We start from the raw sequence: 144,179 nt of genomic DNA, 5'->3' as shown, positions 1-144,179 counted from the left end.
CTCTTTCACACTCACACAAACACAGATACACACACACATATTTTCACACTTGTCCTCGAGAGTCAGCCTGGTAAGAAGCAGACTGCCCCACTGCAAGCTGAGCACAACTAGCTCAGCTCAGCGTTGGGCTGGCTGTATGGTTCATATGGCTCCTGCTCCACTCCAGCCCTGCACTGAGTCCCATTCAAACTCTTGTCTCAGGAAGATTATAAATGACCACATGCCTTGGAGTTCTAGTCAAAACTCTAACTGTTAAATCTACAAGAGCATGCTGTAATCCCTGGGTGGTTCTGGCGCTAATCATCAATTCCTCCTCCTTCGGGCTCAAGTGAAAGCCAAGAACAGGCAGGCTGGAGGCGCCATCTTTGTGTCTGCCCAGGCCAGGCCCTCTGCTTTCATCCTGCTACTCCTCCGCTTCTTTGATTTCCTGCATCCCCACGTATCCACACAATTCTCATCCCCCCTTCTCTGCTGATCCCTGTGTTGAGCTGCACTAAGCCAGTCTGTTCACGTCACTGTATCAGGACTGATATAATTAATGAACGGAGTCCTCACTCCATCTGTCATATCCGTCATTTCTCTGAGCTCAGTTGTGAAAGCAGGAAGCCTGTCTGCTTCACCTACCTAGACTGCCACATTGTTTTTCGACTATTCCAGGTCTGTAACCAGATTCTCATCATTGCTGTCCAAACCCACGTAGAGCAAGGAAGTCTGCAGGTGTGGTCCTCCTCCAGTGCAAGCCCACTGCACTCACATCTACACAAGAAAAGCCCTGGGCTCTACACTGTCAGAAACGCCCTCTCCCAGTTTCTAGAATCCCTTCTGTATTTTTGGCCTCTTCCTACATTGAGACACCCCAAAGAATGAGGCTGTGCTCTAAGGCCCTCTAATTGTCCCCTGCATCAAACAGCCTCAGCTGAAGGCCCACAGCCCATTCCCAGAAGCCCTCTCTCCCCAGCCCCAGAGAAGTCTTCCTGGGCACTGGCAACCCCAATTTTGTGGCCAAGTTAAACCATGAGTGGGACAGGAAGGATTCCACGGGGCTCGGTCCCTCTGGGAACCCAGGCTACCTGGGTCCAAGTATAGCAGACTGGCTCCAATGATGTCTTTAGGGAAGAAATTGAGGATCTTAAGCATGCCAAGTATGCTGATGGGACCTAAGAACCTTCCAGAATCCATGAAATAAGACAACAGTGTCTACTTCCTGATTTGGACCTCGGGGAAAGCTTCTATGTGCTGTCTTCCCACACAACCACCCTAGTAAAAAAAAAAAAAAAAAACACCCCCAAAGCCTTCCAGGGAAGAAGCTGAAGCAGACTGGAAGACTATCTGCACAAGCGTCTGAAGTTTAGTCTGGTTGGTGGAGCCTGGCCAAACCCCTAGGAGGGAAACTTGGGCAGTGAGGACAACATTGGTTCAGGATACAGGAGGCTGAATCAAGTCCTGCCACATGCTCAGGATATGGGCCAAGACCCTGTCCCTCCTAAGACCTCATTTCTTCCATAATAAAAGGAGGGGATGACCTATATTGATAGCTCTTAAATAAGGCCTACATCAGAATCAACCATGAACTTTTTATAAATATAAATATCCCTGAGCCCATGCCCAGAAACATCAATGACCCACTCTCAGATGACCGAGGCATGGTACGTCAGAAGCCAGTTAATTCTGGCAACCCAACAATCCCATGAACAGGGATTGCTCTCTACTCTGGGGGTGGGAGGGTACAGGTAGCTGCAGCATGATGTTTAGACAAGTCTGTCTCCCGACACCAGTCTAGTTGAGGTACCCAGCAATGTCCCAGGTCAACCTGTCCATCAAAGATAAAATCACGCCCCCAGGACTGAGCATCATAGGGCCATGGCCACCATTTCCCAGGCCAGCACAACTAGGCCAGAAGGTTTCTTTTACCTGTCCCCATCCATAGCTCCATGTCCCCTGCTCTCATTCCTGCCCCAACCCAATGGCCACCTGCTACTATGTCCCCTCTCCTGATACTCAGTGGGGGAGCAGCTTCTGTGTATTGTTCATGTTGATGGCATCATTTTCCATCCAATCATCCAGATTAGAAACCTCAGAGTCCTCTTTCTTCACCTCCTCGTACCATCTGCACCCTCAAGCCCTCTGCGTTCCCTTTCAGTCCTCTTCACCCCAAGAATACTACCTTCGCCCTTGCTTGGAAGAATACAAAAGCCCACAGATGGGTATCCCTCCAGCCAACACTCCAATATCTCCTCTTGGATGAATTTTTCAAACTGAGACTCTGACTTGACAGACCCCCACCCTGGCATCTCAACACGGCAGAGAGAGCTGCGCTGAACATTTTGCAAGAGGATCCACTCCTTCCATTGAAATCTCAAAAAATTTCTGGTCCAACAAACGTGGATAGACACTGTCTGCCATGCTCCAGAAGGATTTCTCTGCACCACCACTCTGTGTTCTGACCTGAATGACCTCAAGGGCAGAAACCAGGGCTGAATCAGCTCTGTTTCTCCATTGCCTTTCCTGGTGTCTGGCACAGAGGAGGCAGTTCCATGCATGTTGAATTGAATTATTAGCCACAGCCCAGTATGATTTCAGCAGCATGGGAGCGATGCCTTGAAGAACTCTCCCTTGCGGGTTGGAAACCCAGAGAAAACTCTCAGCTCTCTCCTAGCAAGATAACAGCCTTCAGTGCTGAAGGAAACATTCCATGTGCATCAGCTTTGCCAGTGACAGTGAGCCAAGAAAAGGTGCCTCCAGCCCGCGGAGGAAACTCGGGGACACAGTATCAGCTGCAGCTAGAGATTCACCCTCAGGCAGGACCACCACCTGGTCAGCACCAAACCATCTGCCCAATGAATCCAGACCCCTATTAGACAGATCCCAAAACTCTCACCAGCTCCAAACTTTCTGCCAATCATGACTCCAGTCTTGGGCTCCCCTACAGACGCCGAACTGAATGTGTCTTATTCAGAGATGTTTATAGCTCAAGTTCCAGAGACAACTTGGAGGACTCTCAGGCTGTAATCTACTTAAGACAAAAATCCATGACGTCTCCTTGGAATCCTGCAGCTTCCCAAGGGGCATTCCAACCTGAACTTTGGACTATTCGATTTTTCTGCTTGTCGTGTGTCCAGGTGAGAAATCCTAGAGGTAGGCCAAAAGACGACCAGACACACAAAAATGCAAAACATATATTTGCAAAGGGAAGAAACAGGCTCACGGAATTCCGCTCCTCAGGTCAGTTCCAGCAGCACAAGCCAAGCACAGAGATTTACAGAGGAACCTGTGTGGGCCGCATCTACACTGTGTCTTCCCCAGACAGCGGCGGGCAGGCCAGTATCCCAGTGCCCCAGGATCCCTGAGCTCACTTCCTCCTGGACCACAGCTCAAGCCTGCATAGACATCCAGACATGTTCGGGGCAAAATTCCCAGAAATCCAACTGCATAAAGAACTGACTTGCCTTCAGGGAGAGAACTGGGCCTAAGGCAGGATTCACCAATGTAGGCTGGGGTATAAGGTTTCTGCTCCTTAGCTAAGGAGGATCTCAAAGTCTTCCTGGCCTACTCCTCAGAGCTCACCACTGCCTAGACCTATGGACTCTTGTCCACACCCTTTAAATCCTTTAAGACATGCAGGTGGCCAGAGAGGGCATGGCGCTCAGTTTCCTCACCATGAGGCCCCTGCACAAGATGGCAGCACCCAGGGGGAGAGGGTGGTCGGGGCAGTGACAGAGGGGACCCGCAGAAGTAACAGCAGTCAGAAGTAGGCTTGGGAACCTTCCTAGTGGCTCAAGGGGTTAAGTGTCAGCACTATGAAGGTATCCGCAGCCTCTGAAACATGAATTCCATCCCCAGGCAAGACGCTGAACCACATGGCACAGCAGACCTCTCCTGTCTACCTGCTGCTCCCCTCAACAGTGTGTTTCATTAGATCTGCCTGTTCTGCTCCCCACTCAGTCTCTGATGAATCCTCTCACTCCCTGCACCTCTGGACTGCACCCCAGCTCTTGTATCCATAAATAAATAAATCTTAAAAAAAAAAAAGAAGCAGGCCTAGGCAGCTGGCCAGGATGCATGTGAGAGGGCAGCAGCATCAGTTCCTAGGATGCGTGAGGCACAGAATAGCAGCCAGATGCCTGGGTGCACGCAGCAGACACAGCAGGGAATCCAGAAATATTTGTGGGGACTTTGAAAGGGAGCAGAGACCCCATAAACAGACAGGGAGTAGAGACTGGTTACATTCAAGTCATTGTTCTTAATGCGACTATATTTGCATGCACAGGTTGGGAGCTGAGAGACTCTTGGGTTACAAAGTAAAAACTGTGTACAGATTGCTCCTTCTGAAGGCCCAGAACAGCCCCTGGCAGCCTAACTTTCCTGACCCCAAGAAGGGAGCTAGCCATGTCTCCCTCTACCTCTGAGTCATCAGAAATTCAGCTCCTGGGCTGCCAACAAGGAGGATGGGGGTGAGAGCTGGGTCGCCTGCTGTTCCTTCACAGCAGGTGCCTGCAGGACCTGGGTGGGCTTGATCCCCAGCCCCTGGCTGCAGAGCAGGACCAGCCCCTTTAACACACTATGAGCCACATTCCCCAACCCTCTGCTCCCCTTCCCTCAGCCCCCTCAATCCTGGAGAACACAATCGCAGAGCAGTAGCTGAGCCATTCAATCCTTCCATCCAGCGACATTCAGGAGACATCCAGTTCTCAGGCAGCTGCCAGGTGCTGAGGACACACTGGTGCACAAGACAGACATGGCCCCTGCCCTCAGGAAGCTGACAGTCTAGGGGGCCAACAGGCTTCAACAAGGACACCAGAGGAACTACAGAGCATGGTGAGGACTCTCAAGGAATAGAATACAGGCCGCTGGCAGAGAAGATGCCAGTGGGAGAACCTGCTCTGGATAGGAGGATCCCAGAAGCTCTCCCTTCAGATGCCACTCAACCTGGCACTGGAAGATAAGCAGGTTGGTGTGAGTGGGAGAAAGAGTGGTCCAGACAAAGACCTTGAAGCCGGAGGAGGAGAGAGCCGCAGAGGAAGGTGGGCGGCCAGTGCTGAGCAGAGGGGAGAGAGCAGCAGGGATGAGGTTGAAGAGGCATCAAACCTGGACCACAAGAGGCCTTGGAGGCGGCGAGAAGACCCGTGTACCATGTCCTGGGGTGAGAGATGCCAGGAAGGGGCTGTGCACAGCCAAGGACCACAGTGCCATTTATTTGATCAAAACCGTCAGATGACTTGGGGACAATTAGATGGGGTCCTGGATGGAACCCAGGAGATATGTAAGTTGCAGAGAAGTCAAGAGAGATGGAAGCCAGGTAAGGGGAGATGCCACTCTAAAGCTTGGGAAAGATTTGAAGATAAAAGGCTGGGACGTGTTAAGTTGCAGCCTGTGAGACTTTCAAATTGAGTTGCTGAGGAGGCAATTGGGTGTGAGTCTCAAGTTCAGAAAACATAAGAATTAGGGAGTTACCAGCTCATGGTTGACACCAAGGCAGTGAGTCTGCTCAGGTGCACCACCTGAGCCCCACAGCGACCCCTGGAGGTGAGAAGGTGCAGGGCCATTGCTTCCAGGCAACACCCTTTTGCCTCCTCACATCATTCCTGAAAAATGAAGGAATAAATCTTTCCCGTGACTCCTTACTGCCTAGAAGAAAAAGTCCCCAGATTTCTTAGCCTTTAATACCGTGTTACAGGATCTGGTCTCAATGTCCCTTCTCTTCCAGTTTGCATCTGTCCCAAACCATCTCATCTGCTGTCCTGAGCGCGCTGTTGCCCTCAGAACTGTGCCCAAAGGGCCCCTTGACTGCACTTCCTCCCACCACCCCCACAGCCAAATCCCACCAAGGGGGCAGGGGGCTGAGGGCTGAATAGAGACAGGAGACAGCTGATGGGCTTCCGGATGGGGGAGGCTGGGCAAGGCCAGGGCGCGAGACCTGGGTCACCCCACGGCTGCAGAAAGGATTCAGAGCAGGCCATGACTCCCTTTACCCATCCGTGCAATGGAGCTGAAGGAAGCTCATTTTTCTAGGCCAAAGCAGATCCTAAAAAGCTCCATTTAAGATTATCCTTAGTTTCTCTTTGCCAGGTTATCCTTATCTGAACAAACAGAATTCATTTCCAAAAGCAACCCTCTATAAATCGTTTTTGGGAGAAATGCTTCTATGACTTAAGATATAATCAAAGGGAAAACAGAAGAGTGGGCAGAGGGTATAGATAACTTTAGTCTTCATTTTTCAAGCTGACTCTTGATCCTATTTTTAAAAAAAACTTTTTTCCTTAGCAGGGTTGCTTAAGGTGCTGAAGGTAGGATGGAGAGTAAACCTGGTATTTTCCAGGCTGGGATTGGGGTTGCCAGCTTGCCCTGGAGACAGGGCTTTTGGCTCTGTTCTGGGGGAGCCCGAGGCAGTGCCCATGCCAGCTGAGGACGCTGCGTGAGTGCTCAGTGAGGCAGCAGCTTTCACCCTTGTCTCTGATGCTGCCTGCCCACTGGCATTGCCTCCCTGGGCTCCACACTCTAAACGGAAAGGATGTGGCATAGCCCCCATTCCACTCCCCGCTACTCTGCAGGAGATATCTCGCAACTCCTCCACATCCACCGGCTCAGTCAGCCCAGGCTGCTCTAACAGAACCCCAGAGACTGAGCAGCTTCAACAAGTGAACTTGATCTCTCCAGTTCAGAGGCTGGAGTCCAGAGTCAGGGTGGCAGTGGGGTCAGATTCCTGGTGGAGGCTCTTTTCCTTGTCACGAACTCATCTGGCTTTATCTCATGCACATGTAGAGAGAGAGAAAGAGCCCTTGTCTGCTATGCTTTTTAGAAGGGCACTAATCCCACTGAAAGGGCCCGACCTCCTGACTTTATCTGACTCTAATCACCTCCCAAGGCCCCATTTCCAAATACCATGCCATTAGGAGTTAGGGCTTCAACATAGGAATTCTGGGGAACATAAACATGCAGTCCCTGGCATCATTGTCTCGCTGGCACCAGGGTTCCAGCTACAGGAATATCTTTCAGTGGAACCCACCAGGCCTGGGCACTTTGGCTTTGGCTTTTTCTGTTCCTGAAAACTCTCTGCCCCACCTCTTTCCCTGGCTCACTGGAGCCACAACCTCCTTTCATGTCCCTGGACTGTCAGCCCCTCTGCAACATCCCGCCCTGGCTAGGGCCACCGTCCCTGCTACCCCCAGCACCCCCCTCAGGAAGGCCTATGTCTGGTACCCCCAGGGCAGCACCTGGCACATGGCTGTACTTCACTCAGGTTACTGAGTAAAGATGTGAATGAGGGTACACATTGCTCTCGGCAAGTCTCACCCTGGGGAAGCATGGAGAAAAGTTGGGGTTTGGAGATCAGAGCTCACTGGGTACCTCAAGGGCTATTGGGTGGGGGAAGGAGTTTCCAAGAAATTAAGTGTGTGATTTTCTAGCATTTTGTGTTAGCAGATTTGGACCTGCAGGATACAAAAGATTTCTTCACCCTCCTGCCTCCCTCAGGGTGCAAGCACACAGCACCCCAAAGCCCAGCAAGGGCCGGCCAGCACCCGCAAGTTACTCCATTAGTGGGAACACACATACACACACACACACACAGTATCTCTCACATACTGTATCATATACACCGTAATTATCATTCTCATAGGAATTGCTATAAATAGCATCTACCCTGCTCCTGCCCGAGTTCCTCTTGCTCTTGCTCTCCGAGACGCATGCCAATATCTCGTTTGTTATCTCTTATTTCCTTGCTGCAGCGGACAGTTGAGGTCAGATCGCTGTCTCCGGAGGAAGGCGGCAAGAACACGTGCCAAAAACCCTAAGTCTAGAGCTAAAATGGGGAGCAGGGCCTGGAGGAGGCTTGGACAACAGTGGCTCACCTCTCCTGATGTTACCCCTCAGTGCCAGCCACAAGGCCAGCCTGTCACCCGATTCCTCTGCCCTCCCAATTCCTCCCAGCCCATCCTTCCCTCCCAGCCGCCACCAGCCGGTGCTCCCCTCACCACACCTCTCTAAAGGGGCCTCTCTCCAGTGAGCCACCTGCAGGTGACAGCTCTGGCCACCTGCCTTCCCGAGAAGTCTTCCTAACCACTGCCCTTCAACTCGCAAACTCACACACACCCCCTACCTGTATTACACACACAGCCAGGAGATGCACATATGATGCCCTGACTGCCTGGTGCACGCCGCGTGCATCACAGCCAACACGGCCTCGACTGCTCAGCTAACCACTGAGGGGAGATTCCCTAAAAACAAACCAACCCCAGACTCGGTGTCGGAGAAGCTCCAGCCGGGCGCTGCTATTAACTCCTGACCAGTCACTCGAGCACTCCAGCTGAAAAGTGGGGATACTCTTTCTCCAGGTACCAGCAAAGGTAAAGTGCTAGACAAATAGGGGGTCCCCTGCTGGACACTCCGTCATCCTCAACCCTGAGAGGTCACAAAGCAGCTGCACCAACTGGACGCATTTCCCATCTAGCTCCAGACATGGGAGTCCCCGCGCCGTCAGGATTGGGGCACGGGAGATGGCGTGTCCCCTGGGGACTGCAAGCTTGGTGCATAGCCAACATATTTATGTCAGATCCGAGAATCCTAAGTCATCGACACCCCGCACAGCAGTGTCCAACCCACAAGCGTCGTTTTTCTTGCACACTTTGTATTTTATTCTGGTTACTTGTTTATTTGTGTTGCTGCCGTTGACGCAGCATTGCATAACCTTATGTAAGTTTCAGGGGTCCAGCGTCCAGAATGGACATGTGTGGGTACCACCTTAATTCCACTGCCCAAAGTCAAACCCATCCTTCACCACGCCACCGTCCTCTGTGTCCTGATTTATGTCCCCCTGTCACTTTCCCCTCTGGTGACCTGAACGATCTTAACGCACAAAATCACTTTCACCTTCCTGAACCTGAACCTGACCCTGGACCCCACATGAGCCATGAGGTGTTAGCACACCTGGGACCAAGAACCGCAGGCCTCTTGCCTTTCTGGGCCCTCACAGCACCCCTGAGACTCCCAAACACGGTCCCAGTACACAGCGCCCGGGCAGGGGCTGACCACGGCCGCCCCTCTCGAGGGCGCTGGCCTGTGGGATAGCGACATCACCCTGCCTGAGACCACGCCGCCCCTGACCGTGAGGCTGATTAAAGGGGGTTACGTGAATTGCCGAATTAAGTCGTCCGAAATTGGATAAAGCGATTGTGAAATCTGTTTCGAGTCAACCTATACATGTCTCATTGCAGGAAAATGTCTCAGTAAGAGTTCATGGAGGAAAAAAAAAACCCAGCAACTCATTGTTGGCTGACCTTCCTGGGCCCCTAATAGTCAGTTCCCCAAAAGGCATCTTAGCCATGTAATTTCCAATATGGGAACAATTTGAGTTGCAATTAGGCAAATCTCAGAAGGTTCTGCCACTGATTTGTTCGTTCTCTCAATATTATTCTATAGGACACACTGAAACACTGTGCCAGGTTCACCAAGAGGACAGTGGGGAGCAGTGCGTGTGGGTTACAGAGGCCGGAAAACCCCCATCCAGGTCCTACAGCTGGGCACTTAGCCCTCCACCCCCAAGGGCAGCCACTCCTGACTAGGGCACAGGCTGTTAGTCACTCAGAGTTTTGCCCTGTGGTGATAGCCGGTTCGAGACTCAGCCAGTGAGTGGGGAGGTGATCAGGGAAGCCACCAGCCGTAGCCCGGCCCTGGGAATTGTAAGTCAGGGGAAAGCTAAAGAAACTGCTGGCAGTAACACTCGATTTTGTTCCAGGCCCCTGAGCACCAACTTTCTACCAAATCCAAGCTAGACCCTGGCCCTGAACTCAACGAGCCTGGTCAAGAACATGCCACCAAGCAATTCCAATTGTTATAGACAACCAAGAGTTACAGTAAGGTACTAATTTCAAAGGCAGATCTGGGCAAAGCAGGCGTCAGAGCCCCCGGAGATGGTGACCCCGCCTGGGGGCCTCCAGGCTGTGTCTGTGGCTGCCTCTGCGGGCCCAAGGGACAGCTCAGTCCCAGGATTCTTGCACAGAACAACCCACTCTGAGGACACTTGGGGGTGTCATAAGTACCAAAGGAGTTTGTGTAGAGGGAGGGAGGACCATTCAGGAAGTGAGGGAACTTTAGAGGAGGTAGGTAGAGATCACCCTCCACGGATAAACAGTCCTCAGCTTTCTGGATATTTCTGTTTCTAGCACGACTTGATATGGGAGCCTGAAGCAATCATTCCTACTGTCTGGGCCCTCAGCATCCCAGTGTTGTATGAGATCAGAGGGCCAGGTTGCTCTGGCCAGGGTGGCTCCCGTTGCAGACCATGGTACCCATGCAAACACCCACCCTCACCTCAGAGACTAGGCCTTGCCCTGAGGCCTTGGTGAGCACTGTCCAGTTCTTGGAGGGATCGTCTCGTCTCTGCCTGATGAGTCCTGAGAGGCAGGAGTTGTGCACAGACTCATGGACATCATGTGAGTGCATACGCATGCACACTAGGCTGGGGACCAGAAAGGCTCAGTGGAACCCTGCGGTCTGGGGAACAGCGTGAGGCGGCAAGGACTAGGAGACAGTCCTCTCTACGGATGAAACGGCCCAGCTCCTGGTGCTGGGTGCTGCTCCAGCCTCCAAACACCCCCAGGGGTTTCCTTCCCGGCTTCCGCCTCCTCCTCCAATACTCATGTCCCGCCTGAGTGAGGAGGGGCTACCAGCCCTCTGCAGAACCCAACCTCCAACTGCAAGGGCACTCGGGGTGCTACCTGGGCCCAGATGGTCCCAACGAGGACAGGATGGTCCCCATGATGCCCCAACGAGGACAGAGCAGGGGTTCCCATTCACCAGGATTCCCCAGCAGATCCTTCATGCCTCCCAGCCCCAGCCTCTGTCTCCTCATCTGGGAAGTGGGTGAAAATGACTGTCCTGGCGCAGACGGGAAAGCAGGCTCCAGGGGAAGCTCAAGTGTTTCTGTAGAGCTCAGTGTTAACTTGCTTCTGGTGAATGACTGGCCTGCTGCTTCCTGAGCCTATTCCCAGCTCATAAAACCACCCTGCCAAGGCAGCTGTGGCTTTGCTTGGGGACACAGCTCCCCCGGGACAAACAGACAGCTGTCTGCTGTCTCCTGAGCCCCGGCCAGCACTCAGCCCAGTCCTTCCCATCAGTGGCCTGGACTTCCCCTTCCCAACCAGAAGCTGAGCTCTCAAGGTTAGTGGGAGGCAGGAGAGGAGCCCAGACCTCCTAGCAGGTCTCCCTGGCCAATGGGCCAGCCCTCCGTGGGGGGCTCCACATCACACCCTCATAAGGGAAACATAACTCAGGACTGGGCACAGAGCAGTCACTGGCCATTCAGGTGGTGTTGGCCATTTTCAGAGGTTCACCTTTGACATGGCTGTACCCCAGAAAGCCTGGGGATTCTGAGAAGTATACCTCGGGGGAGGGGGGCCTGAGAAGACCTGACTCTCTCATTGAAACACACCCCCCACACTGAGTGCCCAGGGTCTGAGCAGGGCTCAGCCCTGTCCCCAAGGAGTCCATGAACAACAGGCCGGTGACCAGCTGCAAGGAAGAGCCTGTAATTCAGGACCAAGGGGGCAGGGGAAGGGTCTGAGCAGTGGTAGTACCTCCTGCAGGGAAGCCGGGAGGGCAGCTGAGATTCCAGAGCCAAGGTCATTCTTAAAGAGACGACAGCCTGAGCAGAAGTGGGTAAGCAGCAAAACTGGCCACATTTACAAGATGAGTGCCTGAGACCAGAACACAGGCTTGTGGGAGGATGCGGAAGGCACTGAGGCCCAGGAGCCAGGAGTCGGCCTTTGCCTAGAGGACGTCCACATCCACTGAGCGAGGAGCAGCTGAGTCCAAGCCAAACCAGAAAAGGTTCTCGGGAAGACCCGTCCAGTAAAGAGTGGGCAGAAGGGGAGGAAGCAGAGGCCGGAGGGACCCTGGGGTGGTCCTAGCAGGATCTGAGCTAGGATGGGGCAGCAGAAACAGGAGAGAGAACTTGTGGTGAAAGGACAGGTAAGGCCAAGCCTCAGTCTGAAAATGAGATAAGGGCAGAAAGCACCTTGCATTTCCGCAGTACATTTGTCAAAACTAAGAAACCAGCTAGCAACTGATCTCCAGCTTTTCCTAGGACTTTGCTCGTTTTCCTGACATCTCGTTTGCAGCCCAAGATCCAGGTGCACTTGGCCTCATTCCTCCTCAGGCTTCTCTGGGCTGAGATGCTTCCTCAGTCTGCCTGTTTTCCTTGGCCTTGACTGTTTTGAGACATCCTGGTCAGGTTTTTGTCACAAATCCCTCACTTTAGGTTTGTCTGATGCTTTTCTCCTGACTAGACTGGGATTTTGCAGAAAAATACCACAGAGGGGAAGTGCACCCCCCACATACACACCCCCACCCCCCCGTCACCTCACGTGGGGTCAGGGCACATCAACACCAGTTTCACCGGGTGACAGGAATCTGGTCTCCTAGCAAGATGGTGATGGCATAAACAAGCCATTCACCTGGCCTTTTCCAACCCTTCTCGGGGGACTTCCTTCTGCATCCATCCAGCTCCTGGGGCCATGAGCCTGGGGTGCTCAGGGCAACAAGCAGGGTCCCAGTTGCCCCAGGACCAGGCTAGAGCTCTGATGGGTCTCAGGCAGAACATGAGCGGCTCCATTCCATGGGAACTGGGGGCCCCAGAGAGCAGCTCTGGTCCAGGAGAAATCTGGGGGAGGCCTGACGTCCCCCAAGAAAGCCTGGATTTGCTAAAACCCGTTGACGTCTGGGACTCTGACCTTTCCCTGTGAACATGCACCTGCTCTACCCCCACACGGTCTCTGCGAGTTGAAGAGGGTGTTTCCATCTCGCCCCCTCTCTGCTTTGCTTCCCTCTTTTCCTTCCTGGCTCCGTCTTACTCCTTCAAATGGTTATTAGGAAACTATTTTTTTTTTCTTCATTTTTCATTTTTTTTTTTTTTTTTTTTTTTTTTTTTGGTCTCACTCATAGCAGGAATCTAGAAAACTTAAATAAGGGACCAGGAAAAGAATAACTATAAGAAAGTGAAAATCAAAATCAACAAAAAACTACGAACCAGAGACACTTTTAGGGGGGCGGGGGTGGGAGGGGAGGGATTGGGGTCAGAATGGGGGGGCTGCAATTGTATGGGGAATATAAAAATAAAATTTATTATTAAAAAAAAAATGGTTATTAGGAAACTAGAAGCGATTTTTAATTATTGGCTGTCCCGGTACCAGCGTTCTCGCCACTCTCCTCCATTTGCAAAGCGGAGGGCTGGGATCCCCCCACTTCCTCCCCCAAAAGGAGGAACTCGAGCTTCTCTGCACATTCAGGGCTGTCAGCGCCAGGGACAGCTCTTCCAACACGGGGTCTAGCCAGGGTCAGGGTTGTGGCTCTGGGGACACTGATCACCGCCTCTGCACAAGAGCCTCAGGCAGGAAAAGGTGCGTGGAGGGCCCCTCTGTGTCTGAGTTTATCTGGGGAGAAAATCCGAGGTGTCGTCACATCCCAACTCCCAACACTGGGTAGGATGTAAAAGCTCTCGTCCTATACCTCGTCCTGCAGACGTGAGCTCCGGGACCTGTTGATGAGGACAGGCTCATGCAAGGTCGCTGAGGACGTCAGTGATGCGGGCTTTGGCCACCAGTGATCCCCACAGGGTGTCACACTGTCTCCCAGAGAGAAGTGCTACCTCCTCACAGCGCTGTTTACCAGGTTAGGATATAAAAATGCCATGCAGGTGCTCTTCCTGCACACACAGGACCACGCACAGTTTCTGATTTAATCACAACGCAGCTCAAAGTTTAACCAAATGATACAAAGGCCCAGGCTGGAACCAGCCCACACTGGACATCACTCCCAGCCCCTCCCTGGCCCGCGTACTGAGCACACAGCCCAAGTCCAGACAGGCTCTCAGATGTGAGCCTGGAATCCATAAGATAAACCTTACACTTCGGGATCATTGTTGAGTAACACGACTGCTATTGATGTGGGAATGCAAACTGTGCGGCTGCAGGGTTTGGGACCTGGGAAGGAAGGGGCTGGCAGCCCACTGACTGTGCTTCACACCAGGCGGCCCACCGCGGTGCTGGAACCAGGAGCTGGGCTGGCTCCATCCACCAGCTGCAGAGGAGGTGGCCTCCCGCCAGGCCGTGGCACCAGCGCTCCGAGTCCTACAGGCAGCGGAGGCCAGGATGTTCTCTCTCTAGAAGGCCAGCATATCTGTCTGTTGCCCCAGAAGCCTTTCCTACTTCTGCATTTGCCCAAATATGACGGAAGCTCGGGACACTGGTAAAGACCGAGAGTCTGACAGTTGTGTGGGCAGACTGAATCCAAGAGGTGGTAGATCTGGAAAAAGACCACAAGCCAGAACAGAGATTCCACCACCCCCCACCCAGCCGGGAGGGCTTACAGCCACCTCCGGTGACACACTGCACCTGCCCATCACAGAAAACGCAGCAGTGACAGTGGCATTGCTGAATGTCTCCACCCACAGGGCTGGCTGTGACTGTCTGCCTTATCCTCCGGGGAGCTTGCCCACAGTCATCCGGGGAAGACAGCCACTCAGACCTCATTACGGGAGAAACTCTGGATGCAGGTGGTCTCAGCTGACCACAGGCGCCCGGCCTCTGTGTCTAGGCAGTGAACACTGGATGCTGAGTCTGGCTGGACCAGGACCCAGGATCACTGCTTTGTACTTCAGGCCCCAACAGACAGCTAAGTCAACACACTGTTCTTTCAAAATGTAGATTCTCATACAAAAATTCCAAAGGCTCTCCATTACCATGACAAATCACCTACTTTTTCAGCCGGGATAGGGTTTGCTCCCCTCACTTATGCCGTATTACAAACACCCCAGGCTTTCCTCCTGTGTCCTCTGCCAAGAACTATCTTCCGCTACCACCACCACCCCCCTTTGCTGATTGCTGAGCTCTCCCTGGTCTCCAAACCCATCAGACATTCCCTCCAGGAAGGCTTTGTCACCTCCTGATCAGTAATTATCATTCTCTCTCGAAACTCCTGAAGAATTTCTTCCATATCTCTCTTTGGACTCTGATAGTCAATAAACATCAAACTGTGTTAACCTCAGCAATGTCCCTAATTAGGAATTAAGCTCCTGCTTCCAGCCACATAGAAAGCAAAACAGAATGCTCTAAGGCCTCAAGACTGTGGGGCTAAAAAGACTTTAGCGCCATCCTATTCACAGGCTTATAATTCAGCTTCGTTTTTGCTCTTAATAAAAAGCATTTGCAATGCTGCGAATGTTCCTCTGGGCCTGTAAACATTTCTACTCCAAACACATCAGCTGCAACGCGTTGGAGCCCTACTCCATGAGAGAGCGAGAAGGCCAGCTCTGCTGGGAGCCAGCAGCCTGGGGTGGGAGCAGAGACCCCACTCCAAGCAAGCTGCCCAGTGCCTGGGTGGGCATGGGCGAGTCCCAGGCAAAATCAAAGGAGTACAACATGAGGGGGAGGGTGGGGGTTTCTGTTCTTTTTAGAAGATCCCCAATGTTACATATAAAGCCTCATGAAATATTTCACAGCTCAAAGCAAGAAGTGGAGAGCATGGAGATGTTTGGACCTTCACTGCTACCATGGCCCAGAGCAATTCACACCTCCAGCAGGCAACGCCAGCTGAGCAGGGTAAGACTTGGATGACTTTCCCCTCCTTGCTGCCTGGGGGGAGGGGGGGCCATTAAATTTAAAACATAATGGTTTTACACAGAGGGAAGTTTACCCAAGCCACACATGAAAAGCAGAATCTGACTTCATAGTCACACCTCTATACTCCATGGTGAAGGGCCAGACACCAGCCATCGGGAAAAGCAGGGAGGAACAGCTAGCAAATCCACAAAGTTGCACTGATCTGTCCCAGCAGTCTTTTGGCAGTTTTAAAAGCACCTACCTTTTCTGAAGAATCTGGTGTCTTAGATACTTCATCATGAGGATGCGGTTGGACTCAACGTTCTTCTGCACAGCAGGAACCGTCGATTCATAGGTGGGAAATCATTCACTGTTGGTGGGTTTGACCCATAAACCAAAGACACAGGCATGGCAGACATGCCCCCGGCTCCTCCCTGCTCTGACCTTGCGGTATTGAGGCTTCACCCCGAGGTGTACATCAAGTGGTGCCAAATCCATCCAGTATGCAATCTCCAGCAGGAGTCCCTGCTTTACATGAAAACTGCAGTATGAATCACAGATGTGGCGGGAGTATTTCTGAAGAAGAAAAATGTCTCCCTGCAGAGTTGGGATGATTTAATAGTCGGATAAATGGTCTCCCTCAAATGGAGCAGTCACCTGATAGCGGAAAGGTTATGAATCCAATAAAGCCTTAAATACATTCTAGATTAACACATCACAGAGGGATAAATCAGCCAGCAGATGTTTATCACTCCACGCAGCATCTAAACGGGTCTTTACTCCACTGGCATGTAAGCTCCATGAGGGCAGGGATGTGGTTCAGTTCTCTGCTGTCTCCACTATCCTAAGAGAAATGAATCGAATGATCAGTCAATTAATTACACTTTAAGGACTAAGGAGAGTATCACCCTAGGGGGTCCCCAGATGCTGTAGGAAATTTGAGACCCACAAAATACATGGAGTGCACTGTGTTGAAAGAGAGCAGAAGACTTGTCTGTTCCCAGTACCTTAACCACGTTCCAGGTGGAAATTGTGGATAGTCAAGTCACCCATCACCGCTTCCCCTAACACTTAATCCCATATTCCCAATCTTGGGTTGGGCAGGGAATGACAGAGATGGTCAGAATCCCACTCGTGGCAGCAACATCTTAAACCCATGCCTGTGACGTGATGATGGAAGCCCAGGTGTGTCTCCAGCCCGGCCAAAGAGGAGGGACTGGCAGAGAAGTACAGGGTCCAGCCACCCACAGGATTGGATCATCCAGCCAAACCCCAAGGCAGGGACATGTGTCCCTTTACATCCTGCTCTCCCCCCCACCCATGTGTTTCACCACAGGGAAACACAGAAGCCTGGAGGGAGGGTCTCAGATGCTGAGCAGGAACAGAGTGTGGAGCAAAACAAAGAAAGGCGGGCCTCCCTGGTGGCGCAGGCGGTTGAGCACCGCACTGCAGTGCGGGTTCAATCCTGGCCGGCCGGCGAGAATCCCACATGGCGCGGCAGACCTCTCCTGTCTCCCCGCTGCTCCCCTCAGCAGTGTATTTCAGTCAGTCTGCCTGTTCTGCTCCCCACTCTGTCTCTGATGAATCCTCTCACCCTCTCATGCATCTGGCCTGTACCCCAGTTCTTGTATAAATAAATAAATCTTAAAGAAAAAAACACAAAGCCATCTGGGAAAGCTGGCAAGGACCAGGTTTTACAGGCCTTGGACACAGGAAGAAGGAAAGGAAGAAGCATTTTAAAGCTACACATGGTTAAGACAGACAGACTCTGGATCAAGTCGACCTAGGTTAGAATTCAAGTTTTATAGATTAACAGTCATGGGGGAGATTGGGCAAGTTCAACTGGTTGAATCTCAGTTTCCATGTCTGCAAAATAGAGCTGAGGCTAGGACTGCCCTCGGCAGCTCTGCAGAGCTCACTGGACAGTGCTGAGCCCACGCCCTGTCTCTAAACTGCAGCTCTTCAGTTGGTGGTAGCTTGGGATCCGTAGTGCAGGTGCTCGTGCCCCTTGGCTCAGCCCCTTCGCATTTTATTCCCTTCCTGGCAGACACCCTACCTGTATCACAGTCTCCCTGGCCGTGATCAGCCCATCCCCGATGCCTCTGCTCTGTGAAGCTGCCCTGGTCAGCAGGCCTGGTGTGGCCTCTGCTTGCACCATAGAAATTGGTTTTCTCCTTAAGTCTCAAAAGTGTTGTGGTCAGAAAAAGTGGCTCACACCGCAGAGCCTCCACAGGTAAAGTCACCCCAGGTGCGAGTCTCTCTGACCAAATCCAGGCCAATTTCTGTGAGAAAACTAGACTCAAGTTCTTTCTGTCCATCAGGGCCAAAAGTGGGCCTGCTTTGGCCTAGTGGTCTTGGGTGACACCCCAGACCAGAAACCGGGCAGTCACAGAGGACCAGGCTTTGTGCGGGCAGGAGAAGAGGCTGTGGGAGGGCCCCCGCCACTCCAGTCCAGGGCAGCAGTGCCAAATCCCAGGCAGGAACAGCCCCTGATTCGGGGAACCAGGCCCCAGAAGACTCTTAGGGCCAGTGCAGGCCCCTCCTGGGGCCAGCCAGCCTCACCAAACTCAACCCCGATGCTAGTTAGAGGTGCAGCTCCACGGGGGTGTATTCTCAGAGCACAGCCAGGGGGCTGTGAGCAAGCCACTCCTGACCCACACAGCTACCCCCACTCACCACACTTCCACCCCCCAGGAAAGCACACCCGGTGTATGCACAATGATCTTTCTGCCCCTGCAGGTCGCCGACACCAGCTCACCCACCCACAAGCTGCCCTCTTCTCCTAGCCAGACCCTGGCGTGGGCAGCAGCCCCTCGAGAGGCGAGAGCCTGGGCACCAGCTGCTCTGGCACGTCCCACAGGCCATGCCCTGTGTACCAGGCAGGAGGACAGAGTAAGATGGAGCTGCCCGTCCCCCTTGCAACCACAGGTGGATTTGGACCAACCCAAGCAGCCAAACAAAGCTGTGGCAGAAGGGACAGCAGGTGCCGGGGACAGGGAGAAGACCAGAAAATGCCACCATAGTGGAGCAGGGACAAGCTGAGCTCCGCCCCAGAAGTGGGGTCAATTCCCCCGTGGACCACAGCACCCTCCGTCACTCGGAGGCCACCCCAGCACCTGCCCGCTGGCCTCAGAGATGGGGCCAAAACACCCTGAGCTTGAACTGACCAACCAACTAAAACACTCTGTTGTCCCCCTAAAATGGAAGTGCCCGAGACAGAAGGTCAATGAAGAGGAGACTCAGACTGGGCCCCGGTTCTAACTCTGCAGCTGTGTGGCCTCAGGCAAGCCACCTGGCCTCTCGGGTTCGTCCTTCCCTGCCTATTAGTGGTAACGTCCTACATCTATTTTTACAATTTGTACATCACAATGGGCTTTACGTAGACTAACTTAATTACATCCTCATAAAACCCTGTGAACTAGAATTGACTCCCCATGTTCCAGAGGAGGAAGAGTGGCATCAGGGGAGTCACCTTTGCTCAAGTAAGGGGTGGTGCCTGGGTTGGAACCGGATCCCCCAAATGGGCCCTGCACTCCCCGTTCTGCCCACATTTCTTGTCGAGTCTGCCCCAAACTTTCTATCACCCACGGGAGCTTTGTCCTTTGTGACATAAATGTCTGGTTTCCCGAGTCATGAGTTTCTTCGGCCTGGTCCCTCTGGGGCTACAGGAAGGACAAGCCTCCTGCTCCAGGTACCTTCACTGTTCACCCTTCAGAGTCCCCCAGATAGAACTTTCTCTTCTGTCCCTGCCCTGCCAGTCCAACAACAGATGCTCAGAGACAACAGTGAGGAGGAGCCTCTGGGTCAGGGGCAAGGGCGTGGGGTCAGGCTGGGCAGGGAGACTGAGGGTTTCATAGACACAGATCAACTTTACAGAAAAAGTGGGGGCAGGCGGCACAAGTGCATGAGCAATGCCAAGAGGCCACGGCCGACGGCACCAGCAGCAGAGCACTTGGGCCGCTGTCCTCAGAGAGGCTGACGGAACAGCACAGCTGTGTCCAGGAGTGGCCGACCACACCTGGCTCGAGGCAGGCAGCACTGACTCAGAGGGGGGCCTGAGGGGCCAACCTGGCCCAGCTCTCAGCACATCTGACTCACCGTCTCCCGTCTGAGCCACTGTACGCCATCCTTCTCCCAGAAACAACATCCATCTTTTTTTTAAACTGGCAGAGGAGCTTATTCATGTTCTTGGGACTGTAAGCTGAGCATCGAATTTTCCACAACTTTTCCTAGTAAGTATGCCTGGTGGGAAAGTGAAAAACAAGTTCATTTTAGGGCCTGAACATGTTCATGACTCTTGAACTTGGCTTCTCCCAAGGCTATTCACCTGTGGAAAGCTCAAAGCGAGATGTTTCAGAGGTCAGAGGCCCGGGTGAGCGCCGGGTCAGGTGACCAATCCTCTCCCATGAGCACCTAACATGCCCCAGCTGCTGTTCCCACCACGGCTCTACTCAACAACCTTGCAAAGTCAGAGTTATCATGGCTACTCTGTCGTCATGGAAACTGAGGTGTGGAGAGGCTAGGCAACTGGCCCAATGACAGGAGCCAGCATTCAGGTTCAGGTTCTGAAGTTTACACCCATGGACTAAATCACGTGGCCTCGCTGCTTTCAGTCCTAGCGCGTCCAGGTAGAGAGCAGCCCGACTCCTGCAGTTCATGGACCTGTGCTGAGCCTGCCCAGGTGTCTCCTTAACAGAGGCCCCTCCTCCTCAATCCCATTCCCCAGGCTGCCTGATCCCTCCCCACCCCTGAGGCCTAAGCCCCTGGGGCTGTGTCTACTGGAGAAAAGCAGAAGAGGAAGAAGCGTGGGTCCTCCTGGGCTATCCCTGGCCTGTGCCAACCTGTGCAAGGCTCCATTCCTTAGAATCCACCCGGGGAGAAGAGCCAAGCCTTGTAGGTGAAGTCTCTTGCAGATACACAATGGTCCTTGGGGACATGCTTGCTCTCCTGCAGATGGGCACACCAACGCGCCAGGCGGGCACTGTGGAGGGCCATGCAGACGTCCTGCTTGCCCCTCTGGGTGCACCCTCCACCTTGCCCTGGGCCCTGGAGATTGGCCTTGGGCTGCAAAAATCAACTCCCTTGCCCTCCAGCTACCTGTAGCTGGATTTGCTAGTGGAAGGTGCTAGAACTGGAGCAGAGGGTGAGGGGTGTGTACGATGAGGATGTTTATTACTACCCCCATCATCATAGCATCTTCCACCGGTGCCCCCACCCATCTTGGGCTGCCCTCTCCCCAGCTGTGCTCACCCTAGAGCTAAGCTGCCGCTCCACCCCTGCCTAACCCCCCCCCAACCTGGCTCCCCACCGCTGCTTGCTCTAGGGGCTGCCTTGTCCATTTCGGGGCCTTGTCCTCCTCACACCCTTCATTAGACTCTCCTTGGTTTCCTCCACCTGTTTCCTGACAAGTCCCCAAACGCACTCAGAGCCCCTTAGTGTGAGTAAGTGAAGTGTGGGGTGGGTGAGGGCTCTCTCTATGCCTGTGCTTTGATTTCTATCATCATCAAAGTCTGGGCATTTTACACACAGCTCTGAGTGCATTTGCTGCTCATTTAAATTATTGAACACAATCTGGAAGTCCCCACCTTCCTGCTGGTCACAGCCTCAATCCCCGGGCAGAAAATTCCTAGAGGACTAAAGAGCCTATCTCTCTCCAGCAGACCTGGCGTCCTTCCAGCCTGCAGGGCTTATTCCTGGGGGGGAACAACCAAGACCCACGTCTTACTCTCAAGCAGCTCACAGAAAACAGAGTGCATGGGGTTCTGTGTCTACCCGCGGGAAGTAGCTCTTCACAATGGAAATATGGAGAAGAGAAGGAACAAGGAAGGAAGGAAGGCAGGAGAAAGGAAGGCCTCTGGCTGTCCCGCGCCTGCCCCGCGCAGGGGCACATTCAGAGCTCCTGCGAGAGGCTCTGCCCCAGGGAGCATCCCCGAGTGCAAATTCCAAGGAATATTAGCACCAGTTGAAGGAAACTCTTGCAGTGTGAGCCGCAAATGACTGCAAGGAAAGTCTGGTTCAGCTTTCAGACCTGGCACGGCCTCCCTCATGGCAGAGGGACGGTGACCATGGAAAGACAGACAGGCTTTTCCTTCCCCACTCTCCCAGCGGGACGGGCCTGAGCCGGGAAGGCTGTTTTCCCCACCTGTGGCTGAATGTTCCAGCCAAGCCAATAAACTGAAATATAGTTTTGGTTCAGATGATTCTCAAGGAGGAAAACAGCAATTTTGCCTTCAAAGGGACAGGCCCTAGAGCCAGGAAATAAGGGTTATATTTCCAGCTGCCCCAGGGGAAAGCCAGGCTTCAGGCTCCGGGGCCAAGCTCCCACCAGGTCTGGGAGGGGCTGGCGATGGCCAGGCTCGGGCAGCAGGGGCACCTGTCACCTGAGGAAGTCAGCAGGTCCCTTGCGGGCAGAACTGATGCTGCACAGAGAACGGGACCTGTCAGGAGAGGCCCCGAGCCAGGACATGGTTGTCCTGGAGCCACTGAGGGCAGAGAAAATGGGTGAAAACATCAGGGAAGGGACGGTCCATCCGTCACTGAGTCGAGGAGTGCCCCAGGGGGAGGGTATCATGTGTGGAGGATAGAAGTTGCCCCCCAAGTCAATTCTCTCCATTCAAATCTCTCCTTGACCTCAAGTTCCTGTGTGGTTTTAAGCAAGTCATCCGCCTGCCTGGGCCTCCATTGCACTCTTCCATAAAATGGGCATCGTCACATCCTGCTTATTCATAGACTCCCATGGAAGAAGGGATGAGGCCGCCTCAAGGCTTCAACAAAATCACTTTCTAGCATGTTCCAGCATAGGTGGAGCATACAGCAGGGATCCTGCTGTCACCGACATTCCTTGCACCTTCTCTGGGGAGCAGGCCAGAGCCCTCTCTTCCTACCCCAAGCGTTCCTGTTGCATCCCCGGTCCTGCCCAGGACGCCATTCCAGCTGCAAATCAGGGGCCTCAGATGGCCTGGTTCGGACCCCCGAGGATGCAATACGGCTCCCACACCCCTGACTCTCAGCCCCACCGAGACGTGACCACCGGCCGCACCGACCCTGTCCGAGTCATCACGCCTGGATCTTCCCAGGCACAACGCTCTGGAGAAAGACACTCACAGACTTGCAAGATGCATGGGAACCCGTTCTCCCCTCCACTCGGGGAAAATCTGCAAGATGCCAAAGGTTTATTTTTCTAGGATTAACACAATGACAGGGAATCAGCCGTATATATTGTTGAAGATGACGAGCCAAATATTTTCTGTAATTTCTACAATAATATGAGGAAAGCCGAAAAGGAAAAAAAAAAAAAAAAAAAGCCGGTGTTAAGCTGGTCTTGGTAGGCGCCAGCCTCCAAAAATAACAGCCATTCCGATGAATTACCAACAATGCCATTTGCAAGACAGTTGCTTGATACAAGACATGGAACATATTAACAGGCGCTTCCTGAGAAGAAGGGGTGCAGGGCGGATGCCGTGCTGACCGAAGACAGAGGGCCCCAGGGAAGAGGGGGTGCTCAGCCACAGGCTGAAAGGTCACAGGAGACGCTCCCCAAACCCACACAGGTTCCGAGCCTGAGAAGGAGGTGGCACCTGGGCCGGGCAGGGGTCAGTGGGGCAGGAATGGCTGGCTTTGGCCCCACAGGTCCTACCGCGATTTCAGTTTCAAACAACTTAAGAACTGGGTTTCTCTCTCCTGACCTGGAAAACTGAGGCGGCAATGCCACAAGACAAACACACACCAAAATCAGAAAGAGAGTCGAGTATCAGAAAGGAAGTTCAGCGGGAAGAGAAGCCAAGGGAGAAACCAGGCCCTGTGTCCTCATGTTGAGGCAGGCGGGGAAAATGCCGTCCCATCCCGCCGGGGCCTAGCATCTGGGCCTCAGCCTCCCGGGCCTCGTCACTGCTGGGGGTGGGCATGGGGCTGAGGGCAGGGAAAGGAGCGCAAGCCAGGACTCCAGAGTAGGGGTCTGCTTCTCACACATGGCCTCTGTGACCTCGTCCAGCCCCTGGCCTGGGCCAGAAGTCAACCATTCGCTGGGCCAGAATGGAGATGAAGCAGAAGTGAGAGAATTAACCAAAGGCCATGGAAAGCTGGTGTCTGAGGGTGCAGCCCCTGCCTGCCAACCCCACTCTAAGGGAGGCCACGTGGCAATGGGACGTCAGCTGTTGCAGGCCCCATGCACGGTGGGACTCAGCCTCAGTGGGTCCAGGCAGCTCCCAAGCCAGCTCAGAGGTATTATTTGTCTCTGGCCTGCAAAGGCAGGTCCTAAGCTCGTGAGAAGCCAAAAAGCAGACACAGTGTCTCGCCCAGATCCCCAAGGTCAAGGCAATCCTCCTGGAAACTAGAACCCTGGCTGACAACTGCTTGTCCAGAGCCTCAAAGAACAGAACCAGAGCTGCTGGTGGGTCCATCTGCTCAGCAGGAAAAAGAATGTTCTAGCTGCAGAGTCACCCACGTAGCAGGTGGCTGCCATCCCCACCATCTTCAGGGCACCTGGCTTATTCAACTCTGACCTCCCACTCATACACGCCTCTTTCCCTGGAGCCTTCAAGATAGGTCAGGCGTGGGGGCGGGGGAAAGAAAACTCCAAAGGAGAAGGGGGTAGGGAGGAAGAACTGATCCCTTGGGCCCACACTCAAGGAGGGAGCATGGGCTGAGGCTCAGGTTAGGGTGGCTGAGAAGCCCAGAGGGGCCATGGAAGGGGCTCCTGGCGGCCAAAGTCAAAGCGGTCAGGGAAGAAGGGGCTGCAGACCAGACGCCCAGGAGGAGGCCTGCCAGGGACCCCAGAGCCGGCCCAGCCGGCCCCTCTGCCAAGCTGTGGGAACCAAGTGAGGCGAGGAACAGAACAGACAGGCAGCACTCCAGGGACAAGCGACAAGGACCCTGGACCTCTGCTCACTGTCCTCTCCGCCCCACTATGTCCCGGCTCCCCATCCCCCTGCACTCCCCACCCTGTCTTCCTCAGAGCCCCTTGGCCCTCCAGGGTCCCCGCAAGGACAGAGCAATCGTGGGGCTCGCTTGGCTGTGTGTGGCCTCTTCTCTATGAAGTTCCATTGACTCCCCAAGCACCGCCAGTCCTGGGAGGGGTGAGATGAACGAGACCCTGCTGCCCCTCAGGAAACTCATGGTCTGTGGGGTCCTGGGAGCCGGGGAGGGGTGCAAGGGGCACTGTCCACCCCAGCCGCTCCCCACCCCCACCCCCCGCCCATAGAAGACCGTTTTCCCAGGAGCCAGGAATTTGAGGCAACCAAAAAACAAACACCAAATGTTTTACCACTGGAAATAAAACTGAAATTGTCCCTGGAACCCACTTCATCCGGAATTTCCAGGGTTGTTCAGCGCGAGTGAGTCACCCAGGACACAAAGGCTGGTGCTGAGCGCCAGGCCAGCTACGCCGACGGATCTTTAAACAGAGCCGGGGCTAAGAGGGTCCCCCTCCCCGTGCCTGCCCCGAAGCTGCAAGGGTCACCTCCGTCCTTTCCAAATCCAGCAGCTGTGAGGCCGGCAGGCCCCATGTCCGCTCAGCTGGACGAGGAGAGAGGAAACCCAACAGCCAGAGGGGACAATAAATCTCGGCCTGCCCCTGACAGCGCCTGGCCCCTGCCGCCTTCTTTCCCTCTCCGAAGGAAAAAAAGATGCGTCCTGAATAACAATCCCCACCTCTGAAGAGTCTCCGGGGAGTTCCTGGGCCTTCCCCCTGAGCGTCTTTCCAACAACGCCTCCAGCCGGTGTCTCCAGGCCCCGGGGTCCCTCGCAGGCGCCGTCCCCGGGGGAAATGCGCGGTGGACATGGGCAGCGGGCAGGGGCGCCCGCTCTGCTGCCCACATGCGCGTGCCGTGGGGAGGGGAGGTGGTACCCCACTGGGAGAGGGTGACGATGTCTGAGCTCAGGTTCCCCTTCACAGCCCAAGCAAGTGTTCCAGAAAATGAGTGACAGCGAGGTGCCGGCGAGCCACCGTGGAGGCCTGAAACGCCCCCATCAGAAGACTGAGCCCCTCTGTGCCCACCGTCCCAGACATCCACCGGCCTTGGTCCCTGACAAGCGCCGTCGCTCAGGATGAATTTGCTCACCTGGGTCACCTCTAGTGAGCAAGGACCTAGAGAAAGAGCACCAGGGGTGCCTGCTGCCCGCATTACCTCCTCCCAGCCCCACTGTCTCATCTCCAGCCCCGCCTCACATGTGAGGGACTTTGCAAGGGCCTCAGACCCCAGAATACCCACACCGGGACCCCAACAAGGTCTCCAAGCAGCTTCAGGACCATTTGGGCAGAGGAGTTCAGGTTGGGGGAGCCTGGTATCAAACCCCGGTGGGAACATCACTTTGGATCCTTGTCCTCCGGGGAAGGATGTGGCCAAAGGAAGACCAGAGCAGGGACACAGATCCCCTGTCTTTTCCAGCACATTCAGGCTGTGCACCCTGAGAACAGCAAGATGCATAAGACCTAAGGCTTGCCCTGGGGGAGTTCACAGCACCAGATATGGCCACTTCCTCATCCCCGCAGGAAGGTGAGTCCCCAGAGCAGGTGTGGATGCCTGTGGGACCACAAAGGTGGCAGCTCAGAAAATTAGCAAACACCTGAGCAAAGGATGAAGGAGGGGACCCTGGCAGAAAAGAGACGCCGGGGTACCCCCAGAGACAGCAGTGGGCACTGAGGTGGGGGACAGCTGTTTGGGGGGTAAGTATAGGTGAGAAAGGTGGTAGATATAAGGTTCAAAAAGAAGAGAGGGGTGACCCAGGAAGGGTCCTTGAGGCTAAGCAGTGCCAATGAGCCAAACCAGTCTGCACACCAGCTCCGCTGGCTCACAGCTCCAGGTCTCGGCTTCCCCGTCTACAACATGGGGACGTCTGAGCATGCAGGGCCCTGACATTGGCATTGGGCTGGCCGGGGTGCTACCTACAGTCTCTCCTCTCAAGACGCTAAGAGACTGCCAATTAGAGCACATTCTAGAAGGAGCTCCAGCAACCCCAGACCCCATAGAAACAAATATGCAAAGCAGATCCCAGGTCTTTCCTCCCCATGCCAGAGAAAAATCTTTATGCCCCTCTCACCCAAGGCCCCTCTGCCAAATCTTACAGCTAAATGAAGGCCCTGCTCTCATCCCACCCCCGCCAGAAAGCTTTCCCAACCTGCTTTCCCTGCAGGCGCTCCTTCTGGTGCTGGACCCCATCAACTCAGAGACCACGGGCCTCTGTCTAGACCATCTGGGGACACTGACTGGTCTGAACCTCCTTAGTACAGAACCTTGATACACTTAGCACAGCTGGCACAGAACTGGGCACACAGGCAGCATAAGCAAATAAATAACCACTAAAGGGAAGCAAATGGTACCCCAAAGAAGTGCAGTGTAAGGCTTCCAAGATTGCTGTTGCTTAAAAAAAAAAAAAATGACTTAATTGTCCATGTGGTGCCTGCCTGATTTCCTCAGGCCCTGACAAGTCAATCCATCACTAGACATGGCGCCCCCGGGGCTGCACAGAGGGGTAGCAGTCAGGACCTTCCAACTCTGCATTTCCTTCTCATCCTCCCTAGCTGACCCTGTCGCTGCTATGTGGACTGTCCACTTCATGGAGATCCCAGCCAGATGGCAGCAGAGCTGGAAAGATGTTTGGAGAGTTTCTCCTCCAACTTCATCACTTTGCAGATAGCTGCGGAGTCCCGGGGGGCAGTGAGGGCTCTCTCTCTGCACACAGACAGAATATTCACTGTCTCCTGCCCTGAGGCTCCAGCCCGCACCCCTGCTCAGTGCCAGGGAAGCACCAGGAACATCCATAGCAGCTTCAGTCACCACAGCGGCAGTTCCAACCACGCCAGGCCCTGCCAACCTGTGCCAGAGGCTGTGGGGAGCTGGGAGGCACCAGGCCCAGGACTGGTAGTGGCTGCCCAGCATGTCCCAGTTGGAGATAACCTCCCCTCCTAGACCCTGGCCCCCTGCTCCCAAAGAATGAGCTCAGTCCATTTGAAAGGCCCCTCAGAAAAAGCAGTGCCCACGTCCAGTAGCACAGGAAGCAACACTGTGGAAAAGCAATTCCTCCAAACCTGAGGAAAGTTCAGAGCTGCAGATCTGGAAATCCTTCTATGTGAAAGGCAGAAATTCACATCACTTTTCCAGGCCTAACTTCCTGTAGCAAATGAGTCCCTCAACTGAGTAGAGGAACCTCAGAATCAGGGTATAAGGTGGTGCTGACATGCAGCCACTTTCTCCCATGTATGTCCCAGCGGTTTCATACATTTCCAAAATACCACCCTCTTCCAGCCTCATCTACCCCCAAGGGTGCCCTCCTTGATGCATACAACTCCTCAGTACACACACTGTGGCCCCCAGAAGGATGTCCTAGCTACTCAATCTTCTGCTCTCACATTCATAAATTCAACCCTCACTGAGGCCCCCAGGTGGGCAATATCCTAGAGGCCAAGCAGCACCCACCCAGGTAAAAAAAACTCTGCTGAAGCAGATAGACTAACCAGGTGAAAGGTGAGATGGCAGGATGTTCAGGGAATAACATGACACAAACCAGTGTTGGGGGAAGCAGCCAGAGACAAAATGAAAATAGTAACTTGAGGTCAGGTCACCAAGAGTATCTAACACCAGGCTAAGGAGCACCCATCCCAACCTTGTAGAGCATGTTTTGGATAAAATTCAAAACATACTCAGAAAAGGTAGAAGCTACCAGGGTTTCCTCTGGGATCATGGTGAGATTGCAGAGATGCTTTCTGGGCCTACTTAGCAAATAGCCCTCAGCTTCTAGACCCCAGTGAGGGTCACAGCTCTCTGAAGCTTTTACCAAATGCCCAGTCTCCTTCCTTCGCCCACTGACTCTATGGGGAGAGAGCCTACTATAGTACCTGTGACATTCCACTGTGCTTATCGTGGCTGCTCTGTCTGTCTCCTCCCGTACCTAAGTCTTTCAAGTGAAAATACCATGTCATTTATCTCTTGATCATTACATACCAGCAAAATGACTGACATGACATAATTGGTAATGGCATGGAAGGATGGATGGATGGATGGATGGATGGATAGGTGGATGGCTGGATGGATGGCTGGATGGATGGCTGGATGGATGGATGGATGGATGGATGGATGGATGGATAGGTGGATGACGGATGGATGGATGGATGGATGGATGGATGGATGGATGGGTGGATGACGGATGGATGGATGGATTGATGGATGGATAGAAGGATGGATGGATGGGATGGATGAATGGATGGATGGATGGATGGATGGATGGATGGATGGATGGGTGGATGGATGGCTGGCTGGATGGATGGCTGGATGGATGGATAGGTGGATGACAGATGGATGGATGGATGGATGAATGGATGGATGGATAGAAGGATGGATGGATGGGATGGATGGATGGATGGATGGATGGATGGATGGGTGGGTGGATGACGGATGGATAGATGGATGGATGGATGGATGGATGGATGGATGGATGGATAGAAGGATGGATGAATGGATGGATGGATGGATGGATGGATGGGTGATGGATGGATGGATGGAAAGATGGATGGATGGATGGATGGATGGATGGATGGATGATGGATGGATGATGGATGAATGGAAGGATGGATGGATGGATGGATGGAAGGATGAAAGGGTAAATGAATGAATGAGTGGTGGGTTGGTGATGGATCGACAGGCACATGGCCGGCTAGACAGATGGATGGATGATAGATTCTGTCTTGCATGGTCAGAATCCATGGAAAAGATCTCTATTTCACAAGAGTCATAGACTCCATGTATATATTCTAAAATTACCATTCGCCAAAACTAAAATGGATGAAAGTATCTAACCCAGTGTTCTTGGTTTTCCCAAGTCCCCTTCCCTCTGTCTGTCTATCCATCCCATTGGTGCCCAAAATCCTTGGCAGACTCCTCAACAGAGCTGAGCTGGGGCATCAGGCCCAGTCTCCCAAGGACATCATGGGAGAGGAAGAGCAGCGACTGGATCCTGGCACGGAACATCCCTTCAGTAATTACATGGTTCCAGACAGACATAAATAGACAGATTAGCCTTTCTGCATTTTTCTCATAAAAATAACAACAGTTCCTAAGTGCACTGGCATGAGTATGGACATTAAGCATTGCAACCTGCTGTTCTTGGCAGTCAAGGGCTGGCCTTCCTTGCCGTCCCCCCCTCCTCCACAGCGTCCTCCTCAGGGCTCTTGGAGGGTTCCTTGAGGCTGGCTCTGTCCACCCCTATCACCCCAGAGGAGGTTGGCAGCCAAGCCCTGAGGCTGGCTAAGGACTTTATGAGCATCATGGCGGTGGTTGGCTGTTCTCTTGGCTGGATCTTTATCTGCTTTCAGTCATTATGTAACTCGGAATCCTGCACCCATGGTGAAATGATGACATGCCCATTTTCGCTGAAGAGAATATGGAGGACATTCACTCCATCTCTGCCCTGGCCCAGAGGAAGAGTCGTCTCAAAGGAGATTCCCCCTGCACACACAAAAATACATAACCTTTCCCCTTTCTGGGCCTCCTCCGCCTACTCTCGCTTATCTCTTCCTCTCTCCTTCCACCTCGTCATCCCTCTGTCCCTCCCTCTTTCTCACAAATTGTTCATTTGTCCTCAGGTGCCTATGCTGGGCCTGGGCCATGACCACAGACCAAGCCGTGGATGAAGGGCCAAGGCAACTACTCTGGCTCTCTACAGTTGACCTTGCCCCTCACAGGTTCTCAGCCAAAGAACCAGAGGCAGGACACTGGAGCCTGGGGAACTGATTACCAGACTATCCTCTCTTAGGCCCACGAATCTCCTGAGCTGAAAGCAGTCCCAGCTCATCCTCCTAGGTACACTGACCCAAACAGGCCACGGGTCATAAGTCAAGTTTCTAGAGCTGGCCAGCAGATGACTCTGGCCCCCTCTGGGAGGAAAAAGGTGCCCAGAACTGCTCACCGGACATAAATGGCCTCAGTTTTCCCCTCCCATGCAATACCATTACTCTCCTCCAGAAAGATCCAGAGCAAGGTGTGAGATTTCGATCAGGCTCACACCCGATCCACTATGCAAGGTATCTCTCATGAAGGTCGGGCCACTGAAAGTAAAGAAAAGACCATTGAAGTCAGAGGTTTTAGATTCACATCTCAGCCCCACCACTCCCCAGCTGTGACATTTGGACACATCTTGAAAAAAACAGTTTGTAATACAACATTTTGATCATTGCCAAATGCTGGTGAAAAATAACATTACAGTATGATTTGTATTACTCTTTTTTTTTTTAGTGAGTGTGAGAATGCTTTTGTGTTTTTGTAACTACATGTATTTCTTTTTCTATCTGCTTGTAATATTTGTCCCTTGTTTTATTAAGTCATTGGATTGTTGATACACAAGTGCTTTTAACCTGAAAATTCACAGGGTCAAATCTCCAGATATTGAATATGTTGTGTAAGTAAGTGCTCATACATTTCTCTTGAGAATGTATTCGTTGTTTTTTATAAAATTCTCAAGGAGCCTGTGATCTTTAAGCTTTAACACCCTGTGGACAAGAGGGTCACCAAGACCCTTTAGGAGTTAATAATGATTCTCACCAATACATGAATACACCAAAGTTTAGGCCTAGAGCATCGGTGAGTACTTTTAAGTGCCTTGAACTAGCTCTATGAGGTCATACAAGACTCTAAAGAATTGCCTTTGCAAATCCAAAATAAGTTATCTACACATATTCCCCTGCAGGTAAGGGGTGATTGTCCCATGGGGAAGGGTGGTGGCCAGCTTACATCATTACCATTTAAACACTAGCGTTCCCACAGGCCTGGTGATTGAGAGAGAGACTAGGATTTTCCACTTGGTCACTAAATCTAAAATCTCTTCCAGTTACACAGCTCAAGTAAAGCTTATACTGACTACCCACCTACTCACTCCCAGGGCTACTGGGATCCATTAGACAATGGGGTCTTCATTACTACTGTAGTGCTGAGCCATTATCACCTTGTCTCTGGAAGTTAATACTGACCGTTGACATTCTGAAGTCCCATCCTCTTCAAAGAAATCTAGAAAATTCTGGCAATGGCAACCTCCACCCCCATCTACCCCTGCCTACAGAGAACAGCCATCACAAAGCTTCTCAAGGACACAATACTTCCTTCACCAATGTACTTGTCAATGACTTAATACACAGAGTGACATGTGGGTGACCCGTCCAATAGGGGATGCCTGAGTGAACTGCACGTGATAAAGCCAATCCAACATTCCAATCTCTTGAGTCTTTGGATTCCTTTGTCTGCATTGACCAAGGAAGTTCAAGCATCTCAGCTTCACTCAGTACAAGCCACCACTGAGTCCAGGTTTAAGTCAAAAAGAAAGCAAACTGCTGGAGTCACTCCGAGCTACTCCAGCTAACATATTAAATCAAAAATCTCTGGTAAGTACATACATCTTGATAAACTTGGCCCAATCCAACATTACATAGCTTCCTCCCTAGTCTGTCACCTTGTAATTCTTCTGGAATGTGTGGTTTCTCCTCCTTAGTTATGGATCTGGAGACTATGGGGGGCAATGAGGGGTGGTGAAAATATGTCCAAAGGAGATTAAGGGTCATGTGGTTTTCAATCAAATGGAAAGAATCTCCCCCGACAGCGGTGGAGAAGATTGTTTCCAGTGGCATGGTCGGTACAGAGATTTGGGGGGGTGGGTCAAGTTAATCTGAGTCAGCTGGATCTACCCAAATGTTCCCAGTCACAATGCTCAGATCTCACTTTTTCTTGAACGATGTCTTCAGGTTCCCATAAGAAACCTGGTGCAGCTGTGAAGTATATTGAGTGATCTAGAACCTGACGATCAAACCTTATGATATATTAAGCTGTCAGGCAATTCAAACTCAATCGGTTTAAGGTAATCACAGAAGCACACTGATTCTCTGACCATGACTTGAGTTTCTTAACTCAAGATAAAACCCTGAGATATACATTTCCCAATGCAATCAGAAATAACCTGCCCCATTCCCCAGCCATCCTCACACTCCACATTTCCACCAGAACATTCTGCAGCAGCAGCAATTTGATCTGCCGGAGTCTTGCCCTCATTAAGAACTTAATTCCTGCCAACTTTGGCAATTACTTAAAAACCTCTTTGCCCCTGCAGGTCATGCATTATATGTATTTCACTTTCTATGGGCAAGGAAGTGATCACTAGTTCCAAACCTAACCTGCACAGATAACCAACCCATCATCTTACCTATTAGCTGCCCTATTAGCTGGCAAATCCTGTGTCAAAGCTGAATCAGTCAGGTGTCAATCAAGAAAACAAAAATTGTTCCAGGTTTATCCAGCAGGAAGTTAATTTCAGACAAAAATGTAGATGCTTAGAGTTAAATCAGGAGACTTGGAATAAACCAAAAATCATGTGGGTAGGCCTCATCCAGCCACACGAAGGCCCCGTTCTCCCCAAAGCAAGAAGGAATTCTTCCAGTAGACGGTCTGTTAGAAGGGCTAAAAGGAGTAAGATTGGGGAAGACTACCCACAGCTCTTAGGCATGGCCCGGCTTCCACAGAGCCAGGAAGTTATGGGGACCACTGAAAACCACAAACGATGATCTGGGCAGGAAAATGACCCCCAACATGCCCTTCTACCTGTTCAGGGGAACAAAAGATGAATAACCTTTTCATTTTCTGTATTATGATTTTTCTGCTAAAAAACTAGCAATAAAATTAGGCACCTGGGCAAAGAAACCAAGCTGTTTTAACATTACATGCTCAAAAGAATAGCATTATATACTTTAGAAAAGCAAAACGAAAAATGGATTGACACAGTTATCTCAAACTACTTTGGGTCTTATTATAAGGAAGAGCTTGGCTTTCTAGAACCTTACAGTGGTGCTCTCTGTTACCTGCTTGCTTGACTGTGGTTTTTATTTTAGTCTTGTCTGCAGCTTCTTCAGACTTTCTTCCAACAAACTTTCCAAGAGAAAAGCTTTTATCTCTGATGAGCACTTTCCACTCATCTCTGACCCTTCACAGCCCCCAGACTAAGTGTGTGAGAGCCCGATCCTGAAGAATGCTCTATTTGCTTAGACTGCTCAAGAGTTCAAATAAAGTAGTGATGAGTCTCCCAAAGTGTCCTCAGGCATCGACACCCACATTGGTGAGCGTTCTCGAGAGGAACAGAACTAATAGACTTGCAGATATGGAGAGAGACTCTGGCTTTAAGGATTGGCTCACAGAACTGTGGAGGCTTGGAAAGTCCAGAGTCTACAGGGGAGATTAAAAGCCAGACACCCAGGGAATGGCTGTACTTTGTCCCAAGACCATCTGCTAGATGAAATCCTCCTTGCTTTAGGGAGTTCGGGACCTTCAACTGACCAGAGGAAACCTCCCAACACCATGGAGTGTAGGCTGTTTGACTCCAAGTCTACTGATTTAAATCTAAAAAAAAGAAATACCTTCATGGAAATATATAATCTTTGATCAAATATCTGGGCACCATGGTCTGGCCAAGTTGACACCTAAAATGAGATCAAAGCACCTCTTCCAGGAAGGCTTTTCTAGGTGCTGACTCACCAAACTGCCTCTGAACAGGCCCTTCCTCCCTTGCAGGGCACACAGGACCCTGGGTGTTATTTTACAAACCTGTCACATCTCACCTACCAGCCTGTGAGCATCTCAAAGGCAAAATCATTTCTGAATGACCCATGAGCCAACTGCCCAGCCCTGAGCCGCAGACTGGCCATAGGTGTGTGGAGTGACAGAGTGAGCGAAGGTTCCAGGAGCAGGGAAGGGACAGCCCAGTGACAAATCCTAGCTCCTCACTTCTCTCAAAGCATCTTTCAACAAACACTTGAACACATAAAGCATAGTTCCAGGACAGTCCTGTGCAAGAGCTGCATACACAGAACCAAAGACCACCGTGTGCCAAGCCCTCTCCATACCAGGTTATCCTTGGAATATCTTGAAAACCTCTCTGTGGGTCTTCTGCTGACTAGATATGTCTCAGGGAGTCACCCACAGGGAAAGTACTTCTGGGGTCCTAGCCGAAGCACCTCAAAGTCAGGGTCTGAGCCCTATGGATCCTCTTATTTTACACTCGGCCCAGGTTCTGAGGGGAGATATCTGCCCGCAAGGCACGACGTCTACCCTGCACCCTGAACACCTCCCACCCCGCCCCAGCCACACCCCTGAGGTCAGAAATTGTCCAGAGAGGGCTTCATGCACCAAAGGTCTCCCACGGTCCTCAGCCCCACCAGACCCCTGACGGCTTCCTCCAACACCATTAAGTGTGCCAGCAGCCCCCCTCCATCCCCCGGGGCGAGTCTCTCACATCCCGATTCTCAGACAGACCCTGGCTGGGATCCTGAGCACTAAACACATCTCCGTGTGGCCACCAGTCTGGGACAAGCAGGCCGCCTGCTCCTTCTTGGGATGAAGACAGATGTGGCATTCACAGCGCAGGGAGACCAGGTTTTTCCCCAGGAAAGTCCAGAGCTCTTTGCTGGAGCCTGGGGGACCTCCAGACCCGAGGGTTAACTGGTATTGGCTGTGGGGCCAAGGAGCCACAGGGCCAGGGAGAGAAAAGGAAAGGGATCTGGCTAAGGAATGGCCAGAGAGGGAAGGACGGTGCCCCACCATTCAGACTCCTGAACACGAGGTGGAAAGAGGGAGCACTGCCCTCGCTGAAGGGGAGCACAGGTCTGGAGGCAGATCAGCTGGGTGGCTGTCAGCAAATTCCTCCAGTGTCCTGTCCACATCCCAGGAGACAACAGCAGCACCCCGGTGATTCAAAGAAAAGGCTGTACGAGGGGATTTGTTGTGGCTGGTGGGGCAAGAACAGAGGCACCCCAGGACATCTGCCATGGGCCAGGCACTCACCCCAGTTGTGTCCCAGCAGTGGGTTTTCTCTGAGCCAGAAAATGGGGACTTTACCTTCCTCTGCCCACCCTCCTAACCCAGAGCAGGTCCAGACACCAGCTGGAGGCTTGGGGGAGCCAAGGCCGGTGAGGACACAGGCATCGGGCCCAGCCTCTCCAGAGCTTGTCCCCACTCCGACTAGATTTTTCTTTCCCATTCTCCATGGTGCAGCCTCTGCTTTGCAGGGAAATCTATCAGTGAGTTCAGAGCCCCACATGCTTCCCTGGTGAGCTTTGTTCAGCCCACTCCTTCACCATTAATCTCCAGGAGGCTGGCTCCCCAAGTGGCTCGGTTTCCAGTTTTATCTGAAACAAAAATAGACTCTTGCAAACATTCCAGTCTTTGGGTCATGAGTTCACGGGCCTCATCCAGTCCTGGCCGAGGCGCCTCCGTCTGAGCTCACTCAGAGCTCCATGGTTCCTGGGCATGGCCAGCGCAGTGGACACTGGGGCTCGATGCAACACAGCATGTCCTTCTTGCAGTGATCTTTGGATACAGTTGTACTGAGACACAGATGTCAACCAGCCAAACATATTAGACAGCTGCCAAGGGGCAGACCACTGGTGCCAATTATGTCCCTCTGGGGCACAGCTCGGTCATCACTTAGGAGAGCCTCCACCCTCCCCAGGAGGTCCCAGGGTCCACTATTTATACAGGTCTTTCTGCATTTAATTCATCATACTCTGTGGGTGTTTGTTTATATTCCTTGTCTGTTATTGAGTGGAAGCTTCTGAAGGGTAGGAGACAGGCCCAATTCTGTTCTAAGACCTTGCCAGTAAATATAATCCTCCTATATGAGTTTTATTAAAAGAGCCCCAAAGACAAGAGAAATATTTCTTGAAGAATTGGCCAAAGGGTATCCACTCATGTTGAAGATTCTAGAAAGTTCAGGATATCAAGAAAGAGCAGGTGTCAAGAGCCACATGTCCAAACTGTTTTGCCTGACTATCATCTCTGATACCAATGCCCACTAAGTTCTCCTAAATTAGACGTTGTCATTATAGCCACTGCTTGTATGGACAACTGAGATAGGAGAGAGCTACATGCAATGTTCAATTCATCTACGGGAGGAAAAGTGTTCAATATTTGGCAGTGACCCATTCTGTGTAAGGCTTTTCCGAAGCATCTTACAGATAGTGAGATATACATATATACACACACACACACATACATATATATACACACACATACACACATATATACACCATATATACATATATACACACACACATACACACATATATACACCATATATACATATATACACACACACATACACACATATATACACCATATATACATATATACACACACACATACACACATATATACACCATATATACATATATACACACACACATACACACATATATACACCATATATACATATATACACATACATACACATATATGTGACATAAAACTGGTTGTAACAAGTACTGTTCTTGATGTGATATCCCTATTTACCTTGGCAGCTAAGATTATAGACTAAATGTTGGTCTATAATCATTTTAGGGCTTAATCTAACTTCCTACTTTATTTTATTTATATATCTCATTTTTCCTTTGACTCAATCCCCTATCTTTTTATTATATCCTGCTGTTTACAAACTACCCCAAGTTCTTTTTCAACAAACTGAGATCTAAGTTGATTCACCAATAGGTTAACTTTTTAACAGCTTTACCAATTAGGGTAGGTTACGTTTTTGCTCTGATAAAAAATAGTCCCAGGGGCTTAACCCCACAATGATCTACCTCCAGAGGCGTTTATTTCTTGCACTGTCTCTCATTTCCAGCGCCTATTTGACATTTACTCCCATGATAAATCTTGTGTTAGCCTTTAAAACTATCACATGCATTTCTGCTCACATTAAATTGGCCAAAGCAAGTGGCATAGTCGTAACTGATGATGAGCAGAGCCACAGAAACCTCCCATCAGCCTGAAGATGAGAAGCCAGTTTGTGAGCTGAGTCAAGCACAATGCAAGGGTGACCACATCAAACACCATCCAAACGGGGACACCTCTGAAAGTGAACAGGAGAGCTAAAAGAAACAAAAATGATGCAATTTCTTAAATATTTATGTATTGGCTAACAAGGTGATTTTATTAATAGATCATAAAACTATTCTACTCAAAAAAGACTTTCAAAAGTAAAACTTTTTCTAAAATTATGATAAATATTTTTATATGTATGTATTTACCAGCAAAGATCAAATCAAATAAACATGTTGATGACCTGAACATTTTTTAAAGTAACAAAGATCATTTTCTACTGATGCAACTCACCCATTTTAATCAGTTTCTTAGACATATCACTGTTTAATATTGTATCAATGAAATTTTTTTGAGGGATGTGATTTTTTCAATATGATCTTATCATTTCAGAATTTTCCATAAAATTGCCTTCAGTTTCTTTCAGAGTTGCATATTATGATTAATAAATTTGAAGTTATTGACTCTCAAGTGACCTTGCCTTGCAGGCCATTATTATTTAATTAAGAAAGCATTCTACCTCCCGGTGCTGAGAACCTTGTAAACTTGGAGAAATTTTGCACAAATGGAGGGTATTGTCAATTTCAATTATTTTTCATATTGAAAAGAGTAAATATTTCACTTTAAATGTTTTCACAGTTTCTTTCCTTTTGCCATAGAGTAGTTTTCCTTGACAAACCATGTCAAAGAAGTTGTCTCTATCATTGAGTCTTTTAGATGGTTCACCAGTTTTAGAAGCTACTAAAATATATATAAATGATAAATATTCATATATATTTACTTGCACACATCAAATCCAATAAATATGTTGATGACTTGAACATTTTTTAAAGTAAACAAGATCATTTTCTGTTGATGGAATTCACCCATTTTAATCAGTTTCTTAGGCATATCACTGTTTAATATTTTATCACTGAATTTTGGGTGAGGGGGATGTGATTTTTTAGGAATGTGTCATTTAGGCCTACTCAGTTTCATCCCATTGCAGAGTACAGTGTAAATTCACTCCATCGCCATAGGAACACCAGCACAAGGCTATTCACATAAGTCACGATGTCCCAGACATTCTTAGAGAATTTGAATATTAGATGCTGCTCACCATGCCAGCTCTCGTTCCTTCATTTTTCCAGCTCCTTGCTGTCTTTGGTAGAGATAAATCATGCAGGTTTTATGTTCACTCGCTGTAATCCACTAAAAGATTCCAAAGCTGATGTCTTAGGGTAAGTCGTTCATTTAATTTTGATCCAATATTTTCAGCTGCTTTTGAACAAAATGAACTAAAATTTAGAGGATTTGTTTACACAAAATCTCAACAACATCTGTTGGGCCCCTTAATTCAATTCACAAAATAATTTTCTAACTGTTCAAAGATTCCTAAAAATTTGATTAATGGCAGGCAGCAAAAGAAGAAAGTTTACTCTTCCATGCTGAAGTCGTATTTGTCTACTTAGGATAGATTTCATCACAAGATTTTTATAATTGTGTTTTTCTGAGTTTATATAAAATTGTTCCTTTTTTTATAACTATAACTTTTAATTCAATTGATAGAACAACTTGGATATTATGTGTGTACCCAACAAACTCCAAGTACATTCTTGGTCTATAAACATCTTAATTTAGTATGAGTATTATTTGTCTTACAACACTGTCTTCCACCAAAACTTGTATTTTTATTATTACCACAAAAATATATCTTCAGTGTTCCATTTCTTAACAAATTACAACTGCAGGCCTTTCAACTGTTTTATCTTTGACAGCATGAACTTCCAAAAATTTTATTTTGATTCCATAAATTGGGTAAAAAACTGACCTAAGTTATAATTAACTTAATGGCTATTCTGTTTGAATGTCTTATGACAGTGATATAATGCTGGCTTCATACAACTCCTTGAGAAGTTAGTCTTCTGCTGATGGAGCCAACACATTCAGTGCTAACACCTCACTTTCTATCCTTGCCCAGGAAAATATGGAACTGAAAAGGAATGAAATCAACTTAGTAGAACAGTCATTTGGTCCAAATGAGTCATAAAATGATATGTAAACACACCTTTTGTAGCTATTAATCCTAATTATCTTTGGGCACAGACTCAACTACAGAACTTTAGAGATGCTGCCACCTCTTCAGACCCATTTGGATTTTTAGATGTCCATGTGGCCAGTAGTATTACTACACCCATGGTATCAACACTTCTTGCAAGTTACACATTAATCATTGACTTTCTTTTTTATTTTTAATTTATTTATTTTTATATATTTTACATCATTGGTCATTGACATTCTTGATTGGTCATTAACTTTCTTGAAAGACAAAAAAATCAGTACTTTATTTTGTATTAAGCTTGCATTTGTTTTGTTTTTTTTTTAACTCATTGTTGCAGAACAAGTACTTTATGAAAAAAAAAAAAAGCTTTAAACTTTTAAACTTTGCCAAACAATAAGGTAAACAGTTAATAATTGCAAAATAAATGAAAAACTACTCTTGAAAGAGTATGCAGATTTCTTTCTGTTTCACTAGTCAACAGAATTTGTCAGCCACACCTTTTACATATAACATGCGATTTCCCTTCTTTCCCAGAGACCTCATTGACTAGTAGCCCAGGAAACATTGTCTCACAGATAGAGCCAAGCAATTGCCGGTATACGAAATGAATTTCCTCCATCACCACCCAAAACCAGGAGTCCACCTACACTTTGTCACATGAGGAGACACGAGTATCCTGAATGCTGCCCTTCCAAGGGTGAAGCATATTAGCATATCAGGTCTAGTGTAGGTCTAAATAAATTTTGAAATATTAAAAAGATATAGACTGTTCTTTGGTCAAAACAAAATTAAAATAGAAATCAAAAACAATGTGAGAGCTAGAAAGACCCTCAAATATTTGGAAATTAAATAATATACTTCTAAATAAGTTTCAAAGGAATCCTAGGAGAAATTAGAAAATATTTTGAACTGAATGAAAATGAAAACACAATGTATCAAAATTTGTGAAATGCAGTTCAAGTGTGCTTACAGAAAATCTTATGGCATTATATGCTTATATAAGAAAGAAAAAGGTATAAAATTAGTTATAATTTTATATCTAATAAAATTAGATGTAATTTTTCACCTTAAGATTAAATATTAACAGCAAATTGAATCCAAAGCTACTAGGATGAAATCAATAACGATTAAGACTAGAAATAAGGTAAATAGAAAATCTGAAAGTAATGCCAAAATGTTTATCTTTGAGAAGATTAACAGAATTCATAAGTCCTTTATAGAAAGGATGAAGAGAAAATTACTAGTATCAGAAGATAAAGAGGAAATATTGTTGCAGTTTTTGATTTCTAAAGTTCAACAATGGAATATTATGCACAATGGCCTGTTAATATACTTGTCTACTTAAATGACATGGACAAATTCCTTGAAAAATGCAATTTGTCAAAATCCACACAAGCTGAAATAGAGAATTTGGGTAGACCTGTATCTGTCAAAAAAATTAAATTTGTTATCAAAAATTTTCCCAGAAAGGACCTCCCCTGGTGCTGCAGGTGGTTGAGCACTGTGCTGTGAAGCTGTCCACAGTCTCTGCAGCACAGGTTCGATCCCAGCCAGCCAGCGAGAATCCCACATGGCACAGCAGACCTCTCCTGTCTTGCCTGCTGCTCCCCTCAGCAGTGTATTTCGCCATTCTGCCTGTTCTGTTCCCCATTCTGTCTCTGGTGAATTCTCTCAACCTCCCACGTATCTGGATTGCACCCGGATTCTTGTATAAACAAATCTTTAAAAAAAAAAATTTTTCCCAGAAAGAAAAATTTGAATCTCAGATGATTTCACTGCTAACTTCTATCAAATATTTAAGCAAGGAATAATGTCAATTATATGTAAAGTCTTTCAGAAAGTAGAGACAGAAATACTTCCCAGTCTGGTATACTCTGCTATAGGAAAGTCTGAAAAAATACATACAAGAAAGTTTCTTTGTGAACACAAATGCAAAAAATCCTTAACAAAACATTAGCAAGAATTAGAATGCACTAATATATATTTTTTAAAAGGTTAATTCATCAAGAACAAGTGGGATTATTCTAGGAATGCAAGATTAGTTTGGCTTTCAGAAATCAAAGAAATTCACCAGATTAACAGAATAAAAGAGAAAAATTATATGATTATCTCAAAAGATGGGGAAAAACACCTGTCAAAGTTCAAAATACATTCAAGGTTTAAAAAAAGAAAACCTCTCAACTAAAGGGAAATAGAAAGAAACCTCTATCTGATAACTAGCAGCTACAAAATATTACCTACAGCTAGCACCGTACTTAATGATGAGACTGTGGATACCTCACCCCAATTAGTAACAAGACAAGGATGTCCATTTTCTACACTTATATTTTGCATATTATTAGAGGCCATAACCACTGCAATAAGAAAGCATCAAAAAGAAGGAGTAAAAGTTCTCCCTTTTCATAGAGGAATGATTGTTTAATTATCAAATTGCAAAGACTCAACCCAAAACAATACTTGAAGTAATAAACGAGTTTACCAAAATTACAGGATATAAGGGCAATATAAAATTACATTCATTACATTTCTATGCACCCACATCAAACAACTGGACAAAGAAATTTAGAAAATAATTTCATTTATTATTATGTCCAAAAACATAAAATACTTAGGAACAAATTTAGCAATAGTATTACAAAACTTTTCAATGAAAATCTTAAAATACTGCAATGCTGAAAGAAATTTTTAAAAGCTTAAATAAATATCAGAAACATATTATGTGCTTGGTTGTACTTTTTGAATCTGCTCATTAAATTTTAATAAGTGCTTATTACATTCCAAGCATTGTGCTAGGGACTGGAGATAAAACAGTTGAAGTCCTGGCTCCTTGAAGTTACATCCTAGTCAAGGGAAACCACTTTTATTAATTACCCTATAACATTGGGTATTGATTAATTTTGTGAAGAATAACAAAACTTTGAGAAGGAAAGGAATAAGAGAAGTTTACCTTATAGGATAATTAGTAATGAATTTTTTGACAAGAAAAAACTTGAGCAGAGGCCTGAGAACAATGAGAGAGTGCACCACTGAATAAATCAGAAAAGAAAATTCCAGGCAAAAAGAACAGCAGGTGTAAGGGTCCTGAGACAATGTGTGTGCTGATCTAAGAAGCAGCAGGATGAGCAACGAGGTTGGAATGCAGTTGAGTGAAAAAAAGGAAGAGTCAGTGATAGCAGGTCTCAGGAGCCTGATCTATGCAGGAATTGGGGGGTTTACTGAGTACATTATGCCAATCCAGGGGAGAATTTTGAGGAGAGTGCCATGGTCTGGCATGTTTTCTTAAGATTTATTTTTATTTATTTATGCATGCAGGAACTGGGATACAGGTCAGAGGTGGTGATGGGGGAGGATGGGATGAGAGGATTCCCCAGAAACAGAGTGGGGAGCAGAACAGATGGATCTACTGAAATACACTGCTGAGAGGAGCAGTGGGCATGTTTTAAAAGGCTCTTTCTGCTGCTATTGTGGAAAATAAAGACTAGTATGATGAAGGTGGAAATGAGAGCCAATAGAGTTTACTACAGTCTAGGGAGACGTCAGAGATTGCACAAATGTGGTAACTCGGGGTGGTTTTTGAAGAGAATTCCAAACAGCTCATAGAATGCACTAATGCATCAGACATGGAATTGAGAGACATACAAAAGTTAAGGACTTAGGTTCAGCAACCAGAAGTTCATATTTATAGGAATGTCAGAAGCACATGTTTAGAATAGAAAATCAAAAGGTACATTTTAGACTTATCCCTTACGAAATGCCAACTGGTTGTTCCAGTGGAGATACTGCGTCAACAGCTGAACACAAGTCTGGAGTCCACAGACAGAGACCAGACATCAAGGTCAGAATCCAGCGGCCGTCAGCCTATAAATAGGTTGATCACAGAGTTCAGCTTTCACACAAGGACTTGTTCTGAGAATGAACGGCAGTACTAACTATATCAAGCCACAAGACAAAACCAGAATTCTCCCAGGTAACCCAAGGTCTACAAAGGTGTGGAAGACCTGAGACTTTAGTGAAGTGAGGCCCAGGTGATGAGTGCTGAGAGAGAAGAGAAGCAGTATCCTTCAGAAGGCACATTTTTCAAAGCAGGGTTGCTGGGTCAAAGGATATGGACACTTTATATTTTGATACTTGTCAAATTGCTTCGCAACCATTTGTATATTCTTCTAAACTAAACATTTCTTAAGAATTTGTGTCATAACTTACTTTTTCCCAATGTGTTTGCCTTTGTCCATGAGTAAAACATGATATCTCAATTTTTAATTAGCATTTTTATCTTAAGAAAGGTTGAACATATTTTCTTACACATTGTGACCCTTTTATTTCTCCTTTTTGTAAATTACCTGTTCTATTTATGTGTCCATTTGTCTATATGGGTTGCTTTCTTTCCCTAAGGATCTGTCCACATTGGGTTTATTAACCCTACCACAAATGTTACAAATATCTTTCTGACTTTGTCTGACTTTAAATCTTAACCTGATTTTCACAGGGCAGATGGTTTTGTTAAGTCAAGTTACACATTAAGAAGCTGTAGAGGGGGGCCTCCCTGGTGGTGCAGCGGTTGAGCACTGGGCTGTGAAGCTGCCTGCAGCCCCTGCAGCGCTGGTTCAATCCCCGGCCGCCAGCAAGAGTCCCACATGGTGCCAGACCTCTCCTGCCGTGCCCGCTGCTCCCCTCAGCAGTGTAATTTGTCCGTCCGCCTGTTCTGCTCCCCACTCTGGCTCTGGTGAATTCTCTCACCCTCCCGTGCTTCTGACAGTACCCAGTGCTTGTATAAATAAATAAATAAATCTTAAAAAAAAAAAAAAAGAAGAAGAAGCTGTAGAGGGTTTTCCTGATTAAATGAGTAAGTATTAAATTAAGTCAGACCCATGTATACCTAAATGGCCCGCAGATCACCCCCTTCCAAGGCTCCTGCTTTGTAAAGGTGACACATGGTACATTCAGCTCTGATGACTTTGTACCTTTGTTTGAATAATCCTTCAGAATCCCCAGGGATAGGGTTGGTGCTGGTGAATGGCAAGCCCACTCAAGTTTCTCTCTGGTTGATAGTGGAATTGATCTGTCCCATCCCAAAAAGATAGAAAAGACATAAAAAGAGAGGGACAGATAGAGTAGGAAGGGAAAAGCCTGGGCTGCTGTTATGAACTAACATATTCTATCTATTGCTAGTGGGACCCTCTTCATGGCCCCAGTAGCTACCCAGTATGGTCAGATGCTTCCAGTTTATCTTTTCTACTTCTTCCCCCAAGCCCAGTATTAGCCATTTCTCCACCCACACTACCCTCACCCCATGCTGGATCATCCAGCCACACCCCGGCACAACCTCCTACCTGCTCTCTGTGTCTGTTATAGCTCCTCCAGTCCTTTCCCCTTAGAGCAATCTTTCCAAAATATAAACTGGATCATGCCACTCAAATGTTTAAACTGTGTTCACACTGATCTTGGGATAAAGCCCAAGGCTTTTCTTAAGACTTTCTTGCAAGACCAAGCATGATCTGGTTCTTTCTTGCTTCTCCATTGTCTTCTAATTATCATGAATTTTCACTATCAACATACAACCCAAGCTCCAGAACCATCTTTCAATAAGTGCACCATTATTTCCTCCAAGAAGTCTCCCTGAAGCCCCAAGTTTGGGTTGATGCTGCTATTAACGTTACTTACATGACTTCACAATATTCAGTTCATTTGTCTGCATCCTTGACTTCACAGGCAAGACACCACAGCTACCTTCCTCTCATCAGGGATCCCTTCATCAGTGTCCCCCTCATCAGGGATCCCTTCCTCTGGACCTGAAATGTGTACATTTGAATGCGCAGGTTTCCTTCTCAAATATTCTTCTCATACAGAAGTCTCTACTCAGTCAGAGTCAGGCTGGCCATTTTTGGAAAGACCTTCTAAAAACATCACATCTGACCCTCCCATTTTATAAAGGAGGAAACTGAGGCCTAGAGAAGAGAAACGGCCATTGAAAAGAACCCTCAGAAAATTGGTGGTTTTGGTCAAGACAAGAAACCAGTTACGTTCAAGGGATTTTACCTCCAAGAGAGCTGCTCTGGCGGGTCCGGTGAAGGTAAAGGCGTTTTCTTAGCTCAAAGGAAGATAAAACCACATTGTTGCAGGAGCGCAACTGGGGTGTGCTTGGCTCAGTTAGGAGGATTAAAGCAAATGGCACAGCCCAGGCCAGAAGAGAACCACCCAGCCAGCTCCAAAGGGGCATGGCCATAAGCCAGCCCCTGCCGTGATGACCAAGAGAAACTTCCAACCGATTAGGTGGCACAGACAGAAAAACAGACCTGGTCAGGAGTACTAAGTAGATCCGGTTGTGGCCAGAGATGGTGGATCAGCCAAAGAGCAAGTGGAACAAAAAACCAAAGTGGCGGGGAGATGACAAATTTGGGGCCCTAACATGGCATGACCCAAATCGAACTCTCCTGACAATGGCTGAGTTTTGACCTCGCCTAAGTCAGGCCAGAAGGGCAGGTAGATGACAAAAGTAGACTGCAACTTGTCTTGGACTCTGTGGACCATCACAGACTATACTTGAAAAAGCTCCCTCCTTGTCCACAAAAATGGGAAGAGCCCATGTCTTAGGTCCCACTTCTTCAGAGATAGGCCTGAGATGAGAGTTTGTGAGCAAGCGATTTACTGATGGAGACTGGTGAGAACAGGAGAGAGGAGAAAAGAACCAAAGTTTGACATACACATAATCTGATCCTGCAGGAAGACACCAGGTGTGCATACACCTGAGCACTGGCTAACTGCCCGAGGCTCCCATGAGCTTTGCAGGTCAAGGGGAGAAGACAATTCCCTTTTGTTTCTGGCTCCTGGGCAAGGCAAAGCAGCTCAGGTTGCCCGAGGGGAGGTCTTCAAGGAAGAATGGCAGCTGCTGGTCTAATAGCAAGAGAACAGCTAAAATAGTGGTGCACACAATGGGGGATAGGCCAGATGACAACAAAAGTAATGCATTGTCCTTGTTGCCCCAAACAACAACCACAGGATGCTCAGCTAAGGCCAACCTGGAATTCAGAATCTATCCAGCTGCAGGCGTTGAAGGCTGGTGATTTCTCCTGGAATCTTGAGTGAGCTGCTAAACTGGAGCCGCTCAAGGGTGAGAGGAGGAGATGGATGTAAGATGCAGAGACTTCTAGGAAGATTCTCACAGGGAGGAAGGGAAAGAGGACCTTAGAGCAAGTGGCGTGATGACTGTCCCCCATCCAGCTTGAGATAAGAGCTTTGATGTCTGTCACTTCCAGCCGGAGTTCGGACCTGTCCCGTCCTACATCAATTTGCGAGGAGAGGTAAAATGAGAAAATGGCGGGAAAGGGCTGCATAAATCACAGACACTATTTCCCAGTCACTTTTGATGCTCTGGAGAAGATACTGAAGCACACGCATAGTAGTCACTCAATAAATAGTTACTGAACAAGAAATCAAAGCTGATCGCCAGCAGTAGCTTCTGGTGCTCTTCATCAGTTAGCGCTTTTCACACAAAACCGAGATTTTTCTCAGTGCCTGGGGGAAGCCTGACCCTGCTCCTAAGACCTATGGCGCCCTTGGTGATGGACAGAGAGCAGGGGACCTGCCCTGAGACACGAGCCCTGGGCAGCAGGTGGGGGGCAGAGGAGGACAGTAGACACAGCTGTGGGGTCTATAGATGCCTCCTGGGGTCTCCTCACCCCTCTGCTGACCACTGTGTCCTCTCCAACACCGAGATCCTGGGTTTCGGTGGTGTCCCCACCCCGTCGGGACTGGAGCGTATCATCTAAGCTTAAGCCCACCAAACCCCAGCCTCCCGGCCACATGACTAATCTCGGAGGTGACACGGGGCCAGGTCTGAATTGGTCAGATGCCGGATCGGGTTTCTAGGAAAGAGACCACTGCTGCTCCTGCTGCGCTTGCATCTGAGGGACTATAAGGTGAGGCGCTAAGGCTGCCATTTGGGGCCCTGAGGGAGGGATCCCGCTTCCAAATGGAATCAGCCCAAAGGAAGCAGAGCTGAGAGAGACGGGGAGAGTGAGGCGCTGTATCCTGGTGACACTGACTGAGCGAGGCCCTGCCCGAAGCCAAGCCTGACGCCAGCCCGACCTCTGCTTGCTTCAGAGCTAATAGGTTCTCTTTTGCTTAAGATCGTTTGGGTTGGGATTTTTGTCCCTGGTGAGCAAGGGAGACCAAATAGATACGACCCAGTGGGAGCTCAACCCCATCTCCAGCCTCAACAACCCAGGCAGACACCTAGGTGATGGCTCTGGGTTCCCCCCTTACAGGAACACGGCTCCCCTCCAAGTCACAGTTATTTGGGGGGATGTCCGCAGTGGCGCCTCACAGGTGTTTTGGAACAGTTCTGGTCCTGTCTTCTTATAACACGCTGTTACCACCTGCAGTGGGAAGGGTGGGAGAAATCGATTGACAGATGGGGGCAGGGGTGGGAGGAGGTGGGGTAGTTGGCGGCCTCCACTAAGACCACGCAGGTGGCAGCGGGGAGAGGCCATCTCTTAAAAGAGGAGGCGTGGGGGAAGGAGAGCAGGGCCCACCATAGGCACAGAGAGGGAATGAGGGTCTAGGAAAGGGGAGATCTGAGTCCATGGTCACTGCAGGAGGGAGCAGCAGAGCCCAGACTTGAGTCCCAGTTGAGGGTTCTCCCCGGGCTCACCCACTTCCTTTGCGGGAGAGCTGGGCACAATTTAGAGCCAGGAATGTTCTCAACTTCCCGCGCCATTTCTCCCCGAGCCCCTGTCAGAGATGAGCGCACCCCTGAAGAGTGAGACAACACAGTCTGCTTACTTACCAGCCTGACAGCACCCCACCACCAGGCTCCCCATGAGGTAAACTGCCGAAGAACAGAGTCCTGGACCCCCACAGGCTTCCAACCCTTGGAAACTGTCATTTATGGAGTTAAAATGTGGTCTTTTTGCCCTAAGCTCGATCCAAGCATTCCTGAACCACCTGCCATCAGTCACCCCCTGTAACCCTCAGGGCCTGCGATCCTCATGCGCCTTGAAAAGCCCCTTCCCTGGTCACATACACTTGCCCGCTCACCCATCACCCCAGAATTCCCTTTCCCCTTTCGGCAGCTTGAGGGTAATCTGCTCACTTTTATCTCTTAGAATTTTCTTCTTACAACCAAACCCCAGCCCAGCCTGCAAATCTGAGATGTCTCCACAGAGAAGCCTGAAGTGAAAGCAGGTGACAGAGGTGGCAGCCAACCTTGGGACGCCCTCCTGACCTCCCCCTGAGCGTCCCTTTGCCCTCCCCGATGCCAGCACACAAGTGCCAGCGTGTCCCACATCCTCTGAGCCCCGGCAGCACCAACCACACCCTCGCCCCCTGCCCTGGCCCCAAGCTCACGGCAGGACACTCCAGTCCCAGACTGGGCCCGTGTGGAGAGGTGGAGAGGTGGCCTTGGCCCCAGAGACACGGGACCAAGAACTGTTCCTATTTTAAAAATAAACTCTTTCAGATTTGGGGGTTGAAGAGCAAAGAGAAGGGAAGGGAATATGAGAGGCGATTCGGGGCTGATTGCCAAAAATGTTTCCCACCCCCCCAATTTCTTTAGCAGGGACCGTCTCTGGGGAGGGCCCGCCACATGGTCTTGATTTGCTGCAACCTCACTCATCAGCTGGTATCCTTTCAGGCGCAGTGGACGGCCAACCGGTGAAAGGCTTTTCAAAGCCCCTTCTCCTCCGTCCAGGGCTGGCCGGCCGCCAGGAGAGAGGCCCCAGAGCAGGAGCCTCCCAGGAAGCTGCTTCTGCTGGGGGGCACCCCCCACCGAGGCCGGCGCAAACTCTGCAGACGCTCACCCTTGGCAGAGATGTGATGACATGCAGAGCCGAAGTTCCAACGGAAGCCTGGGGCGCGGGTGTGATGGACCCGTGTGCCCGTGGGTGCCATGACCATGTGGGTGGCACCACCCACAACCCACCACCGGGCCCCACGGGTGTCACCTCCCCACACACAGACCTGGGCACCTCCCCTCGGTGGAAGGGCTCACCCCTCATGCTCGGCCCCCGCCTGCAGCAGGGACACCCCTGATTCCCAACCTCCTGGCAGCTGGAGGGGAACCCGTGCATGAGCTCTCTCTGCACACGCTCCAGAAAGGCCCATCAGGGTGAGCCACACCCTGGTTGTAGCAAGACGCTGGGTCCCTCCTCCCACCCAGACGCAGGGTAGCAGCACCCACAGCTGCACCTACGCACCACTGCCTGCAGGGGGCACTGTGGTCATGGAGCCGCCGCGTGGGGGGCCTTGCAGCAGCTCCGCTTGGGGATGTGTCTGTAACAGGCGCGTGCCCGAAAACACAAAGGCCTGAGCCAGATGAGGAGGAAGAAATGCTCCCGAAGCCCCAGCAAGTTCCCCCTGGAGTTGGCTCGGGGGTCAGGGGAGAATTCAGGGAAGCGTAAGCAGGCAGGGCCCAGTGGCCATGCGCTGCCCACTCTCAGCATTACCCCAGAGCCTGGCCGGGAGATGCGTTTTCCCGCCAAAGCGTCCTCACTTGCAGGTCCTTTCCTGGAAAGGACATGGGCCACAGGCCCTGATGCCCTGCCTCACTCCTTCTACCCACGGCTGGGCCTCACCTGGCTGCTGGGCACTCTCTGGGGCTCGGCATAAGCAGCCCAGGAGGCCCACCGCGCACAGGGGGTGCCCAGTCTGGCTTCTCCAGGAAAAACACCCCCCAGCAAGCTTAGGGAAGGGGTAGTGCCATCAAGAAAGCTGAGGTGCATTTTGCAATTGGGAACACAGTGTGTGCCGAGGGAAGAGTCAGACCCCCAGCTGGCTGTTCCCCGGAAGGGCAAGTTCTAGAATGTGCTGCTGCCTAGTCTGAAAGGGCTTGCTGCTTCCCTCATCACCTCCAAGCTACATTCGCTTTCAGGAACGCTCCAGGTGGGATTCCTGCGGCATCACCAAATGGGCAAGTGAGGCCCGGAGCGGGCAGGCGGGCTGCCTGCAGACGTGCCAAGCTGAGCCAGGGGGCCGGTCGCGCCACTGAGCACACGGGCCGGAGACAGCTGGTGCGGAGTTGGAGCCACACTCCACCATGGCCAGGAATCAACACCAGCTCCTCCAGGACCAGTGTCCTCACAGAGTAAATGAGAAGACCCCGGCCTCAGAGCCAGGGGAGGGCTGGACAGAACACCACTTACAGGCCCGGGTGCCACAGGAGCCGACAAAGGCCGGAAGGGGAGCTCTGCCCCTTCTGCCACCTTCTGAGCAGGTCTGGCCACTTCTCAACGGTTTGGAGCTACTCCGGAGTTCCTGCCCAAACCAAAAGGGCTGCCCCAGTAGAGGGGAGCTCATTGCCCTCCCCCTCCAGAGCCAGACTCGGGGGCCACCAAGAGACCCACTCCCCCCACTTAGAGCCCAGCCACAGCAGTGCCTAGAGGAGAGAACCCCTCACTTAGTGGCCTCGGTGGCCCTCCCTGAGAGGGAAGCAGGAATCCCAATCACACAGCGCCCCCCCCACCCCCAGATTCTGGGGGGCTTTCCTGGGCCGGGGGAGGATATGTGTTTTGCAGCCCCAGAGGCAGAGCCAGGACACAGGGCAGATGCAAGTCATGGGGAGGTTCCAGGGGTATCACACCTGCCACAGCCATAACCCACTTCAGGTCACGGGACACCCCGGTCTCAGAGCACAGGGACAGTGGCCATCCCAGAAGGAGCCGACACTGAGCTGGTGCCAATAGACACTGCACACTGCTGGGCTACATGAGGGAGGAAGGAGGCGGCGGCCTGGAGACCCTCTGCAGACCTCCAGGTTGCAAGGCCACAGCAGGTCAGAGTCTCCCCTCCCCTCCCACACCCACAGCGTGAGAAGCTGGTGGCTTCTATGGGATGCAGGACACCTTTGAGGCCAGGTATGCCCCACAGTTTAGCTGCAACGTCCCAGCAAGAAAAGCCAAGCTAACATACAGGCCTCCCTCCCACCCCAGGCCCACAGACCAGCGCTGCGGCGGTGACCCAATGAGGGAACTAGGCCAGCGGTGGGGGCTACCGTGAGTGGCGCCTGCACTGAGGCGTTCAGGCTGAGCCCCCCAGGACACACACATCTCTGCCGCGCAGTCTCCACACCATTAACGAGCTGAGATTTCCCTCGGCTGGCCCTCACCGGGCTCATTGGACAGGAGGAGGCAGTTTTCCAGGGACAAAGTCACTTTGCCTGGGAACTTGCTGAAGTTGGCCATCTTTCTCCTCCGGATTCGATGTGCCAGGGGAGGTGAGGAGAGGGGGCTGGGGGGCGAGCAGGGGGTGAGAAGGGATACTGAGGGCCCTGCCTGTCCAAGCCCCAGCCAGTGCTTGACCCCCGAATCTCACCTCTGGACCATCACACAGCCAGCCACAGCACCCCAGGAAAGATTGCAATCTAGAAACTTTCTTCTAGAAACTTCCACTGTATTGAAATCTGCCTTCCTATTTCTACCACTATGCCGTTATTCACACTGCAAATACTTATTCATCCTCTACTATCAGATATGACCCCTGCCCACCTAGAATATGAAGAAAACTAGTTCTCCTGACACCCAACTGTCACCCCATCCCACCCTCATCTCACCCTTTAGTTGCTCCCAGCCTGGGTGCTCAGAAGCCTCTGTGGAAGAAGAGACGACCTTGGTAATGTTCCCCAAGTGTTTCACGTGAGATTCAAGGTCAATGGACAGTGGGCCCCCCAAGGGACCTAGAGAAACCGCTTTGGGCTGACAGGGAAGATCCAGAAGGGGGTGCAGCCCCATGGTCAATAATTAGTGCTTCAACCACGCATGAGAAACAGGCAGCTCTCCTGAAGACACTGTCCCAGCTCTGCCTGAGTTCCTGGGTCTGATGAAAGCCCTGTGGCCATTTGGTTTTATTTTGTCAGGTCAAGGTAGGGTAGGGGTGGGATAAGAATGAGTGTCTCCTGCCCTTACCCGTGACCCACCTACTCGCTTTCCCACCATGCATGATGGTGCCCTGGGGGGCGCAGAGCCCTTTATGGGTGCAAGGGAGTGAACTGCAGGGGAGAGCTTGGGCGGGGCCTCTCTCCTCTACTCTCTCAAAAGAGCGATTCCCAAGTTATCCACTCACTACATGGGGCTTTTCACTTGAAGAAAGCCTCTCCAGATCTTTAAAAAAGAAAGTTTGTTTTTATTCCTTTTGCTCTTGAAAAAAGAAAATAAAGCCAGGGTCCATGGAGAAAAGGGAGTTGGCCAAGGCCCCAGCATGGACGGTGGTGGTCTCCGACGGCCAGTCTGCACTCTTCTGCCCAGCTCGCCCCGTGGCGGGTACACAGGGATTTTGAAAGTGAGAGCTGAGGGCCAACTGCTCTGTAATTGTGAACCACACGAAGTCTAAATACATGGACTTTCCCCTCCCAGGGAAGCCACACACAATCCAGGCTTGTGCAGGCCACCCGGGATCTGGGCAGCTGAGCAGGCTGCATTTTTCCTCAGAACAGACTGTAGGTGCCCAGGTCACCCAGCCCAGTTCCAGGATCCATGACGCAGCCCTGCAAATGCTTCCTCTCCAGAGCCCATCCTGGCACCTGAGCACAGACTTGACCCTAAGGGGAGTTACCTGGCTCAGGTATGACTCCATCCTGCTGGCCAGATGGCCCGGGCAGGGCCCCTGCAGGGGCTGAGTGAGTGTGAGGAGGAGACACGGCGTCAGCGTCTAGCTCATGCTCAAACAGATCATGAATAATTTGCTGGAAGCCGCTGAAGGCCATACACATTCTACAGTCATCCACCGCGGACTGTACATTGTTTTTAATCTTGCGTCGTGTTCTCTTTTGCCAAAAATGGGGGATAAAAAAAAAAGACACAGGTTTCAGGCCATGAGAACAAGCTCGCTTCCTCTTCTCTGTGGCCCTGCCTTCTCCAGGCCTGGGCTTTTATTGGTGTTTTGTCTGCAATGGGCTTTGGCCACACACACGAGAATGAAATGAGGTAACTCACAATTAAATCTTCCGGCTACCCCGCAGCTGGTGGCTCAGCTCATGAGACAGACAGACAGACAGACAGGCGGGCAAGCACTGCACCCAGTGGCCAATGGGCCAGGAGCCAGCGCGTTCCACAGGGTGCAGGCCCGGGCGGAGGGCAGAGGCTCGGGAAAGAACAGGCTCCCCCGTGGCTGGGGGCCATGACCTGGGACACTGAGTACAAGGAGGTAGCGGGAGGGAATTTGGTGCCTGGGGATGTCAAATTCCATCCCCGAGGGACCACCAGTCCTGGGCAGGGGAAATGGCAAGAGGAGACCAAGGCCTGCTTTTCTGCAGCCATCTCCTCTTCACCCCATAGAAGGGACGGAAGAGAGAGGTTGGGGGATAGGGGTGGGAGACACAAATAATGACTGAGCCTGGACATCACAGCTGCCAGGAGGCTGGGGACTGAGTCAAATTTGATTTGAAAAAGAAATGTGTTTTTCTTCTACCCGATGACATGCATCAAAACAGAATGTTTTCAAATTTTTTTAACTTGAAGGTTGCTGGTGCCCCACCAACAGATACCAAGCACCCAGCTTTCCTTAGCTCCTCACTGTGACTCTGCTCACCCCACAGATCCTACACCCCAGGGAAGGCCTGGTCCACTGAACCGGGTAGAGAATTTCTGCCACAAGGGAAGCTGGGGGCCTGGCTGAGAGCTTGGCATCTAGGAATCCATCCACAAACACTCCCAGGTGAAGATTAAACACAACTCGCCCTCAAGGAAGGGGTGTGGGATAGCATTATCTGGTCTTCATTTATTCACCTATTCAGCAGTGTCCGGGTCCATGTAACTAGACATATTTGGGGCTCACCAATATCCATCTCTTCTCTTCTTCCTGGGAGTAGCAGGCCCTATGTTCCCGCCTCCTTGCAGCTAAGAGGCTGGGTGGGGATGGAGGAAGAACAGTTAGGGTACCCTCCTCTACCCCTTGTGCTACCACAGCAGTAAGAGAGACTGTGCTGCAGAGAGTACAGCTACCAGTGGGGAACCCCCAGCACAGGGAGAACTTCCTGCACCCCAGGTGTGATGGGGATGACAGGAACCATGTCAAGAAATATAACATTGTATTAAGCCACTGGGATTTTGGGGTTCAGTTGCTAATCAACCTAGCCTATCCTGGTTGCTGTAATGGGCAACCCCATAAAACCTGTCCCCAAAACAGGAGTTTTGGGGGGAAGGGTCAAATATTAACAGAATCTAGAGAGCCTGAACGGACAAAACAGCGGGAAGTCACAAAAAGCAGGACCTGGGGATGCCAAGAGGAAATTGCCAAGGGCACCTTCTCTGGAGATCAGCCCCACACCATGCACCCAGCTGGGGAATGCCTCTACTCTGCCAGTCCCAGTCTCCCCAGTCATCACTCTGAGCTACGTGATGGAGTGGGGGAGACAAGCTGGAAGTAGGGCAGGACCATCTACATAATCCAGGGTCTCAGGGCAAACTGAAAATGTGGGTTCTCTTATTTTAAAACATGTGAAGAGTTACTTTCAAGATGGCGACAGTGTGAGGCGCTGCTACGTATGGACACCTGTGAGCGTGGCGGCAACAAGACAGAAACATGGGCAGGAGCGAGGCCATCACGCCAGGTCCCCAAGCCACTGTGGCCGAGTCACAGCACTCCCATGGGAAACAGCCACCCCTGGAGGCCACACAGCCAGCGAGCAGCATGCGTGCACCCCAGACCAGGCCTCACCCCTCAGTATGTCAGGTGGGACGCTGGTGGAGCTGAAGTCATGAGCTCAGCTCTCTGGGGGCCCAGGAGGCCCCAGTACAAGGTTCAGGTCCAGCACCCACCTCCCAGCCTCTGCCATCACCAGCAGCATGTGTGAGAGACACTTGTCCTGCGTCAGGCAGAGGGAGGAGCCCCAGGGGCCGACTCTCCTCTCTGCAACCCCACGCATGGCCAGGCAGCCTCTGGGGAAGGTCCCAGGTCGCAGCAGCACCAGGCCCAGTGCTGAGGCTGGCCAGGAGCCGCAGGCTAGGAAGGTGGCCCAGGGCTGGGACTCCCTCACAGGCAGAAGATGGTGTCCCCACGAGCTGCTGCCCTCTCCCCACACACCGGCCTTTCCCAACCCTTGCCCCCTCTCCTTGGTCCACAGAGACCAACTTGAGCTGCGCCTCTGACCTACTCCATGATCCTCTTCCACAGTCAGCTCCGGAACTGGGTTATATGATCTCAGGGACACTGCCAGCTCCAAAACCATGATCCTTCCTGAGCAGACTCCCGCGCCAGGGGGACTAGTCATGGGCCCTCAGGGCTGAACCGCATGTCTTCCGGAGAGCCGGGCTGCATCACCTGCCCTCCTTCCTGCCGCTTCTGGACCCCACTCCTTTTGGGTGCTGGGGCCATTTTTCCTGGGCCCTGTGGGGTGACTTCACACAGCAGGGACCGCCCAGGCCCGGGCCGTGCCGTGGAAGCAGCCAGAAGATGCAGTCCAGCTGGCAACGCGTGGAACCTCAGACAAAGGCCATATGTAAATCACCCATAAAATCCCTCTCCTGCTCCCCACCCAGCTCTAATGGACCCCACAGAATAATTTATAAAGCCCAAGGGGGGACGACTTCATCCACCACCAAGGGCCATAAAGCAAAGGGTCTCCTGGCTGTTCCCGAACCTCCCACGGGCCCCAGGCTGGAACAGAGAGCTCCCCTTGCACACGTCTTTCCAGCACCCGAGGTGACATCCCTGGGAGGCATCTCTGTGAAGGCCCTGGTAACAAAGTCATATGACGAAAAGAAAAATCTCCCCCCACCTCCACCTAACAGTGAAAGCATCAGCTAATGAGTAAAATGCAGACCCCACTCTACAGAAGCAGAAACTTCAAAAGACAGGTCAAGAACTTGTCCTAGGTCACTCAGCTGGTCTGACCGCCCAAGGCCCAGCTCCGTGGGGCTGGCTTCATCTTGCCCCAGAGGTATATGGCTCCTTAGGAACCCTTCAAGCTCCCCCAGTGAGGCCCAACTAGGAATGCACCCATCTATCCCCAAACTCCGAAGCTGCAGACTCCAGGCCTAGACAGCCTTAACTATTTAAACAGAAACCTGCCTCTTTGTAATTCTGTAAGCTGGCTCAAGTCTAGTCTCTTAGACCAGATTTTGCAACATTTTTTCTTCCGTAACATGTCACCGATGACCTCCAAGTGCATACCCACATGCATTGGTGCATGCATTCATGTGCCATGTTTTATTGAGCATCTACTAATGCCAGGCACAGGAGCAGGGAAAAAAAAATCAAAGGCCCATCCCTCATAGACCTGTTATTTATTATCACTGATAATAATAAATAAAATACATAGTATGTCAAACAAAGATAAGTAAAAAAGAAAGAAGAAAGGGCCTCCCTGGTGGCACAGCGGGTTGAGCGCAGCGCTGTGAAGCTGTCCACAGCCTCTGCAGTGCAGGTTCAATTTTTGGCCAGCCAGGGAGCTGCCCGCATGGCACAGCAGACTTCTCCTGCCTCGCCTGCTGCTCCCCTCAGCAGTGTACTTTGGTCCTTCTGCCTGTTCTGCTCCCCGCTCTGTCTCTGGTGAATCCTCTCACCCCCCACGCCTCTGGCCTGCACCCCAGCTCTTTATAAAAGTAAATAAATCTTAAGAAAAAAAAAAAAAGAAAGAAGAAAGCAAGAGAGAGGTAGGAGGGTACCAGGGTCTGATTTTAAATGGAGTGGAGAGGGCCTCATTGAGGAATGACCTGAACGATCAGCAGAGCCAACCCGCCTGCAGAGGGCCCAGGAGGTGCAAAGGCCCTGAGGTCACAAGGGCTGAGGCTCAGGCAGCGTGGACCTGGAGACGGGCACAACTCCATGGAGGCGAGGTCAACCTCAACCTTGGTTCTCCACTCAGTAAAGAACAGGCAGGAAGGGGAAGGACAAGGACATGTTCGAGATGAACCTGGAATCTGCTCTAACTTCTTTTTGAACGTGCATTAGTCCTTTATGATTAGCAGCAGATTGCGCCGACAACACAGATCTCCATGAAGACGCCTCCCCTCGGCACCCCTACACCCAGCAGAGACGAACGCAATGACCAGCCCTCGGCCTGGAGAAGAGAAAACGCCGTTCCCATCCCTCACTGTCCTCCTGTCCCCCTCTGGCCCCGCTCCAGCCTGTCTCGGTCAATCTGTCAGTCTCCATCCTTCCTGAAATCACGAGGTGCAGCTCACCACTCAAAAGCTGGAGAACAGGCACGCCGCCTGTCCGTTCACACACCACTCAGGTTGCTGTAACCCAGACGCCTGACCTCCATGTTGGGGAGTTGGCGCGGGGCCCCCCCACTCCCTTCGTAACCCACGTCACCTCCAATCGCAGAAACATGTATCACACAGATCTTTTCTTTTTTTCCCAAGATGTTCCCATGAAAATCTGCATTTAATTTATGGGCAATTTATAATGGAAATAGACCATATAAAATGTATACAAATGTGTAGGGTTGTATATAGGGCTGGGAGGAGACCGTTGAACTTGGCGATAATTAACGTGAAGGGTCTCTTTCCCGCTGCCAGGTAGACATTTCGATTGCCCGGAGTTTCATTAAACTTAAACCAGAAAGGGCTCGGGGGCCGAGGTCCAAACATTCCTCAACTCTACGGAGGATGTCAGGACCCGGAGCCGACGACAATACATTTCACCAGGATTGCCAAAGCCTTGTTTAAGTTTAGAAGATGCCTGCATTGCATTACTTGGACAGAGGAGCCAGCCCGTGTGCCACAATCAATTTTCCAGAGAAACAAAACCATTTCCAACCCAACCAGGGTGAGGCCACCAGGTCTGCCAAGCGGTCAGCAGGCCCCGGGACACCCATCTGTCCCCTCCCTGGCTTCTCCGACTCCGCAGCGGGACGGCCGCTGTCCCGGCGCGGGCTGCCCCCCTCCTGTCCAAGAAGAGTTACAGAGAACCTCGGTATTGCCAAAAGCTATTTCCAGGGGACTTTGATCAACAGATGCTGTAATCTCTGAAGGGAAACATACTTCATTTAGAAGGTATTCTTTGGTGTCATTCCCAAGGAGAAGGCATACTTGTTTTTGGAATAACAGTGCTCTCGGGCGCTCGCTCTCTCTCTCTCTCTCTCTCTCTCTCTCTCTCTCTCGTCTCTCTCCCACCCATGAATACGCTGATTGTCAGGGCGCACAAACAACCTTGCTGAACACATGAGCGATCATAGGACATTCTGTCGGCCAGAAAAGCATGTTTTCGACAATGCCCAATGAGGAGCCAAGATCCTGGATGGCAGCAGTGTCGGCGTCTGAGGGCCAAGCCTCCCGTGGCCTCCCCAGCCTCCACCCACCCGTGCCAAGGAGTCTTTGTCTCTGACGCCCCGTGGGAGAGGTGGTCCCCGCATGTGGGGAGACACATGTGGGTCTCTCGAAACCTCTGGATGCCATGGTGAAGGGTGGTACATTTTAAATAAGTTTTTCCTGGCATATTCTGACATGGTTTAGATCAATTACCTCATTTTTCAACAATGAAAAGATTAAACAGTATTAAGGGTTATAAAATGATTTAATATGCTATTAAGCAGAGATGTAAACTATCAAAGTTTAAGTGTCCAGAGAGAGACTTAAATATCAATTACGTTCGCATCCAATTTGTATGCAACCCCTGCCCTCCCAGAAAGAAGCCCACATCAGGGGCAGCTCCCCACTGCTGTCTTGGGGATACACGGCCCCTCCAATGGCAGCTTTGAAAATCCACTTTCTGTGCACTGGTTTCATGAGAATTTGTCATGGCCAGAAAACCAGGCTTAGACTGTTCACAACATTTTTGTTCCTTGAAATGGGAGAACAAAATCAAATTTTGCAGAAATTTCGGGACTCTGTATCTGTGCTGAATGATGGCGAAGGACCGTAAAGTGCCTTACTTGAAACCAGAGCAGGACTCTAACTTCTGAACTTTCACTGGTTTGCACTCATTCTCTGCTGGCAATATTTCAAAGGGTAATTTTTTTTTTCAAATTACCTTATAAGGCAAAATGAAATAATCTTTTCTGCATCTGTCTCCTCTCTTAGTTTTAACTTTAAAAAAAAAATAGCCTGGTTCTTCGGTCTCACTTTACTCCCCTGAACAGTTCAGCCTGAAAACAGCTGACATCTCGGCTTGCATAGCACCCATCTAACCAAACAATCCGGGGAGTAGAGCACGCATCCTGCCTCAGTTGACTTCTTGGCCCCTGGATGGTTTTCGAGCATGGAACCCCATCACCAGGATGACTCAATAACCTGTTTTGTCAATTCCAACAGCCAGAGGGAAGTTAGGGTGCACCCTGCTGCAGAGGGGCCTGGGTCAGCTTTCATAGAACACAGATGTGCCCCCCACCTCCCCACTGTCTCTCCCCCGGTCTCTCCAACAAGAGGAAATCCATCAAGGACGCACCAGCAAGGATGCCCTTGGTCAAACCAGGCTCCCTATCCAGGTCAGGCCTCTGTCTTCCTCCTTTGAACCCCAAGGAGTCTTTAAAGCTGATGAAAAGGTACTCTGGGGCTGGGAAGCCATGAGTCCCTCCTCCTGACAAGTGTCTGGGGGTGATCGGCTAAAGGACATTGGGGAAAATGTTTCTCAGAGTGAATATGTACCAACCAGACCACAGCTGCCCAATAGCCAGGGAACCAGGAAGCCCATAGCAGGGTAAGTCTGGGTTGCAATTCTAAAAAATGCACATTCCAGGCTTTCTAAGGAGAAGCCAGACTCCCTAAATTAACAGTAAATTGAATGGGCTGATGTCTTCAGAAACCCCACTCCAGATTCTCATGCTCTTAACCACACATGCATTTTCCCAGTGACAGGAGGCGCGAGTCTGGCCAGGCCTCCTCTGAGAGCTCAGCACAGCAGGCCCCCTGCATCACTAAGTGGTTTGCAGGACGCTGCTCCCAGTTACTCACCAGACAAATGGAGCACATGTCACTCACAGGACAGGCTTTTTCCTTCTCAAAGAAAGCCCTGAGCTGCTGCTGTGTCATGAAGGAAGTGACTTCCTACGCCTACTGCGTGTGCAAGGACAGAACTGGTCTGCTTGTACGAGCCCTGACCCCTGTAGGCTGAGGCCTACCTGGCAGAAGAGAGGCGGCCCAGCCTGCTCACTGTTTCCCCTCCTCTTCCTTCTTCTAACGGGTTGCAGAAGCCAAAGACTGTTACAGGTGGTGCCCCTGGAGGGGGGTGCTGGTGAGCATTGATAGCCCCAGGGAAAATGCGAACAATGTAAAGTATCCGTGGGGGTGGAGACTGATAAGAAGTACTAGGGGCTACAGAATTGGGCCCCAGGGTGTGGGATTCAGCGTTCAGGACTCAGCTGTTTCTGCCCCCACCAAGCTGATATTTAGGTGGTGCGGGCCTCTGAAGGATGTTGAGAGGCTTCCAGCAGCCAACCTCAGAGAGGAAAAGTTCAGAGGCTTTGCAGGTAGCCGAGTGACTGAAACGGTTCCCGGATTTGCTGCTGTTGCAGCCTGGAAGGGAAGGGCGGAGACCACAGCTGGGCGCCTTGCTGAGCTGCATGAGTGGGGCCGTGTGTCCGGTTGTTGGACTACTGCAGCTGCTATTTTGGAAGTCGCTTGTCTGGTGCTGTGCTGGGGCATCTCGGCAGCTCCGGGAGCACCCCCTGTGTGTCTTCTGCTGTCTTTGTGACTTGGATCCCGGCCTATAGTCTGGCTGCCACATGCTCCAGGTCCTCAGTGGCAGCAAGATGCCATCTTGCGAGCGAGGCCTTTTGTCGGGGACAGGAGCTCTGCATCCTCAGTGGCGGGAAGACGCCGTCTTGGGAGCATTTATATTTAGGACTTTGAAACACTGGCCACTGCTTCGGATGAGGTTTACAGCCATCTGTGGCCCCAGTGACTCTTTGTTTTCCCTTGCCTGTTAAATAAAGCCCACTACCGTTGTTGTCTGAACCTGAACAATCTTGCAGTTGTGCGTGCGGGTGAAGAACTCAGGCAGTGACTGGGGGACTATGTGGGCAGTGTCCTTGGCCAGTTTTGGCCACCCTGGGTCAGACAGAGGCACTCGGGTTGAATTCCTTGATGGTACGGTTTTCCAGTTCCGCTCCTGGGAAGCCTGGGATGAGAGGACGGAGGATCTCAGGCCCGGAACCGCTCATGAGCGCGCCCACCCGGCCCACGAGGCCGCTGGCTCCAAAGGACAGGCTTGTGTCTGGGCGAGGAGGGACATGGTCTGGATGGAACCAAGGCGGGTTGGACCAGTCGCATCCAGAGCAGCTTTCCCAGAGGCCCAGGTGGTTCCCTTCCCCTCCTCCTCCTCGAAACTGCCCCGCACATCACAGAGACGTGGGCAAAGCTCAAGGAGCAAAGGAGACTCAAGTCTCTGCTACATGAGCAAAAACAAACTTAAAATGATCCAAATCGTGGTCCGTGGTGTTTGCCCCTTCTGCCATTTGAAAGCGTTGTTCGGAGTCTCCGAAGGAGTCGGAGCGGGCAGCTGGAGATCCCATGTGAAATAAAGGCCCCGCAGCTGGGGGGCCTGGCCCTGCCCAAGTGCCCAGGTTTGTTCAATCCACAGAACACAAGCCGCCCCCAACCCCAGAGTCCCGGGCTGCACGGGCCCGGATGGGCTAAGAAGGCACTAGGGGAGCAGCTCTAGAAGGGCCTGGGGTTCCCCGCCTCACGAAGGGCAGCCGGGGAGGCTGAGAGCTCTGCTGAATGAAGGGAGCAGTAGGGGCAGCACCTGGAAAGGGGGGTAAAGTGGATGTTCTGCCTGTGCAGGGAGCCTGCAAGGTGCCTGGGCATCTCTTTTCCAAGTTAGTCTCCAGCCTCGTGCCAGGGGCCAAGTTGGGAGCCCCTCGCCGGGCCTGCAGGTGCAGTGCTCACGGCAGATTCCTGAGAAGAGCCTGAACATCTGAGTAACCCCAGAACCCACTTGCCATTTGGGAGCCCAGTGACCCCTGCTGGGCGCCCAACACCCCTCAGCTCCCAGGAAGCACTTCCAGAACCTTCAGGCAGACCTAGAACTCTCCTCGCCCTGAGTCCCAGCCCCCATGGGCCCTTGGGGGCCTTTGAGGTGGTCGTTGGTACCTCCGTGTTCCAGATGAGAGACAGGGAGAGGCCACACTGGCTGGAGGAGGGGCCCGAGCCCATTCCTCCCGACGCAGCCATACTGCTTCTCACGCTGGCCACACGTGTGTGCTCACACAAACACACACTCACACACACACGAGTGTGCTCTGTGAGTGACAGACTGGCACGGCCTAGAGGCGGGTTACCGTCCTGCAGCCCCGGCTCCCCGAAGAACCACGACTCCCTCTGTTTTCCTGGGGGGAGAGAGTAAGGGCGAGGCTTGGGGTGTAAATGATATAAATAAGAGGTCACCACACTCAGATCATCTTGTCTCAGAGCAACCACAATCCCGTGACCCCTCATTACTCGCCAAACCACTCTTGTCACACAAGATGTGAAGTATGCATAAACAGTTCTGGCTTATGATGGGTTTCCTAAAACGAAGAGAATTTCAGCCATAACACTGACATTTTGTTTCTGGAAATAAAAGCCTGGGAACAGTGGAAATAAAGTCCATCGATTTATGAATTGTATTTCCGCGCATACTTCAATTCCCAGCGCTCGTGGGGAAACAGAAACTCGATCTTGTTTCTGATGGCGTTGCCACCGAGACCAGCGGGCCGGCTCGCCTCGACTTTCCACTCGGTGCCAGAGAGTCAGGCTCTCCCCGTGAGGCCCCTGCTAAAACCTGAGTGACCTAATCCTTCAGCAAAGGACAAGCACACAGCCAAGCACAGGAATTGCTAACTGGTCCTGGGAGGCCGCCCCTGCCCCTGCCCAGCGGCTGCGGCAGGAGCAAGTGCTTTGGAGAGGACACCGGGAGAGGGCCCCGGCCAGCTGGGGCCCCGGCTTCTCAGTTTCTAGAGGTTTGCGTCCATTGTGTAGCAGCCTGCATGTCCCCAGCGGCGACCTTCCACCATCTGGTGACACAGACACCGTGCCCCAGCCCGCAGGAGGGCAGCACTGTTGGCTGAATGATGACGGGGGAGGTGTTGCATGAGACAGGAAGGGGCGTCTGGTGTGGAGCGAGGCCTGAAAGCAACCCAGGAGTCTAACAAACAAGGTGGGATCTGACTGTGGGATGACAGGGGTTTCAGCCCCTGAACTGGCGACCAGGAAGAGAAGGTACAGGTGGGGAGAAGGGAGCGGCCAAGCCAAGGGGCGGGGCCTGGACCGCCCTGGGAAGAGCAGGAGGCACAGTGATGGGCACCTTGGAGATGACCAGCCGCAGAAAGATGGGGCACAGCAGTTAGGGCAAATATATGCTTGGGTGATGTTCCCCTTTGCAAAGTGTTCTGGAGGGGCAGCCTGCTACCCCCACACCCTCTTCTCCCACCAGCCCCCCCCCCCATGTCCCATGCCTCCATCTGTAGGGATTCCTCAGCTGGGACAAACCTGGCCATCCCTCAAGGGCCCACTTAAATTCCACCTCCTCCAGGAAGCTTTCCCTGAACTCCTCCACAAGCAGCAGTGTCATTCCTGCTGCAATCCTACTTCGAGCTGTCTGTTCTGCAGAACAGCATTACCTCAGGACGGTGACTCAGTAGAGTAAGCATTTCACAGTTAACTGCAGCACCCCTGTGAGCTTCGTGCACTGTGTGGCTCCCACAGTGTGGCTTAGCCCAGGCCTGGAGAGACCTGCCCACCCCAGGGAGTTTAGTGAGGAGGGGCCAGCCCGCCCACCTGGAAATCTGCTCACCTTCCCAGCCCTTATCCCGGGAACCAGAGTTTCTAGCACCTTCTTCAAGATTTCTGGGGTAACAGGCTACCATACCCAGTTCAGAGGCAGCCCTTCCTGCTGCACCTCCTTCCAAAATCCCTCAGGTCCACACCCGCACCTGCCCCCACAGCTGAAGATCATAGGTTACCATTCATAGAAGCCAGGCCATGTGGCCTTCCTGGTGCCAGCGCCTTCCAGTCATCATCACATCCGGCCAGCTCCACTCCCAGGAGGCCAACCAGGCCTGGCCGTTGGCCCATCCAGCCCCAGGGACAACCAATCTGGTCAGGGGGGCTGACAACAGCCTACCCTGTAAGCAATCCCACTTTATGAGGCCAGAACAGAGCTGTGTGGGTGGGGAGAGCTGAGGGAGCGCTGGGCAGAGCCCCGGTTCAGGAAGCTTGGCTCCCACCTACACCGGGGGAGTGGGGCCTGCACAGAAAACCCCACCTGTGAAGAAGCCAGAACTGACCTGGGCTTCCTGGTCAGCAGCACAGAGACAGGCCCCAGGACGCAGACCCACAAAAGGAAAACACGTACCATGTTTAAGCGATTATGTAGGGGCAAGGATTCACACGAGGAAGTGATTTCATTCCGCAAAAGATGCTCTTGTGGAATTAACAAACTCCCCCTGAACGTGGACATCCCCGGGGCAGCCGAGGGAGGCCTCCCTGGACTCACACCGTAGGTGTCAGCCGGTCACCCTTTCATATGAATTGGCATAACCAGATAGTTTTCCTGCTGCATTTCTAGAATTCAACTTCCCGAGAATGGGTTCTGTGGGCACCGAAATGGGGCTGCATTTTGGAGGAAGAAAAGGGAGAGGAGGAGTTTTTCGGCCAAGAGGGTCCAATAAGGTGGGTAAAGGGAAAAGCAGGCTGCTCACAGCTGGAGGCCCAGAAGGAAGCACCCAGGGTCCAGGCAGACTCTCAGACTTGGCTGCCCTGCCCCCACACCCATAACGAGCCCCTCCCTGTAGTCGGAGTTTTCTTGTCTCAAGGGTCTGGAAGACAAAAATCTGAGACCCTGGCACAGGGTTTTGGGGGGCCCTGACACACACACACACACACCCCGCCGGCGTCTGGAGGTTTGCTGGCAGCACTGACCTCTGCCTTCACGCTGCGCTCCCCACATGCTGGTCTGTGTCCAAATTCCCCCTTTTATAAGGACACCAGCAATTAGCATTAGGGCTCCCTCCGGTTGGGTCTGGCCTTAACTGGTTACATCTGCACAACCCTATTTCCAAATAAGGTGACGTTCTGGGTGCTGGGGGTTAGGGTGTCAACACACGGGTTGACACAATCAACACCCTAACCGGCCCTTTTCTGTTTCCTGGGTGGAAACAGAAGAGCACCCAGCCCAGCCTCGTGAGTGACCTCCAGCAAGTCACCCCGACCCAGTTCACTCACTTTGCTGGAGGAGGGTGGAGGCCTGGCCCTCCCCACCTGCCCTCCAGCAAGTCTCCACAGCAGGGCCTGAGGCCTGGCCTGGGCTCTGCCCCCACCCCCTCCAGCAGGCAGAGGCTTTTCCTAAGGCCTTTGAGCCTCTTCCATTCCCTGTCAAATAATGTCATAGAATTAGTTACCAACACCTACCCACACCCCAGTACCCGGGAATAGGAGCTGACACTGCAGGGTGCAAAAATACCAGCCTGGTTGCCACAGAAAAGCTTTCTACTGAACTGTCCCAATAAATTCCTGACACTGCCTCTGAACAGCTGTGCTCTCAGGAAGCAATGGTGCCATCTCTGGTCAAGTCAGGCCCACTGCTTTAAAAGAAGGGGCCCCTCCAGGGCCCACCACTCACCCGGCACACAGCAAGCCCTCACAGAGGGCGAGCTGGAGGAGACCCACCCATGGAGTGAGGGCGACACCCAGTGGCCATCTATAAAATGGCACCCTCGCCCCCTGGTGGGTCTTTGGTGTCACCTGAGCCTACCAAGAGTTTTCCCTTCCTCTGTGCAGGTTCTCAGTCAGGATCTTCCTCTTAAGACCTGGCCTCCATCCTGGGGTTCCCTCCAGCCCCGGGAAGGCCTCCTCATGTGTAAGAAGGAGCCAGAACACGCTGAAAGCGGAAGCTAACAGGTATTTGTCTCCAAGTCCTTCCTGGCTGCTGCAGAAAAGAGAGGAACCTGTTGGAAGTAGACGTTTACCTGGCCTCCCAGGTAAGAGAGTTTGTACCCCTCGTTGATCAAGACACTGGAGGCATCTGAACCCAAAGAGGTGAGCTCTGGGAGAACCAGAAAGGCCACGCAAAAATCTGGACATGGACAGTTTGGGGACAGTGAGCTAAGTTGCTGGGGGCCCTAGGCCCCAAGTACTTCCTGAGTTCGGGGGACCAGATCTATCTTACACTGTGGTCTGGCATCCAGGTCTGGAAGGTCAAGTCCAGCAAATGGTAACGAGTGCTCAAGTTAAGCATGGCGGGAGGCCGCCGGCAGATCTCGCCTCCTGCTGACCCGCCGCTTGGCCACTGACTGGCTGAGTACGACAGGCATCACCCCCTCTGAACCTCCCATCTTCCTCGGCAACATGAGGGCTTGGGCCTCAGTAGGGCCACTGAATGCTCTCAAACAGTTGATAAAGCGTCTAATACATAGAATTCCCGTTGGGGAGTCTCAACTGTCCCCCACTTCTGTTCTCCAATGGTACCCGCCCTGCCTGACCCAAGTCTGCCCACACTGGGATCCCAGTCCAGGCCGGTGCTCCCCAGTGGAGGAGGGGGAGAAGATGACAGCCAACCCCTCCCGAGCTCCAGAATAGCACCTCCACCACCCCTCCCGGCGAGCCCAGCCTTCTGTGAGCTGCCTTCCGCAGAGCTCGGAACAGCCCTCTGGGTATCATGGCTCTATCCTGGCCGGGCCCATTTTGTTCTCAGCCTGAGGAACTTCCCTCAAGAGGCCTTGCCTGCAGATCTGGGTGAGTTTTTTGGCCAAAACCCCCTGGCTCTCACCCATCAAGCTTGTCTAGTGTCTGACTATGCTAATTTTCAGGCATTTTATGAGATTTTTAATGAGTCTGGTTATCCTTCTAGAAGGAAGTGCTGGGAGAAAATACATATGAGCCCAAAAATCTTAGTCTTCCTGTTTCTCACTCCCCTACCCCACATCCACCTTGAACTCAGGCCAGGAGAGTGTCCTTGACCATCTGGCCTAGTGCCCATGGGGCATGTGAATAATGATAGCCAGGAGGGCGACTGCAGAAAGCATGTCATCTGAGACCCCTGCTTCTTCCTCAGAGAACAAGCACCCAAAGGTGCTGGCCGCAGTCCTGGCTATCTGCTTCCTCATCATAGGGGCAGCCGCGGCGCTGGCCCTATCCAAGACGATCTGTAAGTCACCCCACGAGTGACAGCTGGTGTCAGACAGAATAAATGCATTTCCCTGAGCACACATCGCCCCGCTGTCCTGTGAGCAGTGTCCTACTTCAGTGCCCCTTCCCCCTTCTCCAACGAGAGAGGATTCACAGCTCTCCCTAGCAAAGGCCTCCAGCCATGGCCTGAAAATCTGTCTTGTAAAATGAGATGAACGACCACAGTCATGGAATCTGGATTCCTACGAGCAGGGACAAAACACGGGGACAGGGATAGTTGTCACATCCTAGAGACCTGCTGTGAGGAGGAAAGTTCTCAGTGGGCCTCACGCCTTCCCAGCTCTGGGCACCTGTCACAGATCTCACATGCCTGCCCAGGCATTTGGGAGCAGTGTCAGGCTCCACACAGAACTGCTGCTCAGCCCAGATGCCCGCTGTCCAGGATGCCCACATGGCCCCGGGGTCAAAGTTCAACTCTACCTGGGAGCTCCCGGAAGGCTTAGAAGGTGACCTGCTGTACCACCCTGTCCTCCCCTCCTGTCATCACTGGCCCATGATGGGGCCTGTGGGGCCCCTTCCTAGGCGGCCCCGAGCAGTCTCAGGGGGAAGAACATTTCCCTCTGGCCCAGTCATGGAGCTAGTCTCCTGTCCAGTCATTCTGCACTGAACGGAGCCCTCCACTCGCCACACTCACCTTCAGGCCCTTGTAACCTCGCAGAAGGGCAGTTTTTCTGTCACAATGGGTGGTGCATCTTGCTAACCTGCCTGAGCGTTGTGGGGTGGTCAGCTGTAAGGGCCAGGCTGGGGAGGGGCTGTAGCTCTTAGGATATAGAGCTCTGGATGGACCCCCACTGGGCTGTAAGGTTTTAAGATCCTGGCTTCTCCCTATGGAGGGTCCCCAGCCCCATTTCATTATCAGGATTTTTAGAAACAACCCAAAGGCCTCAAGAAAAGGAAGACCAGTCTTAGTGTGAGAACTCACTTAAAGAAGACCCCCGAGAAGGGACGTCCCAGGGGGTGCAAAATGTTAAGCATCATCACAATAAACCTATCAGTAGGGCCTCCCCGGTGGCGCAGTGGTTGAGTGCTGGGTTGCGAAGCTGCCTGCAGCCTCTGCAGCGCCGGTTGGATCCCCGGCTGCTCCCCGGCCACCAGAGGAGGGTCCCACATGGCGCGCAGACCTCTCCTGCCGCCCGCTGCTCCCCTCAGCAGTGTACTTCAGTCCTTCTGCCTGTTCTGCTCCCTGCTCTGGCTCTGGCGAATCCTCTCACCCTCCCGCGCTTCTGACTGTACCCAGAGCTTATATGTATGTATGTATAAATAAATAAATAAATAAATAAATCTTATTTAAAAAAAAAAACCTATCAGTAGCCTCTGCAGCTCCTGGCCAGGGAGCTACCCACATGGCACAGCAGACCTCTCCTGCCTGCTGCTCCCCTCAGCAGTGTATTTCAGTCAGTCTGCCTGTTCTGTTCCCCACTCTGTCTCTGGTGAATCCTCTCACCCCACACACCTCTGGCCTGTACCCCAGCTCTTGTATGCACAAATAAATAAAATCTTAAAAAAAAAAAAAGAAGACCCTGAGGACTCCTGAATGGACTCACATGTCGTCAGTGACTAAAACCTGAATAGCCTTTAAAAAGCAAAGGCCCTACATAGTGGTATAACCTGACTGACGCAAGTGCAGGGACCAGGAGCCATAGCGCTGAGAGCCTGAGAAAGGCTTCAGCAAGGGAGCAGTCATCCAGAGCCTTCTAGAGGGGCCGGGGCCCGTGTTGTGGATGGCGGCCAAGCGCCAAGGCAGTGGCACCCGGACCACTAGGAGGGGGAGGCGGGCTGACTGACCCTCCCGCCCCTCCCTCGGAATGGAGGAGCTCAGTGACACCCTGGGGTGACTTCCCTGACTGGCAGGTAAGAACTAAGGCCCTGGCTTGACCGTTTCCCGGCTCCGCGGGCTCTGCTGGGGCAGCCTGCGTGGCGAGCTTGTCTCCTCCTCACCAGCTCCTCCCTGCGAGCGCTCAGCTCGGCCCTGCCCACGGGCGCCGTGGCCGATGCTGTTCTCTGAGCTGGACCCTCCCGCCCAGTCCTTCACCAGTGAAGCCCAGGGTCCTCTCCAGCTGGGCGTGTGGCATGACTGGTGGTTCCAACCCCCAAGATACTGCCTGAGCCCTCGAGACCCCAGCGAGGCTGGGCTGGGGAGGGCGGGCAGGCGAGCCCCCTGCTCCCAGACTCTCCCGATTCTCAGCCCGCTCATGAAATGTGTCCTTGGATCCCATGAAATGGGAATCCTTAAAGTCCCTTTGGACTTGGGCTAATTCTGAATAGGTTTTTGATCCTTGCGCCTAAATTTGCCCCGGGCAGACACACCAGGGACCGGCCTCCCCAGCGGCTGAGTCATTTGTCCTCCTGTTGGTCCACCTCTGTGCCTGGTCCTACGCAGGCCGGACTGCCAGCCGTCTCCTGGTGGTGACGGGCCCTCCGCAGTAAAATGCAGCTGGCTGGGCAGCAGCGGCCTGGGGCTGGGGCGCCCTCAACCGCCGCCACCTCCTGGCACCAGGCACAGCTCAGCCAAGCAGAGCAGGCGGACTCAGGCCCTCTGGGGGTGAGGGTGGCTCCCGTCAAGAACTCCGGGGCAAGAGAAGGAAGGGGCTGAGTCCACTCTGGACTGGGGAACCCTGGGCTACTGAACTCCTAGTCTCCAGACCAAGAGGGTCCTGGCAAACCGGGACAAGCTGGTCACCCTAGAGAGCTCAGGGGTGAGGGACTCGCTACGAACTTTGACTTCAGCCGAATCTGGTGAAGTAGGAAAATGCCAGTCTTGTCAGGCTATCATGAGGCTGACGTGGACCCACATGGAGTGGCGAGCCATGCCTGCCTGGAGGGTCCTCTCACCAGCCCCCACCCCTCTGGCGGCAGCTGCCTTCCTCCACACCTCGCATCTCAGCTTTTATGTGTCTACATCTATCTCCTTCCCACATTCCCGGCTCAAATTACAACCAGCGTTTAAGTGGGTGGAAACACCTTTGGGTCCCCTTGTTTCTCAAAGCGCTGTTTCCTTCCTCGAGCAAGGACCCCAAAACTTGCCTAGGCGTTGGGCACCCTCTTTACCTCCGGGGTGATCTTAGTGCCTGTACACAACACACTCTGTCAGGTTTCTGGGCCTTTGCACAAATAGGGCTGTGCCTGTGGGCTCCCTCCTGGACAGGCCTGAGCAAAGAACAGGCCATGGAGCAGGTCTAGCTTTGGTGTCAGGATTAGTGGGGTGCCATGAACTGAGGGGTCTCACACCAACTGGAAATCACTGTTCTACAGAGTTCAGAAGGGCTGACCCAGCCGCGAATCTCCTCGTAATCCATCACACCACCTTGAAAACTGGAACCTTCATCTACCTATAAAACGCAGCATGGGGGGGTGAGGGGGGGGAGAGGGGCTGACCAGAGCACAGAGGACTTTGGGAGTAATGACACTACGCGTAGGATATTAAAATGGTCGACACAGGTCCTCACACGTTCTCCTCATCCATAGAATGTAGACGGCCAAGAGTAAGCCCTAAGGTCAACTATGGATTTGGGGTGATTTATATGTCCATGCGGGTCACTCCTGATTTTAAACAGCAGTGGCACTACAGTGTTTCTCAGCAGCGCAGGAGGTTGAGCATCCGCGGGACTAGGGCGCATAGACATCTCTGCACCTTCCTCTCAACTGTGTTACAAACCTAATACTGCTCTTTAAAAAAATCTTTAAACAAATAAAAAGAATAGATGATTTCTCAAGTTCCTTCTAGCCCCAGTGTCATATGATTCTGATTAAAATTATATGCCCATTAAGCAATTCAAAAGGAATTGTGTCTAGAAATGTGAACGCTAGCAGCCAGCCCGGGAGGAAGAGCACGTAAGGTGAGGACAGTCTGCCCCAGCGGGACGGCGGGCTGGGCGCGGCCACGAGACACGGGACACGGCCGCCGGGCCCGAGCAGGCTATACATTAGTCATGTCTGGAAATCCTCCTCTGGATACTGTCAGCCAGCAGGGCTCGCCACCGCCACTTGTTGAGATGAAGGACGTATTGATCCAGAAAAAGCTAGCCAGCATCGCTTTATTTGCTCAACAGCAATGACTTTTTCCAGGGAGGAAAGCCCATATAAAACTATTGGAGACAGAATTCTGGATCAAGTCAGGCCCCAACGTGATACCTTGAAATTACCCATTATAAACAATATCCATTATGCAAAATGACATGGGACCTAATGGGTCTCCAGTATGAAAAGCGGAAACATAATATCCCCCAAAACTCAAATCTTTGAGAGACTCGGGAGAACAAAGACAAGGTTCCCTGCATCTGCCCTCCCCTCCTCCAGCACCACCCACTTGACGAACAGAGGGGAGAGGAGGCTTTGATCGCGGCTACCCTGGCACAGGTTGCACCAGACTTACTCCTGGGCCAGGTGTCCGCAAACACTGTTCCTGTCCTCAGGGCTCCCGGCGTGGTCGGGGGAGACAAACACCCAGGAAATGATCACACAGCTCGCGCTGAGCTGGTCCAGACAGTGGTTCTCAAACACAGGTGCGCACCAAATCTCCTAGAGGACTCGCGAACTTAGACAGCTGGGTCCCGGGGTTGGTGATGCCCAAAGGTAGAATTTCTAGCAAATTCCCAGGTGATGCTGCTGCTGCAGGTCCAGAGACCACACTCAAGTAAAGCAGCAGAGCACACCTGGGGAGTCCAGCTGAGGGCTGCAGCTGCAACAGACCTTTCGGTCCCATCCATGCTGCTCCCCGGGGGCACACGCCAAGGCCACGGTGCTCCGTCTACACCACCATGGAAAACGAGACTGAGGAGAGTTGGGCTGGCACAGGCAGAAAAGGGTTAGAGGACATTGTTGGGACTTGAATGGACAAGGTTTTAATAAATGGGGAGAGCGTCCCGGGAGAGGACAAGCATGTGGGCAGAGGCAGGGAGGTGAGGTGAGCATCACAGGGGCAGACACAACACTGACCACTGGCACGTGCTGCCCTCGGCGGAGATGGATACGTGGGATCTGCATGCAGGCACCTCGCTCCATGTGTGCTCCTCCCCATATTGCCCACGCAAGAGGCCGCTGGGGTTCCATGATGTCCACGTGCAGCTGCTCTTCATAAGGGAAACCTCTGTCACTCTGAGTCCCACTGACCACTCCCAGCCGCCTGGGCCAACTTTGATGGCACCCGCCGGCTTGCTCTGCGGGCTTGTTGCTTGGCAGCCTCTAGTGACTCCCCCGCTTGTTTTCAGAGAAAGCCAGACAAGCCCCAGGCGCGGGTAGGTGAGTGTTTCCAAGGCACCCCCGGGGCTGAGCACACGGCAGCTGGCAGCCCGGGCACAGCGTTGCATGTTGCGGGGCGCTCAGTCCTGGGCGCCCCCTCACTCGGGGTCATAGCCCAATACCGACATAAGAGTCTCCCATTCCCTGCCCGCCCCACTTGTGGAAACCTTGACAGACTTGTAACAAAGTGATCACCCCTTTGTTCACAGAGCTGCACTTATGAGTGTGAGGACCCAAGGCACATGCCTGAAAGGCCTGTCATTTGGGAGTTGAACCCCTAGCCTGGGACTGTCGCCGTTTCCCAGGACTGCCACGGCAAGGTCCTACAAGCTCACTGGCTAAGAACAGACACGTTCTCAGTTCTGAGGACCACAAGGCTGAACTCAAGGTGTGTGCTGGCCACGTTCCCTCCAAAGCCTCTTGGAAGGATCCTTCCTTGCCTCCTCCAACTTCTGGAAACCCCAGTTCCTCTGCTGGAGGGTGTTCCAATCTCTGCTCCATCATTGCAGATTCTCTTTGTCCACATTCCCTTCTTGTAAGGACACCAGTCGCACTGGAGGGGAGAGCCCCTTCTCTTAGCCTGACCTTATCTTAACTAATTACATCCAATTATACCCTATTCCTGCACAGGACCGCATTCTGAGGCACCTGGAGTTAAGACACCATCTCTTACAGGAGAGTCAACCTACAAAAGGTGCCTGTTATGAAACCAGATTAAAACTCAAAGTCTGAACTTGCCTTCGTCTTTCACAGGGTTTTCTTCCTCTAAATTAAACTATAACAATGAATTGTTTAAATAAAAAGAAAACATGACTATTAGGTGTAGTCTTAAGAACAGAACAATTGAAAAACAAAAGACCAAAAACTTGTCCCTGAAAAACACACACCCACCCCTAACAGCCAGTGGTGAATCTGCAAAATCTAAACAGCACCTCTATTAGCAGCTTTGATAGTACCGCACATTTGGGGCCCTCTGCAGGCCAGCTCTGCTGGAGGTATTGACACAGCAGGGAGCAAAACAAACAAAATCCCTGCCCTCATGTGGCTTCCCTTCCTGTGAGGAGAAGGCAGGCGGACAAGACACACCTCCTACCTCCAAGGGGAGACAAGTGAGAGAAGCAGGCTCAGGATTTGTATGTTTAAACAGAGTGGTCAAGGCAGGACTAGGACGAGGCAGAAGGACAGACAAGCAAAGGCCTGAAAGGGGAGGGCCCAGCCTGGGGTGAAGGGTACAGGGTGGGAGCAGCATACACAGAGCAGCATACACAGCGAGAGCCTGCTTCTTCCTGGGGAGAAGCTACTGGGGGCGTTCACTCTGGGGCTGTGCTGAAAGTGTCTTTGGGGGTGAGGGCCAAGGCAGGGAGGCCTGCCAAAAGTAGGGGTGGCATCTCGGCACGGGGTGAAAGCAGAGGAGGTGGACGTGACTGAACACCGGCTCCTTGCTGAGAGTACAGCCCACAATGGACTCAGAGAACCCCTGGGTGGAAGGGAGGAATCTTGCTGGAGAATTGGGGAGAGTGGAGGCCTGGTCCTGGGGGGTGGGGGGGGGCCTGAGAGTTCAGTTTGGGACCAGTTCAGTTGGCGCTGTCAATTCTGTGATCTTAAAGAGAGGCCTCTAATGATGTGGAACTAGGTTCAAACAAACATGGTGCCGGAAGGATCTGCTCAGAGGTACTCCTGGTACTAACCGGTGAAAAAGGCCTCCAAGGCAGGGCCACAAAGGTGGAGACTAAAAGGAAACCTTAATTTTTCAAAGATGTGACTAGCTGGAAAGGGTAAGTGGGCCTTTAACCCTTTGTTTCTAGTCATTCTGGTTAAAAGTGGTTTCCTCTGGAGGAGGGTGCAAGTGAGAGGGTCCTGCTTGTCATATGTACCTCCTGAGCTGTTTTAATTTTTATTACCATATGCATGGGTTAATTTTATAGCAAAAAATTGGCAAGCATTTTTAATATGGCCTTAAAAATCATGAGTCTAAGGAGAATGAAGTAGATTTCTATGTTCTTAGTTGAAGCAAGTCCAAGCTAATAAATGGTCAAAGTTATCAGTAAAGACACACACAGCACAGTTCCATGCACGTACTTGCACGTGAGTCTGCGTATTAGTACGGAGAGGAGCCTGGGCTGGGGACTTCACAGTGGTTGCCCCCCTGGAAAGAGTGGGAAGGGCCTTAACAGGCGGACTATCTTTTTGATGATGAATTCTTCTGAAATTCTCTCCTACTTTTAAAAGGAGCATTTAATGTGTTTTAGGAAGCTCTTCCTACAGTTTGTTCATCCAGAGGTCAACTAAACCTTCACAATGTCCAAACGAAAATTTTTAATATTTTAAAATAGGCACTAGAAATTTTTCAGTCCACACCCTCATTTCTGTATTAACTTTAGAAACTACAAAATGACAAACTTTGTAAATGTTGTCTTTGTTTTTTTATAACAGATGTGTCAAAACACAAATTTTTAAAAGGTAAGCACGACTCTCCTAACAGTACAGATGGAACATACAAATGTCCATTTAACACATGAATGACAGACCCTCCGGGATGATAAAGGGCATGTGAGAAATTGAGCATTTATGGGCAATAAAGAATTTGGGAATATTACTAAGTTACAATCGAAACTGGTTAACCTTGAAGGTTATTTTTTCTATCAGAAAATCATTTGCATCTTCTCTGGACAAAAAATTACAAACAACATACTACCACCTCGAGTTTGGACCTTACTCAAGAGACTAGAGAAAGTCACAGACAGACCCAGGGCTAGAGAATTAACAGTCCTGGGTGGGTCTGTGCTCAGTATGATCTTGAAAGAATAAGCAATCCCCCTGTTGCCTTATTTCTAAATGTTGGATACTTTTTATTAACATAAGATACAAATTTACATATCGGCAGCAATGACTTTCAATTTTCCAAATCCGGTTTGGTCTAAATATTAATCTGCTTTTCACCATCGCTCGTGTCTGTTTTCAATCAGGAAGGAAAATTACCAAGAAGCAGTTCTGAAATTGCAATCACGTTCCATTATAAAAACTAAATATATTGTAATATTGTTTTGATATTCACCTTAATGGGTACTAAAACATTTTATGAGCAACTTAAGTTATGTATCAGGACCAAAGGGGGAAAAAGGCCATTTCTGCTGTGAGATGAACTGTACACTTTAAATGGGGCAACTGTGTATGTGAATTCTATTTCAATCAAGCAGGTCTGTAATAGTATAGAGAGAAGAAAAAAAAAAAACGAGTTTAGTAAGTATTCATGCCACTGGTTTATGGAATTGTTAAAAATTTGTCATTTCAGGTTGCTATCATTTATACAAGCCTGTTTTTATTGATCAATTGATGTGTTTTCCTATCTGTGAAATGTATTGATTTTATCATCTTTCCAATTAAAACAGGCTTTTTCTATGTAATGCCTTTTTACTTAGAAGCATTTTCAGGGATAAATTAAAATTGCTAAGCGAGAGAGGTTTAATTATTTGAAGCATGGAGCTAAATTTTTATGGGAGTCTAGACCTGGCAGAGATTAAAGATACTGAGACCCGTATCAGTGTAAATGCTGAGCTGATGCACCTTGAGCGGCAGGGTTAAGGTCTATCATGCCCACTGAGAAAGACTTGGGCCTGCAAAGTGGCTGGAGCCAAGGTTATGGACAGGGCTTGGAGGTAGGACCCATTGAAGGACGGGGAAACACGCACACGCACATACAAAGGAAAAAAAATAAATAGATAAGGACTGAAAGCTCACTTGGACATTTCACTTGCTAATCCACAAGCTGGACCACAGTTTGCTTTCACATATTAAGTCCACAGGCTTGATTCAGTTACAGATTGCAGAACAACATAAACTAGAGTTAAGAGTGATTTTCTGAGCTCAAAAGTAATTGAAATCCATTTATTTTCTTATCTTTATAATAATCCACAATTTCCTGCCTTATTTTTGCAGAATAAAATTGGAAAACAATATAACTTGGGTCAGTAGCTAGCAGACGACGGGAGAAGTTCAACAAGCGCTGCAATATGGGAAATGTGAACAATCACAAATACAAAAGACCTCTATGAAAGGCACAAACAAATGTAAAGGGTATTTAGAATCTGAATGTGTAATGTCTAACATGCTGAGGAAGCTAAATGAGAAAAATATATTGTTCTTCAGTCATTTCCAGTAAGCCAGGAGCAGAGAGAAAGCAGTACGGGCTTCCTATGGCAAAGGCTGATTCTGGCCTTCAGTGAGTTTTTGGTTTTGGTTTTTTTTCTGATAAAGAATAGAGAAATGTTGAATAAAATCCAACAAACCAAATGAAACTTTTAGCAAGTTCTTTTTTCATACCACATGTAATCCCAGTCAAGAGTAAAGAATAGAGGATTTAAGCCAAGAGAAAATAAAGTTATCGAAGCATTAAGTATTTGATTTTCTGGATAAAAATGGCTTTAAGCCCTCCCCCAAGGTCTAGGACTTTGCTTTAAAAAAAAAAAAAAAGTTTTCCTAAGAGAGATTTTTCTACATTTTAATGCAACTTTATAAATTCTTTTAAAACATTTCCAAGGAATGGAAAGAGAAGTCAGACTGGAAAATGTGAATAACCCCAGAAATAAAGACCCTCAGTTCCTTTCAAATTTCATTTCCTTTCCCTTTTCATTCACCTGCAGCCCAAATTCACCATGTATTTTGCCAGATATTATGAACTACAAAATCGGCAATTATTACCTCTCTACTTCATGAGATCACTTAACCTCCAGTGAAACCTTTTTAAGGCTGATGGTGGCGACCGCCTGTTACTCTGCGCCTGCTCAGGAGATGCTGGGCAAACACACTTTTATTTCTCCCGATGAGAGCAATTTCCACCCCAGCACCGTATTTGCCCAGCAATAATAGACTAGTTTGGGAGATCTCAAAATGCAAGATCTGTATCTCCAAAGACAAACCTCAATAATAAAAACCAAAAAATATACACAAGACATGTCTGGCTTTGGCAGTGCCCCTTATAGTCCTTCCCAGGTATTGACAGCTTCATCCTAGCCTAACTGTTTGCTGGCAGCACCCAAATAAAACAAATTATTTTTTAAGCCTTACATGTTACTAAGTGTATGTCAATAGTTCCTCACCTCCCTATCAAACCCTACTCCATCCCCACAAGAATGTGAACAGCACTTGGCTTACAGTAAATGTCAATGATGATAACCAGTGTCATCCAGTGACAGAAATCTATCTTCAATATTTAAATCTTAACCTATCTTATCACTGATTTCAAGAGAAAATCTAGTGAAGGATGAAATTTTTCAAAGTGCTCTCATGTAGGACATATGTTTTTTGTTCTTAAGCCAAATGTTATGCCTCTATCATCTAGCTATATAAAGTGGCTTTGCAAGGCAAAATTCACAGGGGAGAAAATGGGCAGGGGACTAGTCTATATTAAAAGAACTCAAAGACATATAACAAAACACAGTAAAACTTGATGGAATCCAGATCCAGAAATAAACATCTAAACAAGACATTTTGGAAACAACTAGGAAAATCTAAGCATAGACTGAATATGGATGATAATACAGAATTATGAATCTAATAAATACTATGATGGCTCTGTGGTGAGAAAGGAGGGTGGTTCATAAGGAAATTCAGGCAGAAGTATTTAGGGTGAGTACTGTGATATCTGCAACTTATTTTCAAGTGGCTCAATAAAAATTTATATATTAAAGGCAAATGGGGCACAATGTTAACAACTGGTAAATCAAAGTGAAGAGTTTACAGATGTGTTCTACTTCAGCTTTTAGGCAGATATAAAATGTTTTTACTGAAAAATTAAGAATAAAAAGGTATCAAAAATGGTTTTACTGGAAAAATACCACACATTTCTTTAAATATTTTACTGTAACAATATACAATTACACATCAGTATTTATCTTTTATAAAAAGCATACATATTCAACATAGTTTCTCAATCTGAAATTAGCTACCTTAAACACATTATTTAAGTGCTAATGCATGAACCACTTTAGTGTACTCATCTTAAATATAAATCAGAATAGCTCAATACCTACTTCAAATTAGAGAATCAAATGCCGAGTGTAAGGATCATGACAGGATTGTTCAATTAAGTTTAAATTTTCAATAATTTGTTTCAATAATTTCTTCTTTGTTTTTCTTCTTTGTCTAGAATAGTCTGTTTTAAACTCACAATAGCATCTTGAAATCCAGGATTTAAGTCTAATACCTTCTTGAAATCTTCCAAAGCATCATCAAAACATCCTGTATCAAAACCCAAAAAACAGAAGAGAAAAAAGGTGAGTATTTCTATAATTTATTCATAGCAAAGTCTGATACACATACTTTTGCCTTTATGTTTGCAAACTTTCAACCAGCCCAAGTAAAGGCAGTTTACATTGAAGTCACTTTGCTTGTCTTATGGAATAATATTAAAACTAGCTGTGAATTTCTTTGAGAATTTTAATATGAATATCTAAAATTTCAACAAAACTGTATCACATTTAACATAATTACACTGAAATTAGAAAACAAAATTATTTTCTTTTTAACACTATAAATGACAAACAGTACCTACAATTCCTTTCATCCAAGGATCGAAAAGCTGTTTATATAGTCTCATGTGCCTTCAAAGATTTCAATTGAGGAAAGGTTTACAGGTGATCATCAGCATTACCCTCATTTCACAGCTGGGGATGCACAGGCACCAAGTAATCGGGTCACCCCCACTCGAGCGCCCAGGTCCAATTCCCACCCCAGTGCTCTCTCCGGTCTATAATGCCTGTGGAAAGCCTAAAATAAACTCAGGTACTCTCCCTTTGTTCCAGGCTCAAAACCCAAATTTCACATAACTTTACAAGGTGATTACTACATTCCTTTTACAGCTTTTGGGAGTTCTGAATTAATAAACTACAGTCAAGGACAAAAAGGGAAATATTTTTCTTACCCAGCCTGTACAATATCAACCCTCTGTTGTAATACGGAACTTCAAAACTGGGCTGGACTTCTATGGCAGACGTGTAGTCATCCATGGCTTCATAAAAGTCCACCCTCAAGTACTTGATTTGCCCCCTGTTGTTATATGCAGTGGCCAAATCCTCGGGGCTGCATTTGCTTTAAACAAAAAGTTCACATTAAAAACACCCGATACCAAATTCCTCTCATTTCCACTTTTATTCTCTTTTGGGTATTGTCAAACCACAGCCTCACAACGTGCTGGACGGACAACAAAAAAGCAAGCTAAAGACACAGGGCAAAGCAAGCAAGCAGTGGGAGCAATGTTTGTTCAAAGTCATTAACTGCTTTTGCAGGGTTACAGCATTACAACGTCAATCTGAAGAGGATATTAATTTTAGAGCTCAGTTAAAGCCCCTGTTTTACTGAATATATCAAAATCACTGCTCATTTTCTAAGCACACACCCAGGGCACAGCAGACAAATCAGATACCTGCTGAGCAAGGAGGGAAAGTCAGACCAAAGTTCAAGTGTGCTATGAACAGGTCGCCAAGTGAGTAATGAGCGCTTTTTTTTTTAAAGATAGATTTATTTATTTGTTTGTTTGTTTGTTTGTTTATTTATACAAGCACCGGGTACAGTCAGAATCATGGGAGGGTGAGAGAATTCACCAGAGCCAGAGCAGGGAGCAGAACAGGCAAACTGATGAAATACACTGCTGAGGGGAGCAGTGGGGCGGCAGGAGAGGTCTGTCGCGCCATGTGGGACCCTTGCTGGCGGCAGGGAATCGAACTGGCGCTGCAGAGGCTGCGGGCAGCCTTGCAACCCAGCGCTCAACCACTGAGCCACCGGGGAGGCCCTAATGAGCACATTTTAAACCATCTCAAAACAATGAGATTTGAAATCTTTTCCCAGCAATAAAGAAATGTAAGTTAACCTTGAGCACAAATTGAACACACAGTTCCCCAGGGGCTGTTCCAGGGACAGAGCTGCCCTCCATCCAAGTCTTAGCTTGGATCCTCCCCAAGACCACGTGGAATTCCTGCTCTGGGGGCATCAAGGCTCCACTTTGGGGGCCCTGCAGGCAGAGTCAGCTCTATATCTGTGGATTCCAGAAGCTGCCCGAGGAGTCTAACACAAGCAGGGACTGGATGCCCAGGCAGCTATGACCAGCCACCAGCTGAAGGGACCACAGCACTCCCCCTCTCACTCTCGCCCCCAGCCCCTGCTGGACAATCATTAGCACCAAAAATATTAAAGGGCTTTGGCCAGGCTCAGAGACCATTCTGGTTTCCTTTCCTTCTTTCCAAAAGGTTTCTCAAATTTGAACCAAACAGGGAAAATGTAAGTTAACCTCAGCTGTCATTTCTTTTTATCCCATAGTGTGAAGTACAGTTCTCAGAAAATATTCACGACTACATTCAGTGTTATTAAAAGTTACTTCTCTGAATATCTTGATCCTTGCCTCTCAGGGACTTTAAGTACAGTTGCCTTAAGAGGTACTCACAGCACACAGGGCCCTTCAAATCCAGGTTTGCTAACCATGGAGAGGAGCCACTGCAGGTGCAGGAAAAGCCTGTTTCTGCGGCCTGTAACGGAGACTGGGACAAGGAGACTTTCGAAGCCCAGGGGAGCAAGAGGGGACAGACGCTCCCTTCACCTCACACTGTTATAATACGGGTTGATCGGCGCCCCAGTTGAGTTTTAAGAAAAACGCGGCCTGGGGACTCTAAGTAAGATTTTAGTTACTGAATTTCTAAGTTTCAAAACCTTGTTATAAATTTCTTACATTCTGAGGATCACAAAATGCTTGATTTAGAATTAGGTCTCATTACAATAAATTCTAAAGGCCTACTTTTCTTGTGGAAATTGTTTCATATTTTAAAGACATGGACTAACAGTTGAAACCAACTTTTTTTTTTTTTTTTTGGTAACTTTGAGATTTTTGTAGTATTATTTATTGTAAGGAGATTTAGCCAAGTTACCTAATTCAAATGTGGATTTTTAGCATTTGTTCACTTTAGCAAAAAAAAAAATTTCTGGAACTCAGGTTTATAGCAAAGGCTATGTTTTTGGATATTAGAAAAAAATACTACAAGCCAGAGGGAAGGGCATTCAAAGGCTACAAATACTATTTCAAAATGATTCAATGACCCTCCATTTCAAATATAAATTAAAACTCTCAAAAATGTGTTTAAAGAAAAGATTGAAATGAGAATTCCTAGAATTGTGAAATGTGAATTCCTAGAATTCAGAGCTGTAAGAAAACTGAAGATTTTACAGCTGAGAATGAGGCTGAGTGGGTGTGAGCCATGTGAGGAATAGCAGTGGCCTCAGGTTGCTGAGCCCCCTTCTACTCCACCAGGGCAGCTTTCCTTCCGGGTGCTGGGAGGGGGGCCTGACAATGCTACACACACTGTGCTCCAAGGTGTGCAAAGGGGTGGCACCACACTGGCCTGCGGCAGTGTACCTCCTGCTGATGCATGTGCTTGAAACCTACTCCTACTAGATGTCTATTCCTGGAACTTGAACCAAGTATACGAAACTACCTTTCTATGTTTACATTACACTTTTCTGGGGAGGGGGATCGAGCTGGGGCAGGAAGAGAAGGGAGTGGGTATCACTGCCTCTTCACAAATTTCTATTCACTATGTATTACTGAAACAAAAAAGCAGTTTTATTTTTCTGGTTGAACTCCACCAGACCTTAACAAACAGGATACAAACCTCAGGCCCCCTAACAAAAAACAATTGCAATGCTGTCCCGAAAAATAGATGAGTAAAAGCTTTGAGGGGGGGTGGGTGGAGCAGACAACTCAAGCCAAGAAGCTGTTCATCTAACCCTTTTCTGTTCTTTTCGTGTCGCAGCCTGGGAGACTCCACGCCATCAACAAGAACGACAAAGGCAAAACCTGGGATAACAACAAATGCCGCACATCCAGGTATAAGCCCAAGAGGCTTTGGGCGAGTAGCTCCTAGCAAGGGAGGCTAATAACGTCACAGAGAGAAACAGGGTCGTCACCGGCTCTCTGGGGGCGTCTACACACCACACACAACGCCTCCGGCCCTGACACTGGGTTTGACGTGGATCAAACCTCAAGACTGAATCACCAGCTCAAAATGCAGGAGATCCTATTAAATGACATGGGGGAAGGGGTAGGAAACACTCAGCAAATCCGAAATAGGGGAAATGCGCCCGAGGACACCCGACGGCTTCCTCAACGACTAAAGTGCAGAGACACAAAAGAGGGGGCGCCCTTCAAGGCTGAGATCCGCGCCCAAACGCACCAGCCCCACAGCGAAACAAACACCTCCCGGCCAGGAAGCTCCACGCCCTCGGGCCCCGACGCCCCCCGGGTCTGCGGCCTCTGACGTCTGCTCACGTCAGAGGGAAACCCCGGCGGTACTTCACCTAGTGGGACGCCGCAGAGGCCGCGCCGAGCTTCCGAGACCCCCTCCTATCTAGGGGCGCCTTCTGAGACCCCGAAAGCTCAGCACGAGCGACGGCTCCCAGGGGGCGCCCCTCTCTCCCCAGACTGAGACTCACGTGCTCAGCGACACGCGACGCCCCGCTGGGCGGCGATCTCGGGGCGAGCGGGAGGTCCGGCCCGGCCCGGCCCGGCCCCCCGACCCGAGCGCCCGGCCCCCCACCCCGTCCGCGCGTCGCGCGACGCTCACCCGCCGGGGCCCCCCGCCGCGGCCGCGCAGGCGCACTGGCGGATGTACGCGGAGAACAGCGCCTCGGCCGCCGCGTAGTCGCCCTGCTGGAAGCGCGCCTGGGCGCGCGCGAGGGTGGCCCGGCCCTCCGGCCCCTGCGGCCCGTCCATCGCCCGACGCCGAGCCCGGGGCACCAGGCCCGGCCTCCGAGGGGCGGAGCGGCCCCGCCGAGCCCCTTCCGCCCCGCGCCCGCGAGCGCCGTCGTCTCGCGAGACCTGGGGGCGGGGGGGCGCGTCGCAGCCGCCACGGACGGACTCGCCCCGCGTCTCAGGAGGCGACAACCCGAATAGTCGGCCCCCGAGTCTGCGGCCCGATGTCGCGCGGAACCGGCCTCCGTTACCCCGAGTGGGGGCGGGGGGGGCGGGAAGGGCCGGGGGGGGCGGGAAGGGCTGGGGGGGGCGGGAAGGGCCGGGGGGGGCGGGGGGGGGGGGCGGGAAGGGCCGGGGGGGGGGCCGGGCTGCCCCGGAAGCGGAAGGCCCCGGGGCTGGCGAACGGCCGCGCGGGAGTTTACCAGGTGGTGAGTTAAATTCAAGGAAAAGTTGCGTAAGGTGAGCAGTCCGGAGAGGGGTCGAGAGGACCAGCCCATCACAGCAGGAGGGGGAGGGATAAGGTCCCTGGATTTAGCCGAGGAGGTGAGAGGCCTGCGCGGGGACGGCCGAGCTGCCTGCGGTGAGACAGTCGTGGGGCCCTCTCGGAAGCCCAGTGATGTTTTTACAGAAATAGAAAAAAAATCTATCCTAAAATTCATACGGAATTTCAAGGGATCCCATATAGCCAAAAAAATCTTGAAGAAGAACAAGGCTGGAGGAGTCACATTTCCTGATTTGAAAACTTAGAACAAAGCCACGGTAACCAAACGTGAATTAGCATAAAGACATTATTTTCAATAACTAGTACTGGGAAAACTGGTGTCCGCATGGAAAATAAGTTGGACCCCTACCTAATGTAAAATTTTTGACTCAAAGTGAATTAAAGTTCTGAATGTAAGAGCGAGCTATGTAAAATTCTTAGCAGAAAGCGCTGGGTTGCGAAGCTACAAGGCACGCTTCAGACATTGGATTTGGCAGCAAAAACAAATTAAAGCATGCCTCTTGCATGTAACAGCAATTTCCACCAAATGCAAGAGCAACAAAAGAAAAATAAAGAAGTTGGACTCCATAAAAATTAACAAGTATGCAGCAAAGACTAGTAAAAGAGTAAAAAGACAATCCAAAGAAAGTAGCTGTAACTCATGTTTCGGATGAGGGTAGGAAATGGAGTGATGGAGGCTCTGCGGGGCAGGCTGGGCTGATACCCATGGAAGGAATTCTGTATAGTGTTCCCATCACACTTGAGAAGCTCTGCTCTGCAGGACGCTGGCGAGCCCTGCCCAGCAAGTGAGGTGTTGGCGCCACGCCCAGTGGCTGTCCCTCGCTGACTCTTCAGCTCATCTTCCACAGGGTCCACCTACACTTGGTGCTCTGCCTGCATGGTGGTCTCTTCAAGGCTTTCCTCCACCTGCTTACCCAGAAACACGTGCAACAAGATAATCTGCCAAATGTATTTGCTTGCTTGTAACCCCCTGATGTCAATGGCCAAAAGAAGTATGGCCGCACCAGCAACCCGTACCCCAAGAAGAAAATCAAATAGGCTCCTCCTTCTCCCATAGGGTTGCCTCCTGCCTGAACCCCACAATCCTGCTGTAGTAAAGCTTCCCTTTTACTGACTGGAGCAGTAAATATATAGGTATTTACACATACATAATATACATACATACGTATTTTTACATATAAGTATTTTCTTAATTTTCCCGAGAAAACTTCTAAAATTCAATTTTCGAGAGTGTTATTTGCATTTCCACCAGCATGTAAGAGGGTTCAGTTGTTCCACAGCCTCAACAACACTGGTCAGTTTAAATTTTAGCTGTTAATTTTCAGCGTATAGAGGTATCATTTCTCTAAGTTCCTTTATATTTTACCAGCTAGAAATTTAAACCATGCTGAGTAAGAAATGAGCAATTAAATAAAATAATAACTAAGTCTCTTAATGTCTCTTAATTTTAGAGAAATCTCAAGAGCAAATAACTTGCTATGAAAATTTAGAGTGCAGTAATTTCATGTTTCACCTTAGTTTTTTCTTTTAAAATCAACTAAAATAAATTCTAATAAATCTTTTATTATCAAGATTATGTCTTTAACTGTCTTATCTATACTGTTTATTTTTTTAATTTCCTAACATGAATATGTGACTTTTATACTAAGAAAATAAACGTTAATTTCTTTTAAAAATGAATTGAGTAGGGCCTCCCTGGTGGTGCAAGGGATTAAGACACAACCTATGAAGCTATCCGCAGCCACTGCAGCATGAGTTCAATCCCCAGTCAGGGAGCTACCCACATGGCCACAGACCATGTGGGAGCTACCCAAGACTTCTGTCTTGCCCGCTGCTCCCCTCAGCAGTGTATTTCTGCCAATCTGCCTGTTTTGCTCCCCACTCTGTCTCTGGTGAATCCTCTTACCCTCCACACCTCTGGCCTGTACCCCAGATCTTGTATGCATAAATAAACAAATCTTTAAAAAAAAAAAAAATAATGAATTGAGTAAATAATTGTAAGAATAGACAGCAGGGGGCAACATAATACATTGCTATTTTCATTTTAGAAAATAACAGTCTCTCAAAGCTGTAAAGTGATCAAATTAACTACCTCTGATTTTTTTTTTTTAAGATTTATTTATTTATACAAGCACTGGGTACAGTCAGAAGCGCGGGAGGGTGAGAGAATTCGCCAGAGCCAGAGCGGGGAACAGAGCAGGCAGAATGATGAAATACACTGCTGAGGGGAGCAGCGGGGCGGCAGGAGAGGTCTGTCGCGCCATGTGGGACCCTCGCTGGAGCTGCAGAGGCTGTGGGCAGCTTCGCAGCCCAACGCGCTCAACTGCTGCGCCACCAGGGGAGGCCCTACCTCTGATTTTCTTTTAAAAGTCTGGTAATAAAATTTCCCCCACTTTTAAAATGAGAACTCTCTGTGACCACAGGGAGTAATGCACTGGACCTCCAATTTTCTGGCATTTGCCTAATGTCTTTCTAAGTTGTTTTTCCTGTGGATAGGAACCCCCAGACCCTTTTGAACCCCCAGACCCTTTCTACACTCTGGAGTCCAACACCCTCCCTAATCAGGCCCCACCAAAATACTTAAATCAAAACAAGTACCATGTTATCCATAAGTAATATAGGAGAAACAGGAGAAATACCGGTCATTTTTATTTCAATATTTATTATTTTCAGGTTATTTTTGTTTTTTCATTTAATGCCACATAAATACCTAAGATCTAGGCCTTTGGAATACAAAAATATAATTTCAAGGTGTATTTTAACAAAAAAAAATAACTGTAAATTAGCATTTGTGCATAAAGAGGCGATATATGTTGTCTGTCAGGCACATTGCCATCGATAGAGCCTATCTGCCAGTCCCAGCTTCTCAATACTTCTGTCCACCACACTACTTTGAAACGTAACTTAATTCAGGCCAAGTTTTATGATAAAAGGTCACTCAGTATTATTTAAAGGGAGCCAGTTCATGTTTATTATAAGAAGTGTTTCATTAATTATACTGTCCCCAACATACTGCCTCATTCTATCCAATTTCTCACAACTACTTGTTATATATTGCCATGTGTGTTTCTCCTTTGCCCCTTTCTGCAGGAGAAGAATTTGTTGGTGGTGTTATCCTGAAATTTGCCTCTTTATGAAGAAAATCAGCTAGATCAACTAATACTGTAGACCTTTCTCTAGTCGATTTTCTAGCAAAACAAAGGTCAGATCACTAAAACTTTAGGACAGATCACTAAAACTTTTTCAGATGTAAATCCCAGCCATAAGATTTTACAATAGCAGAAAAGATGCATCTGTATACATCTGTGTATGTGTATATTCATGAGTGTATGTGTATATACACACATATATGTGATAATTAGGTCTACAGGTATGAGAGGTTGTTTTCAGAGATTTTGGTTTTTGTTTTAACCAAAACAAGCAGAGAAGGCAACCCAAGATATATCTGAAATAGTCACTGGAGGAAAAATCTAGGGCTCATGCAGCATGAAATGGCAAATGAGAAAATGCCAAAGGAGAATTCCCAAAAGATGCGTTAGAAGGCTGGAGGAGACAAAAACTGATTTTGGAATGGAAGTAAATGGGAGTTGTTAAAAAGTAAATTAACAACTCATAGTAAGGGTTAGACAGATGACAATTTGAGTTCTCAGCTAGTTCCCAGGATGGGAAAGGAAAAAGCAGAGGAGAGAGATTCAGGCAGCAGGTCAGGACGGGGAAGCACAACTCTGAACATACGCCCTGCAGACAACCCACCTCCCTAACAGTTCTCTTTTGCTGATGAAGCAGAAAATAGTTTCATTCTTACAAAGAAAAAGTCTTATAGAAAGATGTAGTTAAATTCAACAGGAGATGTATTCCTTAGGATGTATTCTCTGTGTTCAGAACAAATTAGAGAGAACAAATTAGATAAAATTCATTGTTAAACTTCAGTAAGTTAACTGACAAGACGCGTTAGGCAAAATAAACAGGGTGTCTATATGTGACCATACCTGAAACTGATGAGGCACAAAAAATATAACAGTCACTAAATATTCATGAACACTAAGGATGAGCTCTATAAAGCAGTCAATATGTGTAAGGTCTGTATTCAATTTACCATTGGTGACAAAAATTCTTCCACCCGAGAAATACAATCAAGCCCACAACTGCTCCTTGGGCTAAGTGGACCCTCTAGCCCTCAGTGGGTATGCTTGCCTCAGGCCTCTTCCACAGAGCAAGTGGGCATCCCTGGTCTCGGTGCATTCCATCTGACTGGGTCCCCTGCCTCAAATTTCAGCTCTGGTCCTCTTAATAGCCCCACTATCAGGGAAGCTGATGAGGCAGGTGACAGGCAGGACATGACATCAGTACATAACTCAGGGCTCAGGAACTGGGACCGCTGTGGCCCACTGGCACACCACCTGACAGTGTCCACCCACCTCATCGCTGTCTCCTTGCTCCTTACTCTGTACTTCACATTGATTTGAGATTTTCATGCAGTCTATAATTCTTTCTGTCCCCAGACCTCTGAAAGGAAGGGCTTGCCTGGAATGTATTTGGAGGCTCCACGGTATCACAGTAACTTCCCACAAGGCACAGGAACACAGAGATTTCTACAACTTCTGGCCTTTTATTTAGGCACATGAGCCCACTATCTTTCCTAAGATCATCTCAGCTCTAACCTCTTGTCAGAGTTCACTCTTCTCAATCTTTAACATGCTTAACTTGTCTCTAAAGGAACAAAAACACACCAAAGTAAGAGACTGAACTAACTAACCTAAGCATCTAATTCCAATAACAATGATACACAGTTCTCTTTATTCATTGTCTCTAGGAAACTTAAGTCAAACTTCAGCTAATTATTTTGATGAATTCATGCTAGAGTTTTGTCCATAGCCACAAAATTAAAAGACAAAGAGTCATGCTAAATGGAGAACATCATTAACAATATAAAACAGGTAATAAATTACCCATGATGGATAAAAATTTTTTAATGAATGATAAGTCTTTTTAAATTAATGATAATTAGTGATACAGATGTGCATCAAGAAAGAATCACTCACCACGACCCAAGAGCTAATTAAAGGGTCCAACTTCATGACAGTGTTTCAACTGGAACTATTACTGCAAAATGCATGTTCTGTATGAATTTATATTTATGTTCTGTATGTAAGTAGATTTGGGGTTTTGCACAGTAGTATGAAGAATAACTCAAATGCTATCTCTTAGATAAGACTAAAAGAGTAAGTGAAAAAGGAAAAGCTATATTTTTAAAAAATGGCTATTAGAAACCATTCAAATTATAAAAGGTCTTAAGATACCTTTTCCTTACTCCTAAAAATAAAATACAGAAGACATTCAATGCATATTTAATTAAATTTATAATAAATGAGATAGAGCTCATTTCAGCATTGTTTAAACGCCTCCTCACACAGGTGTGCCAGTGCTCCACACTCAACCTGGTCCCACTGTCCTGCTTCCCCTTTCCTCCTACCAAGGTTTCCTTTTTTTTTTTCTAATTATTAACCTTGACATGGAGAAAAAGTTCTTATTTGGAACATTTCCATAGTATCATTTAACAAACCACAAGTTAGATAACTAGGTAGGTAGGTAGATGGGTAGATAGATACAAAAATAGGGTGGAATTCCATTCATTTATGTATGAAAATCAATACCATTATTTCTTAACTGTATTTCTATATATAATTATATGTGTAAATAGATATGCATATGTATAATTATGTATAAAAACATAACTGAAATATTGCTGATTTTCATGTAGACATATAGAAGTCGACTGTAATATAGAAACAGACACACACATATATGCTACAAACAATTCACAGTGGTGTGCATCTGCCATTCCTCTACCCCACTGGGCTGTGGCACAAGGGACAGAAGTTGTAGTTACTGATTTCCTGCGCCAGCACGCAGTGCTTGCAGACACCGCACATCCAGAACTGATACTCCGTGATTGGGCTTCCGGTGGCAACACATGTGGGCAGTTTCCCTTCTCCTCTGGAAAAACAAAAGGAAAAACAATGAAGGATGCATTAAAACTTCTAATTATTTCAAACTTCATTTATTAGATGTAAAAAGTGAAGGATGAAAAACATTTCAAGGTAAACTTCAAAGCAAAACTTTCCTTACGACAAGAAAATATTAAAACACTTGGAAAACTAAATAAAACTGGGTAGAATGTTAAGGTAAACTACATCAATATTTAGTGTTTTTATTATTATATGACACATTACACACACAGGAATCCAAGCTTCTAGCTTGGATTGGGGAATGCCATGCACTAATTACAGCTAGCCTACCCTTCAAGAAGGCTGTCCAGTTCGGATTTTCTATTATCTTTTGGAGTATGTTTGGTGAAGATTTCCAGGGCAAGGTCTTCATATTGCTGTTTCTGTTCTGAACTGAGGGTCTCTAAAGATTCCAGTTTGATAAAAGCCTTTGAACAAGTACCGAAAGCTCTGCTGGCACACGCGCAGAGCGCCAGCAGAGAGTAGATGTCAACAGCGGGGATGATGTCTTCATAGTCTCGGAGGTGAAGAGCTGGGAAAGAGGCAATTCAGATTTTGAAAAATAGTCCTGATGTCGTGAACATGCTTGGGAAAGACTACGTTAAACTGTTTCAGTTTAACCTACATGAACTTCAGCAAATTTAAAGAAAACAAAGAGGGGAGATGGGCCCACTCGTGGGAAGAAGTAGGCTGTGTTCCCCATGGTTCTGCAATGCGGTTACAGCGCAGGGACAGTAGCAACAACACCCACTCAAGGCTGGGCCACTCAGAAAGCTACATACAGACAAATGCCTGCTGTGAAAACATGCATCTCTTGTTCCATACAAATAAGTTAAGCATTTCTGCGGCACTCCAGAAAAAGTAAATTTTGCACTGTTAGTCATAATTCTCAATATAGTGCCATGTTTTTGTTTAAAAAATATCAGAATCAAATTCTGTTTTTCTTTGTGTTTCTTTCACCAGGTAACTACTTTGTGTTTGTGTTCTTGAAACAATAGTACATTGAAAAAAAGTGAAAATAAATAAGCCTTAAAAGTTGTCAGTTCAGAATACCATATCTTATTTTCAAATTTTCTATACTGGAAATACAATATCTTTACAATGCTCTGCAGAATCAATATCAGATTTGTAAACAAACTGCATCCATTTCTTAAAAATCTACATTATACAAAAGGTATAACTTTTCAAATTTAACTTTTTCATTATATTTAGATCCACTTGTATAAAAAGCATTTATTATAAGAAAAATGTATTAATAAACTTCTTCAGTATTCCAGAAAAATAAAAAATCGACATTATACAGATGGTCACATAAATATATACAAAGAAAAGATACACACAGTGGTACTTAGGTAATGTGCCCACCTGTCTTCAATGCAGTGTCCACATACCCCTCATAGAGCTGCCTCTGTGCCAGTATAAAGAAGTGGTAAGCCTCGGCACCCCTCCAGGCATTATCTGTGAAACGACTAGTTGTAGACAGAACTTCCTCTTCCAACAAACCAGCCAAGGCAGAAGTAGCCTGCAAGGAAAGCAGACCCACATTTTCTGCTAGCACAAACATAGAATGACCACTTTGTAGAGAGAGTTGGCAAATAAAATTATAACATTTAAATAACTGTAAAGATATTTAAAGTACATCCTGGTGATTCAATACATAGGTACATTGTACGAGGGTTCTCCCTAATCAAGTTTTAAAGCAGACTGATCAAAGCTGAACAGGAGATTCATTTACACATTTAAATAATACTCATATTCTAGGCAAGTCTTTAAAACTGACTAATTACAAGTTGTAGACTAATTACAACTGACTAATTACAAGGGCTTTACCAAGGAAGGCAGATTAGTCTTATAGAGAAGACAACTGTCAATATTTCTAGGTAGAAATTTCTAAATTTGAGTTCTAATTCAAAATCAGTCATTCCGTGCCAAACATTATCTCAGGAAAAAAATGCAAACAAGCAGATTAAATGGTCTGTGTACACAGAGAAGTTTGATAGTCTTTTTGTCTTAAACTCCTCAGATGACTTAATGTTATTTAATGTTCTGCCTCACCTCGGAGCTCTTTCCTTTAACCTTCCCTCTCTGGGCATTTTTCATTTGTTCGTGGTACTGCTCTATAAGTAGAGCTGACAGTACATAGAGCTTCTTAACACGTAAAGGTTTAGTTCTCTTCTTTGCCTCTTCATCTGCAATCTGCAAACATTAAAGGAATTGAGGGAAGATAATTCGTTAATGTGTATTTGCACAAATACAATCATTTCTGCAATTTAATTCCTCCAAAAAAACAAGGAAAGTCAGTAGGATGCAATATAAACACCACCCATCGTGACAATTATTTTTTTAATAAAGCCTGACTTAGTACGAGTAAGTACTGAGTTCTCTCCTTAGTATTCAGTCCATGGAGTTACAACAGATGCTGTTAAATAACTAAGTCAGAACAAAGAAAGCTTTCATGGGATGGGTATCAATACATTATAAAATGAGTTAACAGCCTTGGTAGCTAAAGGTAATAATACTCAGATAATGAATAGAGTACCACTAAGAAAATGGGAAGCGTGTTCCTCGGTATCTAAGAAAACGCTGGCAACTAGAACAAACCAAATACTCACCAAGATTATTACATTACCTTAAACATCAGTTTAGCAGCATCATAAAAGTAATTGGCTTTCCGATAGAGTTCTATGGCATCAAGGGTTTTATTCTTTTCCAATAAATGAGATGCATACCTAGCTAACAGGGATCCAATTTCTTTCATACTATGATTTTTAGCCAATTCAACAGCCTTGTTCCACTAGGGGGAAAATGTACCAATCAGCTGACACAAGCATTTATAGTCATATACGTCATAAAATTCACACAATAATGCTTTATATTTGTAATTATATATAACACTATGAAAAATAGCATCTTTTTAAAAATCACTTAAAACCAGAGCAATTATAAAATGTCTTCTAATCTAACATGTACCAAAATGATCTAAGACTTTGATTTGCATATCTTAAAACTTCAAAGTTTATAATAACATTAATCTTGTAGTTCTAGTTTTGCACAAACTATGAGCAAAAAAAGGCTTATTTCTTTATAGTAACCTAAAATCTACAAATTCAGTTAAGAAAATGTCCTATCAAAGAAACACTACGGGCAAGGAGAGAGTGGAGGGACATAGTCAACAGACTCCAAGAAAACAGATGCCAACCAAGAATACTCTATCCCGCAAAGCTCTCTTTCCTCCATGAAGAAAGAATATGGACCTTCCCAGACAAAGAGAAACTCCGGAATTTCATTGCGACTAAACCCCCACTCCAAAAAATACTACAAGGAATCCTAAAGCCAGAACCTCAGAGGGACGAATAACAACGAAAGAAGACCAAAAAAAAAAAAGTTATTAAAAGAATAAATAAATAAAATCAAAGGAAAGACAAACACAATGGCAAATACAGATGCTAACATATCAATATTAACTCTAAATGTAAATGGACTAAACTCTTCAATAAAAAGACACAGAGTTGCAGCCTGGATTAAGAAACAAAACCCAACCTTTTGCTGTCTCCAGGAAACACATTTAGCTACAAAAGATAAAAATAGGCTCAAAGTCAAAGGATGGAAAACAATCCTACAAGCAAATGGGCCAAAAAAGAAAGCAGGAACAGCTATACTTATATCAGATAAAACAGACTTCAAACTCAAAAAAATAAAAAAGAGACCCCAATGGTCACTACATTATGATTAAGGGGACAATACTTCAAGAAGAAATAACACTCATTAACATATACTCACCAAACGAAAGAGCACCAAAATATATCAGACAACTGTTGTCCTCTCTGAAAACAGACATCAGAGAAAACACATATGTAGTGGGAGACTTCAACACACCACTATCAACAATGGATAGATCAACAAGACAAAAAATAAGTAAAGAAACTAAAGCTCTAAATAAGGACCTAGAGCATTTGGGCTTAACAGACATCTATAGAACACTAAACCCAAAAAAAACGGAGTACACATTTTTCTCAAGCGCACACGGATCATTCTCCAGGATCGATCACATACTGGGGCACAAGACAAACATCAACAGATACACCAAGATTGAAATCATACCAACCATCTTTTCTGACCACGAAGGCATCAAACTAGAAATAAATCATAAAAAGAAGGCAAGGAACTATCCTACCTCATGGAGATTAAAAGCCACACTACTGGAAGACCACTGGACTAACGAGGAGATCAAAGAAGAAATTAAAAAATTCTTTGAATTGAATGACAAGGAGGACACCAATATCCTAAATGTATGGGATGCAGCAAAAGCAGTAATAAGAGGAAAATATATAGCAATAGAAGCTCACATCAAAAAACAAGAAAGAACTCAAAGAAACAACCTAATCTCGAAGCTCAAAGATCTAGAAAAAGAACAACAAAAAAACCCCAGAACCAGTAGAAGAAAAGAAATAATAAAAACCAAAGCAGAAATAAATGAAATTGAAACTAAAAAAACAATCCAAAAGATCAATGAAACCAAGAGCTGGTTCTTTGAAAAAATAAATAAAATAGACAAACCCCTAGCCAGGCTCACAAAGGAAAAAAGGGAGAAAGCACAAATACACAGAATCATCAATGAAAGAGGAGAAATCACAACGGACACAGCAGAAATCAAAAGAATAATCAGTAACTACTATGAACAGTTATATGGAAACAAGTTCAACAATCTAGAGGAGATGGACAAATTCCTACAACGCTACAATCACCCAAAGCTAGATAAAGAAGAATTAGAACACCTAAACAGACCAATTACAAGCAGCGAAATTGAAATGGTAATTAAAACCTCCCCAAAAACAAAAGCCCAGGACCTGATGGATTTACAAATGAATTCTACCAAACATTCAGAGACGAATTAGTGCCTATCCTTCACAAACTCTTCCAAAAAATTGAGAAGGAAGGGACAATACCAAACACGTTCTATGAAGCCAATATTACACTAATACCAAAACCGAATAAGGACAACACAAAAAAGGAAAACTATAGGCCAATCTCCCTAATGAACACTGATGCAAAAATCCTCAATAAAATTTTAGCTATCAGAATCCAACAATGTATCCATAAGATAATTCACCATGACCAAGTTGGATTCATTCCAGGGGCACAAGGATGGTTTAACATCCAAAAATCAATCAACGTTATCCAACACATCAACAAAAGAAATATAAAAACATATGATAATATCAATAGATGCTGAGAAAGCTTTCGACAAAGTGCAACACCCATTCATGATAAAAGCCCTTGAAATTCTTGGGATACAAGGAACATACCTCAACATCATAAAGGCCATCTATGACAAGCCAACAGCCAGTATCATTCTCAATGGTGAAAAGCTGAAAGCAATTCCATTAAGATCTGGAACAAGACAAGGATGTCCACTCTCACCACTGCTTTTCAATATAATACTGGAAGTCCTAGCCAGAGCAATAAGACAAGAGAAAGACATCCAAGGAATCCAAATAGGAAAAGAAGAAGTCAAACTATCACTCTTTGCAGATGATATGATAATATACATAGAGAACCCCAAAAACTCCACAGAAAACTAATTCAACTCATCAATCAGTTCAGTAAAGTGGCAGGATACAAAATCAACACGCAAAAGTCAGTAGCCTTCCTATACACAAACAATAAATCTGAAGAAGAAGAAATCAAAAAAACCACCCCTTTTATTATCGAAACAAAAAAAATCAAATATTTGGGAATAAATCTAACAAAAGAGGTAAAGGACCTATACAAAGAAAACTATAAAACACTGTTAAAAGAAATAGAAGAAGACACAAAGAAATGGAAAGACATCCCCTGCTCATGGATTGGAAGAATAAACATTATTAAAATGGCCATCCTACCAAAAGCAATATACAGATTCAATGCTATTCCAATCAAAATCTCAATGTCATTCTTCAAAGAAATAGAACAATTATTGATGAAATTCATATGGAATCACCAAAAACCCCGAATAGCCAAAGCTCTACTGAAAAAAAAGAAGGAAATGGAGGCATCACACTCCCAGACTTCAAACTATACTACAAAGCCATAATCATCAAAACTGCATGGTATTGGAACAAGAACAGACATACAGACCAATGGAATCGAATAGAAAATCCAGAAATAAACCCACAGATTTATGGTCAACTAATCTTTGACAAAGGAGCAAAGACTATGCATTGGAGCAAAGAAAGTTTGTTCAATAAATGGTGCTGGGAAAACTGGGTCGCTACATGCAAAAGAATGAAGCTTGACCACTACCTCACACCATACACAAAAATCAACTCAAAATGGATTAAAGAACTAGACATAAGACCTGAAACCATAAAATACATAGAAGGACATATAGGCGAAACACTACGGGATTTGCACATCAAAGACATCTTTACAGACACATCACCCAAAGCAGTGATAGTGAAGAGAAAGATAAACAGCTGGGACTACATCAAATTAAAGAGCTTCTGCACAGCAAAAGAGACAATAACAAAAACAAAGAGAAACCCCACCAACTGGGAGAACATTTTTGCACCCAACACTAATGATAAAGGACTGATCACAAAATCTGCAAAGAGCTGATGAGACTCAGCAACAACAAAGAAAATAATCCAGTCAAAAAATGGGCAGAAGAGCTAAAAAGAAACTTCTCTGAAGAGGAAATGCAAATGGCCAACAGACATATGAAAAAATGTTCAACATCACTTGTAATCAGGGAAATGCAAATCAAAACTACCATGAGATACCATCTCACACCAGTGAGAATGGCACATATTAAAAAAACTAGCAACAACAAATGTTGGCGAGGATGTGGAGAAAAGGAACTCTTGTGCACTGTTGGTGGGAGTGCAAACTGGTCCAACCACTATGGAGAGCTGTGTGGAGATTTCTGGACCTACTAAACATAGAGCTTCCATATGATCCAGCAATTCCACTCCTAGGTATTTACCCAAAGAACACAGAAACATCAATTCCAAAGAACACCTGCACCCCTATGTTTATAGCAGCACTGTTTACAATAGCTAAGCTTTGGAAACAGCCCAAATGCCCAAAAATAGATGACTGGATCAAGAAGATGTGGTACATATATACCATGGAATATTACTCAGCATTCAAAAAAGATAAACACATGCAATTTGCAGCAACATGGATGGCGCTGGAAGGGATCATGCTCAGCAAAATAAGCAGGAAAGAAAAAGAAAAATACCGGATGGTCTCACTCATAGCAGGAATCTAGAAAACTTAAATAAGGGACCAGGAAAATGAATATAAGAAAGTGAAAATCAAAATCAACAAAAAACTATGAACCAGAGACACTTTTTGGGGGGTGGGGAGCGGGAGGGGAAGGATTGGGGTCAGAATGGGGCGTTTGCAATTGTATGGGGAAATATAAAAATAAAATTTAATATTTAAAAAAAATAAATAAATAAAAAATTTAAAAAAAAAAAAAAGAAAATGTCCTATCAGATTTAACATTAAAAATTATCTTTATAGGGCCTCCCCTGGTGGCACAGGTGGTTGAGTGCAGCGCTGTGAAGCTGTCCACAGCTTCTGCAGCGCCGGTTTGATCCCGGCTGGCCAGCGAGAATCCCACATGGTGCAGCAGACCTCTCCTGTCTTGCCCACTGCTCCTCTCAGCAGTGTATTTCGTCAGTCTGCCTGTTCTGTTCCCCGCTCTGTCTCTGGTGAATCCTCTCACGCCCCCGCAACTCTGGCCTGTACCCCAGTTCTTGTATAAATAAATAAATAATTCTTTTTTTTAAAAAAAGTTATCTTTATAAAGCAAATGGAGCATTATAAAACCCTTTAAGAAAATACTCAAAAGAATATATTGGTAGTCAAAAATTTCTAAAATCCTACACTTTAAATTTAAATTCCGGCTCTTAAAAAATATTTAATATATACACTTTCTACAGAAAGAAAGGAAAGAGATCTGCCAACATAAATATTGATAAAGTAATTCAATTCCTTCCTCCTGCAATGACCATTAACTGGTCCTTCTCTGGAAACATACCCAAACTAATAAAATGCAGAAAATTATGAAATTACTTCCAGACCAAAACTTGCTAGACTAAAAGCACAGGATCCATCTATGTTCCCATACTGAGTTAGTTATGAGTGGGTAACCCCCTCTTGTAGTGACACCTTCAGAAATGGAAATGCCAACATTCTCTTGGCCCTTGACTACATAAGGGAAATACTGGGCTCCTTTCACAAATTTCATCCCCAGCTCTCTCTGCCTTACACTGGCCACAATCTGTAAAGGACGACTGTGGGAGACTTTAACTTTCAGTTCCTTACTTGGTTGAGATGCACACAGGTATCTACTGCTGCCTTTGGTTGACTACATTTCAAAAATGCAGCTACGGCTTGTTCACACATTCCAACTCTCACAAACATTTGTGCTATTTCCTGTAAGAACAGAACAGTGCCGTCAGATTTCACAGACCAAGAAAATCACTTACACTTTAATTTACACAACTCCTGTAGGACACAGGAATATTCAGTGCGCTGGTTGTTAGTCATTTTTCCTGTTAACAGACACGGGGCAGAGGCAACAAACCAGAAAGAACGCTAAGTCTTCTATAAGGCTTCTATGAAATCAGTGCCTGACTGGCTCCTCTGCAGACCTGCTTTCTAACCAAGTTCTAAAGACCCTGAACTCTTGTTTTCTCTCTATTCAGTAGCTGTTTAGAGAATGTCAAGCTCCAAAAAAAGCCCCACACTACTGGGTGAAAAAAACCTTTAAAGCAATTGATTAATCCAATAGGTAGGGGCTTCAGCGAGAGCTCACATCCACAGAGCTCTCAAATACCTCAATAAAGACATGCCCCAGACAAGCTGGCCACCATCAGTTCAAGGAGCTAGACCCAAACAGAGTTCCTTGGAGAGTGGATGAAAACTGCTAACTCACTGGTATTGTACTGCTTAGCGATTTACGCTTTAGATAAAGCAATAAAAGACAAACACATTAATAGCACTCAATAATTAATAGAGGCTAAAAAAATAAAAATAAAAATAAAATAATTAATAGAGGCTTTGAAAGAACATACAAAACAAAGTTCCAGAGAACTCAGCTTTTTGGGCCTTTTTAAAATATATTTTATTGTCAATATAACATAATAAAAGTCTAGCTGTTTTTTAATATTTCACACATACTTATCCCAGGACCCAGCTGGATTATTTTGAAGCAAGTCTCAGACAATGTGTCATTTCATCTGTAAATACTTCAGGTGTTCAGGTAACCCTGTACAATTGCCAATTTTATGCATCTGATGAAACTACACAAAACTATAGTCATGTGACTAATCTGCCCTCCATTTTCAGTCATTCTGTAATACTGACATGATGTTTTCACAATTAAAAGTATCACTGCAATTCTAAGAAACTAAGATTGTAGATTAATTTTAAATCTTCTTTGTTGCAGATAATATTTCCTGATAGTAACATAATCCTTATAAATGAATCTATCAACTTCAAAGACTACAACCTATAATACCTACTGGAAGCAACTTGTGGTTTTCTGGGAGAGAATTAGCAAGACTCTCCAGTCCCTCATAATCTTCTAACATGTAATAACATTCAGCTAAGCGTTCCTGGTTCCGGCCTTGTACATAATACTGTACAGCATTTAACCTATGGAAAGAAGAAAGAAGAAAAACATTTAAAATTAATGTGAATTAATTGAGAAATAAGCACTTTCACCAAAAATGTTCCTTCATTTTAATTGCTTACATTACTCTAGTCATTATCTTCAGTTTTAGAATGTCTCTGAAGCATACAAATTAGAAAAGAAAAATCTAAAAACTGTGAAGCACATTTTAGTAGCAACATACTTTGAATAGTCTTTAAAAATATTGTTTTAGGACCTCCCCTGGTAGCGCAGCGGTTGAGCGCGGGGCTGCAAAGCTGCCCACAGCCTCTGCAGTGCCAGTTTGATCCCCGGCCACCGGCGAGGGTCCCACATAGCGCACAGACCTCTCCTGCCGCCCACTGCTCCCCTCAGCAGTGTATTTCGAACAGCAGTCTGCCTGTTCTGCTCCCTGCTCTGGCTCTGGTGAATTCTCTCACCATCCCGCGCTTCTGACTGTACCCAGTGCTTGTATAAATAAATAAATAAATCTTTTTTTTAAAAATTAAAAAAAAATAAAAATATTGTTTTAATCTGATAATATATAACTGTACTTCCAAATACTGACATAAATAAGTATATTGATCAAAATGAAAAGTTAAGAATAAAAATCAGTGATTTCTGAAAATGATCAGTAATAACAAAACAAGCAAATATGAAATAGATTTTTCAGAAATAAACTATACCCTGTGGAGAATTGCACACTATGGTCTCAAACACTAGAAAGCTGCCCAGAGGTAAGCACAAGCCTTGTGAGTTTGGAAAGCCCAAAGTTTTATAGCACTTGCATAACAACTTTAAGGATCTCTTGCTCCCCAGTGTGACTATATTTGAAATTTAGGATTCAGGAGAACAGTCTTCATTTCCCTGGCATTATTTCCCAAGGAAGGACGCAGGCAGCCAACATTTTAAATGCTACGTGAGTGGACAAGGAGGTCCAGACAGGCTTTCTACCATTTCTGTCGATCAGCAAAGTAGTCCCCGATGGCGTTGTGGGCTTGTTCCAGAAGACTGTCATCCGCATCGCCAGATCCAGTTTTCAGGAGTTGGAGAACTCTAAACCAATCTCCCAATTTCAACCGGAGGCCAATAGCAAGATCTCTGCACACAGTGACATTCATTAGTTCACTCACTCAACAAATATTTATCAAGGGCCTACTATGTGCTAGATTCAAATCAAGGGTGGTGCTGGGAATATATAGTAGTGAGTAGACAGACAGGTAATGCTCCAACATTTTGAAACTTAACCTAGCCAGGTAAGAGGCAGTGGGAAGAACCTGGAATGGGAAAAAGGAACTAACTCTCTGCCTTTTATTTTCCAGAACTTCTAATTTAGTTAGCAAAAAAATGACTTAAATAGTATTCACTTCTATTTATCATATATTATTTTATATAAATCAAAAATTATATACACAGAATAAACTCAGTCTCTGCTCATTATTTCCTGCTCCTGAACAAGAGAAAATAAAATAATGGCCTAAATCAAAAGCAGAACCCAAATAATGAGCTATGTAGTCAATGATAAAAGCCCCCAGTCTCTGTAATCATGTGCTTTGTCCCCCTACCGAATGAAAAAAAAATCTCCTATGGTGAGACATTAGCATACATAAAAGCAGAGAAGGAAACAGCCCCCAAATTACAGCAAATTAATGAAGGGCATGTGGAATATGTAGGTTGTAATCCAAACTGAAATTAATTTCCAAAAGAAATGATATAGTTAGCCTATTTTCCACCGCTTCTTTGTACACATTCTGGAATGTTCTGAAATGCTTGTACCTTCATTACTGACCTTCTGTCCATATCAAGATACATTCTTTCAGCTTCCTCGAACCTGCCAAAGTAGGCAGCTACTTCAGCCTGCTTCATGGACTCACTCTGTAGGTTGCCCAAGCGCTTCACAAACTTAATGCCTTGGTAGTCTTTGCAGCGGACAAACGCTTGCTCTGCAGTGTGCAAATCCAGTTTCTGAAGAGCAGCTTCAGCCAGCAGGCGCCTTCATTAAAAAAGAAACCGAAAAGCAAATTACAAATTACTAACAACTCTTGAATCAAATTCAATTTTATACCGACTGTTTCTAGTGCAATTTGGAAGGAAGTGAGTATTTTAACACATGAAGACATTTCTCATAATATTAATGCCTAAGGTGAATACTCTGAAATCTAAAATGAATTCATATGTTTTATAAAGAAGCATGGGAACAGAAGTTTTTCCCAGGAGGCTGGCACAAGAGCCGGGATGAGAGAGCAGGCACATCTGAAGTTTTGGGAGTTTTATGTTAAATACCAAAGTCGGGGGTGTGGATTGTCCTCTATAAATTGAGATGCATCTTCAATTCCAACCTTCTCAATCAAAGCTCGGCTATCTCGGAGGGACCGAATCTCAAAGTTAATTATATAATCCTTGTTTGGATGTTCTGGATTCTAGAAGTAAAGGTGAAAATAAAGGAATTTAATAAATTGTTGCCTTTAGAGTCTAGGTTAGCTTTTTCAATTAAAAACACTACTTCATATTGTAAACCTGGGAGAAAACATGGCAGTTTGACAAAAAAAAAAAAAAAAAAAAATTTGAAGGCCAGTGTTACAAAAAAGAGCTGTTTAATGGACAAAGAAAATTAAGCTGCAGTTACAATGAACTCACCAGTTCATTGTCTCCCAATAAGTGGAAAAGCGGAGCACACAAGAAGACAGAACCTGGGCCTCCCTGGTGGCGCAAGGTGTTAAGACACAACCTACGAAGCTGTTCACAGCCACTGCAGCAAGAGTTTGATCCCCAGGCAGGGAGCTACCCACATGGTGCAGCAGACCTCTTCTGACTCACCCGCTGCTCCCCTCAGCAATGTATTTCAGTCAGTCTGCCTGTTCTGTTCCCCACTCTGTCTCTGGTGAATCCTCTCACCGACTGCATCTCTGACCTGTACCCCAGTTCTTGTATGCATAGATAAATAAATCTTTAAAAAAAGAAGAAGAAGACAGAACCCTCATGTGAAACAACAATGGCTCCTAGAGACCGGAGTTCTCTGAAAAGGTAAACTGAGTCTCAAGCACCCCCCTCTCACCCTGCAACTAAACCACTGTATCTACAAACTGAAAAGTCCTTGGGGAACTCCCATGTAGAAAGTAGGAAGCAGTACTGAATGAGCATGAGGTTTGGTTTCAAACAGACCTACACTCAAATCCTAACTCCACTGCTTGCTGGCTACATGACAACTCTTTCAAGAACCTGTGCTAATACCACTCTGCCATCAAGGAAGCCAGGCTATCACCCCACATATAAACCCAGTCCTGTCTCTACTGCCGACTCCACTGCTTTACTCCCCAATGACTCCAGGATGATGCCCAAACTCCACAGCCAGGCATGCAGTTGGTTATGGCCTGGGCCACCTCCCCCCTCACCTCTCCCCAGCCTCATTACTGCCAGTGCTACCAATCACACACAACAGTTTTGAAGCCAGAGAGGTTGGAGTCAAATCATTCCTTTTGCCTAGTCACTGCAAATGAGCTCATCTCTCCAACTGTTAGGTTTTTCATCTGAACAAGTGGAGATAATAATCAAACTTCTTACAGTTGTGATGACTACATGGATAACACAAACAAACATCCAGCAGAGTGCTGGGCTGTGCCCCTCACACTCTCTCAGCCTCAATCCTGGCCCACACCCCTGGGTACAGAGCTTCAAGGACATGCACCTACTGCCTGGACCTCAGCACTGCCAATCCCTCCCAATCCCTCCCTTTCCTTTCTGTGCCCTGTGGTGTCATCACTTTCCAAATCCAAGCCACATTTGGGTTGAAAGCCCATCTTGCTGCTATGATGGTCATTACACAGGAAAAAGGGGTTCATAATAAAAGGGTGTGTTGCAGACCCCTAAGGCATAAAGTGCTGAGACAAGGAGAATGCTGGGGTCGTTCCTGGGAGACTGGTCAGCACGGGATGGCCCGTGTCCAGACCATGAAGTCTTTTCTTGTGTCAGTAAAGCTAAGCCTGAGAAACAAGCAAGATTAGAAAGGAAGTAGAACAGACCTGATAACGCAGAACTTTAGCAGTGAATATGTGCCTGGAGAAGACTAGATACTAAGAGAGTGATTCACTATGTCATAACTAACAAGGGGGGCAGTTTGTATCAATAAAAATGAGTTGCACCGGGCACTCGGGACGCTTGAGTTGAATGGAGAAGCCTTGCGTTCCCTGGGTCCCACTTCTCTTAAATTCTATTTTGTGTCTGTCATTTATTTATTTATTGGTTATTTCGGATTCCTCTCCTCCATCCTGTTCACTGGAGCTGGTCTCCGGGAAGGGTGCAATGACATCAGACCAAAATAGGAAAGCATGCTACAAACAGCAACTAGCTTTCAAAATTTTAAATCTATCCCAATTCAAATAAGCACTGCAGTACATAGAAGCAGTTAATATTTTGGATAAAATGAAAGTCAAACTGCTCTCAATATTTTTAGGGTAAAAAAATCCCAAATGATGGTCAATGAAGGCCAAAGCAGAGGATCAAAAACATGGTATCAGAAATGGGTTACTTTATAAAACCTGAAAAAAAAAAATGGGTACTGGACCTTCAAGAAAGTACTCAGATATCCTAGAAGTAGAAAAAGACTAAAGTAAATTGTCAGGTATTTCTTTAGTACCTCTTTGTTACTAATACAACATGAGTGATGCCAACAACCAGCTACCATTATTTGGTCTCTCGGTCCCAGCACTGAGTGCTGAGTGCTCTTCAAACATTATCTTATAAAATAAAAATCCTGTCAGATAGGCATGATTATTGCCCATATTTTCGTAGAGGTAAAAATTGAGGCTCATACACAGGACAGGAAAGTGAAGCCCCCAGAGGTGCAGGAAGCTATTGAGGGGTCACCCAAGTGACAGCGCTGGGTCGGAACCCAGGTGTCCCATCTCCTCACTCCACATGCCCAACCGGGGCCCAACACTCCAGCACCAAAGTGAATCTGGGGCAGCCAGCAACAGAAACGCACTCCTTACTGGGAATTACCTTTAATATCTCATCCAAAAGTACAGACTTGATTTCTAAATCCTCAAAGTTACAAATATATCCAGAAGTCTGAATGGGTTCCTTTAAAGACAAAAACAAATGTTCTGTTTAATTGCACAAAATTTTCCTGCCTTTATCACACTGCAACTTTTAATTTTATTATAACACTTTTAGCTAACTTACACATATCACATTTCACTGCCAAATATTTCAGTGCATAAGTCTAAAAACAACGAGGTTCTCTGACATGGCCAGAGAACTACATAATTGATATTAATTTCCTAATGGCATTTAATCTAGATTTTCACAGTTAACCTAAAAAGACCTTATATAGGTTAATAATCTTATTCTTTTGATTTGACATTAAATTTAATTCTTTATAAAACTGACAAACAGGATATTTGGATCTAAGTATATATTAATCAAAGAAGTCTCCTACCAGACTAAGAAGTCTGACTTTTGCAACATTAGACAGAGTGCCCTGATAGATTTCTGATAGATTTCTACATAAGGAGGTTCAATTTGCAATATGTAAATGAGTGAGTCTGTTATAAACATGTCTTTCTGTTATTCTAGTGTTATGCAGGCTTTTAGAAATAAAGTATAGTAGATGCATAGCATAACGTAAAGGACCCGCACTAAATCCTTAGCAACGAGTACATATATGATGTAAACAAACAAACAAAAAAACCCCATATACTTACAACCACCAAGAACACTGTAAAAAGAATAGGATGCTGTCTGATGATGGAACTAATACAAGACTATTTTTTTTAATGTGTGAATAAAAGAAAATCATAATCATAAAAGAAAATAACCAAAATCCAAATGAAATAACCTGTCAAACTTATAACCCTGAAAGTTATTCCTCCATATATGATAAAAACACAAAACTTATAATAGGAATATATCAAAAAGATGAAAAAAGGGGTAAAGTTGGATCATATCTAGTTTGAGCTTAGAATGTTTAAGAGTGAGGCTCTTTACTGGGTTCCAAATGCATATTTTCCTTTAAAAAGTAGAAATTGTGGGCCTCCCCGGTGGCGCAGCGGTTGAGCGCTGGGTTGCGAAGCTGCCCGCCGCCTCTGCTGCGCTGGTTCGATCCCCGGCTGCTCCCCGGCCACCGGAGGAGGGTCCCGCATGGCGCGCAGACCTCTCCTGCCGCCCGCTGCTCGCCTCAGCAGTGTACTTCGGTCCTTCTGCCTGCTCTGCTCCCCGCTCTGGCTCTGGTGAATTCTCTCACCCTCCCGCGCTTCTGACTGTACCCAGTGCATGTATAAATAAACAAACAAACAAACAAATAAATAAAACATGCCTCTATAAAAAAAAAAAAAAAGTAGAAATTGTTGAATAATATATTCAAATTATATTTTAAAACTTTATAAAATAACTTTATTTTCTCAAAAAAGGTTGCTATATAAAGCAAATAGTATGTTTTTATGAGCAATGAACACAAAAAGAATCAGAACAAAATTTAATTTAAAATGAAAGTATATGTAATTAAATACTTCTTATAAAATTTATGATCTTTCATATCCTTTGATTATTTTGATATTACATGTAAACCAAGCAAACCAATATCCTGTGTAAAAATGTTTATCATGAGAAAAAAATTTATTTTGGACTAGATAATGCAACAGAGCAAGATGAAAATATAAAGTCACAAAAGATGATCTGTGGGTAGAAAATGCCAAAAAAACAAAAGTGGGGAAAGTTACAAAAACAAGATTCCAAAATAATCTATGATAATTGGCACATAAGTAAGTATGAAAATAATTATGTGATTCAGATTTTTAAAATTCAACTTCTGCTTGAAGCAGCTCACCTAATTTTCCTTCTCTTCCAAAATTCACTAAATATCCATCCACAATTCAATTGAAAATGAAGTTTTAGACCAGTTATCTACAAAGCAGGGTGTACTCACCTAAGTAGCATGCAAAATATTTTTATCAAAAAAAGTATTTAAAACTTTACTGAACTACACTGTACCCAGAAACACATGTGCTCGTCCTCATACACAAATCAGAGGCCTCACAAGGGCCAAGGTAAGAGAGGCCCTCAGTGCCCGTGCCCAACTGTCCGGAGCGGCATGCTGTGACATACTGATGGCAACCTAGGCCTAGTTGAGCAGAGGTAGGGATCACAGTATCTACTGTTAGCTAACGCTCAGAAATTGGACAAGTGGCTTACAGGCTTCCTGCAAAGAATCTGCGAATGAAATCTAACACTGACACTGCAAGCGCAAGCCAACAAAGAACGGGCAGAACAGCCCCCTCTCTTGTTAGAAGAGCAAATTCTTGAGTCAGTCACATCACAAGCTGAAAACAAGGACAGTCTACTCAGATCTGCCAAACATTGGCTAAAAAATCAAAACTATCAAATAGACTATTAGAAGCATGGGACTTGTATTCACTAGTGAGTAGTTTCACACTCCAAAGTGTGCACTGTGCCTAAGACACTAGGAATGGTAGCACAAAGCACAACTACTAACATGGCGTTTTTAAATAAAGTTGAAATTATCCCACTAGAATTTATCTTTTTTTCATTCTTTTAAAATTTCTATTTTAGGGATACGATTGATAACATAGGTCATTATGTGTAATTTTTAGCTAAATAAGTATACATAGATGACGGTATGTATTCAAAAGTTTAGAACTGACTTGTCTGAAAAAGAATCAAAGGCACAAAAATGAGAGCCTGACCGATGAAAATACAACATGTGAAAGAAATATGCATGTGAAAGAGCAGTGCCACCGAGAGGTGCAATTAAAGAAAAAGAATCCAGTACCTGGGAAGCATCACTGCAGATGAAAATGAGCAAGAACAGAACAGCAACCTTAAATGTTCATTTCCTTCACAGAAAATGTGCCTTACCTGGGTATTTGAATTTTGCAAATAAATAGCATTCTTTCCTCACATATAATCTGAAGAAAGGTTGACAACTTAAAGAAAGGTTAAGAATACAGAATTCATAACAGTACTCAAATGCATAAAAATACTTTTAATATTAACTGTCAAACAATCGCTTAGCTCCTGAATAACAATATAGAATACTAGGTCCTGACAGAGTTCCAGTAAGCTGTTTTGAAGAGTGCGTCCTTAATGACAGGTCAAAAAGCACCCAGAGCAATGAAGAACAGACTGACTGACCCAGCACGGCCAGAGCCCTCAAGAGTGAAAAGAACAAGGCCTCCCCTGGTGGCGCAGCGGTTGAGTGCTACCCTCAGCCTCTGCAGCGCCAGTTCAATCCCCGGCTGCCAGCGAGGGTCTCACATGGAGCACAGACCTCTCTTGCCCGCCCGCTGCTCTCCTCAGCAGTGTATTTCATCAGTCTGCCTGTTCTGTTCCCCGCTCTGGCTCTGGTGAATTCTCTCACCCTTCCACACTTCTGACTGTACCCAGTGCTTGTATAAATAAATAAATAAATCTTTAAAAAAAAAAAAAGAATGAAAAGAACAACATGACACAGTTTATGAAGAACTCTATTGAGTGGAAAGGTTGTAAGAAATCCACCCAGTTCCAAATCTAATAGATGTTGAACTACATGCCAAGTCAGAAAACAAACTCAAGAAAAAGACTTGTGTTAAATTGCTTAAGAAACACTTTCCACCAGGCCAAGATTTTATGGGTACTCGGCGGGCCACATGCTATACACACAGTGGGCAGCCAGGCATAACAAACACTCCCTCTTCTCCAGGTAAGATTTCTGACTCAATACAAGTAGGGCTGAGGGTGGAAAAGGACCCTATCATTCAAAAAGTATTCTATGCCCATCCTCAAGGTCATCATGTGATTACCTATTAAATTTTCACACTGGTTTTAGGGTAAGGAACCCTCGAATAAAGTCTGTGCTTATAGGCCACATTACTTCCTTTAAACCCTGGCTCAGGGTCTAAGGATTGCAAAGGTCCTTAAGACTCCTAAAAGTTTGAACAAAGACTCAGAGCAATTGCATCAGGTCGTTAGCCAACCCAAAGATCCTGAACAGGGCTCAGAAGGGAAAATAATTTAGGATATTAAAGGGGCAAATAGTTTATCACTAAATAAGTTACCACAGAAGATCTTCAGCAGCTCTGAGGCCCAAGCATGTGATTTCTTCCAAAGAAGGAAACTGCAAGTCCAAACAAATGCTGAATCATGATATACAGCATTAATTTACTCATTTCTTATTGCCATGAGTGGTGAAAGGGGTACAGAAAAGTCCAAATTGAAAATTCATTAATAACTCAAAAATGTTGAAAAGATGTACCTCCTCCTTAATGATGTGTTGATTAATCTCCCACTCAAAATATGTTGAATTTCCCAAACACAACAGCTAACAGTTAATCCAGAGAAGACTAAGTGGCAGCAGAATTCAGAACCTAAAAATGCTGATGTGCGCCCCAAGTAGAAAATCAAAATATGACAAAATTAGTGAGAAAGGGGCTTCCTGCTCCTCCAGAGAGTAGGTTCATCACAATTCACAGTCCACACCTGTATATTCCTAAGGTTATCAAGGCGAGAAAGATCAGGATTAGCGGTGCCTACAAATGTAAATGTAACTAAAATGAGATAAGCACAGAATAAGGAGACTAGACAGGAGAAAGAAAATGAAAGGACAAGGCAGTCTCAAAACTATATTTTTTTAGTTAGTTTGTTTTCAACAATTTTGGTAAATAAGAGTACTGATTTCTTTTTAACTTTGACAAGGAAGAAAATAAAGACCATATAGTGAGTGGCCATGGGTCCATCTCTTAAAAAGAACAGATAAATACTTAAGAAGTGCCTCAGAAAACACAGAAAATATTTTTTAAATGAAAATTATTCCTATTTCTGCCAAATTATTTTAAAACCCCAAAGAAATGTTTCGATTAATTTTTCTGAAATTCACACAGCCAACAACAAACATCTTGGTGAAACAAAGAGAAAATATCCACGTTGTGATATTTGGCTCATTTTTTTATGTAGTTAATGCTCATTCCTTGTTTTTACCTCTGGATCCAGGTTTCTGAAAACATACATTCTTGTCTTCTCCATCATTGCAAATAAATCAGGATTATCTCTAGCCCACTTCATATCCCAGACATCTTTTCGCTCCAGCTTTAGCAACTCCCCAGTGACTTGCTGTCCTGTGCTGTCTGTTACCCGAGCATCCAAGTCAAAAAAAATGAGAACTCCTGAGATGTCTATGATAGCAAGACGACTACAAGCAATGAAATTGGAGAAGGGAGGAAAGTTGTAAAATTACTAAGAGCGATCATAAATGATAATTACCTATAGCCATTCTTCTTCAAAATCAGTTCATCAGAATGTGTGAATAAGGTAGACATGGTTTGATATAAATAAATGACTTTAAACAAATTTCAATAAATTTGATAAATTTAATAAATTTCCTCTCCATCTGTGAGGAAAAAGTACCCAAAGGGATTAAAGCAACTGGTAGACAAATAAAATATTACATTAGCATTCCATATCTTGCCCAATTAGAGAAAGACATTTAAACGAAATACAGCACAGCAAATACAAATACAGTGGATACCATACTGAACAATAAGACAAATTTAAAACACACACCATGTCTTCATATTTGTTACATATTGTAGCTCCAACAATCACAATTGATAACTCCTAAATCTAGCACAAGAAGAGTTTTCATACTTACCTGGAGCTGCAATTCAACGATAACTGGTAGGATCGATAATTAAGAGAGTATTTTTGAATCAAACCAACATTAGGAAGACTGTATCTCTGAATGGTGCCAGATTCACGACCCTATGAGAATTACTTTTGATTACAAAGGAGTATTTACCCATAACACTATTAAATTACTACTACTGGTCTCTCTATATGTTCATGCATTTATTTTAAACCAGAGTGATAATGTCATATTGAACTCACAATTCTGATACTGAATTATGCTACTGAGTACATATTTACCTCTTTAATTTAAACATGTTAAAATCAGTTGAAGATGATATAAGTTTCTCATGTAAAGTTTAAGGAAGAAATCAGAAACCTAGTTCTTTAATAATACATACATTCTTACATCACAGGAAGTAATATCTAGAGTTATTTACAGTTGTTTATTTTAATAGTCACAGTACACTGAAAGCGAAAATACAAAGCATTTATTGAATTAAATTTCAAACGTATGAAAAATCAATATATGATCACCATAAGAGAGTGCAGTTACTGAAAGTCTATGCTTTTATCCTCTAGTCAACGATCTGATACTAGCTTTTAGTAAAAGGAGAAAATAATCGGAAAATAGTGATACAATGAGTATTAGTTTAAATGTGTTTAAAAAATAAACCAGAATGTAAGTTTCTGTGCAATTCTGTGCAAGCCTTAAGGCTGACAGACCAATAGTTAGTACAACAAACAGGAAAGCCGAGATTTTCAAACTCTCCAGCCTCTTCATTCTAAGTAGTATGAAAGTGACTTTGAAAGCACCTTTTCTGACACACAATAGCAAGCCACGGAGAGGAAGGAGCTCCCTAAGACCTACTACCACCAGCAGCTCACCCCACATCTGCCAAACCCTTTTAGGGCCCATTCAACCCAGTATCAAATTCTCCTCAGCTGGGCCCCAATCTTTTGCTCTTACAAAGAGCCCTTTTGACAATGATTATTAATTTGTGAGGTAATCTTTAAAGTTTTCTTATTTATTATTCCAGGTTTATTAAAACTTGAGGTGCCCACAAGATGACTGATACTCAAAACATACTGCACTGCCTTCTTTGACAATTTAAACAATTATTAATCATAAGTTTTTTTTTTTAACTTACCACAATCAGTGTCTTATCAGATGCAGTTATGGCACAAATTGGATCCCTTGTGCCCTAAAATAAATTGTTATTCATTAGCAAATATTTATTGAACGTGCAATTCACTAAGGAGCTACAGCAACAATAGAGTAATGTCACACTTACTTAAATGAGCACCTACTAGATGTGTCAGACACCTGAACTAACTCAAAAGAAGTCTCTACCCTGGGGATCGCTCAGAAGCCTATTGGAGAAGACAGCAAGCCAAATGCACAGAGTGCTCCGAGAACAGCGAGGCTCACACAGGAGTCACGACAGCAGAGGACGGCACATCTAGCTCACACGGAGACAAGCAGAAACTGGAGCTTAGTCACAGAGGTTCAGCAGATGCAGAGGACCAGCAGATGCCAAAATAAAGAGTGAAATGGCAGGCACTGAAAACACCTGGTTAGATCTTAAGAGCATGTACTAGTTAAAAAAATAGTCGATCTCAAAAGGTTACATATTGTATGATTCCATAATAGCAATAGCAAAGTTAAAACTATAGAGGTGGAAAACAGATCTATGGCTGCCAGGGGAGAGGTCTGTGCATGGGGAGTGGACATGGAAATGAAGAGGTATGAGGCAAGTTTATTTGTGGCAATAAATTTACATAAAAGTAGACACACACTCACTCACATGGAAAAACCAGTAGAAACTGAATAAGGAATCAAGTCCAAATCTAGCTCAGTATCATAACAGCATGAGTTCCCCAATTTTGACATTAGACATATATGATGTCACCACTGAGTGAAGATGAGGGGGGAAAAGCTCAACAGTGATTTTTGCTACTTCCTATAAGCCTACAGTTATTTCAAAATAAAGTGTTTTTAAAATCAAAAGAAGAGAAACATTAACAGATCTAGAAAAAAGGTATGCAGAACCCAAAAAAATTAAAGCATTACTAGAATAATACGCTATCCCCTGAAAACAAATTCTCTTTCAGTTTTCAAAATATAATTATGATATTTTCAAATCTATAATTATTAACATTTGCTGGCAAAATAAAATCACCTACTTGAATGGTTTTACTATAATCAAGTACTCCATCTGCTGATCCAGAAGGAAAATCATCAACATGATAAATTCTGAAGGAAAAAAAATCAGAATTTCAAAGAAAGTTTAAGGGTTATATTATTCATAACCTCTAGAATAACTGAAGGACTGGATGACATCAATGAACATTGTTATTTAATATAAGTACCCTGGTTCTTGACACAGCTAAATCTTTAAAAGGCAGAAATTATCTCCGAGGTGGTCAGAGTTATGCAAGTGATATATTCCTGAAAGTTGTTCAAAATTATATTTGAACATTGAATCATAAATTCCCCAGTGAATTTCATTAGCTCTGAAAGATTTTACTGACTATCCAGAGCTGAACACAGGTCAGCAGTACCTTCTAATATACTTAAAAGCTTCTCTGTTGTTTCTCCATAATTTCCTTCTATCAAGGTGCTTAATGAAGCTCAAAATTAACAGAATTTTGTTCCAGAATAAAGAATCCTTCCTTACATAAATTTCTGGTGTTACAGAGAAACTCCACTTACAGAGCTCCACTCAGGTACCTTTATTATAATACTTATTCAAGCCAGTGTTTGTCTGCTTTATTTGTCTTTCCCACTAGACGGTGAGTTTCCTGGAAGCAAAGACACATACTCAGTTGTCTAAAATGTCTGCTGAGACTATACTAAAGAAAATGGAGGTGAACAGGGAAGACAGAGCATAGGCTAGCTCTGAGGCCTCAATTTCTCCATCTGAAAAATAAGGATAACAATTCCTCCTTCGCAGGGTTTTGAAAAGCATAAAGAAAATCGTATTTGCAAAGCAGAGCCTGTTTCATAAAAGGGGTTCAAGAAATTGTAGCTTTAGTGTAGACACAGGAAATTCATGCCATTTTCTATCTTTAAAATACCATGAAATATTATAATTTCTAATTTGAAATCATAATTGTACTGTCACCAATGCAATAAGATCAACAAATTTTTAATAAATTTAATGAAAAGCATTAAATGCAGAAACAAGTACCCACTCAGAGGTATTACGTTTATGCATTGTAATACATTTCTATTAAGCATGTAAATAACTATTTCTGCTAGTTATCACAAAAAAGAAAATAAAGGTGTCAGGAAGTCTTAGGAAGCCATCTGACCACCTCCCTCTCTTGCAACAAGGAGGAACTACGAGAACTGCCAAGTCTGAGCCAGGGCTCAGAGCCCACCATCCTGGCTCCATTTGTCGGCTGGGGGCCTCTGGCAAGCAATTTAAGCGCGTGCGTCTCAGCTTCCTCTGCTAAACAGAATCCTGTGACCGCTGACTAGAGGTACCACCGTGTCCCGCAAGTAAGAAGTGCTCACCATCAACAGCCACATTTCACAGAGGAGGAAACCGAGGTCACAGTGAGAACCAGTCCGGAGCCATTAAAACTAGCGAGTCTATCCCAAAGAGAAATACAAGGAAATGCTGCCTCCTTTATTTAAACAAAAGCCAGAACCTCTTTATTTTATTTATATTCCAGTAACACCGGTTGACAACACTGCATATGACTGAGAAGCACAGGAGCAAACATTCAGACCACAGCCACCTGCACAACAGTCCATTGTCCTGTCCCACTCACCCCTCTGGGAGCCTCCAATCTACAGTCAGATTTCCAGAGTTTGTTACTGGTTTGGTTTCATCTGACCCTTTGTTTGGTTTCTCTATATTCTAAACATCAGTAATGCCACCCAGTACTTGCCTTTCTCCTGACTGACTTCACTTAGCATCATCCCTGCCCCTTGGTACAGGTGAGTCTGCACTCCCTTAAGGGAGGAAAATGCTGCATGAACATCCCAAATATTTTAGGGAAGAAGTGAAAAAGCAACCTGGGACTTCTGTCATGACTGGCACTGCCACCACAGACTCAGTGCCGATCATCAGGTGATGATATTCAACAAAATACTTTGCTTAAAGGCTTCCGTAACAATGAGAAGGCAACAGAGTAAAACTAACACAGGCGACATCATTTACAAAGCACAGATAACACATCTGCACCTTGAGATTCATTCTGGAGAATTCTTCCATCCTGGTTCCTAACTTCTTTATCCTCTTTATCCCTAGTGAGCAGAAACAACCCCAATCCAGACTCCCTGGAATCCAGGGCAAGAGAAAGAAGACAAACCACCAGCGCCCCCACCGAAGGACCTCCTCCCGTCTGGGGCTAAGAGCTGCTTCTGCTATGGCGACCGATGCCAGACTCTCCCCAGCCTCCAGGGAAGACCTGTACCAGTAAGCCACAAGCATGGAGCTTTGATGAGACATTCAGTCTTCAATTAAATAATCCTGTTTCAGCATAATAACCCTAATATGGTAAGAGTGCATAGAGGTGACCAGCCATTTCCTTAAAAACATTTTTCTAGCCTTTATCTTTAAGGGCTTTTTTTCATTATGACATGTTACCTCTCTATTACATTGAAAAATTTAAACAGATAAACTTGAAAGATACTCAACTTAAAGGAAAATATTATTTTTAGTAATCAAAACAATTTACAGCTTTCAAGCATGACAATTTATAATTAGCTATGTCTGATTTAAGTGTGATATGGTTGAGCTACTAAAACATACACATCAAAAGATATACCTTTCTCGCCCTTCTTTTCGAGACCGAGTGATCTGATTAATTTCCAATGCTGTGAGCTTCTTTGCCACACGGTATTGCCAGGTATAAAATGCTTCTTTCGAAGCTGCTATCACATGGGTTTTGGTCATAGCAACAAATAATGGCACTATTAAAAAGAACATTAAGACAATTTGGTTACATTTACACTGTCGCAGAGTTAGCACTGCAAAGGAATTCAGTGATCACTGTGTCCAAGCCTTCATTTTACAGACAAGACACCCTATAAACAGTCTCTGAAACTGCAAAAGAATCACAAGTTGCAGAACTATACAAAAACATTAACTCAAAATAGATCATAGACCTGTATGTTAGAGCTAAAACTATAGAAATCTTAGATGAAATTCAGCGGTAAATCTTTTAACTGATAAATGAGTGATAAAGCCCCACCCCTTCCTCTCTGGGTTAGAGCCCTTGGCTTGTCTCCTCTGATCTCATTTGTCAATTTCCTCATTAAATTAGAAAAGAAAATTCTCCCAAATTCCTTCCTAATTCAGGAATATGTTCTCCTAAACATATAGTTTTTTTCATCTGTTTGTTTTTTAGAGAACATTTAATTAATGCCCTACTGTGTGTAGCCTTTTATGAAGAAGATAGTTTCATCACATGCCTCTCAAAGATAAACAGAGGATTAAAGAAGTAAAATAACTAGGCCAAAGTTAAAAACAGGAAAAAAAATTAAAGACATGCACACAAAATACATATTTAAAAAGCTCCTTTATAGCAATCATGTTAGTACCTGTTTTTAAATTCATGAATAATTAAAATGGTGTGAAATTTAATTTCTATCCATGGATATTGTGCAAAGTAATCACTAACATAGCCAGAATAGAGAAATGATATTGATACCAGCTACCATTTGTAAAGTTCCTGCCTGAGTTCAACTAAAGGATATTCAAGACTTAGGAACTGAAGAAAGAATTGGAAATTAAGCTGATGGTATGATGTTGAAAGAGTAGATTAACAACTCAGGAATTCAAATTCAAGAATTTTTACACACTAACTCAGTACAGTTGAGTCATATTAAAAATTTTCTTCATGGCAATTGTCAAGGTTTTTCTATTTAGACCAGGTACTAATTCTGAACTCTAGAGGGGGCCAAAAGCCTTCCAGTGGAGAACTCACTGGAATCAGTGGGGAGACTGGCAGTAGGGTCAGGGGAGAGCTGAGTGGGACAGATTAGGTCGAGGCTTTGCTCCACCTCCTCTGCGCCCATCTTCACTGACCCATAGACATTTGATAAATATTTAGTAAATTCTACCACGGATTTGCTGATGCTGGCAACTATTATGTTCTCAGTGTGATGAAAAGTGTGCAAAACTTAACGCTTTCAAATAAAATATCACTTTTACTAAGCATATAAAGGCAGTTTTCTAACCAATGTTTGCCTACAATTATAAATTATATTCACTTCCTTCCTTTTCAATACATCCTAAACAATCACAAGAGTTGATCATTAGCCTGATTAACTCAAAATTAAAATGTTCATGGTTCACAGGAATAGTCAGACTTTTTGCACTCAAATCACACACATGTGCTAACTCTGTGGGCTTAGATGAGTCACTTATTCTCTCTGAACCTCAGTTTACTTACTGCAAATTGAAGATTATAATAATACCAACCTTACACAGCTGCTTTAAGAGTTAAAAGAGAGAATAAATGTACAGTACCACACCTGGCACAGAATAATGGTAATTTTTTAAGCCAATATTATTAAATGTTTTCAAAATATATGCCAGGCATATATTTCACATAATTATATCAATTGTAATTATATAGTTTTGATATTTAATTATATTAATATATAATTAATATATAACATATCTTAATTCACAACCACTTTATAAGGTAAGCATTATTATTACCCCCATTTAACAGATGAAGACACTGATGAACAGAATGGTTAAATAACTTGCTGAGTTTGCACAGCTAAAAAGTGGTAGAAACTAGGACACAAACCAGTTAATCTGGCTCCAAATCTGTACTCTTAACCACTATGGCATACTGCTGCTCACTGAGGGTTAATCAGCGTTAGGTGTGGTTGCTATTATTGTTTTTATTTTTATTAGTTGTGTAGGTTTTTATAATAAAACTATATATAAATCCATGAAGCAATACCAAAAATTGAATACAATCATCTGAAACATGTTCTTTTGAATCAGGGTAGATAAGCCTAGCCACATAAATGATGCAAGATATTTGTCAATAAACCCATCCCATCCAGATAGGATAAGTCTCTAGGAAAAACTTAGAATACTAAACTTTAACAGATTTTTTAGGAAACCAACACAACCAAGATAAAAGCACTCCATTTCCTCATCAGTTATTCAATATCTGGAAAGAAAAAATTCAAAGTATCTAGAAGGATTATGAGAAAAAAAGTTTTAAGGAAAATAATTATGCTTCCATTAATTGAACTTGGTAACACTAATAGGTAGCAGTTACCAGTGAACCAAGAATGTAGAATAATTTAAAACCACTGAGGAATTCACATGTAAGTAAAGCCTGCTTGCATTATTTTAAGGTCGAGACCTAAATTAGGGCCTCCCTGGTGGTGCAGGCAGTTGAGCACCGCACTATGAAGCTGTCTGCAGCCTCTGTGTCACAGGTTCGATCCCCAGCCAGCTGGGGAGAATCCCACATGGCACGGCGGACCTCTCCTGTCTCACCCGCTGCTCCCCTCAACAGTGTATTTCATCAGTCTGCCTGATCTGTTACCCACTGTCTCTGGTGAATCCTCTCACCTTTCCGCGCATCTGGCCTGTACCCAGTTCTTGTATAAATAAATCTTTAAAAAAAAAAAAAAGACCTAAATTAAATGCCTACAGCTATAACATCCATCCCCCCAACTTTAACAACCCCCTACTTATTCATTTCTCAGTCCTTTAAAGAGCTTGTAAACTGAATTTGCACCAAAATGTTTTCATCAAACTCCCTTTCTGCAGAATATCTGCAAAGACTGCATATGTTCAAGACCATCCTTAGGAGCTCCTGCAAGCTCCCACCCAAAGGACTACAGCAAGGCATCCAGTACTTTCCAGTCAATTTTCATGCCTTTGTTCCTCTGCAAATGCTGTTTTCTCTCCTTAAAAATGACAAAGAATACTTATCTTTCCAACTCAGCTCAAATGAAACCTCTAACTAGAAAAGATGTCCTTATGGACCAATAGCTACCTCTCAGGCATCTAGCACAGCCGGAAGCAATAGTCATTGTTCGATGGATTAACTACATTTTAATTATGTGCTTCAACATCCTATAGGAAATGTCTTAATTTCTTATCACTCCTGATGCCCAGTACAGGATATACTCATTAATGGTTTGCTAAATAGAATTATCACTTTCTATTTACATGGCAGAAAATATTTCCCATGCATTACACAAACAACTGTTATGCAGCATGTAGCAGTGTGTGAGATGTTAGGAAGTGGGGTTACAGAAGTATGACCTAATCTTTAAGAAGCTCAAAATCTTCCTGAGTATGAAGTACTTTGGATAGAAATAACCAAAGGTATTTTGAGGACTCAAAGGAAGAATAAGAAAAAAGGGGACCTAACTTCCTCATGTACATCAGAGTCCCACAAACCAAACATCTTTAATAATGCACAAAGTTCTCTTTTATAGTTTCTATGGAGATTGGCAGGAGGAAGAGTAGGTGGCAAAAGAAAAATTATATTTTCTAGAACAGTATCAGTTACATAGTCTTTTTTGCTTAGCCTTCAGTCTTCATGAAAATTTGGCATAGCAACTTAAAAAGGAATGTTACAGGATATGTATGAAACAAAAATGTTGAGTCCTTGGCTGAGTTTACTGCAGACCAATGAAAGAACCATTTGTAAAATTTCAGCCAGCAAGACTGCAAAAAAAAGTTTCAAGACTCAAAAATACAAATAATCATGCCCTCAAGTATTTGCCATTTTATGTACATAAAGGATTTACAACTGGCTTTCTTTAAAAAGTACACTACTTATAATCAAAATTGATGAGGTTAACTCTATCATAATTCTATTTTAAAACTTGATATCAAGTGAAAATGCATATGATCTGAAGACTGACAATTCACACCCTTAAAGGCTGTTATATTTCTAGAAAAATAGAAGATATTCATGTGACAAGCATCTGTAATAATTTTAAGTCTTTTAGCAAGGAACAATAGCGTGCATATATGTGAGTGCAGACACACACAGACATGTCCACATAACAATGACGATAAGAATAAGACACTGTAGGGTAAATTTTTTTCAGGCTTTTCTGCCCTCCTGCCATTAGGATTACCCTGCCTGATGGGGCACCTGCATTTTGTTACATCGTTCAAGTTATATAGTTTACTTCTGTGGGCTAGGGCAGCAGTAATGATGTATTCTCCAAGAGAAGCAGAGGCAGGAAAGAGAAAGAAAGAAAGAAAGAGAAGGGGTGAAAGAACACCAGGGAAGAGTGAAGACATGCTGGGGGTCTTGCAGGCCTGCTAGCCTTCTGGCCCCCTGACCCCCTGGCACCCCTGCCTGCCATATACCTGGTTGCCTGAGAAAGCCACCGAGGGCTTCAGAACTCTCCTTTACTCACTGCTCCGATCATACAGATGCTGCACTGTGCCCTTCCTGGCACTACAGACACAAAGTTGAAAGTCTCAGTACAAAAAAAGTGAATTATCAAGACCCTAAATTCAACATATAACATCCATGTTTAAGAGCAACAATTTCTCACATCTGCTGGCATCAACCAAATAGCTTAGCAAAATGCATTTGACTAAGACTGAATGTGAAATCTGGGGGATAAAAATGACTAGCTCCCAAATTCAGAAAATAATAAGTTTTCAAATTTTTAACTTTAATAATTTTTCAAATAGCATTCCCAATAAATTGCCATATGCTTTAAAAAGAAACCATTATTTTTGTAAATTATAATAAAATGACAACAAACTATTTGACGATTTTTAAGAAAACACTTAAGATTTATAATTTTTTAATGATTACATCCATAGCTATTGAATAGAGAGAAGGGCAAACCTAAAATACCAAATGTCTTCTGAAAACAAAGTAGGAATTTTTTTACGCCGTCCCTATTAATAGACTGATTTCATTAGGAAAATCTGGAAAGGACACATTCACTTTTACAAGCAGCTCAAGTGTTTTTATGAAAGAAAGGTATTTACAAGCAGTTTATTTAAAATAAAAGTATTTAATGGCAAAATTCTTTCTATAATCCTCAGTTTATTACATACTAAATATTACATACCAATTCCTATGCAATTATATTTTCCATTTAAAGCAAATGATGGCAGTATTGCAGTTGTGAGATTACTGTGGGTTTTAAATAGAGTAACTATTGTATTAACCAGGTACTTCTGAGAATGAAGGGGAGCATTATTAATGATTTTACCTTGGCAATGAGCATAAATCGGTACTGGACCTGGCAAAGCAGGAAGCATGATCCCCGCTCTTTCAGAGACTACCATGCTAATTAATATTATGTTTGTTTTTTAATTCATTTTACAGATAAAACTTGATCAAGAGGGAATAAATATTTACATTTCCTTACCAATATCAATGTATTTGGGGTCCAAGGGTGTGCCAATAGAATTACAAAGAACTAGCACGAACTGTGAAGGAATAAGACAAAAAGTATCAGTGTGCCTGCTTGGGCTGGAACACTCACAGCTGGTGCTTATTTCTATACATAGTATCACTAACTAGGAAATAACTGATGAAAAATTAAATGCAAAGAAAAAGAAATATAATCTACAGCATTAAAAATAAATATGAATTAAAATTAAGCCAGGTTGATTTGATATAACAGGGATTTTTTAAGAGTCCACTTAAGAAACACAAAGTATACTTCTAAAGTTCCTGATCTGCGGTCACCTCAAAATTCATTTTTATCTGATAACCAACTATATAAAGAGGTAACTTAATTTGTTACCGTTGCACCAAAGGTTTCCATCTCGTTCTCCTCCTTTGAAGCAATGTATAAACGACATGAGAAATTCAGAAAACTTTAGTTAATTCAAAAAATGATTAATCCAACCTAGTGAAATTGATTTTAAATGTCCATTATACACAATGTTAAAATATACACAATAATTAGCAATGGTTATTAAGAAAATGAATCAAGTGTAATACACACTTTATACCATATTGTTATATAAACAAAAGTGATACTTTTGTATCCTGCTTTTCTATATAACCTCTTCTATATCCTGTACTAAGAATACTATTTTCACTTAGACATATTCCTGATGAGAATAATATCTAACAATTTTCTATTTACATATGTGGATTTTTTGCCTTTTCTCAGCATCTCAAGTAAAACTTCTTGGATTTCATAAACACAAACTCAATGATAAAAATTATAATAAAACATCATAATTTACTCTTCCACTACTCAAAATAAGCTTATTCACTGCAACAAGATACAGGTTTTTTGGTTACTCATCATTCATATGCTGCTAGTTTAAAGAGTCAAACAGTTCCACAAGATTTTAAAATAGAAGTTTTCCCGGCCACTTCCCATACCCTGTTCTCTGGAGTAATTACTTGCAGCTCCTTTAAGTCATTCTTTCGATATTTACCTCTACAAATCCAAGCCAAGCTTATCCTGCTGCTTCTTGTTAGTCTGTTTCCATCCGGGCACTCATGACTTCTGCTCTAGGTGGCATGTACCTCTCTCACCAGCCTCTCCCAGCCTCCCGACACACAGGCCCACACCCCCATCCCTCCATCTTCCCACCTTTAATTTTGTTAGATCAGAATGTAGGCTTAATACATTTATTACACTTCCATTAAAAGCTTTTTAGTTAAAAAAAAAATCCAGTGAGCACATCAGTTTGACTGTAAATGTTTATTTACAGCTGAGTCATAAAGTAGAACCAGACTTCTTTTCCTTTCAAGCACATTTTGCTTTCCCTATAGGCTAATAATTGTCTCTATTTTTTTCTCTTTGCATAGTTTTCTCTGTATTTATTACTCAAGTCCCTAATCATTCCCCAACTACGTATGTCTCCTCACAAAGGCACAACAGCAGCACCACTACATCGCAAATTTCTTTTGCAGCTGGGTAACTGCGCTCATCTACTCGCCCTGGCACAAGGGCACAGCTGGTCCCACTCCAGCACTGGTGGCAGATTATTCTCTATTGGTTTAGTCCTCGTCTTGGTGCCCCATATCCTGAGCTAACTTCCTAAGATAAGGAAGCTCAGAAAGAGATTTTTGTTGCCTTGTACATCTAGGAATGCCTTTACTCTCCCTCTAGTTAATTCATAATTTGTTTACAATGTGGAATTCAAGATGGGAACCCATTTGCCCTCAGAATTTTGAAAGTAGTTCTCCAAAACATTGCTGTTGCCAAGTGGCATGCCTGAATGATAACTGGCCCCATGAAATGTTTGTCCTCTCCAAAAATTTATAGGGATGTTCCTTTCATTCCCAGCGACCTGAAAATTTGAATTTTCTTGAGGTAGAAATGTTTTTATTCACTAAGCGAGGCATGTGCAGGAAAATTTCTTTGATTTTTTTTTTTTTTTTAGATTCACTCTCTCTGTGTTGCCTGTAAACTCTTTTCAGAACAACTATTATTCAAATGCTCTCCTTTCAGGTCTCTGATTGTCTTTCACTCTTATTTTCCATTTTCTTGTCTTCCTACTCTATGGGTTTTCCTTCATTTTATCTTCTAACTCCTGCCAATGTTGTCATTGTTTTACCTTATTTTAATTTCTAGAAACTGCCTTTTCTACAGTATCCTTTCTTTGCTTCATGGATGAAATATCTCTTAATGCTGATGATAAAGATGGACTTTATTTATAGTATTTATTTTATGCCATGAGTCATTGATTTTTAAAGCAACATAACTCCAAATAAAAAAAAGTCAAAGGCTACCTAAACTGTTATAAATGGTTGTTGGCACAGAATTTTTTAAGCATTTAATCTAGACATCGGGATATTCATTTTATTTATGGAGTTTCAACTTGGAAAAGGACTGTGTTTTTTTTTTTTTTTAAAGATTTATTTATTTATGCATACAAGAGCCGGGATACAGGCCAGAGATGCGGGGGGTGGGAGAGGGGTGAGAGGATTCACCAGAGACAGAGTGGGGAACAGAACTGGCAGATTGACTGAAGTAAACTGCTGAGGGAAACAGCGGGCGAGTCAGGGGAGGTCTGCTGCGCCATGTGGGTTGCTCCCTGGCCGGCCAGGGATGGAACTCGTGCTTCAGAGGCTGTGGATTGCCTCAGAGTGTGGTGCTTAACCCCTTGTGCCACCAGGGAGGCCCGAAAACTGTGGTATTTTAAATATATTTTGGGAACAAAAGGCTTCACTACTGAAGTAAGCCAATACTGCTATGGATTAACGGTAGGAAAAAAAAAATCAGAGGCCACAGAACCAATGGACCAATTCATTTTCTAAAACAGAGGTCTACACAGACATGGTCAATAGACCCAACAATGTACTGTACCTGCCAATACAGAGGCCACACTTGAGAAGGTGGGTCACTACAGACCTATCTTGCCAAGAAGTTCATCCATCTAAGTTTAAACCTATCAAGGAACACGTACCTGAGGATGATTTTCATCAGCTTTTGTTGCCAATATGCAGAAATCTCCACAGGTAGTAATAGAAATGAGACTCTTCACATATTTAACGTATTTCTCATTGTTTTTTGTATCCCAAAAGATAACACAGTACTCTGGACGATCAGGTCTGGTGTAAGCGTAAACTACAGTGTTTGAGCAATAACCCCACTAGGAAGGAAGGAAGGGAGAAAGGGAACAGAGGAGGGGAATGAAAGAAAAAAATAACTTTAACATTGGGGGTAAAAATCATACGCAGAAATATTGCAATACCTTTTCTCACTAAAATTACTTTAAGAATCTAAGCACAATAAAGACAGTTACAAAGAATTACTACAAAAATAAATTTAGTTTAATATTCCTTATATTAATTTGTAAGATTTAAACTTCAGTGGAAAAAATTCAGATTTTTCAGTTGTCAATTACAAACTACTTGGGGACAACAGAGAGAGTGACTTAAAGTTTAAACTCTGGGTCCCTGTGCCAAATAGTCTCAGTAGTTTGACAAATCAATCTTGTATTTCAGAATTTATTTTGCATTAAATGTTTAAAATAAAATATCAACTAGTTATTATGCTGTTCCTCCTCATTTTCCTCTTATGATCCATTCTTTGCTTTTTTTTACCCTGTTTGGTGACCTGGAGGTGGACTTTTATAAACACCATCACCTGGGCTACCTTGCCTTCTGTGTTCCAGTTGGGTTGGACCAACAGAAGGTACCAGAAAGGGCAGAGATGAGTCAAAGTATTTATTGCCCCAAGTCCTTTCTGCTGAGCCAGCTGGCAGTGGCTGCGCCCCTGCGGGACAGCCCTCCTCTGGAATGGCCACAGTTCTCATGGGATCTGGGAACAATACCCCCACCCTTGCCCACTTTTCTAGTCTGAGGGGGCTTGCCTTGCTTTGTAACAAGCCCTCCAGCAGTCTCCAGGTTCTTCTGTGAGTGTGCCAACGTTTCCTGCTGAAGCCCTGACCCATGGGGTAATTTTACTAATTAGCTAGAGGCTCTGGAAAAGTTTACTAGTTCAAAGGTCTTCACAAAGGTCTCCTTTCAGCTGGTTTCTAAAACAATGAAACTATGAAGAGATAGGCAAGAAACAGATATTATACTTTGAACTGTATCAAAATAATTTAGTAAAAAACAGTTTCTCTTTTTTTTTTACAATTGTCCATAATACGCACCTTGTAATCAGGTCGAATATTTGCAAAATATATAAAAGAATCAACGGCCAGTGCAATTTTCAGTCCACCTCCTTCCCAAGACAGTGCAGACATGTGCTTTCCAGGAACCTTCAGAGTCCCCAGATGCTGAAAAAATAATTATATTTCACCTGAAATAACACAATTAAATCAAACACAAATCACCACCAAAAGAGGTATGAAAATTATTTTCTGAAAAGTTGCCACTCACTTCAAAATCATTTTCTTCAAGTTTTACAATAAAAAACATACACATGATAGGAAAATTTACAAACTATCGCCAAAGAACTTAATATTAAATTTCACCAACTCTAACATGCCAGTCTTAAATGTGCATCCTTTCTGATGTACAATTAAGGAAAGAAAAGACACATCACTAATTAAAATAGGGCAACTTTGATTAGAACATGCATCCCAATTTTAATTGTAAAAAAATGTGCTTCTGGGAATCAGTGATCATAGCAGGAAATTCAATCGTAAAGCCTTGCCTCTCTCTCATCCCCACAGCCCACCAGGCACCCAGTCCCACCACTTTCACTCCTCTCCATCCTCCACCTCAACTGCCTCCCTTCTTGAATGAATGGAGGGAATAGCCTCCTAATTACAATTTTTACCTTTTGTCTCTTGCTTCATTCATACCCTCTACCCTCCAAATTCAATCTCTATTCTGCTGTCTTTCTAGAACACAAATCTCAACATATCCTAATCTGCTTTCAAAAAAAAAAAAGTCTCATCTTTAAACATCAACAGCTCCCACTATCACTTTCTTTAGCAAAGCAGACAGTGGCTTCTCCACCTGGTCCCAAACTGCACCCCTTGGCTCATTACCTACAATTTAGCCATAACCACTGTGTTCGCAGCCACGAGATATGCCTCCATGCCTCTGGCCCATATAAAATCACTTCTGCCTGAAACCTCCCCTCTCCTGCTCTTCCTGGTCCTCCTAGAGAAAGATGATTCACCCTTCAAGATACAACTCAAATATTGTCTCTTCAATCAGTCCCACCTTCTTCTCTCTCCTGTGGTTTTGAAGAATTTTGACAGTGAGCTACTTGGGAGCACTAACTTTATCATATTCACATTTATTTCCCGTTCCCTTAATAGATAACTTGGTAAACTGGTAATCAATATATCTATTAAGAAAATAAAATGCACCATCCATTCAAATTTTAATTTCTTCAAATAACCAACACAATATATATTATGGTTAAATTAGTGACCAAATGAGTACAAAGGGTTTATTAATATGGTCATAAAATAACAAAAAATTTTTATCCATATTATTTGACAGAATAGTCGAACCTAAAAATTTTAATAAATTATACTTGTATCCCTTATTCTTCTGCAGCTATGGTCTATTTAATGTATTCAACTCCAGTTTGCCAAAGAAACTAATGGGGGAACAAGCTTTAACCTGGGAAGGTCCATGGCCATATTGCTGCAGGAACAAGCCGGTTCACAGCAGCCCTCTTGGTACTGACTATCTACAGTGGGGGATCAAGGCCCTCTTCTACCTCTGCACTCCTGCCAGGTGGGGGCAGCACCAAGGAAAGAAAACCGATTTGGAGCATTCAGCAGCACAGCTAGCTCCTTTAGTTTTCACCATTGCACTAGGAAATATCACCTTTATTTTGGGAAATAAGGAGGCCGAGTCTTAGAAGGTAAAGGACTTCTCTAAGTCACACTACACTGTGGACACAGAATTCAAAACCAGAGGGTTGGCCTGACTACAAACCCCACGCTCTGTGTCCTCTTCTACAGCTAAGACCATGATGCAAACACCAGAAGACCCGAGCCCCCAGAATCAAAAGTGAAGTCTCCCCTGAGGTATTCTCTCATTTTGAATCTTTGGGATAATTTCCTTCCAAGTTATCTTCCCTATCTCAACTATAACAGAGGGGCAAAAATAAATGCCCCACATAGTCACTCATTTAAAAAGTATTAAGTGTCTCATATGTCCTAAGGTACCTTTACCTTATCAATGTTGTTCTATACACATGATTTTACACGATAATTAAAAACAAGACTTAGAACCCACATTTTTCTACCTGGAGAGGCAAAAGTAGTAAAAATAAAGATAAAACAATGCAAAGATAAATTAATAATGATTTAAAAAATCAGTAAAAAATGTGAATTAAGAAGGTTATAAACATCAAAAATAACTTGAAATCAGAGCTTAAATATTTAGGAATCTTGAGAACTTCTGTGTTCCCTTAGTTATACAACTACCAACTCCTTACAGCACATTCTCTGGGGTAGCAAAGACAGATTCAAAAGCATCAGATGACACCATTTCTTATCCTTACAGAAGTAATTAAAATGTGAATATTAAAACAACTGGTAAGGGCCTCCCCTGGTGGCGCAGCGGTTGAGCGCTGAGCTGCGAAGCTGCCTGCAGCCTCTACAGCACCGGTTCGATCCCGGCCACCAACGAAGGTCCCACATGGCGCGCAGACCTCTCCTGCCGCACCTGCTGCTCCCCTCAGCAGTGTTTTCGGTCCTTCTGCCTGTTCTGCTCCCCACTCTGGCTCTGGTGAATTCTCTCACCCTCCTATGCTTCTCTCTGTACCCAGTGCTTGTATAAATAAATAAATCTTTAAAAAAAAAAAAAAAAAGTAAAACAAACTGGTGAAGTTTTTTACACCACTAAAAATAAATGTTATTGAAGTCTATGGTAAAGATAATAAAAACCAACAGGATATCCTAAAGAGACTAAATATTGCAAGGATTAAAAGATAAAATGGGTAAAAACATATTAAGCTTAGTAGGCAATAAGCTTTCACTTTCTAAATTACTTAAAATTCACAATATACTAATTCTATTTGATATCTCTTACATCAGTAAGAAGTCCAAAAAACTTCTTTAAAAGTTAAAATTCTTAATACTATTGAGAAACATAACATGCATATGAAAACTGTTCATATTTTAATGTCTCATCACCTAAGATTAATTACTAGACATGCCTTCTTCATATAATTGGTAACTACATCAAATAAACACTGTTAGAAGTTTTAGGAAAGGACAGACAGAAATGTAGGCTTCATATCTATGTACATTTAAAATATCATATTAAAAGTCATAAAAATTAATCTAAAATGAAATCACACTAATAAAAACAACTCAAAATCCAGCAGTGAAAAGAAATACAAATTTAGCTCACAGAGAAAACATCCCAAATAACTACTGTATAGGGACTTCTTTTGTGAAACATCTGCTTTTCTAAATCTCCTGATCATAAAATAAATTCCATGATAAAATACAACCCTAAAGACTGAAAATATAAAGATGTTATTCAAAAACTTACCCAACATCTCATCATTTTCAATCAAAATGTAGCTACAAGGAAATGTAGCAAGTTTACACTTTCCCTCTACTTGTTCTTCCCTGACCTTAGCTGCTGCATATGTCAATGGAAGGAAGAGAAAATCCTGATGACACTCACCTCACCAAATGGAGTATAAAACTGCACAGTGTTTACATCTTTATCCTGAGCAGCTGCCTTCTGGGAACCTGCCACAGCCAACACGCTGCCAATGTGGTTCCACTGGATGCTCACAACATACATGCCTGTGTCCACCAGGACAGGGTCTAGCAAAGAAGAAAAAACAAGATAGCTGTGGTAAAATACTCAGCCCCTCGCACTCTGGAATCTGAAGAACAATTTTAAAGTATACTTTTTAATTCTCCACATTAAAGGGGGAAAGAGAGAAGAACTGCATACTTTGGTCATTCTCATGTCTCATGATTTGACACCTCCCATTGTCAAAGCAGATAGCCAGGCAGGGGCAGTCCGGCTCCACGTAGCCTTCAGTGCCGTGATACCAGTGAATCCCAGCAATACTGATAGCTCCGGTCACATTCACCAAACAGTTCAGTTTCATCTTCATCTAAATCAAATCAGTTAGGTTAACAGTCTGTATTTTAAAACAGATGAGTATGACTAGAATGTCGCGGACTTTAAAGCCTGATTTCAAATGCAAGCTCCATCAGTTACTGATCTACTAGTCCTGGACAAATCACTTTGCCTGAGTTCAACTTTTCGCCATTTGCAAAATGAAAAAAAAAACCTCACAGAATGTTCATGAAAGTCAGATGATAAGAGGTGTATGGAAGCACTCTGAAAATATCAGTGTCAAACAAACTCAGCTATTACCAGTTCCACCAATGAGTGGCTTCATGTAACGACACAGCTGAAAACACACTGCCGGTAAGATTAGAGACTCTCAGTGCTGAGCTCACAAAGCCAGTGTTTCCTGAGATTATGCTACCTGCACCTACTCTATTTTGCTTTTTTTCCAGGGCCTGGCTTTTCTTTTCACAAAGCAATTTTATTCACTTGCTACAAAAATATCTTTGGTATTTCATGTAAACCTTGGTTCCGATATCAGAAGACACAGAGGGTAAAGGGCCCCTCATCCAGCTCATTATCTCTCTCGGCTTCAAGACATGGTGTCCTTTCCAGCTACCAGGCAATCAGAACTAAAAGCTGAAAATAGTCTAACATGTTGCAATACATGCCATGAAGCAATCAAAAGAACTTTAATAAAAAAAGGTAGACTACTACAAAAAATCTCAATTGGAGGCTTTGATTGCACACATCATCATAACAAATAAATGAGTATAATACATGAGTGATAGATAAAATAATCATATAAAATTATATAAATAAAACCGATGAATATATACACATATATGTATGTATACTTACTATAAAATTCCCTTGATTATCATAAATGTGGATTTCTCCATTTGCCATTCCAAAAAGTAAGATCTTACTGTCTGCAGACCAAGCTACATGGCATAACTGTATACCCTTCAGGTCTTTTCCCCAAATACGATTCCCTAAAACAAAACACAGAAACTAATTATTTCATTAAAACTTCAAGGACATGATTATCCAACAACTGCTTTACAAGTCCTGATTTCCCTGAAGAACACTCACATTGTCTAGAGCATTCGCGCATTTGTTCAATTTATTCAGTCAATAAATATTTATTAAGCACCTACTACATGCCAAATACCCTATTAAAATAACAGTGGAAAAAGTAGCTATTTCATACTTCTTCCCTTCTCTTTTAGACTCTGCCCCGGCCTGTCTCCAAATTAGCAGATTAATCCATCTTCTAATTTGGAAGAAAAATAAAGGTTTTCAAAAAAGAAATTTTCTCATTTCCGTTTTTTAACAGTCTGAACAAAACTGAATCTACACAAATATTTTCTGCTTTGGCCCCTAAAACAAAGGAAGAAGTGTCTCCCCAACGAGACACCCACTCACCCACTCAGGCTAATCCCTCTGCCACTTCTCTGATCTGATCCATTCCTAGCTTTGTAAAGATGTATCAATTATTCTCATTTTCCTTTCTCTTTCAATTCTTTTATCTAGGCCCTTCTTATACGCATACTCAGATTTATCCATCTTTACAGATGTCATTTCAAAAACAAACCAACCAAAATAAAACAAAAACATTTCTCTCAACCATAAATTCCCCTCCAGGTATCACCCTATTTCTAGCATTCATTCTTTCCAGCCGAAGGTCTGGAAAGTTTTCTATACCTGTAATCTGCCCCCTGCTGTTCTCCCACTCAACCTCAACTTCTGCCCAGAACTCCACTCCACTGCCTTCCTACAGATCACCAATGGCCTGTGTTAAACCTCTAAAGATAAAAAATTATCAGCTAAGGACCTCCCCAGAGGCGCAGCAGGTTGAACGCAGCGCTATGAAGCTGTCCGGCGCAGCCTCTGCAGTGTGGGTTCAATTCCCAACCGGCCAGGGAGATCCCCGCAGGTGCGGCAGACCTCTCCTCTCTCGCCCGCTGCTCCCCTCAGCAGTGTTTTCGGTTCGTCTGCCTGTTCTGCTCTCCACTGTCTCTGGTGAATGCTCTCACCCTCCTGTGCCTCTGGCCTGGACCCCTGTATAAATAAATAAATCCTTTAAAAAAATTATCAGGGCCTCCCCTGGTGGAGCAGCGGTTAAGCGCTGGGCTGCAAAGCTGTCCGCAGCCTCTGCAGCACCGGTTCGATCTCAGGCCACCATCGAGGGTCCCACATGGCATGCAGATCTCTCCTGTCTCGCCTGCTGCTCCCCTCAGCAGTGTATTTCGTCAGTCTGCCTGTTCTGTTGCCCATTCTGGCTCTGGTGAATTTTCTCACCCTCCCGTGCTTCTGACTGTACCCAGTGCTTGTATAAATAAATAAATAAATCTTTTAAAAAAAATTATCAGCTAAGTCTTAGTTCTGAGCACAAGGCATTACCATCCACCGAGCCAACAATCACTGCCCCATCTTCATACACGATGCAGATCTTCTGCCCATCCGCATTCCAGCTCATGCTGCGGACCACGGATTTATTTCTATTGTTGATCATCTCCTCATACCAAGAGCCTATTTTCACAAATTCACAAAAAAAAAAAAAAAAATACAATTCAAAGTTTTCACAACTGTTAAATGGTACTTCAGAGTTGAAAGCACTCCACAAAATACACTGTAGGATAATTCATTTCAAAGTTTTCTATAACCTGAGACATTAAACTATAAAACCTCATATCCAACATACACAAAAAATTAAACTGCTCCAAAGATTATCATAGAAAATATAACAGATAACCATCTCTTCTCCTCTTCCTCCTTCCCTCCCTCCCTGTTTCCCTGCCAACTTCCTGCCCTTCTTTCTTTCCTTCCTATCAAAAAAAAAAAAAAAAGAAAACCTTCACTTGCTCTTGAGAGCCAACACAATGGATTTTTCTCAATAAAGATCTTTTTTTATCTCTTAAATACACTTCAAAAACAACTGGAAAAAAATGGAATAATCACAATAACCTGATAAACTCTACAATGGTCAATAAGCATATTAGATTAAAATTCTAAACCTCCTTCAAAAATACTTTAAACAGCTGATAACATACTAGAGATATTATATCACTAATGCTAAATGACAAAAACATTGTTGCACACAGCATTGGAGTGAGATGCGACTAATCTCAGTAGAACCAACTGCAAGGTGAATCTGGAGGCTGTTTTGTTGTGTTTTTGTTTTTTGAAAGTTTTTACTACATTTTGTTATTAGAAACTCTCATCTGCAGCCATGCAAATGATCACGTGACCTGGAGTAAGTAGTCAAGGCAGGGCATTATCAGAGTTAGGACTGAGGCACAGAGAAAACCTACCTTGGAAAAAGATAAAGTCTACTCCAGCCTCCAGTACTTGTACATTTGCTTCCAGCACACACAAATTTTAGGAAAAAAGAAATTCATGGACTATGACGTAGTTTTTAATTAAAAGCTGTTAAATGGCACACCCTGCATCTTGTCAAAGCAACACACATGAACGAAATGGTTTTTGCTGTTGAGTTGATGGCAACCGGCCTCAAGAGAATAGGTATCATGAGTTACTTTTCTGGTAATAGTGAAGCAGTGTAAGCTAATCCTCCTGTTGCTCTCTCTTCTGGGCGAAAGCACAAATTGTGAGTTGGTAGACAGAGCAGAGATAAAATCTGTATCTATTAAAGAAAGGAAGCTAACTGATTCAATAAAGGAAGTGAATTATTGCCTTAGACTTCCTAATAAATGTATTTTTAACTACTGAGTGAACTCCAGTTACTGACCACATGGAAACTAATTCTTTGCTTAGTTTCCATGGGGGAAAAAAAAAAGCTAGCTCAAGCAGGAACTATCTGCTTAGTGTCTATGTTCATTTTGGAGCTAGCCAACAGGCACCTGATTCATTTCTTAATACCAGGCCACAGTTCAAAGGAAATAAAGTTAAAGGGTAAAGTCAACAGGAACAAATCCAGAAATATCACCATTGTGCAGTTAGGATGAATTCCAGCTGCTGGTTAGAAAGGTTCCAAAGATGTTATTCCCCCTGCAAATACTGCAATTCAGACTCCAATTTGGGAGAGATGAAACAAACTTCCCTAATATACCTTTATATAACATCCAGACAATGATCAGCCCATTCTGATCACTGGTAGTCAACTTCTGGTATTGTTCATTCCATGTCACCACTTGAACAGAACCTAAAAATTATAAAAATGATTTAGAAACTAAAAGGAAAAAGGCTACCATTGATTTCAAATTTATATTCTGATAATAAGCCCCAAGAGCATGTTAAAATCAATATAGTTTCTGTTCAACTAACTGGTCTGTAATATTACTCAGAAATACTCAGAGGATGCAGTTACTGTTATCACTAATTTTCTGTAACAATGCATAATAGTATTTTCATGTTTCTTCCTATTTCATGCCAGCAAAGGCACCTATGGTCAGTTGCAGGAAGCACCATATAGTCAATGATAGAAACAAACATGATTTACCCGGTTGGTCTGACTGCCAAGGAACATAACTCTCAAAGGACATGATGCTAAGTAGTTGAGTTTGTTTCTTTGTTTTGGTTTTTGTTTTTTAGAGAGGGGAGATGTTGTGTTTGGTTGGTATGTACCATATTCTCTCCTCCATCACCCTGATTTGCCATTCTAATAGTAACACACTCTTGAACCTATCTTAGACCTCTAGGTTATATGAACAATAGATATTTTGTTTTGTTTGTTTAACCCCTAAATAGTTTAATGTATATTGCCTAAGAATAAGGACATTCTCCTTGATAACCATATTACAAATTAGGAAATTTTAAATGGACATAATATTAATATCTATCTCACAGTTCATATTCAAATTTTATCAATTGCCCAAATAATTTCCTTTATAGATATTCACTTTTCTCATTCCAAGATCTAATCTAGGAATGATCTAATCTAGTTAGTTATTAGGTCTTTTTTGTGTCCTTTACTCTGGAACCATAAGACAGATACTTAAAAAGGATTACACATCCATCCATTAATAAAAGTATTTTTAATACATAAAATAACAGCTACTTTTTTCAGATTCATTGATGGTGTTGTAAAATCATGAAAAAGTTCTTGAATTACTCTAGGTTGCACTAATTAATAAACTCAAAAAAAAAATTACTTGAAATAGTACCATTATTTGAAATACTGGCATTTCTGCATTTAGTAGTAGCATTTCTGCTTCCACATTAAAGATGAAACTATTCAAATATAATTTTTAAGGTTATACAACTCACCACTATGACCTTCAAGAGTCTGATTCATAGAAAGGTTACTGGGAGCTGCAAGACCCCTCAACTTTGCATCACCTAGAAAATCAAACAAAAACCTACTATGGCAAGTACATACAAGTGATAGATGATAAGATTTTGATGTTTCTTGCTTTTTTTTTTTAATGCTGTTCCTATTCCTGAAGGATATTAGAAAAATTATATTTTAAACATGCCTCATTCTGATCTATTTTCTTAGGGTGGAAACATGGACTATAATACATACCCCCTGAGAAGATATTATTCTGGTAAAATAAAGCAAAATGTAGACAATAATACCAATTACTCAGCATATTAAAAGTATTAGGAGTTATCATTGCTACTTATTCCTTCCCAAAAGATCGCAAATAAAAGTATTTATGACACATAGATTGAAAATTCTGAAACATAAGAGATAAAAAGCAAAGACCTTAGAAACTGGTTTTTACTAGATTTTGCAGAAATCTTACATGCATCCACTCACTTATTCATTCAACAATATTTATTGAATTTCTATATTGCTATGTACTGTAAAAATTTCTAGAAGCAAAATGATGAACAAAATAATTAAGACTTCTCCCCTCAAAGAGCCTGTATTCCACTGAGGGAACAGATATTAAATATCATTCAACACCCACAAAAATATGTATGCATGTATATGTACAGTGGGGTGTGTGTGAAGGCATAACAATAACAGAGAAGGATTAATTTAAATTGGAAAGAGGGAAAATCAAGGAAGTCTTTCTGAAGAAATGACATAAAGTTGATACTGAGGGATAACTGGAGACATGCAAGTAAGGTAGGGGAATAAGGAGAGCACCAAAGGCAAGGAAGCAGCGAGTATAAAAGCCCTGGGGTAACAGAACATAGTCTTTGACAAACCAAAGTAAGGTCTATGCAGTTGAATTAGGGGGGAAATAGCATAAGATGAGGCAGGAGTGACAGGCACAAGGAAACTTCAGAAGTCTTGTAGGAAACAATAAAATTTTAGATTTTCCAAAGTGCAATGGAAGCCTTCAAAGAATTTTTATTTAAATTATTTATTCTCCTTGATTACTAATCACATGGTGGCAAATATGGCAATATTAAAATAAGCCATCTCAGTAAACTAATGTTTATTTAGAAAATCTGCTTGTTGCATATAAAACATAGCATTTGAATTTTTCACTTAAAATTACAAATTTGAAAAAATCTCAAAAATTTGCAATAATGGAAATAATAAAACTTGATGCTAAAGAAAATTCTACTTTCGGCTAACATATATCTTAAAATATTACTAAAAATATCCTTTATTTGAAAAATACTTTTCACTGTGAAAACAATATGAAGAAAAAATACCTGAATTCTTCTAAAACCTCTAGTTCTAATTATCCAGCTGCTGTCTTGGCAACACTAAAATAAGTACATTTATAATATAAACATGCACATATAGTTATATACACCTGCATACATGTGTGTATATGCATACATATGTGTGTATACACACATGCACACATATACATATGACTAGCACAGTCATCTGTCAAACAATTAGGACAGATATTGGCATATACACTAGGTTGAACATTTTTTCAACATAGGGTTCTTTCACTCATCAAATCTTTTAAAAATTGTACTAAACACTTAAACCTATTCTAATTTTTTGAGAGTGTATGGTGGACACATTTTTCTTAACTTACAGAACCGAAAATCCATTCTAACGCCTTTAGCAATAGTGACTATAACCAAGTAAAATTAGTGAAATGTGATTCTAATAGTTCATAGGACCCAATATATTTGAAAGTGTAATGAAGCAATTCCGTTTTTCTATTTTTTTTAGTTTGAAATCAGAGTTCTAATCAGGTTAAATGTTTTTCTCTCTATGCAGCTATAAAGTACAGCACCCTTCACATAATAACTGCTGACAAATGAGAAGAAAAGCTCTCAAAATTCAGCTTTACACACTGAACAAACAGTACCCACATCTGAATACTTGCTGGTCTCTTGCTGGTACCAACATCAAACCTTAATCACACACACACAAAAAAAAAGGGTGCAAAATCCATCTTAAAATTCTGACATTCAATAAAAGGCCAAAAGTATCAAATGAAGTCGAATAAAGCCAGTAATACCCACTGAGCTGCATTCCTGAACTCCCCAAGGCCGCTAAGGTAACACACGGAGCTGGCACAGGAACCAACATCTGGTAACGCTGACATCACCCTTCTAAGAGCACCTGGCAAAGCTCGAGGACTTCAAAGGCACGGTGAAAGAAGCCATCAATAAAGTAGGCATCTAAAAACCATGAGGAGGAATTTTAAGATGAAATCCATAAATCCCACAATCTAAAGTATATCCCAGAAGCTCAAAAGGTTAAGGAATTTTAACAGATTGAACTGTAATACAGTGACTGAAAATGAAGTACATAGGTGAACAGAAGAGCCTGCTAAGAACACCAGACTGCCAAGCACCTTTGTCTTAGAAACCCTTTCACAGAAGTCAGTTTTTGCCTTTACATTTTGCCTTCATAAAAGGTGTAAGCTTTTATTTGCATCCATCAAAGTTGTTAGTAGCCCAATTCCAAGAGAAATTCCTGTAACAGGCGGCACAACAAGCATGGTGAGGAGAATCAAAATATATGGAAGAAACTAGGCAGAAAAAGAAGAGACCATGGAACAGCTGACTCCAGGAGAGAAAATATCAAAAACTTCAATTATTTAAAAGAGGAAGGCTACGCCCAATGGCAATTATACGCTGTGATGGCCCCCAACACACACCTATTCCTTTTACAAGGCTCCTTCAAAAGATGGTGCAGTTCTGAGGAGTCACTACCATGTTCCCAAACCCCAAACAGGCTCCCCTGGCTGCTCAGGGTGAAAGGCAGCAAGTGACTTGGCATGCCCATGGACACAGCAATAGACACCTGATCTGATATTTCTGGAACTTGGATTTTCAGGTCTTTCTCTAGAATGGAGTGTGTCTGGATATGGATATGAACACCCCTAGAATGAACACTGGACCCTTCCCTGTCACTCCTGTTGCGTGTGCACCCGGCGGGGGGAGAGGCATCCTTGCCGCCTGCCATTCCCGGACGGCTGCGCAGATGCTACAATCGGTATGAATGGTCTTCAATGGTCTTTATCTCTGACCCAAATGTTTGCTTCAGGGTAATATCTTCACTCATGCCCATGAGTGCACAGAGACCTTGGCAGCAGTAGCAGGAAAATTAGGAGCTGCCATCTCAAGCCCAGCCAGGCCCCTGCCCCACCACCCTACCGACAAAGGGCCGGCAGACCTTTGGGGACTGATTTTTTTTTAACAAGGAAATGATACGATCTGGTTCCTTTCTTTCAAAATCCCATGCTAATCTTGAGAAAAAGGAAGAAAATGGAGGCATCATATTACCCTTCTAGGTACCTATAGAACATGTATTCATTAATTTGAAAAGTTATATGCAGCATAATGTTTACTGCAGCATCACCTACAGCAGCTAAAATACAGAAACAACCTACATGCTCACTGATAAAAGATTGGACAAAGAAGATGCATGGTGAAATACTATACAACTGTAAAAAAGACAAAATTTTGGTATTTGCAACAAAAAGTCAGAAAAAGACAAATATTGGATGATTTCACCTATTTGTACAACATGAGGAAACAAAGCAGATGAACAGACCAAAAAAAATAAAATAAACCAATGGACTTTGACTACAGAATTGAGATAATCAGAAAGGAAGAAGGAGGAGAGTGGGAGCAAGGGTGGAGAGGGTCTAATGGATGGGTATTTTGCTTTCTAAATAAAAATGTGTGTGTGAAAAAAAAAAAACAAAACAAAATCCCATGCTAACTGGAGTTTGAAGTATGGGCTGGAAGGAAGCTAGGAGAGATGAGAGTCAGAGGAAAACTAATTCTCCTGGAATCTATACGAGGGATGATAGTGGCCGGAAAAGATCAAGAGTTCAGCTTTAGGCATAAGTATGAGATGCGTGGAGCGATGTCTGAAAACTGAGGGCTGGGGCGAGATATAAATTTTGGAATCATCACCATTATAAGCCTCAGGGAGGAAAGAGAACTAGAGAGCACTATAATGACGAGAGCGCCCAGATCCAAGTTCTCAGGAATGCCAGCAGTTAGAAGAAGGGGCAGCTAATAAAGAGGTTGAGGACTTACCAGAGAGGAAAGCGGAGGAAAGGGCGGGTTTAAATGTAAAAATAATTTAAAACATTTGAATTCTGGGTCCCACCCCCACCCCGCCCCGGGTGGCACAGTGGGTTGAGTGCAGTGCTGTGAAGCTGTCCGCAGCCTCTGCACTGCGGGTTCGATTCCCAGCCAGCCAGGGAGATCTCCACAGGGCACAGCAGACCTCTCCTGTCTCGCCCGCTGCTCCCCTCAGCAGTATCTTCAGTCCATCTGCCTGTTCTGCTCCCCACTCTGTCTCTGGTGAATCCTCTCACCCTCCCGCGCCTCTGGCCTGTACCCCATCTATTGTATAAATAAAAAATAAATCTGTGAAAAAAATAAAACATTTGAATTCTCCTTTTGTCTTGAGGAATGTTTCGAGATGGCGGGAGAGATCTAATGCTCATATGAATCAAAAAGACTATCCATTAGATTTGGACCCTCAAAGTCACTGGGGAGGGAAAGAAAGGAGGGAGGAGGCGGAGAGTGAAAGAAGAGAGAATAATTCAGTAGGAAGTTCCCTGAGAACGTGAGAAATGTGAACACTTGGGAGCAAGTGCCAGTTCTAGCTCGCTTCCAAGGAAGTGAGAATGCAAATCAGTGCCAGTGAGAATGCATATTAGTGCAAACTTTCTGGAGGGTAATTTGGCTAAACATTAAGGACCTTTATAAAGGCACATGACCTTTGGGCCTCCCCGGTGGCACAGCGGTTGAGCGTTGGGTTGCGATGCTGCCCGCGGCCTCTGCGGCGCCGGTTCGATCCCCGGCTGCTCCCCGGCCACTGGGTGAGGGTCCCACATGGCGCGCAGACCTCTCCTGCCGTCCGCTGCTCCCCTCAGCAGTGTACTTCGGTCCTTCTGCCTGCTCTGCTCCCCGCTCTGGCTCTGGTGAATTCTCTCACCCTCCCGCGCTTCTGACTGTACCCAGTGCATGTACAAATAAATAAATAAATCTTAAAAAAAAGAAAAAGAAAAAGAAAATAACTAAACATCAAAAGCCAAACTTTCATTGTTACATAGTATCTTCCTTCCAACCTGACTTTTTATTTTCTACAATTAATCTAGAAACATCAAAACAATTGTTCTCTCTTCACTTAGGTTCCCTAGGAGTCTTCTATACAGCAGTTCATATCAGGGACTTGAAAGTGCCACAAACCTAAGTTCATATTCCAGCTCTGCCACTTACTAGCTACATGACCTGGGCAAGTTATTAACTGATCACATGCCACAGTTTTCTCATCTGAAATAGCTACCTCTCAAGATTATTGGGAAATCAAATGAACGGTATAGGTTAAGCACCCTGTAGACAGACAGGCCAAGCAATAATTATGAGTATGCACCTTGGTAGCTTGAAAGCTGTGCTAACTCAAAGTAAGGTCTGAGGACTAGCAACACCAGTGTCACTAGAAATGCAAATTTCCAGATCCCATTCCAGATGTACTCGGAGACTGGAGGACTGAAATTCACTTTAACAACTCTCCAGATGATTCTTTTTTTTAAAAAATTTTTTTTTTAAAGATTTATTTATTTATTTATTTATACAAGCACTGGGCACAGTCAGAAGCGCGGGAGGGTGAGAGAATTCACCAGAGCCAGAGCGGGGAGCAGAGCAGTCAGAGGACCCAAGTACACTGTTGAGGGGAGCAGCGGGCGGCAGGAGAGGTCTGCGCGCCATGTGGGACCCTCCTCCGGTGGCCGGGGAGCAGCCTGGGATTGAACCGGCGCTGCAGAGGCTGCGGGCAGCTTCGCAACCCAGCGCTCAACCGCTGCGCCACCTTGGAGGCCCAGATTTATTTATTTATTTATACAAGCACTGGGTACAGTCAGAAGCGCGGGAGGGTGAGAGAATTCACCAGAGCCAGAGCGGGGAGCAGAGCAGGCAGAAGGACCGAAGTACACTGCTGAGGGGAGCAGCGGACGGCAGGAGAGGTCTGCGCGCCATGTGGGACCCTCCTCCGGTGGCCGGGGAGCAGCCGGGGATCGAACCGGCGCTGCAGAGGCAGCAGGCAGCTTTGCAACACAGTGCTCAACTGCTGCGCCACCTGGGAGGCCCCAGATGATTCTTATGCCTGAGAAAGTTTAAAAAGCAACGCGGCAAGTTATCCAAAACGTTATTTAGTTCAACTCCCACATTTTACAAGAGTGAACTAAAGCCCAAAGACATTCAGCAACTTGCTGAAAGTCATTCAGTAGTCTCACAGCAGAGCTGAGATTCCTGCCTCAATCTCCTTATCCAGATCTCCAATTTAGACTGGGAATTGCCTAGATCTCCAATCCAGAGCAACACTGCAGATGCTAAAGGAATAGGAAGCAGTTTGCTGTGATTCCAGAGAACTAGAATAAGGGAAATCAAGCTGCAAATACAAAATAAGAAAAATGTGCCACAAAAAAATTCTGTCTGGGGGGGAACTAGGTATATAATCATTAACACATCCAATAAGCAGAAAAATAAGTCCTATTAACAATCTGTTAAAATGTTAGATTTTGTGACCTTTCTAAAATGTTGATATGCATCTTATTTTTTAGACTCCTAATAATACAACACAATAAGCAGACATAGCACAAAACAACACCATGACTTCGTTTTTACTTTTTGTTCTTCTTCATTTTCCATCAATATCTTCAGCAAAAGTCCTCTGGTGCTTACAGTTCATATTCTCTGCACTTTATTGTAAAAACACTGCAGGAAACACCACAAAATGTTTGGGGTTTTCTTTTTTCCTTTCTGAAATAATTAGAATGGCATGCTGATAAATAACAGTAGGAAATCTCTGAACAAATGCTACTAGTCCATTTTCCATCGAGTTCAAATATTTGGGTTACATTCACTTACCTGTCTGTGTCTCTAATTTCAAAACTTTCAGTAATCCATCTTCACCGCCACATGCTATGAACCCTTGGTCCTTGTTCCAAGATATACATTTCAACTTCACGTTATTGGGAATGGCGATCTGAAAGGCAACGACAGCCCCTCTCACGACTTTTCACCGAGGAAAAGAAGGGAGGCTGCAGGAGGTGAAGGCAGAGGAGACTCTCCCCATGAAGGGAAATGTTCAGCCTTGCAGAAGCATGAGCTGTTATGAGAATGGGCATGGCGTCCTGAACTTTCGCAGGCCCCTACTACATGAGAAAGGCAGTGACTTTGAAGGAACCCAACAGGGGAGTCATAAGCTGAAGTTTTAAAGGGGGTGGTGGGGTACGGAGGAATAGATGCACACCGTCGGTCCCAATTCCCTTCCCGCATGTGACCCTTAGGGTGCCCTGTGTATCACTTCTCTAGTGATGACCCAATAAAGTTCAGTCACCTGGACCAGTAGCAGGTGGAGAAGGGAAGATCCAGGGGGGCATGGAGGGATCGGTCCCGCTGCCTCTGCCCCCCGCCTCCTTCCCCCCAAAAACACAGGACCCAGCCAGAGGCAGGAATGGGAGAGCCGCGCGAGAGGACTGGGGGCTCCGCTCGCCAAGGCTGCGTGGGCCCCGGGACCGGCTGGCCGGGCCCGAGGCTGGCCGGGGAGGAGGGCTGGCGCGGGATGCGCGCCGCGGGGCTGCGGGGAGATGGGGGGCGAGGGCGCCCCGGGAAACTCACTTTCTTGTTCAGGTAAAAGAACATCCTGGGACCCCAATGGACGACCACCGCCGCCAAGGCCCGGCCCCAGGACACTCGCTCTAAACGCCGATCGCAAGTACCAGTAGCTCCTGGAGGACCCGTCGCCCTGGCAACCGCCGCCGCCCGTCGCGTCCGGGGCGCGGAGGGCACTTCCGGCGTCGCGCCGCGCCACGTCGTGCGCCTGCGCGGACGGCGGGGGTCGAGGGCGGAGGTCGGGGGTCGGGGGGCGCGGGGCGCGGGGCGCGGCGATGGCTTCCCTGCGCGCTCGGGGCGCTGCTGCTCCACGCGCGGGGCCGCAGCGGCGACTCGGTGTCCCTCCCGGCCCCCGCCGCCCCCAGCCCGCGCGGGCTCGGGGCACGCGCCGCCCCTGGATGGTGGCGGTCGCCCGAGGGGGCAGGGGGCGGTCCCGGTGTCGGGCGCGGGGTGAGCCCGAAGCCCCAGCACCGGTGAGCAGGAGAAGTCGTCGGCAGGGCTGGGTGGGGTGCCGCCCGCAGCCCAGTGGGGCGCAAAACTGCGTCCCCAGGACTTGCAGACCTGCCCCGGCGCTGAGCGGGAGGGAGACCCCTGCGGCGGGCGCGAGGGGGGCGACTGGGTTTGCAGCTCATTTACACTGTCAGGGCAGACACTGGGCCCCCGGCGCTTGTGTGCATAAATAAATAAATATTTTTTTTTTTAAAAAGTATGCGCTTTGGGACCATTGCAGCGTATGGCTTATAATTCCATCTTTAAGGAATTGCAGAGTGTAGGTATCTTCCCCCCGGGATCTGATCCGCCGTCTCTTCTGCGCCTCGTTTCGCTTCTCCGTTCTCCTTTGTCCATCGGAATGCGCCGGGGGTAGCGCCACAGTTTCAGGCCTAGGGCAGAAACGCCCCTGAGATTCGGTTTCACCCGTTTTGGGGTTTTTATTTATCTCTGGTTTTCGTATTCACTACATTTTGTGGCTAACACTGTAATTTGTATAATCTAGCTTGTCATTTTTGCAGCAGTAGCTAATTTCCCCTACTTAGAGACTTTCCCCATCTCAAGCAAGAGTTCACCCAGCACACGTTGGAATTGACAGTAGCCCTAATGCCTTTCCCATCAAATCAAAACCCAGCTACAATCAAGTCTTCCTTCAGCCCTAAAATGTCTTTACTATGGTGTTTCCAATCTAAGCAAGTCAGTATGCTCTGTTTCCAAGGTCATTTCACAAATTCCATGATTTTCCTGCCATCTTGGGTAAGAATTGTACCTAGCAGATGCACAAATCAGGCCTCCCTGAAACTTTCACGTTTAACCCCCAATTCAGTTAATATATTTGTTTTCCAGTATATATATGCATCTGCTTTTTCAGCACCAAACTGTAAATTCCTAAGATATGATCGCATCTTCTCACATGGACACCCTACCTGGACTCATGTAACAATGAGTGTTGTCCAAGCTAGGGTATTCCAATCACCTGTTCGTGTTTAAGAGACACCAGTAGCTGAAGCTACTACTAGGAGTCGCATTCTTGATAACTCATCTTGTGGGAGCTTGGATTATCATGTACCTCAACTATTCTGTGTCTTTGCCTTGATCATTCTTTGCTTTGACTATTCTGTGCCTCTCTGTGCAGAAACAGGGAAAGTTGATAAAGAACATCTCAGGGCAAAAGTCCTGGTGTGAGGATTTATACACGCTGACAACAGCATGTGCAGAAACAGCAACCGTGTGATGGTGAGGGCAGCATAAACACTGAGACTGCCCTTGACTTTCTCCCTGTTTTCCACCCTTGCCTTGCTGCTTACACATCTCCCTCACACTTGTGCAGTCCCCTTTTGCCTGCTTGCTTCTCTGATCTTTTTCTATTTTCTGCCTGATTCTAAATAAAAACAAGACTGCCCTTGAAGCTCAACTATACCTTCATGGTGTAGTCCCTCTAGGCTTCTCACTGTTCTGCACGTGGACTCTGAGTAATCCTTTTTCATCCCGTCGCCACACACTGTAAGGAGACATCTCTCTAACCTTTCCCTAGTTCTTGGACATGCGCTCTTATATCTTTCCATAGCAGCATTTCCCTGACATATTAATATATATTACAGATTCTGTGCACAAGTTTGGAAAATAATACTGCTCTGTAGTTTTCCTTTTAAAAACGTTGAGAAGTAACAATAAATGTTCTATATAACATATACTGCCTTATTCTATTTTTTTAATTTCTTCCCTTTAATGTTTTAATTTCCTATTGTTTATGAATATATATCTTGGTTATATTTGCTTTTCAGAAGACATATATTAATGTAACTCATCTAAATTTAAATATTCTGCTCCCACAACACTGTTGATGAAAGCCATCCTTTTTTTATAACATTGATATTGTTTTCTATGAATACTGTATTAAAAGCCTAAGCAGTCAGTTTGCACATAGAAATTATACAATTATATACCACTTCACAAAGGCAGTGAACACATATTCTACAATATCTACTTTACAGAAATTTTTAAGTTTTAAATATCGAAAGGTGTAGCTGAAAAACACATAA

At 45.7% G+C, this 144,179-nt stretch overlaps 2 protein-coding genes and 1 long non-coding RNA gene across 3 annotated transcripts; all 3 read right to left on the bottom strand.

Annotated features, from left to right (window-relative positions):
- Nucleotides 1–16,409: 16,409 nt before the first annotated feature.
- LOC129146859 (uncharacterized) lies at nucleotides 16,410–19,956 on the bottom strand. The gene is made up of 3 exons (XR_008554145.1): nucleotides 19,918–19,956; nucleotides 19,689–19,832; nucleotides 16,410–16,434 (listed from the first exon to the last, which is right to left on the bottom strand). It is a non-coding gene; the product is annotated as an uncharacterized LOC129146859 (long non-coding RNA).
- A 55,191-nt stretch (nucleotides 19,957–75,147) lies between these two features.
- On the bottom strand, nucleotides 75,148–83,492 carry TTC32 (tetratricopeptide repeat domain 32). Its single transcript, XM_037528469.2, has 3 exons — nucleotides 83,344–83,492; nucleotides 79,659–79,825; nucleotides 75,148–78,976 (listed from the first exon to the last, which is right to left on the bottom strand). The coding sequence occupies exons 1-3, from the start codon at nucleotides 83,490–83,492 to the stop codon at nucleotides 78,849–78,851; spliced, it is 444 nt and encodes a 147-aa protein (XP_037384366.1). The 3' UTR covers nucleotides 75,148–78,848.
- A 3,107-nt stretch (nucleotides 83,493–86,599) lies between these two features.
- WDR35 (WD repeat domain 35) lies at nucleotides 86,600–141,804 on the bottom strand. The gene is made up of 27 exons (XM_037528468.2): nucleotides 141,655–141,804; nucleotides 140,902–141,019; nucleotides 133,900–133,971; nucleotides 132,743–132,835; nucleotides 131,074–131,202; nucleotides 129,529–129,662; nucleotides 128,542–128,707; nucleotides 128,263–128,408; nucleotides 124,803–124,928; nucleotides 123,609–123,794; nucleotides 120,599–120,659; nucleotides 115,027–115,171; nucleotides 112,429–112,498; nucleotides 111,393–111,446; nucleotides 110,267–110,376; nucleotides 109,597–109,807; nucleotides 104,626–104,706; nucleotides 101,911–102,047; nucleotides 101,417–101,620; nucleotides 100,582–100,728; nucleotides 99,500–99,632; nucleotides 98,298–98,408; nucleotides 92,611–92,775; nucleotides 92,037–92,177; nucleotides 91,347–91,503; nucleotides 90,273–90,513; nucleotides 86,600–89,970 (listed from the first exon to the last, which is right to left on the bottom strand). The coding sequence occupies exons 1-27, from the start codon at nucleotides 141,676–141,678 to the stop codon at nucleotides 89,820–89,822; spliced, it is 3,513 nt and encodes a 1,170-aa protein (XP_037384365.1). The 5' UTR covers nucleotides 141,679–141,804; the 3' UTR covers nucleotides 86,600–89,819.
- Nucleotides 141,805–144,179: the final 2,375 nt, after the last annotated feature.

Source organism: Talpa occidentalis, unplaced genomic scaffold (assembly GCF_014898055.3).
Source record: "Talpa occidentalis isolate TD23 unplaced genomic scaffold, MPIMG_talOcc4v2.1 talOcc4.5, whole genome shotgun sequence".
In the NCBI taxonomy this organism is placed as follows: domain Eukaryota; kingdom Metazoa; phylum Chordata; class Mammalia; order Eulipotyphla; family Talpidae; genus Talpa; species Talpa occidentalis.
The sequence above is the reverse complement of the archived record's forward strand: the minus strand, read 5'-3'. Positions and strand labels throughout refer to the sequence as shown.

What these genes read in the sequence shown, in the direction of transcription:
- TTC32 (XM_037528469.2), bottom strand. Translation starts at nt 83,492, where the DNA reads ATGGACGGGCCGCAGGGGCCGGAGGGCCGGGCCACCCTCGCGCGCGCC. An exon ending in GCGGCGGGGGGCCCCGGCGG is followed by an intron (nt 79,826 to 83,343) that starts GTGAGCGTCGCG and finishes TTTTGTTTAAAG; the next exon opens with CAAATGCAGCCCCGAGGATT. An exon ending in GTTGATATTGTACAGGCTGG is followed by an intron (nt 78,977 to 79,658) that starts GTAAGAAAAATA and finishes GTTTTGATACAG; the next exon opens with GATGTTTTGATGATGCTTTG.
- WDR35 (XM_037528468.2), bottom strand. Translation starts at nt 141,678, where the DNA reads ATGTTCTTTTACCTGAACAAGAAA. An exon ending in ATATTCGACCTGATTACAAG is followed by an intron (nt 123,795 to 124,802) that starts GTGCGTATTATG and finishes CTTCCTTCCTAG; the next exon opens with TGGGGTTATTGCTCAAACAC. An exon ending in CCTGTGTGCATCTCAACCAA is followed by an intron (nt 92,776 to 98,297) that starts GTAAGGAACTGA and finishes TTTTCCCCCTAG; the next exon opens with TGGAACAAGGCTGTTGAATT.